At 40.7% G+C, this 144,179-nt stretch overlaps 1 protein-coding gene across 1 annotated transcript; it reads left to right on the top strand.

Annotated features, from left to right (window-relative positions):
• The first annotated feature begins 25,537 nt into the window (after positions 1 to 25,537).
• Positions 25,538 to 137,919, top strand: LOC124605635 (post-GPI attachment to proteins factor 3). The gene is made up of 7 exons (XM_047137453.1): positions 25,538 to 25,856; positions 25,938 to 26,086; positions 26,167 to 26,319; positions 26,397 to 26,521; positions 67,330 to 67,466; positions 101,379 to 101,583; positions 137,239 to 137,919. Exons 1-7 carry the CDS (start codon positions 25,730 to 25,732, stop codon positions 137,306 to 137,308), a joined length of 966 nt encoding a protein of 321 aa, XP_046993409.1. The 5' UTR covers positions 25,538 to 25,729; the 3' UTR covers positions 137,309 to 137,919.
• Positions 137,920 to 144,179: the final 6,260 nt, after the last annotated feature.

The raw sequence follows: 144,179 nt of genomic DNA, 5'->3' as shown, positions 1-144,179 counted from the left end.
TTAAATTTGGAAGTAAACGAAATGTAATACACTGAAGCGCCAAAGAAACTGGTATAGGCATGTGTAGTCAATTGCAGGGAGATGAAAACAGGCAGAATACGGCGCTGCAGTCGACAACGCCTATATAAGACAAGTAAGTATTTGGCGGAGCTGTTAGATCAGTTACTGCTGCTACAATGGCAAGTTATCGAGGTTTAAGTGAGTTGGAGCATGGTATTATAGTCGGCCCACGAGCGATGAGACACAGCATCTCCGAGGTAGAGATGAAGTGGGAATTTTCCTGAATGACCACTTCATGACTGTACTCTGAATATCTGGAGTCCGGTAAAACATCAAATCTTTGACATCACTGCTGTCAGGAAAAGATCTTGCAACAAAGGCTTAACCCATTACTGGCCATTGTCCCTTTTTTGGGACGCGTAAATTTTACTTACTTCTACGTAAGCAATGGAACTTTTAGCCTTTATTGTTGCACCTGTAGGTTCAACTAACTGCTATAATGCCTGTAAATGTAAAATAAATAACTTTTTTCTAAGTACTTCACGTCAGGAAAATTATAAACTTGCCGATTTTTTGTTCTTGCACTTGGCAGCACTGTATGTCTGCTGGTATTTCCGGGACGACAATGAACTGTAATTTAGTTGTCTGGGCATGTTTGTTATGAACATATGGATGTCCATGTAAGATTAAGTATACTTCAGATTTTTTCAAGTAAGTGCAATATCGATATATTTTATGCGTCCCAATAATGGGACAATGGCATGTTACATTATCATTTATTGTTGATGTGACCTATTCTTGTATACACGTATTATACAGAGAAGAATATCATTTTACGTTCTTTATATCAGCTTTTTTTCATGTTCTATTCGAATTTAAAGATTCCAACAGGATAAAACATGCCGCGTGGACTCACACTTGAAGAAATTCTAGAGAACTAGCGTACCATCAAGAGAGTGACGATGAAGATGATGACGTAGAATTGGCGATTATTCCACCCGATGCAGATGTAATAACAGATGAAGAAGACATTGACAAAAATGTATTGAACAATAAGTCTGTTGTACAAAATGTAGACGGTACTTTAGAGAGAAGCTCTCACTTTTGGATGTCCGACAGAGAATAGTGATGTTTTACCTATCAAAGAAAACAGGATCAGTACCACAACGCAGAGGACCACAAGGAAGCAAATTGATGGGAGGACGGGTGAGCACAGATGTACGACTAGATCCAGGAAATCATATCATTGTGTCAAGTAAAACACAGAAGAGATGTGCTTACTGCAAGAAAAAAAAATTTTTGATAGGTGCAATGTTGGTGTACACAACAAGTGTTTTGCTTCATTTCATACTGAATAGACATCCAATAATATTAGAACATTCTTTATTTATTGTTTGTATTGTTTCTTACAATATTATGCATGGAGAATAAGGTTGTGAATTTGGATAGCGCATTTGGCCAATGTCCCAAAAATGGGACGGTCTGTAGTTTTTGTTCTAATAAACTGAAAATTTTCAAAACAACTTTTTATTCAATTAATCGCTCAATGTAACGTATTTATGTATGAAAGTTTGCAAAAAATGATCTGATAGAGTTTTGGCCAGTAATGGGTTAAGAGAATCGTTCAACGTTACATTAATGCAACTCTTCCGCAAATTGCTGCTGATTTGAATGCTGGGCCGTCAATAAGAGTCAGCTTGCAAACCATTCAACGAAACATCACCGATATGGGTTTTCGGAGCCAAAGGCCCACTCGTAAGCTCTTGATGACTGCATGACAAAGCTTAACGCCCCACATAGGCCAATCAACTCCGACACTGGACTGTTGATGACTGCAAACATGTCACCTGGTCGGACGAGTCTCGTTTCAGATTGTATTGAGGGAATGGGTGTCTACTGGTATGGAGACAACCTCATGAAACCATGGACCCTGCATAAGAGAAGGGGACTGTTCAATCTGGTGGAGGCTCTGTAGTGGTGTAGGGCTTGTGCAGTTGGAATGATATGGGACTCCTCATACGATATGTCTAGATGTGACTCTGACAGATGACACATATGTAAGCATCCTGTTTGATCACCTGCATCCATTCAAGTCCATTGCGCATTCCGATGGACTTGGGCAGTTCTAGTAGGACAATGCGACACCGCACACGTCCAGAGTTGCTCAGAGTGGCTCCAGGAATACTCTTCTGATTTTAAACACCTCCGCTGGCTACCAAAATCCCCAGACATGAAGATTATTGAGCATATCGGGGCTGCCTTGGAATGTGCTGTTCAGAAGAGATCTCCAACCCCTCGTACTCTTACGTATTTATGGACAGCAATGCGAGATTCATGGTGTCAGTTCCCTCCAGCACTATTTCAGGCATTAGTCGAGTCCATGCCACGTCATGTTGCAGCACTTCTATGTGTTCACGGGGGCCTTGCACCATATTAGGCAGGTGTACCAGTGTCTTTGGCTCTCCTCTGTAATTGTCTTCACTGTAATGTCCTTGACAGCACTGTGCCAGGTTCTTCCATCATCAGCTTAACGCAGCGTTCTGATTTCACTCTTCTTGAGAACAAACTGGGCCTGCTTTTGTTTGCTACACTCTCACAACTCACATTAAATTATGCCATAGCTCCCCCCTCCCTCCCCCTTCCCCTCAAGATTGAAAAGGTTTCGTTACTTTGCTAGCTCATTGACGTAAACAGTTCGCGTCGAATTTTTTATGTTTTTGTTATGTGCCGTTTCCCTGTTTATTGTTGGGTCAATTTCTCATAATTTCTCTGTTATGTAATTTCTCTGTTAAAGAGTCATAAGCAGCTACCTCCTTATGCCAGTCGATGTATTTCCTGCTTCTAATGTTCCACAAAAACTGTCTCTGAATAACATAAGATGGCCCTGATTGAACAAATAAAAAATCATAATATTTTGTCGTCGCTTTTGTTCTGCACAAGTCTGGATAATGCATTGCAGCACTGCGCCGCTGTGTTAAAGCTGCGAATCACTGTATCTACATAGAAAAACTCTAGAGGTGCAATTATTTCTCTGTTAGATTCAAATCTAACTGTTTTTCGAACACTTGGTTGGGTGATCCATTAAAAAGAATTGCAAGAGAAAGGTAGGTAAGATAATGAAATATGTGCATAAATGACAACACTAAGTTTTTGTATATACTGTGAAAAAGTGCTCAAGGCATATTTTAAATTTAATGAACTTCTTGACATCCTAACAATACACTTTCTATCTCTCAAACCTAGCAACCTCAGTACAATAACTAAGTTAGTCTGATGGCGCAGCAATAGTGAAAAAAAATAACATCATTATAATATATACTTGATATTCCGTTAGACTTCCTCCACCACAAAAAATTCATTGATAAATTGAGACTTTGAATTTCAGATACAATATTGCCATTGCTTCCTCACTCTAACACAGGTTAATATTGTCAGCTCCCTCACTCTAATAGTAGTAGTAGTAGTAGCTTTATTCATCCATAGAGCCCTTATTACAAAGGTATAGGACATGTAAAAATATTTACAAGACCAATTTAAAATAAGCTAAATAGTATACACATATATTTACAGACTTCTGGTTAGAGACAGGATAACATTATCTGCATCCTTATTCAAAGACTGCTTAACATTGTCATTCTAACTTACACAGCTGAACTTTGACTGCTCTCTTTACCAAAGCTAAACATTGTCTGCTTTCATTGTGCCCACGCACAGCTCAGCAGTACTAACTTAACTTCTGCGATACAGCTTACAACATCGCTGCTCGCTCACAATCGATTCAGCAACACACAAATCGTATCATGCATCAAGTTTCGCTCGACTGGAACTAGAAAACGTATCTTGTGATTGTGAAAAATACAGTGCGGGTCGCCAGACAGCAGTGCAAAAATGTGGTAACGGTTTGGAAGTCAACGTGATAGACGTGCTGCAACAGGACCTTGCAGGAATTACAGCATATGCTGAAACGTCCAATCACATGGTACAACGTTTATCAGAAACTTGTGAAGAAAGAGACTCGAAAGTATATATTCACTGCAGTTCAGGTAACACAAACTATTTAAATCGGAAAAGTTCACGAAACGAGAGTATTTTAACTTACAAAAACAAAGTAAATTGCTTAAACAAAGACAGTGAAATTCTCGAGATAGCAAATCGTGATATAGTGAACGATGGAATACCCGATGTTCCCTGTCAGGATTGTGCAAAAGGACGATTAAGTCTATCTATATGAGATGTAAACAAAAACTTCGCGCAGGTGAAACGATATGAGAAGTGTATTCACGATGAAAACAATCATCTCAAACGACCATTTGGACATGAAACGCATGGTAATAGAAATCAGTTAACGCAAAACATTGTGGGGAATAAAACAAGAGATGTTGTCTTATATTCAGATAGTAATGGAAGAGGGTTAGCAAAAAAAAAAAAAAATACGATATCAGAATGGACTAAAGGTTTCATCAAACCAGGTGCCTGCATGAAAGAAATTTTAAAAGACTGTAATTATAGTAATCACACATGGCAAAATCAATACATAGTAATATTCGGCGGTGCAAATGATATCCGTAAAAACGAGCTAAGAGAAGCTACTCGAACACTAAAGACAATCCTAAACAGAATAAAAAATCAAAATGTTATTGTTATAGGGTTAACTCACAGGCATGATCTACCAGAATGGTCCTGTGTAAATAAAGAGATCCAGAAATCCAACAGGATCTACCAAAAAGTCCGCAGATCCATGGACAATGTTTTCTTTCTTCATACAGCTGATTTGGAAAGAATGTGCTTCACAAAACATGGAATGCACTTGAAAAAGAAAGGGAAATCCTATTTATGTGAATAGTTTGGGGAGTGGTTTAGCAATGATAAAGTAACTGTGAAGCATGCCTTCGTGTTATTAGTTGGCATTGAAATTATGATTAAAATGGTAAAATTACTATGTATAAATGATTCCATTATCAACTGTGATACTTATCATCTGTCCACTGGTACGCTGTTGATAGTCATATAATGATTGACTAACATCACTTGTTTGAGATGGAGAGAGATACATCTGCTACCCCGTCACTGTGGGAGATGAGTTTAAATGTAGAGGTCATTAATCACCTTCAGACTGCTGTTTGGAAACACCCCACAGTGGCGCAAAACTCTTCCAGTTCCATATGCTGTGATGTCTCCCACATTTCTGTCCATAAGAAACCTTGCCTCTGTCTTTTATTTCCGTCATCCTGTATTTTCTGGGAGCAGCACCAGCATAATTTACAATGTGTGATGTCCAGTTTTCTGTGACAGCCAGTGGATGAAAAGTGTTAATGCTAGTTTAGGACCTGATACAGACCTCAAAGTCATGGTGGAAAAAAGAAAATGTGTGGTGGTGTACATAGCTGTAGTTATACACTGCTTGGATGTCTTACAGAAGAAAAAACAATGTATCAGACAACAACAAAGGGACTGTCTCTTGCAACTGATAGTGTATGGGATATGGTCCACCTACAGTACAGGTGATGAAACTTTACAGTGGTCTGTGCAACTGGCTTCTATCACTAGCCACCTGTTTCAGTGGACCAATACCTGTATATGTAAAAGGATCACCATGTACGCTCAATACCAACGCATGGATGGTATTTGTTCCCCGATATACTGGACGAGAGGGATGTGGTAATATCTTATCAAGTTCCTTATCAGATGACATTATCAGAGGTTTGTAGTTCGTAGCTTTTCTCTGTTGGGTGGTACAAAATAACGATGATAGAGAGAATGTTTGTGTGACTGTGTGTTGGACATGGATGCACCCTGGGGGATGCAGATCTCCTTCGCACTGTAGTACCAGTAGGTAGTTTGGAGATGCACCGCAATGCAGCAGCAAAATCCTCATGCTTATCCAGTTCCCGTAACTGCTCGTACTGCCTTTTCTACTACCTGGTGTTGCAGAATAATGCTTCGTTTTGTGCTGACCTTACACAGTTGGTGGAGCTATGACATCATGTTCCCATTTTTCCTGAGTGGTCAGAACACGGTCCTGTTGCAATAATTCAGCTCACCATGTTTCTCTGTGGGCTGTGGAAGGTGGTAGATATAGTGCTGTCTGGCTGCTGCTCAGTTCCAACTTAAATTGGAATGATCACATGGACAAAGCTGCATGAAGGACTGACTAATACCACATTGCAGATTTACTGTATGGAGTCCTTAGCCGATAGGATTGAACGAGGTGAATCATTTTGAGATATGAGATTGCCATGAATATGATTCACTAGTGCCTGTAATCATTAAAAGATATCTCCATAGGATCCAACGCAAGTATGTGGTCTAATAGACAGACTTTATTCCAAATTGTAGACAGCATATCTAGCAGAAATACCATAGATCTGAAAAGCCTGTGTATTGGTCATAGGATTTTGTACATTTCTTACGACTTCAGTCTAGAGTTGCATCTTTTTTAAGTGATTCCTCACATAGCACACTTTCTACTATACATGATCATTCTCAGTCAACCGTCATCCTCCCCAGTGGATGTATCACAAAACCTGTGACATAGTATCCAGACAGAACGCGTTACAAATTCTATTTGTTAGCGTGAGAAATATTTAAAGGCGGCATGAGGGAGTTGCAGATCTTGGCTTAATACAAAGTTCCTTAGCTGAATCATTTTCTAAATTTGGTTAGAAGCCTGATTTTATCATGACGTGCACCCACGCTTTTGGTCTGTTAATACACATCCCAGAGATCATTGTTTATATTTAATGTTGTGGTATTTGTATGAAAGGTCATGTCATTCGGAAGGAATAATGCATCTAGATTTATAAAGCTTGTGTATTTTTTAACATGGATGTTGATAGTGATACCTGTGTGCGCCGGTAAAACGAAGATCACCATTTATGCCAGATGACAACAACATAGTCCTTCCGATCTGATTTTTAATAGCTCGTCGCTTATAAGACAATTACATCTCTCTTCCTGAGACACATTGGTGCCACTCACAAAAGCCGGCCGATGTGGCCGAGCGGTTCTAGGCGCGTCAGTCTGGAACTGCGCGACAGCTACGGTCGCAGGTTCGAATCCTGCTTCGGGCATGGATGTGTGTGATATCCTTAGGTTAGTTAGGTTTAAGTAGTTCTAAGTTCTAGGGGACTGATGACCTCAGATGTTAAGTCCCATAGTGCTCAGAGCCATTTCAACCATTTTGAACCACTCACAAAAAAGTCAAATGCGGTATGTGCATTTTCGCTCAGTATTGTTTGGTACCAACAACATTCAGTTATTGGCGAAGTATTGTATTTAGTAGTTGATGTATGATAGATTCGCTGTGATCAGCAGACTGATAAAGTATGTGTTGGGGCATAAAGTTAGTGTGGTCATTGTTCCAACACATGCAAAAAAAATGCATTTGTCCTGTTGCAAAGAAGGTATGGATTCGATGTGGAAAATGGTGATTTAAGCGTATCTATAGCCTTAAGGGAATGAAAGATTTTTTATGTGGAAAATTATGCCCAATCTTAAGAATGGTACAGATTTTGGTAGTTCCAGGGCCACAGTCATCAGGAGGGGTATTTTAATACTTTTTTTCATTGTCAAATATCACCAGATTGAGGCTCCAATCGTAATATTTAATTATAAATGTGGTGATAAATATGTTGCAGGTTTCCTAGGACGATTCTGGCTGACATGCATGATCATGTAGCCAAGGTAGACTGTTGCCAGAATGACTGACATTTCCAGCTTATGGCGGGAGCCACCTGAACTGGAGAGGCTGGGGATCAGGAATATACCTAACCTAACCATGTCGCCCTATTGGCGGCTGAACAGCGACCTAATACTCAGTATGTATTGGGCATCTTTCATGATCATGTGTGGTGTGAGTACTGTCTGTAGAAATTTGAGATGATTCAATATTGGAGTGTGTTTGAGCCGGACAATGATCACTCCAATGTAAATTGACCAGTTGACTGCTTGTGCTGCCATTCTACACATTTGCCATCTTTATTTGGCTGTGAGAACATTGGTTGTGATGTATGTTGCGTGCATGTAGATGATGGAAAACAGATGGAAGACACAGTTGCCATTTCTCTAAACATGAGAAATGCTTACAATTATAAGTATTAAAACCTTAATTGCCTTTGTAAAGTAAAAGGATCATTTGGAATCTGTTATATCATTGACATCGGTATTTGTTAAAAAAATACAGGTGGAACTACCATTTTCCTCTATTTTCGAATTCTCACATAAAGATCTTCGCAGACGAGATTAGTTTCTAGTTACTCAGTGGTCTGCAGTACATACCACCTCGCTGCATCTCGCTAATGTATGGAGTTCTAGAGCTATAATGTCCACTCTTTATCTTCAGAATTACACTATGCAAGTGTTCGGTAACATACTGCCATTTGCTTGATATTGAGAACCATTGCGTAAATGGTATGATATTCTGGCATATATGTTCTTGTAATCCCAGGGTGTGGAAATGATCAAAATTCGTTGCTGGAACTGTGGTAGCAAGCAGACTATATCGAAAACAGTGCCATCACTTGGCGCCTTTGTGCCAGGGGAATCAGTCCAGCCTTTGTACACCATTTATGACAGTGGCAGCAGTCTGTGGAGGGCGCTCTGATCGCGCATCAGGCCAGCGTGTGCAGTGGGCAGTTGACTCATGACCGTTGGCCATGGTGGATGACCGACCAACCCCACGGGAAATACCTAGTGCTGTGACTATATATGGTGCTTGTGCCTACCGTTTTTGGGCTCTGTCTGTCTTATAAACTTATAAATAAGAGTCATAAACTTCATAAAAAACAAAATATTGTGGATGAATCACTGTATGGATTTAGGGGAGGGAAGGCTGCAAAATCAGCTGTGGCAAGTTTCGTGACACATACTGTCAGAGCTTTGGAAGAGGAAAGGAAAGTTTGTAGCGTATTTCCTGATCTCTCAAAAGCCTTTGACTGTGTATGACATACTACTCTACTACATTATCTACATACATATGGCATCAGTGGGAATGCAGTCAGTCTAATAAAATCGTTTCTAGAAAGCAGAGAACAAAGTGTAGAATTAAGATCCAACGTCAACAATAAGATAGAAACTTTTTACTCTCACATTCAAGTGGCAAAGCATGGAGTAGCACAAGGCTCAATACTTGGTCCAATAATGTTTATATTGTATGTAAGAGACATTGTGGCATCTGTAAAAGAGAATGTAACCTTGTATTCAGCTGGCACAGATTATTTAGAAGCAAGAGCTATCATGGTCACAGAGAGGGAAAATGAATATTTAAGTGAAAAAAATCTATTTGTAAATGAAAAGAAAACAACTTACATAGAAATACTTGCAAAGAGAACAACACATGAAGACAAACTAAACATAAGACTTAGGGGCACATTGCTAACAGAAGTTGACAGTTGAGAGTTCCTGAGATTGACAATAGACACACTTATGACTTAGGAAATCATATAGAAAAGACAGCTTAAAAATAAGCAGCAATGTATTTTAATGAAGAAAATTTCCCACATAGTTCATGTAAAAGCACTGTTGACGATATAATGTGGACTAATTCATCCACATTTATCATACTGTATAATAATATAAGGAAGGGCAGCAATGTGCATATGAACAGATTGCTAAAAATGACAAAAAAATTGAAGCACTCCGATTTATTGGAAGACTATCACCAAGAGAATCCTGAAATATCAAATTCAAAGAATATAAAATTATGACTGTATCCTCTATGTATGTATTTGAATCTACACTGCTAGAAAAAATTTGTACACCCTCTCACAAGTTTCCAGTTCACTCAAGATTTATCGTTGGAACAGTGAATATGGAGTACACGAAATGATTAAATTTACGTATGAACAGCACAAGCGATTCTAAGGTGGTAGGTATCGACCTGTGCTACAACACCCATAGTAGTACATGGTGTAGCCTCCACAGGTGACAATGCAGTCTCTGCCCCTGGCATCCAGTCGATTGTACAGTGGCGACTAGTGTTCTAGTATGTGTATTGCGCGCCTGCTCGACCTGTTGACATAGTTCTGTAAGAGTTATTGGTTGACGAGTTGTATGAGTTACTTCCCTTCCTATCATATCCCACATGTGCTCGATTCGAGACAAGTCTGGAGATTTTGCTGGCCAGGAAAATTGATGCACACCATAGAGAGTGCATTGAGTTTCACCAGCAGTGTGTGGGTGAGTATTATCCTGTCGCAAGAATGGCAAAAGAATGGGTCTAACAGTATTGTGCACCTACTGTGTGCTGTTTAGCATCCCCTACAGAAACACCAAACGTGAACGAGAGTTGCAGCTCATCACACCACAGACCATAAGGTCTAGGGCAGCGTCAGTGCATCTTGGACGAATGCACTCTACGAGACAGCACTCATCAGGTCCTCATCGCACATGGAAACGATCATCACTTGCGTGCAGGCAGAATCTGCTTTCATCACTGAAGACCACAGCGTCCATTCCATCTTCCAAGTGATCCTCTGACGACACCAGTCGACTCGAGGACGTCGGTGATATGGCGTGAATGGAAGGCGGGCTAGAGATGTGTGTGCCCATAGTCCCACTGCTAATAACCGTTTTGCAACAGTTCGTGTGCACATCTGGGCTCTCAAGTCCTCTTATCTGTGCTTTATTAGCTGTATGATCTGTCACTGCTGCCCTTACAATATGATGATTCTGGTGAGCGTCTTTGCTGTGTGGACGTCCAGACCCTTGTCAACGTGTGTGGGAGTGTTCACGTGACCTTTGATACCAGCATTGTTGCACAACTGACACAGCATATCCAACTTGAATGGCAGCTCTCCTGAAGGATTATCCCGCCACTTCCAAGGCCACAATTTGACCCCTTTCAAACTCGTTCAGTTGGCTGCAGGAAGCACAAGTGCTCCTCTAGGGCACAGCTGCCTGTTTACATCACACGTTTGCACGACAATGAGCCTTCTGACAAGGAGCATTCGCTACTAAAGGGTAGATACAGATGACGCTCTGGTAGCTATGCCAATACACCATGTGTTGGTGGATGATGCTGAAACCTTGTCAGTAAATCTGCTACCACCTGGTTGGTATATGCCATCAATGGATCAAAATCGATGTCATCTTTACAGGTGTTCTAATTTTTCCCAGCGGTGTATCACATACCTCGAATTAAATTTTACACCAATGTTTAACAGAGAATTACACAATAACAGTAAAAGATCAAGAGATGACTAACACAGCAACAGTACCCAACTCAACTGGCCGATAAAGACCCTATTAAAGCAAGGTGCTTATTACACAAATATCACCTAGCAGCTTAAAAAATATAAAAGCGCTACCAAACAGAGAGAGTATTTAAAAACAGTGGTTTTGTGTAGTGTTAAGAAACATTTTGAGAGCAATCCAAAAGAAACAGAAAAAATTTGCTCCACAAAAGTAGTAGCTTGTAAAGTGTACTACACATCATTGTCAATGGAAAGTAACTTGAAAATTTTTCTAATTTCACAGCCATTGCAACATAAATTGAAATTGGTCATCTATGTATAGTAAATTAAATTAATACTGAAATTTTTGTTTTTCCTATTTTTAATAAATTATTTTCCTTATGTGTGTAAGTCTATTGTAAAATAATTATATTTGAGCTGAAATTGTGATTTAGGGTTTAACATCCCATCGAAATCGTGGTCAGATTGTAATCTGCCATGTAGATGTAAATGCAGATGGATGAGTTAATGAATAAACTTAATATGCACGAGTAACAAGGCTTATGTATTTGTGGTTTATATGTGAGAAATAGCCCACGAGTGTGATGTGGCAGCTGATAAATTAAAAATTAGTTATTCGAAATGTCTACCGCATCAAATACAATAAGAGTCTAAAATGTTGGTAGAGTGGAGTGTCTGCTGATGATATTTACATGCCAACTATTGTTTAGTTTGTCATAGCAGACGGCATTTTCATCTTCAAGGATTAATTCTTCTATAAAAATGTGTGTTGTGGCCATTGATTTGTCCCTGTGCCAAATCCCACATTTGGGAATCGTTGTAGGGATTGGAAAAACTGACTATCTTAAACCGATACTGGTATTTTAGTTCTGAATAATCAGTATTTTTCGTTATTTGTTTAGCTGTGGTTGTAACAGATGCTTTTATTTTTTACTAACAACTGGCTAAAAAATCTAAATACCAAATCTGCAGCAGCAGTGGTATAGATTTTAGATTTTAAACAAATCTTTTTAAAAAAAGGAATAATTTTTATTTGTATAATTTCCATTGTTTTGAAATATTGCGTTATTAAAGAAATTGGGAAAAGCGATCAGTGATGTTTTAAGAGAAATGCCGACAGAAACGAGCATCAAATACGTGGCATAAGAATTGGTAGAGCACTGCAGAGACAATACTGTACCTGTTACCAAGTGGTGTGGCCTATTGGATGATACACATGTACATGCAATAAGCGTGACTTGCCCATCTAGTCAATATGGAAGTTTCTCGCTGTTGTCGTCAAGCATTAGTTGTATTACATAATGGCACCATCCCAAATCTGGAAGTATTTTATGAAGTGCTGCATCACTGAAGTACAATGCCCCATCTGCTTTAAAACATCAACAATGGGAGGAGCCAACACAAACTTGCGATGTCATGCAAAGGAAAAACTTAAAAACACAACAGTTTATTCATAGATTACAACAAAAATAGAAAGTAGGTGATCAGTCGCCTGTGTAAGCCATTATCTGCTTGTAGCTTTTGAAACAGACAAATTAACGGGAAAAATAGTTCTTCAACGTCAGTTTTCACCTTTCAGTGCTGACCATTCCTAATGCTGAAATAGTGATATGAACCACGGTTACAACATGGTTTTTGGACAGAGTTTCAAAAAATTAGAATTACTAGGAGAATACTAGTGAGTTTTTGTAGCATTCAACCACTTAACACTTTTCGCAAAAACAGCAAAGAGTTGCCACCATATTGAATGCTGTGCAATTTCATGAAATTTGTGACATTCTATGTGGGCAGTAGCTCACAGTACCACCACAGTGTAATGAATACAGTCACAACACTGTCTGGTGCAAAACTTGTTACCGTTTGACATCTGGAGCGACACAAGCACCCCCAAGTGGTCAGCAAGCTGACAGTTTCATGTGTCTTAACGATCATGTTTGTTATTAATTACTTTCTACTTAATTAACGGAATAGTTGTAATGTTTTTGTTTTCCAAGGGTTAGTAAGTTACCAACAAACATGAATTATTGTGAAATATATGTAAAAACAACAGAATCACGATGATTCAATGACATAAGCTACAACTCATGCATGAAGCAACACTATCAAGTAAGTCTATATTAGCAATTTATTCCGCTGAAAGCATGAGAACATAAACACATTTCAAGCATGAGAAGCATATATTTCTGTGGTTACCTGTTATTGTTATCAAAGGCACTTCCCTTGACACTTAAAATTATTTTTATGGAATCCCTTTCTTATAATTCGCTTGATTCAACAGCAAACATGTTGAAGGTTCTTGCTGTTTGTGGCTCAGATTTAGCAACAATTGAGAAACTAGTTTTCCTGCATTGAGAACCATTTTATTACTTTTGTCGATTTATTATCACGTCTAAATGGTCTTCCCTTAAGCTACATTTGTGGTGGCTTATTTGACACTTTGTATAATATAGGTATTCCTTTCCATATAAGTTTCTTATGTTCTACATTCACTGATTTGGCTGAAAGTGCAGCAAAAACAAACTCAACTTTGCTGGATAGATACATGACATCTTTCTGTAAAAGGTCAGGTCTTCTGGTGTTTACTAGCAATTTTTTGGTACTTAAAGAAAGCGACAATATTTAGTAAACGTCTGTATATTACAAGAAAATCTTAAATAAACCCTCCTGTAATGCACTCGTTCGTATCTCCCAAGGTCCTTAGGATCTGATTTTTTATTTGTCCTGTTGATTGCATATTGTACAAAGGATAGACTAGTAATATTGGACAAGTGAAGTGAAATAATACAAAATTATGTAAGCATTTTATGTTATCATACACATTCTTATTTTTTTTATGAACAATTGATTATAGGCAATATTACAAGCTTAATTTTACTGGTATAAGTTCGAGTTAATACTTCAAATAGCAGAATTAATGGAAGTACACATTATCCCAGTGCCACAAATAAATAATGACATTTACATTTTGTTATTATGATTTAAATTAAAATACAAAACTTTTATCTTCATCACCTAAGTAAGTTCAACTGAATGCTTAATGGTGTATAATACATGGTAGTATAAATTTATATTCTATCACTATAATTTATGTTAGAAGTACATATTTTTGTCTTCATGTCATAAGTAAAGATTTTATTTCCTCTATTTTTACTCATAATGATGCCCTACTAATCTAGGAATTCATTCACTTCATAATAATTTTGTGCTCTGAGGATTGTTGAGTTGCAGAGCCTTGGTGAAAATTTTGCCCCTGTCTTGTGCTATGCTTGTAAATGTCACAGTTTTTCTGGAATAATTCCTTGTTCCTGGCTACAAATATCATCAGTGTTATATATATATATATATATATTGATTTGTAATAGTAAATATCCCGAGAGTCTTAAAGAGACCTCTGCATGATGGTCTGCTAGAGACCCCACATCTGATATCAAAATATCTTGTGCCAAAAAGAGAGACCTGTATATAGAACAAAGGGCTAGTAGAAACCTAGGAGCGAACCTACATTATAAAAAATACCGTAAAATTCTAATGTGTATAATCAGAAAGGCCAAACAAATGCATTATGCAGAAAAAATCAACAAGTCAACCTATAGAGTAAAAGCCATTTGGGACAGCATAAAAAGTGAGACAAATAGGAACAAGCAGCTGCTCCACAGTTCTCTGGTAGTGGTTCAGACAAGAATAATCAAGAAGTTATAGCCTCTGATTTTAATAATTTTTTTCTCACTGTAGCTGAAGTAACAGGGTACCATAGTAAACAGTCTCCTATAGCACCAATGCGCTAATAACTTGTGTGCCAATCATACCAAATACAGCACTTCATTTCAAAAGCACAACACCTAAGGAAATTAAAAAGAAAATAACATTTCTTAAAAGCTCTGGATCTTCTGGGTGTGATAGTATTTCACATAGGATTCTAAAATCATGTGCCGACATAATCACTCACATATTATGCTATTTATGTAACCAGTCAATGAAAACTGGGACATTTACAGACAGACTGAAACAGGGAATAGTGATGCTCATGCAAAAAAGTGGGGCAAGGAATGTACTATCCAATTATCGGCTCATTTCTTTGCTCCCAGTATTCTCAAAGGTGTTCAAGAGAGTAGTTTATGATAGGATTTATGACCATATGACACAAAATGGCTTATTGACATCTACACAGTTTGGGTTTCGTAAGGGATTCTCCACAGAGAGAGCTATATTTAGGCTAACAGATGAAACTCTAGATAAATTAAATCTCAGAAAGTATCCAATGGGGATCTTTTGTGACCTTGTTCAAGGTCTTGAATATGTAGATCATAATACATTGCTACAAAAGCTTCCACAATATGGTATCAAAGACAAGCATGTGATGTGGGTAGTATCTTGTCTATACAACAGGAAACAAAGAGTTATCTTAATGGAGGCAGGTGTACCAGTAAAATTAGTCTGGGGAAATGTAAAATACAGAGTCCCCCAGGGCTCGATATTTTGGCAATGACAGAGCAAAAATAGTCATGTTTGCAGATGATGCGAGTATTCTAAAGGAAACCAAATAATCTCAAATGGGGTGTAATTTTTAAATTATTGTCCTCAGAGGATGCCTTCCGCAGTCGAAGGCGAAACGTCAGGGGAGAGTTTTATTTATGGACTACAGCATCTCAGCCCGAAAGTGTTAAGTGATAACCGATGTTTGATTTTCTTTCTACAACAGTGTGTGTGAGTGAGTAGGTGTGTGTGTGTGTGTGTGTGTGTGTGTGTGTGTGTGTGTGTGTGTGTGTGTGTGTGTGTAAACCAATGACATATCCTACAAAGGAATGAATAAATAAACTTAATATATCTAACCAAAAAAGCAAGCTATATAAACTTCGCAATTTGTGAGACTAAGCATTGCATAAATTGTGGATTATATGCAGGAAATAGCGCCAGAGTATGATGTGGCAGCCGTTAAACTAAAAATTAGTTATTTGAAATGCCTATATCAATGAATAAAAGAAGATTCTAAAATCTTAGAAGAGTGCGTGTCTGCAGATGATATTTACATGCCAGTTGGTTAGTCTGTCATTGCAGACAGCATTTTCTTTTCTGAGTGTTACTTACTTTTATAAATGTGTTTGTTTCACTTGATTTTTCCCTTGTGAAATCTATTTTGGATCCATCACTTGGGTTTTGTCTTGCTTGTATTTAACTCTTGTCACAGCTCTAAGGCCATAACCTGCACTGCAACATTCATACTCACTCTATGATTTCAGTTGACACCATACTTTGCAACTATGTAGAATTTGTGGGGCCCTGTGTGAACGGTAGCTCACGATGCCATCTGTGGCGCCACATTAGATGTGTGGTGAACACATCTTTTTGTTAGATCAGGGCTTCACAACATACGTGCTCGCGGAGCAAGCTGTGAGCAGCAAGGCGCGAGCACGGAGCAGCGCGAGCACGCTACCCCCACTACCGGACCAGAGCGGAGAGTGGGGAGAGTCACGTGGGGCACACAACAGCTGCCGCCAGTCAATGTAAATCCGCGGCCACCTGCAGGGATATCACTCACGAATTATTACTGTGACAAATGAAACAAATGAAGGAGAATGTACACGTGCCACATAATTTTATTAGCTTAGTGTATGCCTCTACATTCGTATTAATTTGTGAACTGTTACACAATAAAAGGTGTCACTGAAGTGTGGGATTCTCTGTTATATTGTACTTTTTGCCCTTTACAATTTCGTCTATGTTCGGAGTAATTGTTCTTGTGCATCATAGGCGCAGTGTGCAGTTTAAATTTCGATCAGACAATGTGTTTCTCAGGCGCGTCTTGTTACATTTCATTGCAGAGAACAGTTATTCACAAACATACATTGGAACCGAACATTGATATTATTGTAGCCGCCAGTTTGTGCAAATGAGGAAATCTATCCTGAGGGAAGTGTCTGTAAAATTCCAAAATGTTTTTCTTGTTCTGAAATTTGTCTCTGTATTCTCTGTCACACTGCAGGTCAATAATTTCTAGTTGCAGCTCAGGACGAATCTCTTCAATATTCGCTGAATATAGAGAGGAGAACAGATGAGAATCACTGTCTAGTGCTGTCAGATCTTGAAAGCGTTGATCAAATTCTTCCTTAAGGGCAACTAAACTATGTGAATAACGTTCACAGTCTTTGTGAACATCTTGCATGGATGATAATTTAGGAAAATGAGCTATATTTCCTATTTCCAGCTGACTCACCCAAAGTGTTAATTTCATTTTAAAAGCTCGTATTCGATCTATGAAATGAGTAATTAGCAGATCTTTACCTTGTAGTGAAATGTTCAAAGCATTCAGATGGCTAGTTAAATCTGCTAAGAACGCGAGATCACATTTCCATGAAGGCTCTTTCAATTCAGGAACACACATATTATTTATTTCCATGAACATATTTATCTCATCTAATAGGCAAAAATTCGATTTAATAATTCGCCACGACTAAGCCAGCGGACCTCGCTGTAATAAGGCAGGCTACCATACTGGCTTTCTTCATCCTCAAGAAAGCTTTTAAATTGCCTGTGTTGTAGCCCATGCTTCATTATATAATTGGTTGTACGAACAACAACACTCATCACATTTTTTAGAGTGATACTCTTTGCACATAAGTTTTCCTGGTGGATCACACAGTGAACGCCCCTTATTTCATTCGGCACGGTCAGTTTTTGTATTTTCTCCTTCAACAGCGCAACGAAACCTGATTTTTTCCCTGTCATCGCTGGTGCACCGTCTGTAGACACTGAAACTAAAGAATTCCACGACAATCCTATATTTTCAACACTTACTTCAAAATGGCTCTGAGCACTATGGGACTCAACTTCTGAGGTCATTAGTCCCCTAGAACTTAGAACTACTTGAACCTAACTAACCTAAGGACATCACACACATCCATGCCCGAGGCAGGTTTCGAACCTGCGACCATAGCGGCCTCGCGGTTCTAGACTGCAGCGCCCAGAACCGCACGGCCACTTCGGCCGGCAACAATACTTTCTTCAACACTACTTAAAATATCACCTCCGGTTGTAGTGTTCTTCATGGCTACTACATCGAGGAGCTCCTTCCTCACCTGAAGATCTCTATTAACACCTCTAATAAATATGGAAAGCTGCGCTGTTCCAGTGATATCAACACTTTCGTCCAGAGCTAGAGAATACGCCATAAAATCTTTATAGATATTTGCAAGCTGGCTCTGGACGTCGTCTGCCATGTCCTGTATGCAACGCATAATGGTCATGTCAGATAATGGCACAATCCGAAACTGTTCAACTTGAGATGGACACAAATGTTCCGCTGCAACTACCAAACATCTTTTATTAAATCGCCATCAGTGTAGGGGCGCAGGGATTTTGCTAAAAACAAATCAATTTTGTAGCTCACTCTGAGAGCTGCCTCAGTTGATTTTTCTTCGTCATCCAGATCTTCTTCGGATAGCTTCCTTTTAAGTTTAATAACTTCCTGTGCACGATCTGGTCCATCACATTTTCCACTTCCGTAGTCTTTCGCGTGGTACGACATACAATGTCGCTGCAAATTAAATTTCCTAAAAGAATTCAGCGCTTTGTGACATACTAAACATTTTGCAACACCATCTTTCACTATAAACAGATACAATTACTCCCAATGGGGGTTGAACTGCGAAAGCATGGTTGGGGTTACACAACGGCGACTTGACATGATTCTTAACCTGCGAAGTGACTGTTAGAGCAGATCGCAGTACTTTTAACGTTACACAGTCGACGTGAATTCAATAGGCACGCTGCGGTCCTATTCATACCTGCGCGCGCATTTCCCCTCTCTCCCCACCCTCCCTACTCAGCGACCTTGCACCTGCTCGCGAGCACGTGCCTGAGCAGACGCGAGTACTCGCGCTCAAAACCGGCCAGTTGTTAAGCCCTGTGTTAGACTGTAGTGCTGCTGTAGAAAACCACAAGCTGTGACGTCACATAAGTTACGTGTGTGACTCTGGCTTTAAACTGCAAAACACTAGAGGTGGCTGTCAAAATAAAGAAATAAAAAAGTAGCTTTGTTTAGCACATAAACAGCCGTGTTTACAGCTTCTTCCCATGAAAGCTTAAGTAAACCCTAAGCAAGGTTTGAGCTAGTTCCCATTCTGCTGGTACGCTCAGCACATGCGTTCTGCTCTGGAATGCAGCAATTTGGGCAGGTGAAATGTATGCCATTTTATTTCATTAATTTTTTCAATTTCAGTCCGACATCACACTGAAATGCGTTTTCTGGTCGTGCACAAAAAGTTTTCACAGTGTTCAGCATTTCCTCTAACGTTCAGATGCCAAATCAGCAGAGATTCCTTAGGTACAAGAATTAAGTCAGGATTCGAGAATGGATTGGTCTTGTTACTGGAATCAATACCTTCAAAAAATTGCCAGTACACATGCCATACGCTTTTACGACGCTGTTGTTTCGTAGTTCCCACTTGTCAAATGGTTCAAATGGCTCTGCGCACTGTGGGACTTAACTTCTGAAGTCATCAGTCCCTAGAACTTAGAACCGCTTAAACCTAACTAACCTAAGGACATCACACACACCCATGCCCGAGGCAGGATTCGAACCTGCGACCATAGCCGTCGCGCGGTTCCAGACTGTAGCGCCTAGAACAGTTCGGCCACCCCTGCCGGATCCCACTTATCTTTCGAAGCATAAGAATCTAATCCCTTGTCCATAGCTGATTATACAAAAAAGAGATCTCTTTACTCTTCTGGAGTATACATAATATTGCCCATATTGCATAATTTCCACTTTTCATCGACAAAAACTTCAAAACAAATAGTCCATTTTTTTAGTGCATTCATAGTCGATTTGTTAGCATACATACTTGCAATGGTTTGCAAACTTGGTAAACGATGTGTGCCACTCAGTCCTCTTAGCCAAGTGATTCGTCATTCCACAATCAGTGATCTGTGAGTTCTCGTCCAATTCTGCACTCATTACTTCACTAATGAAAGTCTGAATAGCTAACTCACTTTGATTTTGTTTATGAACACTTTATTGTTTTTGTTTACAGTTGGACACATTTTCCATAATACGCCAAATCCACCGGAACTGTCCGCCACAACACTGGAGGTGCCTTTTGTTTGTCTCCTTTTCATATTTAATTGATGAAAATACATTACCTCTAGTGCCTCGGTTTGCTTTTTTCATTTCTTTAATACTTACTTTGGTAGCAAACGGTGCTACTAACTCGTCTCTTTTCTTGCTCCAGTAAACACTACAACTCTCATCAGATGCTAAATGTCTACTAAATTTTGTTATGTCTATTAATAACGAGATCTTGACCACTATGAATGTTACAGACTTTCAAAACAGTCAGGCAGTGTGTCAATTAGCTACACTACCAATGATGTTTCATTCTCTTTCACGCTGAGTTGCTGCATTCAAAGAACTGAGTTTTATGAGCGAGCGAGATGTACCATCTACATCTATACTCTGCAAATAATCGTATGGAGGATGGCAGGGGGTATTTCTCATTGTACCAGTTATTAGGGTTTCTTTCTGTTGCATTCACGTATGGAGCATGGGAAGAATGATTGTTTGAACATTTCTGTTCACACAGTAATTATTCTACTCTTATCCCCACAATCCCTATGTGAGTGATACATAGGAATCCCACAGTCATCAATTAAAGCTGATACTTGGAACTTTGTAATTAAGTGTTCTTAGGGTAGTTTACATCTATCTCCTGCCAGTTACGTTTTTCCAGTATCTCTCTCCCAAAGATCAAACAAACCTGTGACCTTCCACATTGCACTTCTCTGTATATGTTCAATACCCCGTGTTAGTCCTATTTAGTATGGGTCCCACACACTTGAGCAATATTCTAGAACTGGTTGAATGAGTGATTTATAAGCAATCTCCTTTGTAGACCATATGCACTTCTCCAGTCTTCTACCAATAAACCAATGTCTGCTTCCTATGTTGTACAGCTATTTGTCCATATAGCTACAAAGTGTTAAACCCAGGTATTTGTATCAGATCTTGATATTACAGTCATAGGATACTACATTTTTTCGTTCTATGGAGTGCCCAGTTTTACATTTCTGAACATTTAAAGCAAGTTGCCAATCCTTGCACCACAATGAAATCTTATCAAGATCTGACTGAATATTTGCGCAGTTACTTTCAGACAGTATGTCATCACAGATAACTGCATCCTCTGCAAAACGTCTGAGGTTACTGTTAGTATTGTCTTCAATGTCATTAATATACCAAATGAACAGCAAGTATCCCAACACACTTCCCTGGGGCAGATGTTAAGTTACTTCTATATCTGACAATGACCCTCCATCCAAGATTACATGCCGCATCCTCCCTACCAAGAAGTCCTTAATCCAGTCACAAATTTCACTCGATACCTCATTTGACAATACTTTTGACGATAAGTGTAACTGTGATACTGAGTCAAATTCTTTTTGAAAATCAAGAAATACTGCATCTACCTGATTGCCTTGATCCAAAGCTTTCAACATGTCATGAGAAAAGGTGCGAGATGGATTTCACATGATCGATGTTTTCGATATCCATCCTGGTCGGAACTGAGGAGATCATTCTGTTAGAAATACCTCATTATGTTTGGGCTCAGAATATGTTCAAAGACAGTACAACAAATCGATGTCAAATGTATTGGATGGTAGTTCTGTGGGTCAGTTCTACGACCTATCTTGTAGGCAGGTGTGACCTGTGGTTTTTTCCAAGAACTAGGCACGGTTTTTTGTTTGAGCGATCTATGGTAGATTATTGTTAGAAGAGGAGCTAACTCAGCTGCAAATTCTGTATAGCATCTGACAGGAATTCCGTCAGGGCCTGGAGCACTGTTCGATTTTAACGGTTTTAGCTGTTTCTCATGCCACTGACATTAATACATATTTCATTCATTTTTTCAGTGGTATGGAGATTAAATTAGTGTAGTTCTCTTTGGTTTTCCTTTGTAAAGAGACATTTGAAAACGAAGTTAAACATTTTAGCTCTTGCTTTGCTGCCCTCAATTTCAGTTCCTGTCTCATTCACTAGGGACTGGACACTAACTTTGATGCCACTAACAGCCTTTCATATGAGCAGAATTTCTTTGGGTTTTGTGAAATATCATTTGACATTATGCTGCTGTGGTAGCCATTGAAGACATCACACATTGCCCTCTTGATAGTGGAACATGTTTCATTCAGCATGTCTCTATCTATAGCTCTATGTATTATTTTACACGTGTTATTCAGTACTCTCTGTTTCTTTGTAAGTTTCTTTACACTGACTGTATACTGTGGAGGTTGCCTCCCAATACGAACTGTTCTACTGGGTACATATCTACCCAGTGCATGGTCAACTATTCTTCTAAACTTGAGGCACAGTTCCTCTGCATGCTTCTGCCCTGTGCTGGAAGTTCATCATTGAGATAAGGCAGTGTTGATTTTTTATCTATTTTTCTGAACATATGTACCTTTATGCTTGTTTTAGTTGTCCTTTTTACTTTGGTAATCATTGTTGCCACAACTACATCAAGGTCACTGATACACTGATGTGTTGCCAGATCCAATATACTTACATCATGGATGGGGTTTCTAACTAGTTTTCAGAGAAGGAATTTAGTAACATTTCAGAGGATGTCTTATCAAACTCAGCATAACAAAACTGTAATTTTCTCAATTAATTGTTGGATGACTGAAGTCTCCATCAATGAATACAGTATGATTGAGGAACTTATGCACAAGTGAATTGAGGTTTTCTCTAAAGTTTTCGGTTACATCAGAAGATGAGCCTGGTTTGTGGTAGAAGAATCCAGTTATCATTTTGTGCCCACCCCTGTACCAAGTCTTGCCTAAACAATCTCACAAGTAGCTTCACTTTCTATGAGCGCTTCAGACTCTTTCACTTTGTTGCGAAAGCTTCGGTAGATAACCAGTAGGATTTTAATACTCTCAACTGTGGGAAGCATTTCTTTCAATATTACACTGATACATCTGGTTTTCCTGCAACTATCGTTATCTGGATTGGATGGAGAGCCACCTTATTTAAAAAATCCTTGTGAGCATCCCAAAAAAAAATGTTGAAATGGGACTTAACTGCTATTGTCACCAGTCCCTAAGCTTACACACTACTTAACCTAAATTATCCTAAGGACAAACACACACACCCATGCCCGAGGGAGGATTCGAACCTCCACCGGGACCAGCAGCACAGTCCACGACTGCAGCACCTAGACCACTTGGCTAATCCCGCGTAGCATGAGCATCCCACACACAGTCAACTACATTAGTATAGCATCTGAAGAGTAGTCCACTCCGGACCCATTTAAGGGAACCCTACAGTTCTCAACACAATGGCGCAAGTCCACAACTTTGCAACCTAGCTTGTCACAGAATCTTTGAACTCTATGGTCCAGGTTTCCCACTTGACTCAGAACCTGGGGAAAATTCTGCAAATTGTGAGCTTCGTCGAAACTCCATGCACAAGGCAGGTCTTCTGAACCTTCTCTGCCAGTCGCTGGAATGACCAAAGTATGACCTCAAAGCCCAGACGACAGGTATAATTTTTTCCCATGTGCACCACAATCTGCAGCTGATTGCACTCTCTTCCCCCAGAGGCTGCTGAAATAGCCCCTTCAATATGTTGAATGAGACTCCAGGTATACATGCTGAGTATACCTGGTGTCCTTTCCTGTCTCTTACTGCCATTTGCCTAAGGGGTACCATCATTCACCATACATTCGAAATACCAATGGTCAACATACCCCTACCCTTTTGCATTTGCCTCCTCTTGACATCGGACAAAACAAGTTTCTCCAAAACAGGTGAGGTGAATCCAAGTGGCTCAATTTCAGTTTCGGTGAAAGATAGCAACTCTAACTTGTTGGTTAGGGGGATCAGTTCAACACCCTGAATCCTCCCTGGCCCCCATCCGCCCTGTACAGGACGCCTAGATCAACCACTGACACGCCACTTGCAGGTGGACGCCTAATGACAGATCTCGTATCTTCTGCAGAGGAAGCAAGATCCACTGGTGAGGACAGTACTTGAGGTACCTCTGGTACTCGTATCAATTGTACACGACTCTCAGGAGATCTTCCAACACAACGATTTGCAACAGTTGCCGATCGTTTGACAGTAGTCAGGACGATTTACAGCTGCTTACGAAGTCAGTCAACTCATCCCGTGTTTGAGAACAGCACTCACAGTAGGACTGCCTTTTGGCTGGTGCAATGCATTATAAGGCTTTAAACAAATAACTTTAAATTAAGCCCAGTGATAATCTTTTAATCTCTTGAGCTAAAAAGTTGCTAATTCCTTATAAGAATTGAAACAAATGGACAAAACGAGATTTATATTAAGACAACACAAAAACCGGTGGTAAAAATTACTAGTTTCCTAAAATGTTTTGAAGTTAATTATAATTGTTATAGCAAACTAGGAAACAGAGTTAATTTACCAGAAGTGCATATTCATATAGGGCCACTCCTCTTTTAGGCCATCACCTGAAATCATATGAGAAGTGAGAAATTATAACTGAACAGAACACGTACATTGTTTTGTCTTTTATTCAAACACTGCTTACAGGTTGTCCCAGATATCTCTCGCCGTCTCACATGCAACCAACATCTACATGATTTTTGCTTCAACAGCTCTGACTCGCCGGACGATCTGCTTTGTCCAGTGTATTTAATGCTGCTTTAAATGCATCTGTTTGTGCTGTTGTATCATTCGTTGACAAAACTACGGGTCTCTGCACTTCGCGATGACACACCTCGTAACGCATTCTAATACACGTTATGAGTTTCTTACTGCAAACTTCCATATGGTACACTTTTTATAATTTCTTAATACTATAGAAATCCATTTTGGTCACGTAAAACGTTTCAGGTTTACAACTGCAAAAATTACATACTAGAACGTGCTGGATAATTTTTAGCATGAACCGTACGAATCAAACAGAACAGGCAAACTTGTTTCTGGAGTCACTAGTTGCAAAACTATTGAAGCCAATTTCTTTCCTTGAAAGAACCACAGATTGGGCCCATAACCCATTGCAGAAATTTAAGGAAAAGAGCACAATATACCTTAATGGATTTAATAAAGCAAATGCGCGGCGTAGTTCTTAGAATATGTATTCGGTACAACAACAGACATTTCATGAATTTCACATGCAACTACTTAGCAGAGAGGTTTCACCTAAATGTCAACATGAACATTTCACTTCAACAGGATTATCCGCGTTTTGCCTTTATCAGTGCACTGTTCGCATTATCGGGACGATGCTGTAGTAACCTCTGTGTGTGTTTTTCCCATAGATCCCTGTTATTCCTCGTAATCACCCTTGTCGATTCATACTCGCAGTGGTGCCACGCTATTTATGTGTGTGGTCAATGGTGTTACTGTTTAGTGTTTACATTGACGATGCAAGTGGGGGCAAGTACATGCCGGCTGTCATACGAAGTTCTGTGTTTGATAACATGTGTGTGATTACATTATGATATTTTTTCGTATCGTAGTAAATAATATTGAAGGCGTAGAACGAAAAATTGGTGAAAATGTCACTTATAGTAGCATGGCTAGTAACGACAGGATTGTTTAATATTGTTGCGGCGTCTGTTGGCGATAGAACCCTGTTCTATAAAAACTGTGTTGACAGATGTGTCGGACAAAACTGCACGAAAGGTACCAATGTAAAATAATTATTTCTACAGGGAAGTGAAATACTAAAAGATTTTTACGCACATCACCTTCTTTCATTTATAGATGGCCTGGACTTCTCCACGTCAGTTCAGCCGTTCTACCAAAGAGCGCTAAAATGGACTTGTAGGGAAGAGTGCCAATATAGCTGTATGTGGCATACAGTTGAAAACTTCTTAAGACGTAATTGGGATGTTCCACAGTTTCATGGAAAAGTGAGGCAGTTCGGATTGTGGAGTAAAAACAGATTTCATTGAATGGTTATCGTGAGCACTAATATTGGCTTCTGTTTCAGTGGCCCTTTATACGTTTTCTTGGTGTGCAAGAACCAGCCTCCTTCATTTTTTCTGTGATGAATTTTGTCTCTCATCTTTTGATGCTGAGGAGGTTTCACAAGGAAGTAAGGAGAGATAGCCCAATGTATTGGTTCTGGCATGTGTATGGGGCGGTATGCTAAATTTCATTTCATCTTTGAGTATGAATGTCTGAAATTCTTCCCCAGTGTTAATGGAGAATTACTTGCAGGTCTGCTTGAATGCATGGTTGTGGTCAGCAGTGTTTCATGCAAGAGATACAGTGCTTACTGAACAAATGGATTACTTTTGCGCATTTTCAATGGTGCTGTTTTCCTGCTATGGTATGCTTGTGAGGTAATTTAAGTGAAAAAAAAACAACGGATGACACTAATTGCTATGTTGTAACTATTAATTTGTGTAATTGGGTTTTGAATTATGCAGTCTCACTGCCTATAGCTGCCGTGACTTTCCATCCCTTTCTGCTTCTCAGAAAACTGTTGGTATAGCAAGATTTTCTTAGTATTAGTACCTTCTCATAAACACCATCCTCTCAAAGACACAGAAAAATTGAAACACCAAAAAGGACTGATGTAATGAGATGAATGTTAGATACATTCTTTATTCATTCCAACTACTTCCATAATATCTTGGATAGAGGTATGGGCATTGATAATTTTTTTGATTAATCAATAGATGGGATTATAGATGCTATTTTAGGGTTTAGTGTGCACCTTGATAATTTTAATTAGCCTAGATATAGTATGGCAATTTTAGTAACCAACACAATCAGAAAATTGACATCCTCATCCATGTTGCTCAGTGCTACAAGCACTTTGACTTTGAAGGGGTCACATTGTTTTCCTTTCATTAAAGAAATGATATTCTGAAGTGTTCATTTTGAGTACGACAGATGTGCGATAGAGTTCACACACATGTGAATGTTTTGAGTGATTGTGCTGGACTATGTAAAGTAAGCCTCACAGCACTGTGTGCCATGTGTACTATAGTATTTCCATGACTGTAATTCAGCTTTTGAGCTTTTTACCTTGCCGAACACTATGCCACTGAGTGGCATACTAAAAATTTGCTAGATCTCCAAAACAAATGTAATTTTGTGGCATAAGGCATATGAAAATGAAATAATTGTATGGCATTATTGACTGGGAGAACCCATCTGGGTTTGCTCGGCCACCCAGTGCAAGTCTTTTTATTCAGCATCACTATAGTGATTTGTGCGTTGGTGGTGGTGATCATTATGGTGATGATGACACAACAACACCCAGTCCCTGTGAAGAGAGAATTTCCGACCCAGCCTGGAATCGAATCCAGGACCCCAAAGGACTAGGGTGAGGGCTAGTGCTGCATAGGTGGGTAGAGGAAGGAGGAGGTGGAGGTGGGAAGCAGAATGAGAGGTTAGGTGTGGGTAGATAATGGTTTACAGGGAGCAGCTGGTTGGCTGGATAGAAATGTGGGAATGAGAGGTGGTAGGTGCATGGGCTATTCATGCAGTGTATGGACACCGGAGCAGGTGAGTTCGTGTGGCGCAAAATGAAGATGATGTGGAGGTATGAATTGGGTGGAGGTAACAGAACAGAGGAAGGGGAAACTGTTGGGTAGCAGTAGTAGGAACAGTGGGTTAGTGGAGACTGAGGCCAGGAGTATGTGTTATCCTCTCATCTGCATAATTCAGTAAAGGTGGTGCTGGAGGGGAGGATCCAAATGACAAGGGTTGTGAAACAGCCATTGAACTTAAGCATGTTGTGCTCAGCAGTGTATTGACCATTGGGTGGTTAACTCCATTCTTGGCCACAGTTTGGTAGAGGCCATTCATTCTGAGGGACAGCTGGTTGGTGGTTATGCTCAGTTATTTGTGAGTACATTCTCTCAAAAACTTTTGAAAAGATGAAGTAGTGATATAGTAATCAATCAGAGGTAGTTTGACTATCTCCAGCATTGTCGATGGCTGTCACTACAGCATATTTGTCTTTCAGGAAATATGCCCAGAGTCATCAATTGATTACAAACAGCTTAAAGGTGTCAGTTTAGTGCCCTGCACTTAACTTGACACCGCTATAGACCAGTTGTGAGAGAAGAAAGGAAGAATCATAGGTATATATGTATGTGGGAAGAGCTAAGTATCCACATTAACGTAGGCCCACCAGTTTACCTGTTATACCAATGTCTGTCTCTCTGTGATGTGCTTTTGTGATTACTGTAATATGCTCAAACACATGCGCCTATGTTTCATTTCTTACTGACTCCTCATGATTAATATTTACTGTCAGTGAGAATCTGGTTTTATATTTCAGAAAACATAGAAATTGACTTGAAACTTGTGCACATAGTCTGCTAGGATAACTGGCACTGAGGACAAATTTAGATTCTTCTTCTCCTCTTTGCTCAGCACTCTCGAGATTTTGGTGTCAGCATCATAAGTACCCTGCCTGTTAATCATTTATTGAGATCAGTATTAGTTTACAGCAATAATTGTTGGGTCATCTGCAAATTAAGGAACATGTTGTGACGAGTCATTGATAGCAATTATGAAAAAGAATGGTCCAAGCACTGATCTCAGTGGTAACCTTGTCTCTACCATTTTCATTAAAGAATGCCTGTTTCTCACTGAAACATATTGTTTTTTGTGTCTTAAGTATGAAGCAAGTATTTTTATTGCTGTTGTTTGTACTTCATATAATTCAAGTTTCTTAATATTTCATAAGGGATACAATCAAAGGCTGTACTTAGGTCACATAAAACCCTATTTTCAAAAGCAGTGATTTATCTGGTTTATAATGTCAAGAACCACTGAGGTGGTATTTTTCCCTTGTCTGTAACCAAACTGTTTGTTCGAAAGGAGATTGTATTCTTCAGAATTATCACTTAATTGATTATGTATAAGAGTTTCAAAAATTTTAGAAGTTACAGGAACTATTGAGACTAGGAAATAATTTTGGGGGAGATTTGTCTCCTTTTTAAAAATTGGTATATCTTTAGAAATTTTTAATGATGCGGGGAAAATTCTGAGCTGAACACATTTGTTAAAATTGAAGGCTAAAGGTTCACGGATAAAATGAATAGTTTTCTTGATAATGTAGTTGGATAGTCAGTAATTATCCATAGTTTCAGAGTTGGAGGTTTTTTTTAACTGCTTTTATTACATCTGTGGATGTGATAATTTTCCACTGAAAAAACTGTTTCACTGACAGCCGCTTACCAAGTTGTTCGCTTGCAGATGTGTTGGCCAAGTTTATTCTGTTTGCAGTTTCTTTCACTGAAGTCACAAAGAACTCATTCAGTTGGTCTCATTCAAGTGATACTTCATGTGTTTGGTTGGGGGAGTGTTCTTGTGTGATAATCTGCCATGCTGCTTTGCACTTGTTTGGTGGAGTTTCTATAAAGCTTTCATACAATAATATTTTATAATTAAGCAACTTAGTTTTAGAACATTTTTTATACTTCTGATACGTATTATAATCTGTATCAGCTTCTTTGGTGTCCTTCCCACAGTTGTTTTTATATGCATTTTGCAATAAGATTTGTTTCCTAATGTTTTCAGTTCTTTAGTATACCAATTTGCTACTTTGTTTTGGGCTTACATTTATACTTAGTTTTTCTTAGGGGTGATTAAGTGTACCACACTTCAATATATTTGCTAAAGAATCTGTCAAGCACAATTTCAACATTATTTTGTTAAATCTGTGTTTCATACAAAAAGTCCCATTTTATATAACTTAGCCTATCAGCAAACAGTTCACAAATTCGTCTATCTGACTTCTCACCCAAGCCACCTCAATTTCATCGTGGGTTATATTACTGATGTGACCTAACAGTTTGCTGTAGAGTCTGAGGAATAATGGTCCAGGGTCAGAGAAACATCCATTTGCATGACCAGCAGTAAAAATCTCACTAGGGAAGTTAACAGTAATATTATCTGAGCAGGCTTCTTGGCGAGTAGTATTTTTATTTGTACAGAATAAATTTAATTACCTTACGATATTGAAAAAAGTTCTTGACACTTACTTGCCACAGTTTGACATTTCTATATTGAAGTCACTGCAGACAGTGATATTTTCTTTTTTCCTTGCTATTTTTTAAATGAATACTTCTACCTCTCCATTTAGAGATCTGTCTATCGCAGTCTCATCTGTCAGCTTTATGCAGCTTAACTCACAAGCTACTTCAGAACAAAACTGGCTTGCATCAACTTTTGTGAATTTCAGACTGTCTTTGAGAAAAATTACAACTCCACCAATTTTTTTTTTCTTTTCTGCACATAATATTGGCCACAACACATCCTTGAGGAACCAAAAATATCTATTTCAGATTCAGTTAACCAGTGCTCCAAAACACAAGCTGCATCTACTTTCTTACTTCTTCACTAATGTTCTAATTCTAATATTTTATTCCTAATGCTGCGCATATTGATTTGTTATACTTTTGTCTGTCAATACTTGGACCTATTGAGCCTAACAGTGTTATTTCTTTCTTTGCAGAGAAGAGGGATTCCTTATAAAGATAATGACACTGATCATTTTTAGGCTGAGCCATGTAACTTACATGTGGGAGAGATTCCTCCTTGTTCCTCCCTGATATCATAAAAATTTCTCATCCTGTATTGTGGCTCTTCTTGGTCTCAGTTGCATTCTCTGGCTGCCTGTTGCTTTTGTTCCAGGTGATATTTTTGCTTTATTTATGGTGTGATACTGTTAAAAATAGGCAAAATGCGTAGTACGAAGTTGCAGTGATTGCAATAATGTCACAATTCCTTCTTCATTGTTTCATAACGGATAATTTCAGAGCTGCAAAAAATGAATAAACAATAAGAATAAAATGGTTAAAAGATTTACATATCTTGTGGAGATAATCCAAGAAAATGGTTTGTTGCAATAGAGGAAGGAATACATAAAATGGGAACTAACTAAAAACTATTACAACAGCAAAGGAGCCGGCCGCTATGGCCGAGTGGTTCTAGGCACTTCAGTCCATAACCGAGCTGCTGCTACAGTCGCAGGTTCGAATCCTGTCTCGGGCATGGATGTGTGTGATGTCCTTAGGTTAGTTAGGTTTAAGTAGATCTAAGTCTGGGGGACTGATATCAGATGTTGAGTCCCATAGTGCTTAGAGCCACTTTTGAACAGCAAAGGACTGTCTGAAAATGCAAAAATAAGGCATTACAGTACAGTAGTGAAGTCAGAATGTCTACATGCAACTGACTGTGTAGTGTCAAACTATAATTCAGATAAATTAGAAGTACTAGAAAGCCAAATCATTAGCAAAATATTAGATGCACAAAAAACTATGAAAGGTTGGAAATTGCATAGTAATGACAAAATTTATTGAAACACGTAAAATACATATGAAGCCATGAGAAACAGAAGACTGATTTTCTTGTGTTCTTTGCATTTTATGTGTACCGTTCTCTCATTATGTATTCCAGTGCTCAGGTGAACAGTAATGATGATAGCCATCCTGTCTTAAGCCTGTTTTTATGGGGAATGGGCCAGAAATTTCTCCTCTAAACTTAACTGTGAGTTTGGTGTTGGTTAGATTAAGTCCAATTAGTTTTGAATGGAGTCCAGATGCCTTAAAATTTTTAATCTTGAAGGGCTGTGGAGACAATCATGTGCCTTCTTAAAATCAACTAATGTTATTGCCAGAGGTTTGTCCTGTTTCCTGTAGTATGCCATAATCAGTTTAAAACTGTGTTCTCTGCACAGCTTCTCAGTAGTCTGAAAACTCCCTATTATTCCCTTAACTGTTGTTCTAGCTGTTCCTTTATTCTTCCATGTAGGATCTTGGATAAAATCTTGTCTGTACAGTCTAGGGCAGAGATTCTTATGTAATTTTCCAGATTGCTCCTATCCCCCTTTCTTATGTAGTGGGAGGATGATGACTGTGGCCCAATGTTTGGGGAACTGTTCTATTATCCAGTTTTTTGTTAGAGCTTTGTGTAAGGAGGCCTTGACTAGTCACTTCAGTATTTCCACAATCCAACAAAAACACGATCTTCTCTACATGCTTTATAACTTTGTCATGAAGGGCTCCTTTTTGATTCTTGGAAAGTTCTGATTTGCTAGCTTTGGTTTTTATTGGGGTATTATGTTGATTTGTAAGAGTTCTGTAGGTTCTTCACAGTTAAAAAGTTTATAAATGCTTTTGGCATAATTTCAGCATTTTCTTTTTTACTGTGTGCCATTCTTCCATCTTCATCTTTCAGTATTAGCATAGAGGGCTTGTACTGTTGGAGTTGTTTCCCAAAGATTTTGTAGTAGTAGTTTCTGGAATTTTTTGGATAATTATCTCCCATAGAATTTATTCTGTCTTTATGATATCCTCTCTTAATTCTTCTAATGTTCTGTGTGAATTTTTTCCTTTCATTTTTTAAGTTGATGACATTCCTCGGTTTTCTGCGAGTGGAAAAGTTTCAAACACAGAAAACAGAACTGTGTTTGGTGTCTTTATTCCTGGAATTTGTCATATTCTGGTGTCCACCTTGCATGTTTTCTTTGAGGGTTCAAAGGAGCTAGATTCTCTGCTTGTTTCTTCAGACTTACCAGTTCTTCTACATCATCTGTTAAATTAATGGTTTGTATTATTTGTTGTCATTTGTCATTTTTGATTAGCTGATATGGATCATACTTCCTTTTTGTTTTATTAGTTTTCCATTATTTTTCATTAATGGACTGAATTTGAGTTTAATTTTAACTAGCATTCTCCTCTCAGTACTTTAACATTGTAGATTACCTTAGGAAAATTTTTGTCTATACAGACATCTAACAAACACTCCTCTGCCATCCAGTCTGGGTGTTTCGATGGTTCAAGTTTATTTGGCTTCCTCTTGAAGTATGTTGATTTAAATATAAGGTTGTGTTCTCTTCAGACTTCTAAAAGTCTTTGACCATTCTTGTTTGTAAAGTTTTGTGGACTCCATTTTCCAATTATATCTTTTATTTCTTTTCTTTTCACAGCTGGGTGTAGAAGTCTCCCAATAACATTTTTATATTCCCTTCATGTATTCTCTTCCCAGTTCATTGGAGAATGACCCAAAAGTGATCTACCTCTTCCTTTGGTTTTTTTTTCCCCCCCTTTCCACGTGTGGGAGCATGAGCATTTGTAATTGTGTAAGTTTTATTCATAATTTTAAAAGTCACAGTTGCAATTCTTGGTGATATAGCTTGAAAATCGGTTGTTGAATTTATTACATTTATACTCGCTATAAAGCTTGCTCCTAATTGGGACACTACTTCATAACCATCTGTCCTGGTTTCCCTTTATACATTCTATATCCTTGATATTTTTACAGGTCTTCTATCATGTTTCTTGTTTCTTGGAGACCTGCTATTAAGTTTTTGTTTATTTAATTCATCTGTGAAATTCTTGAGTTTTCCTGTCATAGGTAGTGAGTTTATGTTGTGTGTTACTATATAATTTATTTGCTCCTTTGATTCTTCTTTTATGAGTTAGTGTGCAGTAGGGTGATTGCAAACACACTGAGTTGTTGCTGTCTTCTAGTTGGTTATCCACTGAATCCGATGTATCCCTTAACTGCCTTTTTGGGCAGGATGGTGGCATTTTTTTTCCCTAAAAGATGTTTCCATACTTAACTTTCAAAGGTAATTAACCTCAGCTGGAGCAAGCTCCAATTTATAACTAAAGTTGTTAACAGCAGACGATGAGTTTGGTCCACGGGAGTTATTTTATCTCACTCAACACCAATATAAGTCAGTGAGGATCCCCCTATCTGCTACCTGGAATGCACCACATAGGAGTATCACCCCTCCTCCTGCTACAACAGCATATTATGTTTGTGGCTAATTGTTATACAATAGGACTTGTCTTTATTAAGCGATTCAAGTTGCTTTGCTGCACTGAAGGAGTCTATTCCTAAGTTACATGTGTTGACAGAGTTCTTGATTTGAATTGTGGAATATTTACTTTGTTGTCATTGGTGAACAAATGCCGGAAACCATATTTAGTAATTCCACTTCAGTAGCACTGTCATCAGTAGCATTTCAATTGCTATCATGCAATGTAGATGTTGATTTTGTCTTGCCACTGGTGTATTTTGCATACAGTAAGAATCTCTTCGGGTTTTCTGTCAGATTTCAAGACAAAGTTTCATTGTGGAACCTGTTAAAAGCTTCTTACATTGCTTCTGTAAGGATTACTGCCCTGTTTTGTGTACCATAGTGGCTCAGTTCTATCTCTTATTAATTAATGTGGTATAAATCTTTCCATTGCTTGCGACGTTATTTCTTTAAATTTAAGCCACATCTAGTCTATACTTTCATAGTTATTTCAGAAGGAATGGAGGCCATCTCTTAGGAAGGCTTCAGGCAAATTTTTATCTGCTTTCTGAAATAGATATATTCTGCATTTGTTTTTCGTGAATTTGGATGTTACAGTATTAAGTCTTGCTACAAAGATCTTGTGGTCACTAATCCCTGTATCTGCCATAATGTTGCCTATTTATTCAGGACTTTTTGTTGCTAAGAGGTTGAACGTGTTTTCACAACCATTTACACTTCAAATGGGCTCCTGAACAAATTGTTTAAAATAGTTTTAATTAAGAAAATTAGTACAGTTGTGAATGATGTTTTCTGCCCACCACCGACTTTCAATGTGTATTTTCACTAACACATTGAGGGTAGATTGAAGTCACCACCAAGTATGAATGTGTGAGTGGATTGCCTATTTGAAATGAGACTCAAGTCGTCTTTGAATTGTTCAGCAACTTTATAATCTGAGTTGGGAGCTCTGTAAAAGGAACCAGTTATTAATTTATTCCGATTAAGTATAACCTCTACCTGTAGTAACTCACAGCATCTATCTTCTTAGATTTCCCTACAAGATAAACTATTTCTGACAGCAATGAACAAGCCACCTCAAATTGTATTTAATCTATCTTTTCTGAACACTGTTAGGTCCTATGTAAAAATTTTCACTGAACTTGTGAACGGCTTTAGCCAGATTTCAGTACCTGTAACAGTTTGTGCTTCAGTAATTTCTGTTAGTGTCTGGACTGTGGTTCGTTTCCAACACAGCTACAACAGTTTACCACTATACTATCTTTAGTTCCTAATACAAACCTTGTCCTGTGTTTGACTTGCACCTTTTGAGACCCTGTGATGTAAAAAGTATCACGAAGTCCACTCCGAACAGCGACGCATTACCCGTGTAGCTATCTTCTGTGTATAGTCGACTCCTGACCTATTAAGCGGGACCTGATGCCCCACCACGCCATGGCACAAGTTGAGGTATCTGCAGCCTACATAGTTGCACCACTGATTTAGACCCACTTGGCTCTGTACCAGAGGTCGCAACAGGCCCTGTCAACAATGTTACAGGTAATGAACTCTTTCATCTCGCAAACAAGACTTGTAGATTTTACCGATTCAGCTAGCCACTTGTAACCATAGAGGCTCTAAAGTGGCACATATCAACACATCATTAGTGCTGATGTGAGCCATATCCAGAAATAAGCTAGAGCAGTCTGTGAGAGAACTGACTCAGTAAGATAACAGCTTAGACCTGCAGGTGACAAACTGACCTGAATATTCTATCTCAGTTAGTATAGAACTGGGAATCATAAGGCCTTTCAACATCAGTAAATACACAGTGATTAAGAATACAAAGAAAGGTAGGAAGATCTTTCTGTTTAGCAAGAATTACAAGAGACAGATTTCATATCACCTTAAAAGTAAACACGAAAATGCCATCTCCATCACTGATAATGTTGAGAGTGAAAGGACAAAGTTCATGAGCATCATACTATATGCTTGAGACAGGTATGCAACAAACAAAATTGGGAAGGATGGAAAAGACCCTCTGTAGTTCGACAATTGTGTTGGGCAGCTGCTGTGAAATTAAAGAGAACTTCACAACAAATTTACACATAGCCAAAGCCTCACAGACAAACAAAAACCAGAAGAAGCCAAAATTAGCATAAAGAGTGCTAGGCATAAAGTGTTCAACAAATTTGGAAGTAAAATTCTCTCTATTGACTTGACAGAAAATCCTAATAAATTTTGGTCTAATGTTAAGTATGTAAATGGATCAAAGCCATCTGTTGAGACACCCTGTGACCATAATGGCACTGACACAGAGGATGACACAGATAAGGCAGAAATACTAAATATTTTTCCCAAATTATTTCATGGAAGAAGATCATGCTCTAGTTCCTCCTCTGAATCATCACACTAATGACAGAATAACGGATGTTGAAATAAATGATTACAGATAGGAAAGCAACTGAAAACACTCAACAGTGGAATGGCCACTGGATGTGGCTGGATATCAATTGCAATCTACACAGAGTATGCTAAAGAACTTGCACCTCTTCTAACAACAAGGTACCTCTTTAATACATAGCTTAGTCATTGTCCGTGTCCCTGCTTACCTCTTGAAAGATGATTGTTTCATCCAGATACACCAGATATTGACAAGGTTCCAATCCTTTAAACACTTTGTCCAATGAATGCTGGAATGTTGCTGGTGCATTTTTTAAACCAAATGGCATTCGTCTGTACTGACAATGTCCCCAAAGTGCTGAAAACATAGTCTTCACTTCCCACTGAAGGTACCTGCTCCTCAAGTCTATTGTCGAGAAGTACCGGTACTGTCAAGATTATCAATCGTGCCTATGATGTTTGGATTATAGTAGGCATTCATTGTAGTCTTACTGCTTAAATGGTGCTAGTCGCAGAAGAATCAATATTTCCTCAAAACTTCCATAGACTTCTTAGGTACAATCAGTGGTGGCTGATGTGTAGGAGCACAAGAGCATGTGAACACCCTAACTTTCGACACCTTGGGGATTTATTAGTTATTTTTCTCTGAATGCTGATAAACATAACATAGATGCTGCAATCTGAAAGATGCGGCACTTAAATCTACCGCATTACTGCTCCTCCAGATTCTATGAAACTTGGCGTAAAGGTTGTGAGCACAGCTCCAGTTGTGGACAACTCGCGTGACATAATTGCCTTGTGGGCCAAATACATACGGATTTGATAAACAATGTGTACAGTTCACGATGTACACAGCTAGCCCTTGCCACTCAACTAGAAGTTTACTTAAATGCCACCAGATGGTAGCACAATGCGTCAGACTTTTGTCCCAGTTCACTCAGCATAAACCCTGATAGATGACAGCACACTCCTCAGATGTGCTAATTCGCTCACAATACAGGGTGTTACCAAAAGGTACAGCCAAACTTTCAGTAAACATTCCTCACACACAAATAAAGAAAAGATGTTATGTGGCCATGTGTCTGGAAATGCTTAATTTCCATGTTAGAGCTCATTTTAGTTTCGTCAGTATGTATTGTACTTCCTCAATTCACCGCCAGTTGGCCCAATTGAAGGAAGGTAATGTTGTGTTGACATGCGACTCATTGCTCTACAGTACTAGCATCAAGCACATCAGTATGTAGCATCAACAGGTTAGTGTTCATCATGAACGTGGTTTTGCAGTCACTGCAATGTTTACAAATGCGGAGTTGGAAGATCTCCATTTGATGTATGGATTAGCACGGGGCAATAGCCGTGGTGCGGTACGTTTGTATCAAGACAGATTTCCAGAATGAAGGTGTCCTGACAGGAAGACGTTCGAAGCAATTGATCGGCGTCTTAGGGAGCACGGAACATTCGAGCCAATGACTCGCGACTGGGGAAGACCTAGAATGACGAGGACACCTGCAATGGACGAGGCAATTCTTCATGCAGTGGACGATAACCCTAATGTCAGCGTTGGAGAAGTTGCTGCTGTACAAGGTAACGTTGACCATGTCACTGTATGGAGAGTGCTACAGGAGAACCAGTTGTTTCCGTACCATGCACAGCGTGTGCAGGCACTATCAGCAGCTGATTGGCCTCCACTGGTACACTTCTGCGAATGGTTCATCCAACAATGTGTCAATCCTCATTTCAGTGCAAATGTTCTCTTTATGGATGAGGCTTCATTCCAACGTGATCAAATTGTAAATTTTCACAATCAGCATGTGTGGGCTGATGAGAATCCACACCCAATTGTGCAATCACGTCATCAACACAGATTTTCTGTGAAATTTTGGGCAGGCATTGTTGGTGATGTCTTGATTGGCCCCCATGTTCTTCCACCTACGCTCAATGGAGCACGTTATCATGATTTCATACGGGGTACTCTACCTGTGCTACTAGAACATATGCCTTTACAAGTACGACACAACATGTGGTTCATGCACGATGGAGCTCCTGCACATTTCAGTCGAAGTGTTCGTACGCTTCTCAACAACAGATTCGGTGACCGATGGATTGGTAGAGGCGGATCAATTCCATGGCCTCCACGCTCTCTTGACCTCAACCCTCTTGACTTTCATTTATGGGGGCATTTGAAAGCTCTTGTCTATGCAACCCTGGTACTAAATGTAGAGACTCTTCGTGCTCGTATTGTGGACGGCTGTAATACAATACGCCATTCTCCAGGGCTGCATCAGCGCATCGGGGATTCCATGCGATGGAGGGTGGATGCATGTATCGTCGCTAACGGAGGGCATTTTGAACATTTCCTGTAACAAAGTGTTTGGAGTCACGCTGGTATGTTCTGTTACTGTGTGTTTCCATTCCATGATTAATGTGATTTGAAGATAAGCAATGAAATGAGCTCTAACATGGAAAGTAAGCGTTTCCGGACACATGTCCACATAACATATTTTCTTTCTTTGTGTGTGAGGAATGTTTCCTGAAAATTTGGCTGTACCTTTTTGTAACACCCTGTATACTATAGTAAAATTAGATCGGATATCAGTATATGTTAAAGTCGTACTGTCAGTAAACCAATTTTGTGGGTTTCTGGACGAGTTAATATATCAAGTCATGAATTTTATCATACAGTAATCCATTTCAAGCACTGAGAATCACGAGGGCCTAAAGCACATCACCGTCGATTGTAAGAATGTAGCATTTATTCATGCTTCTCAAACCTACTGATCTTTTGATGAGTCAGGTTTAGCTGTGCTGTAGGACCACATGTATATATGAAAATTCATGAGAAAGCTGTATAACTGGTTTCTCTGATATTCACTTAAATGTGGGATCAATGGCTGTGTGCTTTACACCTTTATGGATCTCAGCACCTCATTTGTATTCTAGTCAAGTGACCAGGTTGGTAGACATTACTACTTGAGTTTAATCATTTTCACAAATGGCACTTTCTGTTTTGAATTGATTGATTACTGTGTGGGAATCAGCTTTTGTGTGCAGTGTAAACGTGAACTATGTTGAATCTATTTTAAATGCTAACAGAAAAGTAAAGCTGTGAAGATGTGGTCGTGAGTCGTGCTTGGTACTGCAGTCAGCAGAGCACTTGCCCACGAAAGGTCCTCCTGGGGGTCTGGGGGTTAGAATAGGCCTGAGGTATTTCTGCCTGTCGTAAGAGGCAACTAAAAGGAGTCTCACACGTTTCGACCTTTGTGATGGTCCCCTGTAGTGTTTGACCTCCATTCTTCAAAATTTTCCCGAAGAGTGAGCCAAATGGGGAAGGGCGCCTTACATGGTGCATCGTGTCTATTGTGCATTGAGAACTTTAGCCCACTTTCTCGTCGTCCCATTTAAGTCCCACTCATTCTCCATCTCTTGGGCGAGGACACCTTCGTGGGTGTGTTTTCCACCGTGCACTACGCAGTATCACTTTCTGCGTCGACGATGACCATGGACTTCTTTGCACCTGATATCCAGCATGATGGCCAGTACGTTGTGGTGGGGTTGCCATGTACCCTGTTGGTTGTAGCCCCCAAACCACACAGGGATCATTCTGCTGATGCCTGTGCCATTAACTCCCCGTGTATGCCAAGGGGTAGATGCCCATACTCCTTGGGTATTGGGACTCCCGGCAATGGCCATCCTGCCAGTTGGCCTTTTCTGCAGCTAGGTGGCGTCAGTGGGGAGGGCCCCTGGTGAGAGTGGGTGACATCAGGGAGGATGACACACGATGAAGTGCAGTCCATCATCTCTTGCTGGTGGTGAAACACAGCAGTCTCTAAGCATTCATGAGCTCAGTTCAATGCACAGAAGTTTGACCCCAACTCATTCCCCTCCCTGGCCACACCATGGGAGGAACGTCAGGCTAAGGATGTAAGCAGATCTTATTCGCCCCGGTACCTTGTATGTTCGAGAGCTGATCGGGAATCTTTCATGATGATGAAGCCTCAGTTTTTTGTTGAGCATTTAGAGGACAAGTTTGGGGAGGTGGAGGGATTGTCCAAAATGAGGTCTGGGTCAGTCTTGATCAAAACAGCATCCTTCGCCCATCCATGGACGTTACTTGCTTGTGACAAGCTGGGGGATGTTTCTGTAACCATCATGCCCCGTAAGAGCTGAAATATGGTCCAGGGTATCATATTTCACAGGGACCTTCTTTTGCAGTCTGACGATGAGCTGTGCGCCAATTTAGGGCAGCGAGGTGTACATTTTGTCCGACTTGTCAACTGGGGTCCGAGGGATAATCTGGTTTTCACTGGTGCCTTCATCTTGGCCTTCGAGGGTGATACATTGTCTGAGAAGGTCAAGGTTATGGTCTACCACTGTGATGTAAAGCCCTATATCCCTCCCCAATGCGGTATTTGAAGTTCTGGAAGTTTGGCCACATGTCTTTCCGCTGTACTTCCAGTGTCACATGTCGAGATTGTGGACACCCATCACATCCCAATACTCCATGTGCCCTGCCTCCCATCCGTGTCAACTGCAGAGAGGACCATTCACCTTTCTCGCCACACTGCAGGATTCTCCAGAAAGAAAGGAAAATCATAGAGTACAAGACCCTGGACTGACTGACGTACACTGAGGCTAAGAGAAAATTTGAACACCTGCATCCTGTACGTATGACATTGTCTTACGCCACCGCTGCAACAGTTCTGGCACCATCAGCTCTGCCAAACCCAGTCACCTCTCAGGGCTGGAAGACTACACCTGCCCCCTTGATGGTGGGGGGCCATCATTTCCCTCCCTGTTGCTCCCGCACCACCTACTTCGAGAGCAACAACCACCCCTCCCCCCACCCCACAACTGTCGGGGATGTCTGTCCCCACTTCTAAGCCAGAGAAGCGTAAGTCTTCTTCGGTTTCTCTCAGTAGGAAGGGGTCCCTTGGGTCACTCCCTTCCCAGGTTTCTGTTAGTGGGAAAGATGACACCCGCCAGTGGCTGAAGAGCTTAAAAGCAGCTGGTCGTAGGGCTTCACACTCATCCTCAGTCCTGGAGACTGAGCCAGTGAAGAACCCCCGGCCAGGGAAACCAAAGGAGCAGTGGGAGAAATCCAAAAAAGAAAACCCCTAAGAAATTGTGGTGGCACCCACACCACTGCTACCTACAAGCTCTGCATCTGAGGATGGGGTGGAGATTCTGGCGTCCACTGAGGACCGAGATCTCACCAGATCCTCAGACACAATGGATATGGACTGCTCAGGCAATAAGTCAGTGGCAGCAGCTGCCTCTGAGGCATAAACTGCCTCGTTGAATGTTCCATGCCTTCCCATTCTCATGATGATGTCATCCTCCAGTGGAATTGCTGCGGTTTTTTCCACTGCCTGGCTGAGCTACGGCAACTGGTAAGCTGTACACCTGTTATCTGCATTGCCCTCCAGGAAACCTGGTTCCCGGCAATGGGGACCCTTGCCCTCCGTGGCTATAGGGGATATTACAAGAACTGTAGCAACTATAATCGAGTGTCAGATGGAGTTTGCGTTTATGTCCTAAACTCGGTCTGTAGTGACACTGTGCCCCTTCACACCCCTCTTGAAGCTGTGGCTGCCAGAATAAGGACGACACAGGAAATAACTGTCTGCAATGTATATCTTCCTCCAGATGGTGCAGTACCCCTAAATGTGTTAGCTGCACTGATTGATCAACTCCCTACACCTTTCCTACTTTTGGGATATTTTACCGCCCATAACCCCTTGTGGGGTGGCACTGTGATTACTGGCTGAGGCAAAGACATCGAAATTTTACTGTCTCAGTTCGACCTCTGCCACTTAAATACTGGTGCTACCACACATTTCAGTGTGGCTCGTGGTAGTTACTCGGCCATTGATTTATCAATTTGCAGCCCAGGACTTCTCCCATCTGCTGGAATGATTGGTGTGTCGACAGTTGGGTTGGGTCAGATCCTGGAGTCATGTGGCCTACTGGCTCCACGTCAGGGCAGCTTTCACCGGTGTCGCTCTACCACTGATAATCTTGTGTCCCTCTAGTTTGCCATCCGAAGAGCCTTTTACAGACACCAACACCTGCTTGCCATCGTTTTTGATTTACGAAAAGCGTATGACACCACTTGGTGACACCATATCATTGCCGCATTATACGAGTGGGGTCTCTGAGGCCCGCTTCCAATTTTTCTCCAAAATTTTTTGTCGCTCTGTAGTTTCCGTGTCCAAGTTGGTGCCTACCAAAGTCCCCCCCCCCCCCCATATCCAGGAGAATGAGGTCCCGCTGGGCTCTGTATTGAGTATCTCTCTATTTTTAGTGGCCATTAATGGTCTAGCAGCATTTTTAGAGCAGTCTGTCTCACTCTCTCTGTATGCAGACGACTTCTGCATTTCTTACTACTCCACCAGTACTGGTGTTGCTGAGGTTTGCGTACCTGGAACCATCCACAAGGTTTTCAGCTGTGAAGACGTGTGTCATGCATTTCTGTCAGCGCCGTACCGACAGAGGAGCCAGACAGAGTGTGTCGCACAACATAGGACAGGGAGGGCTCTAGAGGTGTAGTGAAGCCAGCTTCCCTAGAGGAGTAAACCTTATACAAATCCTGGTTCTCCAGGTTGGGGGTTGGGCATGGGGCTAATAACCCCATACTGTAAAAAAAAGAAAAAAGAACATTACGGAAATTCAATAGAAGCCTCAGAAACTGGACGAAAAGCATGTATCACGACCCCGGCAAAGGAAACAGATAAAGGATCTGACAGTAGCATCATGGAATGTGAGGACAATGCTCGAGCCTGAAAAAAATGAAAGAAATAGCCAGTGAAATTTTAAAATTCAAATATGATATCATAGGGCTACAGGAAATAAGATGGCAAGGGAATGGGCACATAGGTAAACCTGAGTACTCGCTGGTATATAATGGACCAGAAGAAAGAATAGGCCAATGTGGAACAAGCTTTATAATAACTAGGGAAGTTAGGAAAAGCCTTCTAGAATTTGAACCCATAAATGAAAGGATGTGTGGACTCAGACTAAGGGGGAAATATATGAATATATCAATAGTTAATGCACATGCACCAATGGAGGAAAAAGAGGATATAATAAAAGATCAGTTCTACGGATACTTGGAAAAAGTATGCTGCGTAATACCTAAATATGACCTGATGCTAGTAATAGATTTTAATGCAAAAATAGGGAGGAATGAACACCCGTATGGAGTTTCTGGAAAATATTCACTACATGAAGAAAACAACGAGAATGGAGACTTACTATGCAAATTCGCAGCAAGGAATAATATGTTTATTAAAAGTACCTGCTTTCCACACAAAAGGATCCATCTGGGTACTTGGAAGTCTGCAGTCAGCGGGGTAGTCAATCAGATTGACCATATTTTAGGACCTAGAGACATACAGGGCAATGGAAACAGAAGCCTTAAAAATTGGTCTCGTAGTAAATGAAAACAAAACACAATATATGCTAATGTCACAATCTGAGTCCAGAAGAACCCCTAAAAACCTAAACAACAATGGGAAATGCTTCAAAGGAGTATCCTCTTTTAACTATTTGGGAGCCATGATAACAAATGATAACAGTATTGTAACAGCTATAAGGAAAAGAATACAAACAGGAAACAGAGGTTACTTTGCAAATGTGCAACTTTTCAAAAATAGCTCTGTTACAAGAAAAACAAAATTGCTAATATATAATTCCGTAGTGCGTCCAGTTATCACATACGGGTCAGAGGTAGTGACGTTGACAGAACACAATAAAAATGCACTGAGAACCATTGAGCGGAAAATACTACGCAAAATCTATGGGCCAATAAGGGCGGAAGAAGGTTGGAGAATAAGCTACAGTGCCGAGTTACAAGAGTTAATACAAGGCAGGGATATAGTAAAATTTGTGAATTCACAGCGAATACGATGGCCAGGACACTTGGAGAGAATGGCAGAGGATAGAATTCCAAAGAAAATGATGAAAGGTGTGATCCATTCAACTAGGCGAAAAGGGAGACCTAGAAGAAGACGGATCGACGAGGTAATAATGGATATCACCAGTATGGGAGTCTGGTGGTGGAAAAGAGCAGCAGATAACTGAGAAGTGTGGAGGAAGATGGTTGAAGAAGCCAAGGCTCACCAAGGGCTGTAGCACTACTGAAGAAGAAGAATTAAGATTTATGGTTCAGCAGCACCCTCAGAGTTGCGTTTGCTCGACCCGTTGCACCACTGCTGAATTTGACTAGCGACAGGAGCTTTTAGAACGAGTCCAGTGACCAGCGTACTGGTGGAGGCTGGAGTCCCTCCATTGAAGATCAGACATGCACAACTGCTCACCAGTTACATTGCACACATTCATAGCTCTCCTGAACATCCTAATTACCGTCTTCTTTTCCCAACCACGGCGATTCACCTCCTGCATTGGTGGCCCAGGTCTGATTGCAGTTCGCATGCAATCGTGTCTGAACTGGAGTCCTTGCCTTTACTACCTCTCCTCGAGGTCAATCCATGTACACCTCCATGGTGTCGCCCTAGGCCGAAGCTTCACCTGGACCTTTCATGTGGCCCTAAGGGCTCCATTAACCCTGCGGCTCTCCACTGTCACTTCCTCTCGATTCTTGATGTGTTCCAGGGCTCTGAAGTGGTTACACTGTTGGCTTGATGGCTGATGGTCACATTGGCTTTGCCTATGTTCATGGCAGCCATATTGAACAGTATTCCTTACCCGATGGCTGCTGTGTATTCAGTGCAGAGCTGGTGGCCATATCTCGTGCACTTCAGTATCTCCGTTCATGCTCTGGAGAGTCTTTTCTTTTATATACTGACTCATTGAGCAGTCTGAAAGCTATCGATCAGTGCTACCCTCATCATTCTTTGGTAGCGTCCATCCAGGAGTCCATCTATGCCCTGGAACGGTCCAGTCGTTCAGTGGTGTTTGTCTGGACTCCTGGTCATGTTGGAATCTCAGGAAATGAACTTGCTGACAGGCTACATGGAAACCACTTCTGGAGATCGGCATCCCTGCAACTGACCTGCGTTCGTTATTGTGGTGCAAGATTTTTCAGCTTTGGGATACAGAATGGCAAAATCTCAGAATCACAACAAACTGCAAGCCATTAAGGGGACAACGAGTGTGTGGTGGAAGTCCTCAATGAGGACCTCTCTCAGGGACTCCGTGGTTCTCTGACGGCTCCACATTGGCCATGCATGGGTGACCCACGGTTAGCTCCTGGGCCGTGAAGACCTAACTCAGTTTTGGTGCAGCGCCTGGTTGACAGTGGCCCATATTCTTCTGCTCTGTCCTTCTTTGGCCGCTCTGCAACTTCATCTTTGGTTGTTGGACTCGTTATCATTGATTTTTGCATACAATGCCTCATCGGCTGATTTGGTTTTATGTTTCATCCATGAGGGTAGGTTTTATCATTTGATCTGAGTTTTAGCACATGTCCTTTGTCCCTCTGTGTCTTCCACCCTAGTGCTTTCAGGATTTTAATGTGTTGCAGGGTGGCTGGCTTTTCCTTTGCATTTTCACGGTCGCCCAGCCACTGTAATCTGCTTTCTTGTTTTACTCTGTTCTGCTTCTAGTGTCTCTCTGTTTTCGTGTCCTCTTTTGTTCCTTTTAGTGTTCATTGCCTTTCCTTCGTTCTTGTGGTCTTTCCTTTCTTTCCGTATTGTATTATATGTCTCGTCTGTTTTATTCTCACACTTGTGGCATTTTTTGTTAGGAACAAGAGACCGATGACCTCGTAGTTTGGTCCCTTCCCCCCTCTTTTAAACCAACCAACCACGAAAAGTAAAGGTCCCAAGTTCGAGTCTCTGTCTGGCATGCAGTTCTAACCTGCCAGGAAGTTTCATATCAGCACACCTCCACTGCAGAGTGAAAATCTCATTCTGGGAACAGAAAAGTAAAGTACCAGGGAAAGTTAGCTTCCAAGGAACTAGGGTCTCCAGAAAAGATCTGTTGATTGAGAGGGTGATGAAATCAAATAAGTGTGACTGCAAGCGAACATTTAACAAGGAAGTGTATAGTTAGCACAAGTTGCTGTGTGGGTGCAGCATAAGAATATCTGATTTTCAGTCCAGAAGTAAATTCATGAACTAATGCATCTATTAGGGATCTTATACATTTGTCCGAAAAAATGGAAAAGCACAAAAACTCCCACTCAACACAAAAATGCAAAATGGTGAGTTGCGAACCTTGCACATTATTTCATTATTGCCTTAAACTTAGTTATGTTCAAAATGACAAAATTCCACAAAAAGAATGCATATTATTATTATTATTTCTTTCCTTTCTCAGATGTTATGTCTGGTTAAAAATGGAAATTGACGCGGACCTTGATCAAGCGTGACTTCCTTTTAACTGTACGGTATATGGTACATTGCATTTAAGAACTTTCGGGTAATTGAACATATATCAATAATTACAGATTTCTGTAGTTGTATATATACGTTTGGATGTAGCTGTATTACCTTAATGTACTGGTGGATATTGTGTGGTATGACTCCTGTAGTTGATAGTATAATTGGTATGATGTCAACTTTATCCTGATGCCACATGTCTTTGACTTCCTCAGCCAGTTGGCTGTATTTTTCGATTTTTTCTCCTGTTTTCTTTTGTATATTTGTTGTATTGGGTATGGATATTTCGATTAGTTGTGTTAATTTCTTCTTTTTGTTGGTGAGTATGATGTCAGGTTTGTTATGTGGTGTTGTTTTATCTGTTATAATGGATCTGTTCCAGTATAATTTGTATTCATCATTCTCCAGTACATTTTGTGGTGCATACTTGTATGTGGGAACATGTTTTATTAGTTTATGTTGTATGGCAAGTTGTTGATGTATTACTTTTGCTACATTGTCATGTCTTCTGGGGTATTCTGTATTTGCTGGTATTGTACATCCACTTGTGATGTGATCTACTGTTTCTATTTGTTGTTTGCAAAGTTTGCATTTATCTGTTGTGGTATTGGGCTCTTTAATAATATGCTTGCTGTAATATCTGGTGTTTATTGTTTGATCCTGTATTGCAATCATGAATCCTTCCGTCTCACTGTATATATTGCCTTTTCTTAGCCATGTGTTGGATGCGTCTTGATCGATGTGTGGCTGTGTTAGATGATACAGGTGCTTGCCATGTAGTGTTTTCTTTTTCCAATTTACTTTCTTCGTATCTGTTGATGTTATGTGATCTAAAGGGTTGTAGAAGTGGTTATGAAATTGCAATGGTGTAGTCGATGTATTTATATGAGTGATTGCTTTGTGTATTTTGCTAGTTTCTGCTTGTTCTAGAAAGAATTTTCTTAAATTGTCTACCTGTCCATAATGTAGGTTTTTTTATGTCGATAAATCCTCTTCCTCCTTCCTTTCTGCTTAATGTGAATATTTCTGTTGCTGAATGTATGTGACGTATTCTATATTTGTGGCATTGTGATCGTGTAAGTGTATTGAGGGCTTCTAGGTCTGTGTTACTCCGTTTCACTACTCCAAATGAGTAGGTCAGTATTGGTATGGCATAGGTATTTATAACTTTTGTCTTGTTTCTTGCTGTAAATTCTGTTTTAAGTATTTTTGTTGGTCTTTGTCTATATTTTTCTTTTAGTTCTTCTTTAATATTTGTATTATCTATTCCTATTTTTTGTCTGTATCCTAGATATTTACAGGCATCTGTTTTTTCCATCGCTTCTATGCAGTCACTGTGGTTATCCAATATGTAATCTTCTTGTTTAGTGTGTTTTTCCTTGACTATGCTATTTTTCTTACATTTGTCTGTTCCAAAAGCCATATTTATATCATTGCTGAATACTTCTGTTATCTTTAGTAATTGGTTGAGTTGTTGATTTGTTGCTGCCAGTAACACACCTAATCTGTATTGGCTGTGATGTGATAATATTTGAATTTGCTTGGATATTAAGTGTGGTTTTCCAATTTTTCATTACTATGTTTAGGAACTGTATCAGTTTAGGATCTATTTGTATATTTCCAATATTTGTGGTAACCATGAGTGGGGTACACTATCAAAAGCTTTTTGGTAATCAATGTATGCATAGTGTAGTGACCTTTGTTTAGTTTTAGCTTGATATGTCACCTCTGCATCTATTATCAGTTGCTTTTTACATCCTTGTGCTCCTTTGCAACAGTCTTTTTGTTCTTCATTTATAATTTTGTTCTGTGTTGCATGTGTCATTAATTTCTGTGTAATTACTGAAGTTAATATTTTGTATATTGTTGATAGGCATGTTATGGGGCGATACTTAGCTGGGTTTGCTGTGTCTGCTTGATCTTTAGGTTTCAGATAAGTTATTCCATGTGTAAGTGTATCAGGGAATATGTATGGGTCTGCAATGTAACTGTCAAATAATTTAGTTAGATGTGAATCTGTTGAGGTGAACTTCTTTGGCCAGAAATTTGCTATTTTATCTTTTCCAGGGGCTTTCCAATTGTGAGTAGAATTAATTGCTCGGGTGACTTCATATTGCAATATTATCACTTCAGGCGTTTGTGGTACCATCTTGTATGTGTCTGTTTCTGCTTGTATCCACCGTGCATGCCTGTTATGTTGTACCGGGTTTGACCATATGTTGCTCCAGAAGTGTTCCATGTCTGTTATGTTTGGTGGATTGTCTGTTTTAATGTGTGTGTTATCTATTGTCTGGTAAAATTTCTTTTGGTTTGTGTTGAATGTTTGGTTTTGTTTCCTTCTATTTTCATTTTTTTTTTTTTGTGTCTTCTAAGTCGTTTGGCCAATGCTTGTAATTTCTGCTTCTTTTCATCTAATTGCTCTATCGCTTCTTGTTGTGAGATTTTACCTAACCTTTTTCGTTTTTTTGTCTGATATTTCGTTTCTTATAAATTGTGTTAGCTGTCCGATGTCTTTTTCTCAATTTTTCTATTCTGATCTGTAGCCTGTGTTGCCATGCTGGTTTTGTGGGTTTCTTCTGTGTGTTGGTTGGTTCTGATCTCTGCCTAGTGTGTATATTTAGTGTAGCGAGTGCTCCTATATAAACCAGTAGTTGTAACTCTTCCATAGTTGTGTTTTCATTTATTTTGTTGTGTATGATTGTGCTGATAGTTGTTATTGTTGTTTCGACTTGTGGGTTATTTGGCGGTCTATGCAAGAATGGTCTAATGTCTCTATTTGTGTCTTTGTATTCTATATATGTCAGCTGAAATTTTTCTTCTGTATCTAACATGTGTGTCACTTCGTGTTCTATTTGTGCTTGTTCTGGTGGCTGTCTTAAGATTTTGTTTTCCTCTGATTGTTTAATTGATGCGTGTTGTTCTTTGTTTGCTCTGGGATGTTTGAGTCCATTACTGTATTTTCTTCTTCTTCTGGTTGCACATTATTTTGTTCCAGTATTTGTTGTACTTGTTGTTTGATGTGTTCTAATTCTGACTGGGGTATCCTGTTATTTTTGATTATTACACGGATCTGATCAGCTAGTCGTTGTTCTGTTAAAAATTTTAATTCTGGGTATCTGGTAATAAATGTTATGTATACTTGTGATCTGTATCCAGTTGTGTTGGTTCCTAGGTTTGTTGCTTGGTAATAACAGAACATGAGGTGTCGGTTAACTTCATCTGACCATTTCATTCTCTGTCTTTGTTTTCCTTCTAGGGTGGTTGCTGGAAGCATATCCTGCAAAACACCTCTATTTGGATTTAAATCATTTTCCAGTTGGCTAGCAGTGTTGTTACCATTGTGGGCGGGCATAGGGTTCAAGCGTCGTCCCCGACCATGACGGCGCTTGTCCGAGGCTTCTTTAGTTCTGTCCTGAACCAACTAATCACACTAAAAGGGGGGTTAGCCCTATTAGTGGCTTGTTCTTTTCGTCGCCTTTTACGACTGGCAGAACATACCAGAGGCCTATTCTTTTCCCGGGCCTCCCCGGGGTTTATTATTATTATTACTGTTATTATTATTATTACTGTTGATGTTGTTATTGGCAGTGACTGTAAGTGTATAAACTTGTTGATAAACGTAACTGTTATACAGAAGATGCTGTTGATTTCACACTCTCAAATTATCTGAATCTAAAAATTTGTGAACATCCAGAATGTATACTCGTGGGCCGCCATTGGATACAATCACAGTTCACTGTATTCAGTGATGCTATAAATGCTTATTATACCATCAGCCAGTTGTTGATTGCCAAACTCCTCCTAAATCTGTAGCAGAGATTGTGGTATTACATAATCCTCCAATAAACCAGTCCTGTGTTCCCTGACAGAATCCAATGTTGTATTGCAGGCAACAGCTATCGCAGAAAGAATAGGTCTTGAAATTCTAAAAACAGTTTCTCTACCTGCGCCCTCTCGGTCCTCTTTAAATGCTCCAGCTTCTCACGAAATGTAGTCGTAGCAGCATCCTGTGCAGCAGTCTTCCTCATTCGGAATTTCCAGCATTACCAATCCACATTGATGGGCATCACCTTGCCTCCGTCACTTCCTTGTGTGCAAACAATACTATTATTATTAAACAACACACTGAAAGTAACACCCCACTATCTTCCAGTGGTTCCACTATACATAACACACAAATTGGTAAGTTTGGCTCCACACCCACACTTAGCGACTTCCCAGTTTTGCTTTACACACAGTCTTGTGAATTAAGCCTAAATGTCATTGTTCATGGTTTAACTGGATTGCTTCCTCTAGCTGGAATGGCTTCCCACTAAGTTCCAAAACATGTTGAAGGTCAGTTAAGGCATGATGTTGATGCATGAAGTTATTTCATTTTATTCTTGATTACTGGTCCATTAATTGATATTCTGGCACCAAGCCTACCTATAAATTACATAAATTTGCATATAATGGAGGCCAGACTTCCATAGACAAGCCAATGAAATAAGAATATGTAAAGAGAATAAAATACTGGATTTGCATTTACTTTTTGTTGGTGGGTTCACTTTTATCATACAAGGCACCTTAACAATTGTATATTTTAAGATTCTTTTGTTCTTAGTCAAGGCCAAAGCTGCTGTATCTGACTTGGATATTGTAAATACCGACTCCGTATTAAAATAAACTCTTTGCTATGCAAGCTATTATTAAATGAAATGCTTTAAACTGTTGTGTGGCTGCTACTGTGGAAAAATATTTTGTCATATTTGAAATTGCCACGTAAAGGCAGCTGATTGTTGCACACCAGTGGTATTCTGTTTTCTGGCAGTGCGGCAGCTGTAAATTGCTAGAAATTGTTTAAATGTTCAAAACATTGATATGAGAAATTGGAAGGTTACTTTAAATAATAAAAAGGTTAACATTTCGTGCATATACTAACAATGACCCCCTCCCCCCTCAACACACACACACACATACACACACACACACACACACACACACACACACACACACACACACACACACACACACACACACCTCCTCAACATAAATGACTCTTTCTCCAAGAACAGCGGAAACAAAAGTAAGGCAGACAGCAGATGTAGCGGCTATTACAACTGCTTATTTTACGGAACAAGAAAATATATTACTGTGTACAATTGCAGTTGTCAGGTATGATAGCTACATTGTTCAGACTATGTCTCCAATGGAAAATAATTACTGTTCACTTCAGACATTTTAGTAATAAGTTAACAAAAATAACTCTCTCTATAATGTCCAAATTTTGGGACATTATAAACTCTAACCCTAGGATCATGCTGTGTCCCTTGCTTACATAAGACCCTAGTCCCACACACTGCTTAAACTTGGTCATCTCCAATGAAAAACTCATTACTACCAGCCCCAGTGGTCATATATGACTATACCCTAAGCCACACAACTTACAACATGATGCATTCCTTTGCCTCTCACCCACTAACTCTTTCGAGGCCACTGACACATGTGCTCCTTTATCCAACAAAAACCTGTACTGGAGGTTTACTTATTGTACCCACATGGCACATTACACCTCTGCATTTGTTTTCGCAACATTTACTTGTGCTGGCCATGCCTTATGTCGGATCTGGCATTCTCTCTCAATTATAATGTGTGCTTATTATCACACAGACCACCCCTACTATTACTCCTATAGCTCACTGCTGATCCATACTATCTCGGTCATAATTCCCGTTAACCCGCCAGTATTTCATACCATCCTTACTACTTCATGGTTGGCAACATTGCTTATGCACATGTACTGTGCTCCCACAATTAAAACATCTCATTGATGCAATCACATTTCTCTGTCGAAACACCAATTTTGTCATATTACAGTGCCAGCCTAACTGCTGCATGCAGATCCTTAGGTGCACCAGTGTGCAGCCTCCTAGACATTTGTGTTGCTAAACCCTTCAGGAAAGCACCAAGTGCCCGTTGATTGGTTTTTCTAGCAACACCTTCTTCACCTCCTCACTATGTGTTAAGACTTATGCATGCATATTAAGTTTCCTAATCCTATCCACAAAATCATCTACAGCTTCATTATGCCTTTTTGAAATTACTCTTAATTGTTCATGGAAAAACCGTACACTGTTCTGCTAATCCTTGCGCGAGTTGTTCAAAATTTTCTGCCTTGTGCAGTGCCTCTGTGCGCTGTGCAAATGACTTTCCATCTCCCAACAGGTGCAACCTTGTTATCTGTAACAATTGTTTGACAAACTCACTATGTAAGCCAATGACAACCCACTGAAAAAGGGAGAAACAAGGTTCCCAATTGCTCCTGGATTATGTAACTTCAATAATGCTATTTCCTCATCAATCTCTGCTGGTTTGTTATTCACAAACATATTCTCTCCCCTTGACTGGATGGCATAATTAGCCACTGACTGTATAGCTACCTCATTGGAGACATTTTGTGTGCCTGATTTTGCCACTGCATCACCATTACCCATTTTCACAATCCAACTACTAACACCTCAGTAAGAACATGGACAGGGCACTCTGTAGCTACTGGTATTACCACACTCACTTTCTCTGTCTAATCATGAGCCACCTGGATTCCCTACACTGTCTCATCCTGTGATCAAAATGATTACATGTAAAACAAATCACTGGTGTAGACTTGGCACAAGGAGCAGAATCCCCAAGTAAATAGCACTGTGTACACTGGTTATAGCCATTCATTCCTAGGATTACCCCTAAACTGAGAGATCCATTGGCTCTTCTGATACCACAAAAGTGACTCTACATAAGGCCCCTAACTCTCAATTCCATGCTTGTCACCAGAAAAGAACAGAATAGGTTTCACCTGCTCCACAATAACGATATTGAAGGCTGTGGTTTGGATGTTGTGCTGTCCACTGCGGCAGCATCAGCTCTTTGGTGGCAATGGGTCGAGATGCCCAGTAGATATACTGCTGACCAAAAGAAATGTTTTCATTCAACTCTAATTACACATTGCATCATTAGCTTAGCAAGGCAAACACACCTCACTCCATTGACACTGACTGGTGCTAGCTTGTGGACAGCTGTTTCCATCAAGTGAGGAGATGCTCACTTCAGTGCACTGCAATTAAGACATCAGGTCAGAGGACGGCTGGCAGCCTCAGTAGGCCATGGCTGTAAGTCAGTGTTGCTGTCTGCTCTGCTATGACGATGTTTATGTGGGGAATGGCCATACTTGCAACTCAGCCCTGCATGCGTACACTGCAGCAGCATATGGAGACTGCTGTGCTCAAGGCATGACCCACTGCCCTCTGGCAGGGCTCTGATAGTGGCTGGCTTGATGGCAGGTCAGTGGGACTGTGGCACCAAGTCCTGCAAGAAACTCAGTGCGCTGGTGACAGCTGGACCCAACCCAGTCTTGAAACCATGGCTGCTGCTGGTGATGCCCAGTCATCTCATTATCTGGCATGGCCCTGACGTCACCATGTGCTGTCAGACCCTGAAGTGCCTCGGCCTCAAAATCAGACCTGTATGGTGTGCATTTGTTATGCCGAAACCTGGTACCAAGTCATGTAGTCCATAGCAAGAGTCTTGCTCTGGTAGGGTGACGCCGATCTACCGGCTACGGCTATTACAGCTGCACGGTGCAGTTTCCGTTGAGTGTGGCTAGCCCATCTTGCAATCCTGTGTACATGTTATTTGGACCCACATGTCACTGCACTGTGGCTACCAGCTGCTATTGCAGTACTTCACTACCAAGACTTACGAATTTCACTAAAAACTGGGTAATGACACTACAGAATATTTCCTGATAAATATGGGAATCTGTCTGAATGATTCTGTATGATTTGTTCTTCTCATAAGGTTTTATCCTTGCTGTGCATAGAATTAATTAATTGACTTGTATGTTAACCACATGGAAAAAAGGGAAAACTTATGTAAGAATATACACATCAATTACCCTTAAACACTAGGTATGAAATTTTCGTTAATATGAGCTTCATACATCCACACCTGTGAATAGCTATGTACATATTTACACAATGTATTGTCATTACACATTCAGTGTATTAATGGAAATATTTCGTTATTTATCTTGATGTGTTGCCCTTGCTTTGGCTATAGCTAATAAAGAATTGCAATATGGACAGGAATATGGTTCTATAATGTCCCCAGTTTGACATTTTTCTAATGTCATCAAACACGGTCGGCTTGCGGGAATGGAATATGAGGGGTAAGAAAAAGATTCACTGATATGACATTTAAGTGACATGTGCAATCTTTTAATGCACCTAGTTTCTTTTCAAACATTTAAATATATTGCAGTAAAACCTTACTCAGATCTGCCCTTGGTCTCTAGTTAAATGTTGATATTCTGACACATTGTTGGTAATCTGTATTTTTAGACTCAGTTCAGCGAGTTTTTCAGTTTGCTGCGAGTATCGTTTTTGCATCTTCTTGCCTTGTAATTTGATTTTTATCTCGTGGCAGTACTTGCCCTATCCAAGTTCTGTGTTTGCCAAATCAGTTGCCAGCTCACGTCTATTAACATTGTAAATTTGCGTTTTCCAACAGAGGGATCTATTTCTGCTTAACTCTTGTGTAGAAAATCAATACCCATTACACAGTCTGTAACTACAGCATTAACTACAGGGAATGTGCCAGCTGTGGCTACACTTCTAATGGTGATAGGTATACAGGCCTGCTGTCTCACATTCTGTGATCAGGTGCCTGTAGCTCCCATGACACAGCAATTACTGATTGGCAAAGTTGGCATGACTACCGTCTCTCATAATTTTTCATAAAGGCTGTGGGATGTCATGCTTATTGCGGCACCTGTGTCCAAAATCACAACAGTAGGGATATCTCTTACATTTGCATTGAGAGCTGACTGTGAGTGAATATTGGGCTGAGCCTGGCAGTTTCAGATATTAGAACATAATTTGTCTCTGATATCACCACCATTGTCATACCTTGTAATCTTGATTTCTTTCTGTCTGCCCTGTCCCATGTGAAGGTACAAGATTTTCCAGAAGCCAAAGGTTATCTAACCCCCAAGGGTCCCACAGCATTTTTGTGGGTATGTGTGTGGCATACATGGGGTCCTGCACTATTGCAGACTTTCTTCTGTTCTGGGCTGCATTCCCTTCCCCATATCCACTCCTTCCCATCCTAACTCCTCCCACTCCTGCTCCCCCACCACCCCCCACCCCCCACTACTCCTTGTCTAACTCAGTGTTTCTCTCTATGACGACCTGTCTATTCCCTCAGTTCCTCTATTCCTTTTGGTTTTGTGTTGCCATGTTGCTTCTTTTTTTGGTCCCCCTAGGGGTTTGAGCTCACTCTCTAAATTCTGTTTCTGTAGTATGATACATTTGGAGAAAAACTCCCTCTCCAGAACTCAAACGTGGATTTGTCTCTCCCCTCTACTCCTCCCCCCTCCCCCCTCTCCTGCTCTCTCGCTCTCCCCCCCCTCCCCCCTCCCCCCCTCCCCCCTCCCCCCCTCTCCACTCTCTAAGTCAACAGCATGTGTAGCCAGCCATGTAATGGGGGCTGTTGCGTACCCATCTGGCAGAGCTCCCTGACAACACAGATACCATATTTCTGGTACCTGAGCTATCACTACCTCTTGCTCTTTCTGGAGTGTCGGAACTGCTGGTAATGATTGGTGTGCGAGCCCTTGCCACGGCCGGATGGTGCCCACAAAGTGAGGCTCCTGATCAGAGTATTTGGTACCAGGGTGGATGCTCTGCATGTGAAGTGTGCTAAGCTCCATATCCTGGGTGCTCTTCTGCAGCCTTTTCTTCAGACAGGAACAGTTCTCTCTCTACTCCTACTTTTGCTTCCTCGACTTTTCCTTACCTGACTACCTCATGGGAGGAGGGCCAGGCCCAGTAGTTTGGGTTGAATCTCTTTCCCCATTACTTGGGTTTGTTTCAGACAGATGGGGAGACTTTTTCCACTGCCAAAGTGCTCTTCTTTGTAGAACATACTGAGGATGAGTTTGGTGAAGTTGACTCATTTAGTATAATGTGATCTGGTTTCCTACTGATTAACACCTCTTCTGCCACCCAGTTGGCTTCCCATTGTACTTGCAAGTACTTAAGTCAACATTACTCTTCACCAGTCCTTAAATATGATCCAGAGCATTATTTTCCCCAGGGACCTCCTCCTCCAGTCTAACGAGGAACTCAGAACTACTCTGAAATGACACAGCGTTCATTTCGTCTGACAAGTCCACAGGGTCCTAAGAACAATATTGTTGATTCCGGCACTTCAATCCTGGCTTTTGAGGGTGTTACCATTTTGGAAAATGTCATCGTTATGGTTTAACATTGTGATGTGAAGCCCTATATTCGACTTCCCATGTGTGTGCAGTTTCTGGTATCTTTGTTTTGGTCGCATGTCTTCGCGAAGTGATACGAATCCTGTTTATGGTGACTGTGGCTGCCGTCTCCATGTGGGGAGCCTTTGTACTCCAATGCCCAAGTGTGTGTACTGTTCTGGCCCACATTCTCCTTGCTCGCCAGAGTGTCCCATCAATGAAAAGGAAAGGAAGATTCAGGAATTACTCTGAGGCTCGTTAGAAATTCAACCATCTCCACCCAGTATCTTTAACATCTGTCTTTGCTTCTGTTGCGTCCTTTCCTCCTCCTCCTCCTCCTCCTCCTCGTCCTCGTCCTCGTCCTCGTCCTCCTCACCCTCACGTCTGTCCTGTCACACTTCCCTTTCCTCCTGCCTGGCAGTTCCCATTCCCTTCTGTCACAGAACTGCTCCTTCTTCTTGGTTGGAAAATAAACACTCCTCCCTAGCACCCTGTCAGAGATAGGGCTCCCCTCTACGAACCCTCCTCCCTGGTGTTTCCTGGACAAGAAGCCGTATTAGTAGTAGTAGTAGTAGTAGTAGTAGTCTCAAGACGAGGCCTCCCCCCGCCCCCCCCCCCCCCTGCTGAAATCGTAGTGGGTGTCGCCTCCTCCTTCTCAGTCAGGGTCTGAACTTACATTCATGAATGTCACTCCATCCTTACTGGTGACAGACACTAACTCAGCACAATGACTGATTATTGCCCATTCGATATCCATCTGACCTCTTATACTACTCTCCTCAAATGGAACTGTAATGGTTACTATTGTTGCCTTTCAGAATCGCAATCTCTTCTTTCTCTGTCCTCTGTAGCTCAAGTTGTACTGCAGGAATCTCGTTTTGTTGGTACTCATTCTACGACTCCTTGTTATTTTTGAGCCTTCTGTCAGAACCAGATTGGCCCTTTGTGAACCTCCGGTGATGTCTGTATATTGGTCTGCATGGAAATTGTTAGGTGTTGAGTTCCTCTTTATACTGTGCTGGTAGCGGTCACTGTTCAGATCCATTTAGACTTGGCAGTAATGATATGCAGTCTTGTCTCCCCTCAGTCTGGCCTCCTACACTTCCTGTTCTTTTTGCCCTCCTTTCACAGTTCATTCCCTCTGCTTGAGGATTTTAAGGTCCGTAACCCTCAGTGAGGCGGTACTGCAACCACTGGTTGGGGCAGGATAATTGAAGATCCACGGGCAGGGCTTGACCTCTGCCGCCTTAAAACTTTGGCCCCCACATACTTTAGTGTGGCACATGGCACTTTCTCAGCGATTGATCTTACAAAATCGTAGCCCTGGATTTTTTCCCTCTGTTCAATGGGGAATTCATGACAGTTCATGCTACAGTGATTATTTTTCAACTGTCTTATCTTTTTTTAAGTATCAGTTGCCTGGACACACAGGTGGATCTTTCGTAATGCTGACCGGGGTGTCTTTTCCTTGGCTGCCATTCCAACTGCTCCACCACAAAATGGCATTGATGAGTCCGTATGGAGTCTGACTGATGCCGTTTTTTTCAGCTGTTGGTTTGATGATTGCTGTTTCCTTGGATTTATTTCCCAGTTGAAGACTGTCCCTTGGTGGATCCCTGAAATTCCTGTGGCTATTAAAGACCACCATTGTGTCTTACAATGCTGCAAAAGGCATCTGTCTCTCAACCATCTCCTGGACTTTAAATGGTTTCATACCTGAGCCTGTTATCTTCTTGAACACCAGAAACAGATTTGTTGGGAACGATATGTCGCTGCCATAGGACTCCACATTCCCACTTCATAGTTATGGGCAAAGGTCAGGCACATTTCTTGACACCACCCTCCTACAGGTGTCCCAGGAATTTCCCTGAATGGTGTTATTCTCACCAGCCCTGGCTCTATTGCCGACCATTTTGCCAGACATTTCGACAAGGCCTCAGTGTCAGTCCTCTATTAGCCCGCATTCTGTCTTCTCAAACATTGTCTGAAATAACTGTGTGTTGGTATTCTGCATCATGTTTTCTGTTGCATCATCCCAGCAAGGGATGTAATGTTTCCTGAGCCGTCATGGTATATTACATTTGGCTGCACCAGTCAAGACTCTCAAATTTCTTGTAGTTTTATACTTTTGGGGGTATCCAACATCAGTTGTTGTTGACCTCCTTAATATATTGATTCCACTTATCTTTCCGAAATTCGATCTTGGTTTGTTAATAGAATTTATGATAAGTATTTCAAATCCTGTACTGATTATTGTGGGGCAGTGCTCGCTTCTTGGGAAGCTATATTTTAAGCAATTTTCTAGCTCAACTGAGAGGAAGTGTGTTTTCATCAGTGGAGGGAAGGCACAGGTCAGGATTGGTATCAATGTATCATCTAGCAGAGTGAAAGGTGTTCATTTCTTTGGCATCATAACTAAGATAGAGTTTTTCTCCTTTTGCCATTCTACTAGTTTGCTCTCCATTATCATCACTATTTTATAATCACAGGTAGTGTGATGGCTGCTGAGATCTCATAAGTATATTCTTAGATATATACATATACTGAGGGTAAGACTGGAGTGGGCCACTAAGTGTTTGGTGGTTTGTAGAGTGAAACAACAGTTAAGCCACTCAGCTCCAGAGTGTTTGCTTTGATGTCGCAGATCTCTTGGCAACTCGCTCCGTCAATATAAGCTAGGCCATTTCCTACATAAGTGATAGAGCCATGTACTGCTGATGGCAGGTATCCTATCATTACACTCTTTGTTATATTATCTTCATTTAGATTGTGTTCTTGGAGAGATTTTATATTATTGGTATTATGATCAATGGCCAGTTTGCTCAGGTACTCACATTTGTGTTATTGATAGTTCTTCTACATTTATCTGTAAAATATAGATATTTCATCCAAATTCTGTTGACACTGAGAAGAGCCTTTGTTGCAGTTTGTTTTCTTGTGCTTTTGGCTTGGATAGACATGAGAAATCTTTGATATAGTATGGCTGTCGCAGGTGTAGACTTTTCGCCGGGATACAGCATCGTGGAGGTTTTCTGCACGTCGCACTCTGGTGCCTCGTGTAAGTGGTGGGGTTATGTCCTCCATCACTTTTTCTGCATTTTGAGGCCTCCAGCTGCACTTTCACGTGCCTTTCTCCCCATTTTCTTCTTCCTTGATCCTTTCTCTAGTCATTTTTGACCTTTGGTAGATCTTGGGGTTTTCTTTCTTTCATGCATTAGGCCCTTCTTTGCTGTGTAGTTTTGTTGAATTGCCTGTTCCTGGCAGGAGGACCTCACAGTATCGTCCCTTTAAGCCAACCAACCAAAGTTTTTGGAAATAAATCTTTTCATTGATTGAGGGTTAAATCTTTATTAGAAAGCTTTATTAGTAGCTAGATGATTTGTTCATTTGTTTGTCCAGAAAAATTATCCAGAACTTAAAATTGTAATTATTATGTAAGAGGAATTATTAAGGAGCAAATCTAGTTTGTATGTTCTATTACTCGTCTGAGGTATTCTGTGTGGGCTCCATGGCATAACCAGAATGTTAAAGCTGTACTTGGCAAGTAACTGGAGGTGTAAAAGAATCTTCTACACGAATTATGGGGTCAAGGAAGACCAACAACCAGGAGAGTATAACAGTAATGTGTATCCTGATATACTGATGTATTGATACTCTTCTTTTTTTTTTGTCGGGGGGGGGGGGGGGAGGAAAGTTTGCTGTTTGTTCATAACTGGATGAGTAACCTCTGATCACATTTTGTAATTAAAAGCACAAGAAAAGCCTTCTCTATACATCGAAGTTGAGTCCTGGGTTTGGTAGTAAGTTGAGCTCTTCCACAGACATAAGACGGATTATCAATGAGTGGGGAAGGGACGGGGGGTTGCAAACATCTTGGAGCTAAAGATGAGCAATAAATAAATTTATAAATTAACTGAATCCTCACACCCAATCTTCAGCCAGGTGTTTATACCAACAAGTGGCCAAATTTAATTTTCCAGCACAGAAACAGACATCAGTTACCATCAGTTCTTGTTTCCATCTGAATTAGAACTCTGCCAGTTAGTACTCATGTTATAAGTGGCTGGTTGGTAGTGCCACTAGGAACTGTTCCTGTTGGAATAAATTATTCCCATAATTATTTCTAAGAGCGGTGTACTAAAACTAAGTTTCCCAAACTTCTTACAAATAGAAAACATTGTTTATTGTTATTAATTTATACAATGTTGAAAAGCTTACACTTTTGTCTATTTGTCAACATAGTCTCCATTTTGTTTGACACACTGTTGAAGACGGTGCTCCAGCTTTTGTATTCCTAAGTCGAAGAAGTCTCTCGCCAACCTGTTGAGGAAGTGAGTAACCTCTGCTCAAACTTCATCATCGCTCTTGAAGTGTTTGTCACCTAAGTGTTCCTTTAGCTTGGGGGAGAGGTGATAATTGCTGGGGGCTATGTCTGGGCTGTACAGGGGATGGGGCATAACAGTCCACCCAGATTTCTTCAAAAGCTCCCGTGTTTGACAAGTGACATGGGGTCGAGCGTTGTCGTGAAGAAGCACTAGTCCCTCCTTCAGTTGTCCTCTCCAGTGATTCTGGATTGCTCGCAGGAGTTTGGTCAATGTTTCACAATATCTGTCTGTGTTTATTGTTGTCCCTGGTTGCTTAAAATGATGAGTACCACCCCCTTCTGATCCCAAAACACAGTCACCATAGCCTGCCCTGCTGACTGCATTTGTTTGTATTACTTTGGTTCCATTGAACTGGAGTGATGCCACTGACAAGATTGTTGTTTTATTTCGGGGGTGTAATGAAACACCCTTGTTTCATCTCCTGTGATGATAGAGTCCAACAAATACTTCTTCTTGCCTCCCCTCTCAGATTGTTGTTGAAACTTGTGAGCACAATCAAGGTGTTGCTCCTTGTGTCCATCAGTCAGCATCCGGGGGACCCAGTGAGCACACACCTTGCAATAACCCAATGTTTCTGTTAAAGTTCTTTCAATTGTGCCATGGGAAGATGCAGGAATGTGTTCAACAAGTTCATGGACAGTGACCCTCTGATCTTTGAGCAGCTGACTGTTGATCTTCTGGACAATCGCATCCGAAACTGGTGGTCTTCCACTCCATTCTTCATCGTGAATTTCCATGCCACCTTCAGCAAAAGCCCTGCACCATTTGCAGACATGCTGAACAGATACCATAAACCTCAGTCAGTTGCCGACGAATCTCCACCATAAACCATGAATCTCCACAGGCAGTAACTCCTTGCATGGAGAAACCAGATTACTGCTCAAACCTCGCCCTTGGTGGGAGCGGCGATCAACACTTCCATTCCATCTCTGACTGCTGCCAAGCCAACACTGAACAACATAGTGAATCCCGGATGGGTGGGCTCGAGAGTGGGGGAACCACTGCACGTGGCACTGTTGTTGGATTTAGCCTAGCACCTTCTCTCGAGGCTGTAGCTCATTGGGAACCTTACTTTTGGTACAACCATCATATTATTGTTGTTATTACCATTATGGTTCTCACCATTCATCTTCATGGGGCCATGATTATTTGCACAGTTTTGTATGCACTCTTTTGTGATCATGGTGATTGTTCTTACTGTAATTGCTATTCTGGGAAGATGACTTTGTTTATTAAATGAATCAAGTCTAACACTAGCATAAATTCTTCTGTTTTAGATTGGCTACACTGACTAACTTCTCCCAAATATGAATGAATAGTTTTGACTTTAATATCCTCACTACCACATGTTGTGGTATTGAACTATCCCAATATCTGGCCTTACTTGGGTACTTTTCTAAAAAAATTTTGCAGGCTCCCTTGGCGCATCTGGAAGGGCTCGGGATTGAATATCTCATTAGACAACCTATCCTGTACAGCCAACAATCAGTACTTGGCCAAGAATGCCCATTCAAATTCATCATAAGTTTGGCAATACTCAGCAGTGTCTGTAGTCCACAAGGCTACTTAACCCGTAATAAAGCCTGTCATGAAAACAGTTCCTTGCAAATCCAACCACGAATGTGGCATCAGTTCATGAAACGTTCATATAAAAGCAACAGGATGCACGCATCTTTTATCCGGCATGAAAACTTGAAATTATTGCTGCCTCCTAAGATTTTCTTCCCTCATCATACTTGCGAAATGTGGCAGCACACCTGTATCACAGGACCAATTATATGATGCTGCACATGGCACCTAGATTGCACTTGCAATAATTCTCTCTACATTGGCTCGGAAGAAAAATTTTCCTCCAAACCTGCCTTAGACATATTGTCCTTTGTTATATCTCATACTTCCAATAACTCTCTCTTCATTTCCTCTTATTGGTTGCTGAAGGCATTCTGCCATGGTGAAAGATCTTGGCTTAGCTTTTCATTTGTGTTTTACAGTTCACTATTGTCTGGCTGATTTTTTACCTTTGAGGTTTCCGTAGAAATCTTACCAGTGGCTTCTTGTATTTTTATGTCAACTAACTGGAAAATTTGTTCATCTTGAGCTGAAGCCTAAGTAGTGAACTCGTCTGCTAAGATTTTTCGCTGTATTTCAAATTTGTTGCATGCCATCATCTCTTGCTGGGCAGAGAGATTATCTGCTTTAGATGCAAACTTCTGAAATGTTTCTGATAGCACAGTCTGTATGTGACTGCAGATGCCAGCAGATGTGAGCTACAAAGCAGCTGTCTCATCTGATAGTTCTTTCTATAGCACATCTTGCTTAGCAGAAAGTACTTTAATTTCAGTTGCAATAACAACCCGGGGAGAAGAGAAGTTTGTGGCACAACTTGACCAGAAGAAGGGATCGGTTGGTAGGACATGTTTTGAGGCATCAAGGGATCACAAATTTAGCATTGGAGGGCAGCGTGGAGGGTAAAAATCGTAGAGGGAGACCAAGAGATCAATACACTAAGCAGATTCAGAAGGATGTAGGTTGCAGTAGGTACTGGGAGATGAAGAAGCTTGCACAGGATAGAGTAGCATGGAGAGCTGAATCAGACCAGTCTCAGGACTGAAGACCACAACAACAACAACAACAACAACAACCTGTTTCTTAGTAATTTCCAGAATCTGAGTGAGGTCCCTCGAATCGGATATTTTTTGCTTGGTATCTCATTGTGCTTTCTAGCAAACACCAATGTGTTGTGTTTTGTGTGTCTTAAAAGCATGGATTATGGTGCTGACTTGCCAACATGACATCTGGCCCGACTATTTTTTGAACACTAGAATCCATATTAGCCATCTGTGATTGAGTCTTAATCATTCCAAGATTTTATCTAAATTCCCAAAATCCGTACTTCAGTTTAAGCCTGAAATGGGCTTGTATCATAAGTGCAGGTTCTATTGTTGCCAAATGAAAAAATGATTAATGATTGTGAAAGTTAGCTAACAACAGATAAGATACTAATGTGCAACACATTATAAATTCGACTGCTCCTTCAAAGTGAATGATAGGCATTAAATCTCTCCATAAAACTACTTAAATGTTTCATAGATCAGGATTGAGAAACTAGGAAGTATAACTTGATGAACACTCTGTGTGCTTATTAACTCAAGATAGCTACACAAAACGTACCTTCTCTTTTAGTCAGTGCAGCATACAGCAAACAACAACGAGACTTTGACGTTACTGATAATGTGGTTTATTACTTCGTGATAACCAATAAGTCAAGTTGATAGTAGCATGAAGCCTTAAAACATGATTGAAATATAGAAGCTTTGGATTCGTATGCTCCAAGCAGAGATAAACCTACAGCGCAAAATGCACAGTCTTAAGTATGATACTACAGTAGTCCATCAACAAAGGAAGTAGCTTACAGAACACTTGTTTGACCTACACTTCAGTATTGTTCATCAGTCTGGGATCTGTACCGGGTAGGTTTGATAGAGGATGTAGAGAAGTTCCAAAAAGCCACACGTTTCATTACAGCCTCATTTAGTAAGCACAAAAGCGTGACAGAGATAATCAGTCATCTCCATTGGCAGACACTACTAGATAGGTGTCTTGAATCATGGTGTGGTAAACTTAAAATTCAGAGGTTGTACATTCCAGAAGAGTCAACCATTATCTCTGCTTACATACAGAAGGGTCCAGAAATATATAGACACTCTTTGATAGTCAATGTTAATGGAACAAAATGACATACCAGTAAAATTCTTGCACAAGAGGGGGAAGGGAGGTTATTTTGTGTGTTGAAAATGACTGCCATTAGCAGCCAAACATCAATGCTGCTTAACTGCTGACCAAACTACAGCTGTCAGTGGTGCCAATGTGGTAGCTGCACAGGATGCCTCAGTGGTTTCCAGTAGCTTGTTCTGTTGAGAAACTTCATTTTTCAAGGTCCCCCATAGGAAGAAGTCAAGAGGTTTCAGGCCTCGAGACCATGGTGAGTAATCAACAGCTTCTCTTTGCCCTATCCATCATCCAGGTAGACTTTCATCCACGTAAGCTCTGTCATCTCTGTGTTAGTGAGGCAGAGCATCATCTTATTGTACATAAAATCTTTCATTTCGAAACACCTCTCAAGTGGCAGATAAAATTGGTGTTTGTAGCATATGAAGATACACATCACCAGTTAAAATATCTTCAAAGAAGAATGTGCCAGTCAAACCTCATGATGACAGAGCACACCACATATTAACACCTGGTAGATTAACATGTTTGCCCTTGTGAACGTGAGGATTTTCAGGAGCCCAGTGCATGCAGTTGTGGCAGTTTACAGTACCATTCAGTTTGAATTGCACCTTGCCAGACCAGATAACCATCCCTGCAAACATTCACCCTTGCGAAGAGTGTTTTCAAACCGCTTGCAGTACTCTCTCTTTCGATCCGGGTCATCCTCGGTCATAGCGTGCAGCGATCTTGGAATGTACACTTTCCATTTAGCAGCATTCAGAATTTATTGTTACACTTGATCAGCTTACTTAAGGTTAGGTTAGGTTAGGTTAGGTTCCAGCTCCTCAGATTTTTTAGGTGACTTAATAAAATGTTGCAACACAGCAACACTGGCAGCTAGACTTGTTGATGTTAGACTTTACCTTATACACATCCTGAACGTTTCTGTCAGCTTCAAATTTATCTTGAATACCATAAATTATATGCATTGGTGGCTGAGTTCTGTATACATTATGCCATTGCCGTTGTGCCTTCATTATGTTTTCATACTTCCAGTACCACTTCAGTGTGTTGCTCAGACAACAATCTTACATCATTCATTGCTACACTATCATCTACAGGCTGGAAAATGCACACCAAGATCTTTTCAGAAAACAGTGGATTATGCTACCGGGCAAAATTGCAATAATATGTCATTTTGTTCCAAAGATGTTAACTATCGAAGACTGTCTACATTTTTCTGGACCCTTCTGTATGTATCACTGAGAGATCATGAAGGTAGAATTGGAGAGATTCAAGCCCACACAGAAGTGTAAAGACAATTCGTCTTGCTGTGAAACCATACACAACTGGAACAGGAAAAAGGGGAAGCAACAGTGTTACACAGAGTGCGTTCTAACACCCACTGTAAGGTCAGTTGCAGAGTATAGATGTAGATGTATTAAAAATATGGTCTTTAGTTGAAATTTTGGTTATAGAACATAATGCCACTTTACCTCTCAGGTACAGCATTGTGTTTATAATAGATAAGCACGCAACAATAATTGTTCACAGTAGGCCAAAATAAATTAGAAAAGTTTTGTTGAGTTACAGGACCACTATATTTCTTAGATGGGGTAGGTGGTAAAATACACTTTGGGATGGGAAGGAACTTCATGCTTTAGAACTTGCAGTAATGCCCATCCTTCGGGCAGTTTCATATTTCGGCTGGAAGCATTTACCACCACTTTCAAGCCCTGCATGTCAACCTAACATTTTGCTCATTGAACATGCCTGGGATATGATTGACCAGATACGTGTTCATTGTGGTCCTACGGCAATCTGTGTTGATGCTTTGTGACGTGCAATCTGTGTGGAGGGAGATGCCCTAGGAAGATGTCCAGGTTCTCCTTGATTCTTTTTGCTATGGCTTTGAGAGGCTGTAATAACATTTCGTGGAGACACCATATCAATTTGTTGAAGATAATGTGCAGTCCTGTAATGCTGATCATTTGTGAATTTCATGTATCTAATGTGTTATATGAACTTCATTTCAGTTAGATCTATCTTTCTTGGTGTTGCAAATTTCACAATGTTTCATAATTAGTTTTCATACACGAATAACTTGTTTTTTTGAAGGTTTTTGCACATTACAAGATAGATCAGTAGCACTTATTAGAGTAAGATGCCAGAAATATGTTTCTGTCATGTATAATTTTAATAATGCTATAGCACTTTGTTGACTGACTTTCTCGTATTTCAGGATGATGTCTGGGAAAATTAATCTGCTAACAATGTTACTGACAGCAGTGAGTCTTCTGTTTTTCATTCATCATGTTACATACTTGACAATGGTACACTTCGATTATGGCTACAACATGAAAGCAAACATTGTTGTAGGTAAGTATACTGATTCTCCTTTATACAGCATTATACATCCTTTTCTCTAGTAAAATTTAAGTTGTCTTTCAAAATGTGTATAGGATTTACACTTTTTGGTACTAATATTTGTACTTCTCATTAATTTATTGCAATTACTCTCATCACATTGTGTTACATTTCCTTGTAATTTTCTGTTGACCTACTATGAGTTTTTCTCTTCATTACAAATTATGTAATCAGGAGTGTATACATTTGACTCCTTTCCTCTTCCAATCCCACCTCCACTCTTCTCCCTTTCCCCCGCATCCTTTTCTGTTGGCAGTACATAATTTAAATTTTTGGTCAGTGAGCCACTATATCACTATATGGTATGCTGTAGGTTGTAAATAATATACCGGTACTATTTCTTATATTTTCTATTTCATTTATGGATGGTAGACATAGAGAATGACTGTCTGTATGGATCATCTTCTATACATTCTGTGCTGAATGGTCTCTGAGGTATGGAAAGAAGTCGAGGATGTACATTTTATTTAAGAATAGTATTTGAAACATCTTAATTAAATGGTGTAGTATTACAGTGCAAATAAATAATTTGTAGTTTAATGCATTAATTTTAAGAGTTTTACAAAAATAATCGTCAGTGAGATGAACAGTTCCCCAACATAGAGTTATGTAATTAATTCAGTTATTGCAAGACATTTAATATGTTATATTAGGTTGTTGAATAAATGTGAACCTGTGTATCTGACTCATTCCTGTACTATTGTTAATCCCTTAAACACTTTGTTGAGTTTGTTTTTGTTCCTAATATTATATTTCTGTTTTGTATCATTATAGTGAAAATAATGATGAAGACGCTAATGAAAATATGTATTTCAAAAAACTTCTCAAAATTCCAAGTGTCTATGGGTTCTCTGCAGGGTGATCTACAATAGTCACTTTTGAAGTTTATACCATCACGCACCAGGCAGTGCTACAGAGCTATGAAATGTGAACATTCTCACTGAATGATTTTTTTTTTTTTTTTTTTTTTTTCCATGAAGGCCGTTTGTTCAATGTTTGGTAATTCAGAAAAGACATTACAGTTGATTTGCAGAATTTCATCATGGAGCTACTTCTATCAGCAATGAACTATAATGCATTTTGCTGTAAAAAAATCTCATACTGGTGTATTTTGCCTAGTTTGCCCAAAGTTCAAAAATAGGCTCCTGTGTAAGCAAATGAGCAAAAAATTTGACTGAGAAAATGCAGCATCCTAACGGGATGTGAGACTTCACTATATTTTTACAATGTGGAAACGAAGCAGCAATCAACTGTTTGGGTGTTCCAAGACAAAAGTTATTCTTTGGCAAAGCTCTTCCATCAAATTATTGTTTGTCTCTTTGATTACACAGGACAAATAGCAACCACTGCTCTGCAGCAGCGTTTCTTAATCATTTTGATCAGTAGAACTCATGTTAATGTCCTCCTTTATCGTAGATACCCAGATTTGTTTCTGTAGTACATTCTTAATGTAACAGTCTTTAAGATGATTATTTGCAACAAAAATGACAACTATTTTAAATAATGTTTATTTGATTCAAAAAATAATTTCAAGAGTAACCCAAAAGTTCTTAAAGTAACTGAAATTTAAAGTGACATAATCAAACAGCATCAACTTGCCTACTTTCTTTTGGAGCAGTTTCATTGGTAATGCCCTCATTACTATCATAATTGCCATTAGTAAAAGAGGTAGTTATTGAGTCCAAAGCAGAGTAGCTAAGTTATCAAGAAGATTGCTGCATTGAACCTTTTTCAAGCCACCTTTCCACCTTGCAACAAAATATCGAAAACAATTTTAAGAGGAAAAAGTGTAGAGGCAACTACCTTTTAAGGCCAAATAAAGTTTTAACATTGTCACAGCAAACTTAAAGAAAGAAAATTAGACTTCTTCATTCAAAAGCATGACAAATTCATAAAATTAAAACTGTTTATGCTTTTGTCTAGTTGCTTTCATTCTTGTATGGAACAGCAAGCACTAGCTGGAGGGTCATAAGTGCAGTGTCGCACCACTGTCGAGACTGAAGGGCAGCTGCAGCCTAACTAGCAGTGCCTGGGAGCAGATCATCTCTCATTGCAGGAATGTGTAATCTGCCATTGCCTGCTTCTGTTCCTGTAGGTAGACTTTGATGCTGCTGATCTCTCTTCTGTCAGGAGGCCACAGCACCTCTCTGCATGAATTCACATGCTCCGAGTAGAGCTGGTGGCTTCTTTTCCTGTGTGCAACCTTTGATGGGTTCATGGGAGTCCAGGTCATCTTCTTCTGAAAGCTATGCACAGCCTCACTCAGTTTGGGTGTGACCACACACTAGTATGGCAAGTTCATTGGCCTTATGTTGTCAGCTTGGTGTGAGTCACGTGCAGAGACATACATCTCAGTGGACACCACTGCAGGCATGCCAGAACTGACTTCCTGAACATTGTTTCATTGTATGTTGCATTTTATAGACAATAATTATTTGATGTTGTGATATTGTATCAATAATGCTTCCAGGCATCAGGCAGGCCTCTACCCTTTGCGTTGCTGTTATCCACGTCCTTGGGTTGTGCACCGTCAGCCTCCTGACCTCATCCCATTCACGATCCACCACCCACCATAGTGTCCTTCCCCACTGGTGCTACAGAGAATCTAGTTAGCAAACATAATTGATTAAACTCTAACAAACATGATATCTAAAGGTCACGCCAGTCCATTTGTCAAATATCCTCCCATTGCAACCATGCATTGTCATCAATAAAGGTGAAGTCAGGGTTGATGCAACCCTAAAAAGATGCAAATGGGGAAAAAGTAGTCACAATAATGTTGACCTGTGAGTGTACTTTTTCAAAGATTTGGAGATCAGGGTGTCCATGCAACATTATGCCTCCCCAAATCATAACAGTTGGATCACCAAAACAATCATGTTTGACTAAGCTGTTTGTACCCTCATGTGGTGAGAGATGGGAACACCTAATACACCCAGGAGCATTATCGAACGTGATTTTTTGATGCTCTAGGTATTATGGTGCAGGAAGGCATAATATTACATGGGCATATTGCCATCCATATCTCTGAACACGGTACACTCAACACATTAATGTGACACTGTATTCCTTCCACATGTCCATCTTTTCAGAGTTGCATTGACCATTACTTAAGTTTTGTGAATGGCAACGTGCAACTGCATTGAACAGCGCAATTGGACGAACTCTTGGAACGAGAGAATATTTGGCAAATGGAGTAGGTCTGTCCATTCCCCAGACTTAAATCCCATTGAGCATGTGTGGAATTCATTGGGGATCCATATTGCAGCACTTCCACATGCACCAATGACCATCCAGCAGTTGTCAACAATGCTAGTGGAGGTATGGAATGCCCTGCACTAAGACCTCCTTACCACCTTACCAACCTTGTGGCCATGGAAGGGCGTTACAGACCAGGCATCGCTGTCTGTGGTGATCACATCCCCTGTTGAGGACGATGTCCAGTAGACCATCTTAAATGGCAGTGACTTCAGTGTAATTATTGTCTTTGACACACACACACACACACACACACACACACACACACACACATACAGAGAGACAGAGACAGAGACAGAGACAGAGAGAGAGAGAGAGAGAGAGAGGGGGGGGGGGCGGGGGAGACTATAATATTTTGTGGAGTTTTGTGAGAAACGTAAGAGTTGTGTATACAGAGTCCTGTCATAATTCAGTGATAATCCATATGCCTCAAAGGATTTGTTTATATTTTAATGTCATTGGATGTCTTTTGTGCATCAGGATTGGTACTACTTTTTCCTATACTTTAATCATCCGCAAAAAGAGCAAAATTTGATTTTCTGACAATAATGGAAGTTTAAGCCCATTTATATTTATCAAAAACAACAAAGGACCTAAAAGAGAACAGTGTGGTACACGATATCTCATTTCTTCAAATTCTGAATGCCTATTGGTGTATAATTGTCTTGGAATTGATACCTGCTGCTTTGTGTCATGCAGTGAAGTTGAGAACTATGAACGTGTTGTGTGGTGTATTACTTTGTTTATTAGATTAACTTTTTTGTGATGATATCATGCTGCGCACTATTGCCATGACTAAATCACAAAATATTTCCAATGATGATAATTCCTGATTGTCGACTTCTAGTGTACTATCTGTCAAGGTAAATATAGACTGTTCCGTCGACAGTCATTTTTTTATGTCCAAATTTGCTTGCAACTGAAAATATATTTATGTCATAAGTGTTTATAAAATCTATTATTCGTGACTTCAAAATTTTTTGAAAATGTTGGAATTAATGAATGAGTGTATTATTCTTATTATTTCATCCCTTCTTTTGTGAATAGACTTGACAATAGCATAAATAAGTTATCTGAGAAGATACCTTTATGAAATGATTAGTTGTGTAAGAAATAGGATATATTGCAAAGCTCAACTGAACAACATTTAATTGTTTTTCTACTATTTTGTTTGTAACCAATAGAAATTTTGTTTTTAAGAATTTTGATAACGTTGAAACCTACTAATGGAGACAAAGAATGTGATTGAATTTTATCAAACTTGTTTTATATGGTGTATCTTAAAAACTATTGGTTATCTACTAAGGGGAAAAGTACAAATTTAAATTATATGCTACTGACATAAGAATTTTTTTTAATGTTTCTGTAGTTGGGGAGACAGCTATCTTCGCACAGTTCATTGTTGTTGTTGTTGTTGTTGGTGTTGTTGTTGTTGTTTTCAGTCCTGAGACTGGTTTGATGCAGCTCTCCATGCTACCCTATCCTGTGCAAGCTTCTTCATCTCCCAGTACTTACTGCAACCTACATCCTTCTGAATCTGCTTAGTGTATTCATCTCTTGGTCTCCCTCTACGATTTTTACCCACCATGCTGCCATCCAATGCTAAATTTGTGATCCCTTGATCCCTCGGAACATGTCCTACCAACCAGTCCCTTCTTCTTGTCAAGTTGTGCCACAAACTCCTCTTCTCCCCAATTCTATTTAATACCTCCTCATTAGTTATGTGATCTACCCATCTAAGCTTCAGCATTCTTCTGTAGCACCACATTTCGAAAGCGTCTATTCTCTTCTTGTCCAAACTATTTATCACCCATGTTTCACTTCCATACATGGCTACACTCCATAGAAATACTTTCAGAAACGACTTCCTGACACTTAAATCTATTCTCGATGTTAACAAATTTCTCTTCTTCAGAAACACTTTCCTTGCCATTGCCAGTCTACATTTTATATCCTCTCTATTTCGACCATCATCAGTTATTTTGCTCCCCAAATATCAAAACTCCTTTACTACTTTAAGTGTCTCATTTCCTAATCTAATTCCCTCAGCATCACCCAACTTCATTCGACTACATTCCATTACCCTCTTTTGCTTTTGTGATGTTCATCTTATATCCTCCTTTCAAGACACTGTCCATTCCGTTCAACTGCTCTTCCAAGTCCTTTGCTGTCTCTGACAGAATTACAATGTCATCGGCAAACCTCAAAGTTTTTATTTCTTCTCCATGGATTTTAATACCTACTCCGAACTTTTCTTTTGTTTCCTTTACTGCTTGCTCAATATACAAACTGAATAACATCGGGGACAGGCTTATATCCTGTCTCACTCCCTTCCCAACCGCTGCTTCCCTTTTATGCCCCTCGACTCTTATAACTGCCATCTGGTTTCTGTACAAATTGTAAATAGCCTTCCGCTCCCTGTATTTTACCCCTGCCACCTTGACAATTTGAAAGAGAGTATTCCAGTCAACATTGTCAAAAGCTTTCTCTAAGTCCACAAATTCTAGAAATGTAGGTTTGCCTTTTGTTAATCTAGTTTCTAAGATAAGTCGTTGGGTCAGTATTGCCTCACGTGTTCCAACATTTCTGCGGAATCCAAACTGATCTTCGCCAAGGTTGGCTTCTACCAGTTTTTCCATTCGTCTGTAAAGAATTCGCCTTAGTATTTTGCAGCTGTGACTTATTAAACTGATTGTTCGGTAATTTTCACATCTGTCAACATCTGCTTTCTTTGGGATTGGAATTATTATATTCTTCTTGAAGTCTGAGGATATTTCGCCTGTCTCATACGTCTTGCTCACCAGATGGTAGAGTTTTGTCAGGACTAGCTCTCCCAAGGCCGTCAGTAGTTCCAATGGAATGTTGTCTACACCCAGGGCCTTGTTTCTTTCAGTGCTCTGTCAAACTCTTCACGCAGTATCGTATCTCCCATTTCATCTTCATCTACATCCTCTTCCATTTCCATAATATTGTCCTCAAGTACATCGCCCTTGTATAGACCCTCTATATACTCCTTCCACCTTTCTGCTTTCCTTTCTTTGCTTAGAACTGGGTTTCCAACTGAGCTCTTGATATTCATACAAGTGGTTCTCTTTTCTCCGAAGGTCTCTTTAATTTCCCTATAGGCAGTAGCTATCTTACCCCTAGTGAGGTAAGCCTCTACATCCTTACATTTGTCCTCTAGCCATCCCTGCTTAGCCATTTTGCACTTCCTGTCGATCTCATTTTTGAGACGTTTGTATTCCTTTTTGCCTGCTTCACTTACTGCATTTTTGTATTTTCTCCTTTCATCAATTAAATTCAATATTTCTTCTGTTACCCAAGGATTTCTACTAGCCCTTGTCTTTTTACCTACTTGATCCTCTGCTGCCTTCACTACTTCATCCCTCAGTGCTAGCCATTGTTCTTCTACTGTATTTCTTTCCCCCATTCCTGTCAATTGTTTTCTTACGCTCCCCCTTATGCTCTCCCTGAAACTCTCTACAACCTCTGGTTTAGTCAGTTTATCGAGATCCCATCTCCTTAAATTCCCACCTTTTTGCAGTTTCTTCAGTTTTAATGTACAGTTCATTACCAATACATTGTGGTCAGATTCCACATCTGCCCCTGGAAATGTCTTACAATTTAAAACCTGGTTCCTAAATCTCTGTCTTATCATTATATAATCTATCTGATGCATTCTAGTATCTCCAGGATTCTTCCATGTATACAACCTTCTTTTATGATTGTTGAACGAAGTGTAGCTATGACTAAGTTATGCTCTGTGCAAAATTCTACCAGACGGCTTCCTTTTTCATTTCTGTCCCCCAATCCATATTCACCTACTATGTTTCCTTCTCTCCCTTTTCCTACACTCGAATTCCAGTCACCCATGACTATTAAATTTTCGTCTCCCTTCACTACCAGAATAATTTCTTTTATCTCATCATACATTTCATCAATTTCTTCATCATCTGCAGAGCTAGTTGGCATATAAACTTGTAATACTGTAGTAGGCATGGGCTTCGTGTCTATCTTGGCCACAATAATGCATTCACTATGCTGTTTGTAGTAGCTTACCCCCACTCCTATTTTTTTATTCATTATTAAACCTACTCCTGCATTACCCATATTTGATTTGGTATTTATAACCCTGTATTCACCTGACCAAAAGTCTTGTTCCTCCTGCTACCGAACTTCACTAATTCCCACTATATCTAACTTCAACCTATCCATTTCTCTTTTTAAATTTTTTAACCTACCTGCCCGATTAAGGGATCTGACATTCCACGCTCCGATCCGTAGAACGCCAGTTTTCTTTCTCCTGATAACGACGTCCTCTTGAGTAGTCCCCGCCCGGAGATCCGAATGGGGGACTATTTTACCTCCGGAGTATTTTACCCAAGAGGACGCCATCATCATTTAACCATACAGTAAAGCTGCATGCCCTCGGGAAAAATTACGGCTGTAGTTTCCCCTTGCTTTCAGCTGTTCGCAGTACCAGCACAGCAAGGCCGTTTTGGTTAGTGTTGCAAGGCCAGATCAGTCAATCATCCAGACTATTGCCCCTGCATCTACTGAAAAGGCTGCTGCTCCTCTTCAGGAACCACACGTTTGTCTGGCCTCTTAACAGATACCCCTCCGTTGTGGTAGCACCTACGTTACGGCCATCTGTATCCCTGAGGCATGCAAGCCTCCCCACCAACGGCAAGGTCCATGGTTCATGGGAGAGGCACAGTTCATTATACCCCTTAAATAAATTTTGTCGCATTCCTGATTCATTTTTCCTCTCTCATATTTACTGTACAACTAACTCTTACGTAGTTGCTGGATAATCTTATTTTTTCTTGGAAATACGCACATTTTTATGCTCTGGTGACTGTGGTTAGAATTTTTCCGTGCAGTTTCAAATATGTTTTTTCACTATCAGTTATCCTAAATGTTACGTCAAGTGTTCTCTTAGTTTTACCTGATATTCTCATGCCTCTTGTAACCCAAGATAGTTCACCTATTTATATAGGCTAATTACTTAAGAGCACTGCTTTCAAAGTAGCTGTGACTATATAAAAGAAAATGAATGGATAATAGGATGAATTAATGCTTAAATGCCTGTGCATGCACTGTGATTGGTCTGTCTTTGTCTTCGTGGTCACTGCAGGAGTGATAGATAGGGGGTTGTAGTATATTCCTAGATTCCTCACTTCATGCTGGTTCTTGAAACTTCTCAACTAGGCTTTTGCAGGATAGTTGGGGTGTATCTTCAAGCACCTGCTAGTTCAAGCTTGTAAACATATCTCTGATGCTCCCCCATGGGCCAAACAAATCTATGACTATATGTGCTGCCCTTTTTTGTACTTATTCAATGTCCCTAGGTAGTAGCTATCTGGTATGGGCCCTACGCACTTCAGCAGTATTCTCGAGTGGGTCATAAGAGTGTTTTGTAAGCATTGTCCTTTGTAGATGATTGCATTTTCCCAGGATCCTACTCATGTTTCGAAGATGATTCTGATCCCTAGTATCATAAGACACTACATTTGTTTCTTGTTTGAAGTACAGAATTTTACATTTCTGAAAATTTAAAGAGAGTTTCACTCTGTGCACTGCTTTGAAACCATACCAAGATCTGACTGAATATGTCTGCTGCTTTTCAGACTACTTCATTACAGACAACTGCTTTGCCTGCAAAGTGTCTGAGTTTACTATTAATGTGGTTTGCCAGGTCATCAGTATATGACATGAACAGCATGGATCCCAACACACTTCCCATGGGCACAAGTCTCATTTCCTGGCCATGCCTATGTGCTCTTCATCTGACTATTACATTGAAGCACCAAAGAAACTGGTATAGGCATGTGTATTCAAATACAGAGATATGTAAACAGGAAGAATATGGCACTGCGGTCTTTGACTGTGGTGTTACAGTGAGTGCATGAGCAATGGGACACAGCTTCTCTGAGGTAGCAGTGAAGTGGGAATTTTCCTGTATGACTATTTCATGAGTGTGCCGTCAATATCAGGAATCCAGTAAAACATCAAATCTCCGACATTGCTGTGTCCGATAAAAGATCCTGCAAGAACAGGACCAGCAACGACTGACGAGAATCATTCAGTGTTATGTTAATGTACCTCTTCCGTAAATTGCTGCACATTTGAATGCTGGGCCATCAGTAAGTGTCAGCTTGCGAACCATTCAACGAAACATCATCAGTATGGGTTTTTGGAGCAGAAGGCCCACTCGTGTACTCTTGATAACTGCACAACACAGAGTTTACATCTTGCCTGGGCCCATCAATGCCGACACTAGACTGTTGATCCCCCTGTGGGTCCGTGGGTTAGAATAGGCCCAAGGTGTTCCTGCCTGTTGTAAGAGGCGACTAAACAGAGTCTCGCACTTTTTGGCCCCATGAGTTCAGGTCCCATTCTTTGGTTTGACCTGCCACTTTCAAAATTCTACAGAAGTGTGGGCCATATGGGGAAGGACACCTTACGTGGTGCATGAGTTAATAACATGTAAGCTTTCACGGCCGTCGTCTTCATTAATTAAAACTTCTGTGCTGAATTGCCGTGGTCCATATATAAAACTACTTCTCCTTCCTGACGTTTTGTTGCTGGCTGCAGGCAACATCTTCTGAGGTGAGTCGGCGACCGCCTGCTAGGCGCTGGTGGTCCCACTTATATAGAGCGCTTAAATGGCGCCACCACTCGTCACGTGGTTTCGACTTTAAAACTATCTCTGGCTAGTGCCATCTCTCTCGATTACAGGTAATCGATTGTCACTTCGTTGGTACAAAGTCGAATGCCATATCTTGTCTAGTTTTAATCCTTCTTCTTTTCTATTAAAATTATTTCCATACTTGTAGATCTCTATAGCTTCTCTATACATGCGAGTGTAATAATGTGAGGTCCTAGCTATCACGTTTGTGTCAATAAATTTTATTTCGTGATCACCGTCTTTGAAAACGTGTTCCGCTACAGCTGATTTCTCAATCTGTCCCAATCTACAGTTCCTTTTGCGTTCCATTAGGTGGGTATTAACACTCCTTTTAGTTGTTCCTATATAAACCATGCCACAGCTACATGGAATTTTATACACACCTGGGGTAGCTAAGGGGTGTCGTGCGTCTTTCACTGATCTTAAACTTTCACTAATTTTCTTGGTAGGTCGAAAGATTGTCTCCACTTGAGACTTGGCCAAAACTTTACCAATACGGTCCGTGATGTTATGAATAAATGGAAGAAAAACTTTTCCAGCCGACGGTTGTTGTTGTCGTGTATTTTTGGACACTTTTCTTCTAGGGTGGAGTGCTCGATCTATTTCCTTGTCAGTGTACCCATTTCTCTTGAAAGCTGTTCGTAAATGGCTTAATTCACCCTGCAAGTAAATTGTCTCACAGATGTTATTAGCTCTGTCCACTATGACTCCTCTCTTCTGCCTAGGATGATGATTCGAATTCTTATGTAGGTAACAATCGGTGTGTGTGTGTGTGTGTGTCTTTCCTATATACCTTATGCCCTAAAGTCCCATCTGCTGGTTTAATAACCAATACATCCAAAGAATTTAGTTGTCCATTACTCTCTTTCTCCATGGTGAATTGTATCCTTGGATTGAAACTGTTTATGTGCACCAAAAAATCACTCAGTTCCTGTTCAGCATGATTCCATATCACAAAGGTGTCCTCCACGTATTAATACCATTTCAAAGGGCTTTTTTTTGGCTGATTGCAGCACCTGTTGTTCGAAAAATTCCATAAATAGATTAGCAATAGCAGGGCTTAGAGGGCTACCCATGGCCACCCCATCAATTTGTTCATAAAACTCGTTGTTATATTGAAAATAAGTCGAGGATAGACAATGTCGAAACAAAGCTATTATATCAGTAGGGAACATATCAGCTATGTAAGAAAGAACTTCGTCAACAGGGTCCATGTTGAACAGGGATACTACATCGAAACTGACAAGAATGTCACTTGGACTAACTGTGATCTCCCTCAGTTTTTCGATAAAATGCATGGAATTTTTAATATGAGTGTCAGTTTTACCTATATACGGTTGCAACAAAGAAGCAAGATATCTAGCCAGCTCTTGAGTAGGAGCCCCAATGGCACTTACTATTGGTATCAATGGGACATTGGGCTTGTGTATCTTAGGTAACCCATACAGTCTAGGAGGGTAAGCTTCAGTTTTGCAAAGGTATCTTTTATGTTATGTAGGAATGGATGAGCTTTTTATTAATCGCTGGGTAGCAGTTAACACTTTCGTTGTAGGGTCCTTTTTCAGTTTTTTAAAGGTGGTAGGATCCAAGAGGTCACTGATCTTTCTATGATAATCCTCACTCTTCAGCACGACGGTAACATTACCCTGATCAGCAGTAAGTACAATAATATTCCTGTCCGCGTTAATCTCCCGTAACGCCTTCCTTTCTCCTAGGGATAAATTACTGCTGGGTGGCTTGGCTTTACGTAATATCCTGGCTGTTTCCATCCTGATTTCATCGGCAGAATGCGGTGATAACAGACGAATCCCTGCTTCTATATTGGCAACAGTATCTTCAGTGGGGATCTGTGATGGAGTGATAGCAAAATTTCCTCCTTTTGAAAGAACAGAGACTTCCTCCTTGGATAGTTCTTTCCCGGACAAGTTGATAACTGTATGGGAATTGTCTGTAATCAATGTTTCCGGTTTTTGTAAATGCTCAGACTACTTCTTCTGCCTATTAGAACACACTTCTGCGCTAAGTTCCATCACTGCCAAAACAAAGCTACTATATCAGTAGGAAACATATCAGCTATGTAAGAAAGAGCTTCGTCAACAGGGACCATGGTGAACAGGGATACTACATCGAAACTGACAAGAATGTCACTTGGACTAACTGTGATCTCACAATCTAGGAGGGTAAGCCCAATGTCCCATGAGACCGGTAGTAAGTGCCATTGGGGCTCCTACTCAAGAGCTGGCTAGATATTTTGCTTCTTTGTTGCAACCGTATATAGGTAAAACTGACACTCATATTAAAAATTCCATGCATTTTATCGAAAAACTGAGGGAGATCACAGTTAGTCCAAGTGACATTCTTGTCAGTTTCAATGTAGTATCCCTGTTCACCATGGTCCCTGTTGACGAAGCTCTTTCTTACATAGCTGATATGTTTCCTACTGATATAATAGCTTTGTTTCGACATTGTCTATTCTCGACTTATTTTCAATATAACAACGAGTTTTATGAACAATAGTAGTACCCTTAGATTTGATCTCTTGAATCTCTTGTCATGGCTTTGCATCTCCACCTGCGATTCAGCTGTTTGGGTGAGGACGCTTTCCAGGGTATGTCATCTTCTTCCTTTGTCTCCTGTCCTATTTCACCCCCATGACAATATTTGATTTCTCTGCACCCAATATCCAGCACGGTAGCCAGTCCATTGTGGTGGGGCCGTTATGTACAAATTTGGTGGTAGCCATATGGCACCAGCAGTCTCTAAGAAGGGCAAGATCGAATACAATGCCGACAGGTATGACCCTAAATCGTTTCCCTCCCTCGCTACACCATGGGAGGAAAGTAGGGCTTCAGAATGGAGAGAGCCATATTCACCTCAGTTTTTGGTCTGTGTCAGAACTGATGGAGACTCCATTCTACCTACGAAGCCTCAGTTTTTCGTTGAACACCTTGAGAATAAGTCTGGAGAAGTGACAGCACTGTCCAAGATGTGAAACAGTGCAGTCTTGATTCAGACAGCATCCCCAGCCCAATCCCGAGCGTTACTCGCCTGTGACAAGCTGGGTGACATTCCTGTTTCCGTCACTCCTCATAAAAGCCTTAACATGGTCCAGGGGATTGTTTTCCATTGCAGTCTCCTCTTGCAGTCTGATGATGCGCTCCACGCCAATTTAGAATGGCGGAGTGTACATTTCATCCGGCGCGTTTACAGGGGACACAAAGACAACAGGGTTTCTACCAGTGCCTTCATCTTGTTGGCCTTTGAGGCTGATGCATAGCCTGAAAAGGTTAAGGTGATGGTTTACTGCTGTGACATTAAACTGTATGTCCCTCCCCATATGCGGTGCTTTAAGTGCTGGAAGTTCGGGCACATGTCTTCCAGCTGCACTTCCAGCGCCACATGTCGAGACTACAGATGTCCACTGCACCCAAATACTCCATGTGCGCCACCTCCCACTTGCATCAACTGTGGAGAGCACCACTCCTCCTGCTCGCCAGACCGCCCAGTACTCCAAAAGAAGTGGAAAATCGTGGAGTACAAGACCTTGGACTGGTTGACTTACACAGAGGCTAAATGCATATTTGAAAGATTACACCCCATTCAGTTGACATCAGTATATGCTGCAGCTACATCACCATCACCGTCTCAAGTGCCAGTGGTTCCTCACTCTGTGCCACGAACAGTGGGCCCTCCGGGTTGCCAGAATACATCCAGCCCCTTGGTGGTAGGGGGCAAATCGTCCTCCGTTGCTCCCAAAGCACCTACTTCAGGAGCAAGGCCCCCCAAACGCAGAATTGGTCCCTTCCCCCCTGCCAGAGAAGCAACAGCCTCCTCTGGGTCCTCTCATGTGGAAGGGGTCCCTTGGGGGCTCTCTCCCAGGGCCTCCACTAATGCCATGGCAGACACTCGCCAGCTTCTCGGTCTTCCTCCGTGCATGAAGCTGCTTCGGAGAAATCTTCCTAGCGAGCCCCTAAAGAGAAGCGAGAGATCAAGCAAACTAAGTAGTAGTCTGCTAAGAAACAAGACCCTCTTGTGACCCCAACACCACCACTCCATATCAATTCTGCATCTGAGGATGCAGTGGAGATCTCAGCATCCCCTACGGACCTGAATCTCACTGATGCCTCATCCACCATAGAAATGGCTACAAATACTCAATCAGTGACAGCAGGTGACCCTGAGTTGTAAACTGCCTCCTTGCGCGCTTTGTGCCTTCCCAGCCTCACGATAATGCCAGTCTTTAGTGGAATTGTGGCGTTTTTTTTCCCACCACCTGGCTGAGCTATGGCAACGTGGTTCCTGGAAATGTGGACCTCTACGCTCCGCAGCTATAGGGGATATTACAAGAACTGTAGTGACTATAAAAGTGTGTCAGGTGGAGTTTGTGTCTATGTCCTAAACTCAGTATGCAGTGAACCTGTGCCCCTTCAAACCCCTCTTGAAGCTGTGGCTGTCAGGATAAGGATGATGTAGGAAATAACTGTCTGCAACATACACTCCTGGAAATGGAAAAAAGAACACATTGACACCGGTGTGTCAGACCCACCATACTTGCTCCGGACACTGCGAGAGGGCTGTACAAGCAATGATCACACGCACGGCACAGCGGACACACCAGGAACCGCGGTGTTGGCCGTCGAATGGCGCTAGCTGCGCAGCATTTGTGCACTGCCGCCGTCAGTGTCAGCCAGTTTGCCGTGGCATACGGAGCTCCATCGCAGTCTTTAACACTGGTAGCATGCCGCGACAGCGTGGATGTGAACCGTATGTGCAGTTGACGGACTTTGAGCGAGGGCGTATAGTGGGCATGCGGGAGGCCGGGTGGACGTACCGCCAAATTGCTCAACACGTGGGGCGTGAGGTCTCCACAGTACATCGATGTTGTCACCAGTGGTCGGCGGAAGGTGCACGTGCCCGTCGACCTGGGACCGGACCGCAGCGACGCACGGAGGCACGCCAAGACCGTAGGATCCTACGCGGTGCCGTAGGGGACCGCACCGCCACTTCCCAGCAAATTAGGGACACTGTTGCTCTTGGGGTACCGGCAAGGACCATTCGCAACCGTCTCCATGAAGCTGGGCTATGGTCCCGCACACCGTTAGGCCGTCTTCCGCTCACGCCCCAACATCGTGCAGCTCGCCTCCAGTGGTGTCGCGACAGGCGTGAATGGAGGGACGAATGGAGACGTGTCGTCTTCAGCGATGAGAGTCGCTTCTGCCTTGGTGCCAATGATGGTCGTATGCCAACACCCGGCATCATGGTGTGGGGAGCGATCTCCTACACTGGCCGTACACCACTGGTGATCGTCGAGGGGACACTGAATAGTGCACGGTACATCCAAACCGTCATCGAACCCATCGTTCTACCATTCCTAGACCGGCAAGGGAACTTGCTGTTCCAACAGGACAATGCACGTCCGCATGTATCCCGTGCCACCCAACGTGCTCTAGAAGGTGTAAGTCAACTACCCTGGCCAGCAAGATCTCCAGATCTGTCCCCCATTGAGCATGTTTGGGACTGGATGAAGCGTCGTCTCACGCGGTCTGCACGTCCAGCACGAACGCTGGTCCAACTGAGGCGCCAGGTGGAAATGGCATGGCAAGCCGTTCCACAGGACTACATCCAGCATCTCTACGATCGTCTCCATGGGAGAATAGCAGCCTGCATTGCTGCGAAAGGTGGATATACACTGTACTAGTGCCGACATTGTGCATGCTCTGTTGCCTGTGTCTATGTGCCTGTGGTTCTGTCAGTGTGATCATGTGATGTATCTGACCCCAGGAATGTGTCAATAAAGTTTCACCTTTCTGGGACAATGAATTCACGGTGTTCTTATTTCAATTTCCAGGAGTGTATATCTTCCTCCAGATGGTGCAGTACCACTGGACACATTGGCTGCACTGATCAACTCCCCAATCGTTTCCTACTTTTGAGAGATGTTAACGCTCATAACCCCTTGTATCAAGAGCTCAGATGGAAACCCAGTTCTAAGCAAAGAAGGGAAAGGTGGAAGGAGTATATACAGGGACTATACAAGGGCGATGTACTTCAGGACAATTTTATGGAAATGGAAGAGTACGTAGATGAAGATGAAATAGGAGATATGATTCTGCGTGAAGAGTTTGACAGAGCACTGAAAGACCTAAGTCAAAACAAGGCCCCGGGAGTAGACAACATTCCATTAGAACTACTGACAGCCTTGGGAGAGCGAGCCCCAACAAAACTCTACCATCTGGTGAGCAAGACGTATGAGACAGGCGAAATATCCTCAGACTTCAAGAAGAATATAATAATTCTAATCCCAAAGAAAGCAGGTGTTGACAGATGTGAAAAATACTGAACTATCAGTTTAATAAGTCACAGCTGCAAAATACTAATGTGAATTCCCTACAGACGAATGGAAAAACTGGTAGAAGCCAACCTCGGGGAAGATCAGTTTGGATTCCGTAGAAATGTTGGAACATGTGAGGCAATACTGACCCTACAACTTATCTTAGAAAATAGATTAAGGAAAAGCGAACCTACATTTCTAGCATTAGTAGACTTAGAGAAAGCTTTTGACAATGTTGACTGGAATACTCTTTCAAATTCTGAAGGTGGCAGGGGTAAAATATAGGGAGCGAAAGGCTATTTACAATTTGTACAGAAACCAGATGGCAGTTAAAAGAGTCGAGGGGGATGAAAGGGAAGCAGTGGTTGGGAAGGGAGTGAGACAGGTTTGTTGCCCATGCCTCATGTTATTCATCTGTATATTGGGCAAGCAGTAAAGGAAAGAAAAGAGAAATTTGGAGTAGGAATTAAAATCCATGGAGATGAAATAAAAAACTTTGAGGTTCGCCGATTACATTGTAATTCTGTCAGAGACAGCAAATGACCTGAAAGAGCAGTTGAACAGAGTGGACAGTGTCTCAAAAAGAGGATATAAGGTGAACATCAACAAAAACAAAACGAGGTTAATGGAATGTACTCTAAGTCGTGTGATGCTGAGGGAATTAGCTTAGGAACTGAGACACTTAATGTAGTAAAGGAGATTTGCTATTTGGGGAGCAAAATAACTGATGATGGTCAAAGTAGAGAGGATATAAAATGTAGACTGGCAGTGGCAAGGAAAGTGTTTCTGAAGAAGAGAAATTTGTTAACATTGAGTATAGATTTAAGTGTCAGGAAGTCATTTCTGAAAGTATTTGTATGGAGTGTAGCTGTATATGGAAGTGAAACAAGGATGGTAAATAGTTTGGACAAAAAGACAATAGAAGCTTTCGAAATGTGGAGCTACAGAAGAATGCTGAAGCTTAGATGGGTAGATCACATAACTAATGGAGACGTATTGAATAGAATTGGGGAGATGAGAAATTTTTGGCACAACTTGACTAGAAGAAAGGATCGGTTGGTAGGACATGTTATGAGGCATCAAGGGATAACCAATTTAGTATTGGAGGGGAACATGGAGGGTAAAAATCGTAGAGGGAGACCAAGAGATGAATACAGTAAGCAGAATCAGAAGGATGTAGGTTGCAGTAGGTACTGGGAGATGAAGAAGCTTGCACAGGATAGAGTAGTATGGAGAGCTGCATCAAACCAGTGTCTGGGCTGAAGACCACAACAACAACAGCCCCTTGTGGGGTGGCATCGTGCTTACTGGCCAAGGCAGGGATGCTGAAAATTTACTGCCTCAACTCGACCTCTGCCTCTTAAATACAGGTGCCTCCACATATTTCAATGTGTCACATGGAACGTATTTGGCCATTGATCTCACGGTTTGCAGTCCTGACCTCCTCCCATCTATCCACCGGAGAGCACATGATGACCTGTGTGGTAGTGACCACTTCACCATCTTCCGGTCACTGCCCCAGCATCAGGCCCAGGGACGCCTGCTCAGATGGGCTTTAAACAAGGCAGACTGGGAAGTCTTCACCTCTGCTGTCACTGGTCAATCTCCCCCACATGGTAACATCGATGTGGTGGTTGAGAAGGTAACTATAACGATTGTTTCTGCGGCGGAAAATGTTATCCCTCGTTCTTTAGGGTGCTCCCGGCAAGAGATAGTCCCTTGATGGTCGCCGGAAGTCGCTGGGACAATTAATGAGCATCAGTGAGCTCTACAGTGGAATAAGTGGCACCTGTCCCTGGAGCACCTCATAGCCTTTAAACGGCTCCGTGCCCGCGTTCGCCAGCTTATCAAACGATGGAAACAGGAGTGTTGGGAGAGATACGTCTTGACCATTGGGTGCCAAATGTCACCTTCCCAAGTCTGGGCAAAGATCAAATGAGTTTTGGGTGCCAGACCCCAACAGATGGCTTGTTATCTACCCACTCAAACGCGATTGCTGAGCACTATGCTCGCACCTCTGCGTCGTAGAATTGCCACCCAGCCTTTCGCACTCTCAAACAGAGGATGGAAGGGAAATTCCTCTCATTCACTACACGCCACTGTGAATCTTATAATGCCTCATTTACAGTGTGAGAGCTACTCAGTGCCCTTGCACATTGCCCTGGCACAGCTCCTGGGCCAAATCATATCCAGTCATATGATTAAACATCTCTCGTCTGACTACAAGCGACATCTCCTCATGATCTTCAACCGGATCAGGTGCGGTGGCATCTTTCCGTTGCACTGGTGGGAGAGCACAATCATACCAGTGCTCAAACACAGCAAAAACCCGCTTGATATGGATAGCTGTCGGCCCATCAGCCTCACCAATGTTTTTTGTAAGCTGCTGGAACGTATGGTGTGTTGGTGGTTGGGTTGGGTCCTGGAGTCATGTGGCATACTGGCTCCGTGCCAGGGCAGTTTCCGCCTGGGTTGCTCTACCACTGATAATCTTGTGTCCCACAAGTCTGCCATCCAAATGGCCTTTTTCAGACGCCAACATCTTGTTGACATCTTTTTTGATATACAAAAAGCGTATGACATCACCTGGTGACATCATATCCTTGCCACATTATATGAGCGGGGACTCCATATAAGGGCTTCCTCACCTTCGTAAGCTTAAGCGGAAGTGCTGGCAACACCTCAATGCCCTCCTTTGCCTGATCAGCGCCAACTGGGGTGCAGATCGCTTTACGCTGCTGCAGCTCTACAGAGCCCTTGTTCAATCCCGCCATGGACGAGTCTGGTGACCAGTGTTCTGGCAGAGGCTGGAGCCCGTGGATTGCAGGTCAGGCGTGCACAAATGCTCGCCAGTTATATTGCACATGTTCGTAGTTCTCCTGCAAATCCGAATTACCATCTCCTTTTCCCACCCATGGCAGTTCATCTCCCAAATCGACAGCCCAGGTCAGGGCTTACAATTGCAGTTCACATCCGATCCCTTATATCTGAACTGGAGTCCTTGCCTTTACCACATATACTCATTGTCCATTTGCATACACCTCTGTGGTGTTCACCTAGGCCGTGGCTTTGTCTGGACCTTTCACATGGACCAAAGGACTTGGTTCACCCCACGGCTCTCTGCTCTCACTTCCTCTCGATTCTTGACATGTACCGAGGCCATGAAGTGGTTTACACCGATGGCTCGATGGCTGATGGTCACATTGGCTTCATGTATGTCCGTGGAGGACATATTGAACAGCATTCCTTGCCCAATGGCTGCAGTGTTTTCACCGCAGAGCTGGCAGTCTTATCTCATGCTCTTGAGCACATCCATTCATGCCATGGGGAGTCATTTCTTCTGCGTGCTGACTGTTTGAGCAGCGTACAAGCTATGTACCAGTGCTACCCTCATCATCCTTTGGTAGCGACCATCCAGGAGCCCATCTATGCCCTGGAATGTACCGGTCATTCAGTGGTGTTTGTGTGGACTCCAGGACACGTCAGAATCCCAGACAATGAACTTGCTGACAGGCTGGCCAAACAGGCTATACGGAAACCGCTTATGGAGATCGGCATTCCAATAACTGACCTACGTTCCTTTTTACGCAACCAGGTTTTTTGGCTTTGGGAGACTGAATGGCATAGTCTCAGTACGCACAAGAAGCTGCGTGCCACTAAGGAGACTACAAATATGTGGCAGTCCTCCATGTGGGCCTCTTGCAGGGACTCTGTGGTTCTGTGTCGGCTCTGCATTGGCCATGCTTGGGCAACCCACAGCTACCTCCTGCGCGATGAAGACCCGCCTCATTGTCAATGCGGCGCATGGTTGACAGTGGCCCATATTCTGGTGCACTGTCCCGCATTGACTGCCCTGAGACGAAATCTTCGGTTACCGGATTCATTGCCCCTAATTTTATCTGACAACACCTCATCAGCTAATTTAATTTTACGTTTTATTCATGAGAGTGGGTTTTATCATTTGATCTAAATTTCAGCACATGTCCTTTGTCCCTCTTGTGTCCTCCATCCTAGTGCTTTTAGGGGAGAGGTTTTAATGTGTTGCAGAGTGGCTGGCTTCTCCTTTGTATTCTCATGGTCAGCCAACCATGGCAATCTCTTTTGTTGTTTTCATCTCTTCTACCCTGTTCCTTGCGTGTCTCTCTTCCCCCCCCCCCCCCCCCCCCCCCCCCAATTTAGTGTTTGTTGCCCTTCTGTCATTTCTGTGGTTTTTTCCTTTCTTCCAGCTTTGTTTTCGGTGTCTTGTTTGTTTTACTTCCACCCTTGTGGAATTATTTTAATCGAAACGAAGGCCCGATGACCTAGCAGTTTGCCGTTTGCCCCCCCCCCCCCCCCCTCTTTTAAACCAACCAACCAACCATCTGGGCTTCTGATGACTGTAAGCGTGTTACCTGGTTGGACAAGTCTCGTTTCAAATTGTATCAAGTGGATGGACGTATACTGATATGGAGACAACCTCATGATCTCATGGACCCTGCATATCAGCAGGGGACTGTTCAAGCTGGTAGAGGCTAAGTAATGGTGTGGAGCATGTGCAGTTGAAGTGATATGGGACTCCTAATACGTCTAGATGTGACTCTGACAGATGACACGTACATAAGTATCCTGTCTGATCATCTGTGTTCATTCAAGTCCATTGTGAATTCTAACGGACACAGGCAATTCCAGTAGGACAAATGTGACACCCCATACGTCCAGAGTTGCTTGGAGTGCCTCTAGGAACACTCTTCTGAGTTTAAACACCTCCGCTGGCTACCAGGCTCCCCAGATATGAAGATTATTGAGCGTGTCTGGAATGCCTTACAACGTGATATTCAGAAAAGATCTCCACCTCCTCGTACTCTTACGAATTTATGGACAGCCCTGCAGGATACATGTTGTCAGTTCCCTCCAGCACTACTTCACACATTAGTTGAGTCCATGCCACATCATGCTGTGGCACTTCTGTGTGTTCGCAAGGGCCCCAGACGATATTAGGCAGATGTACCAGTTTCTTTGGCTCTTCAGTGTATCTATGACTGGGTCACGCTCTGTGGCCACGAAGGTTTCTGCAGCATTACTGCCGCTTGTAGTCCTCCTGTATTTTACTTATGGCCATTGGGTGAAATAGGCCTTGGACCTTTAATTGTATATGTAAAAATTACAGCCTCAAGTTGAAACTGTTCATGAGTATATGTCTAGTTTATCTCAAACAATGAAAAATACATGATGGATTTTATGAAAAGGAAAGTAGCTACTCACCATATAGCGGAAATGCTGAGTCACAGATAGGCAAAACAAAAAGACTGTTCAAATAAAGCTTTCAGTCCTTTAGGCCTTCGTCAAAAATAGACGACAGACACACACTCGTGCAAACGCAACTCGCACACACATGACTGCAGTCTAAAGGGAGCCCTGCCTTTGAAGGGATAGGTGATGTTTGTTATCAGACTGGAGTAGGTGGTGGTGGGAGGATGTGTGGGACAGGTTGTGCATCTAGGTCTATTATAGGGGTATGAGCCATGAGGCAAGTGGTTGGGAGCAGGGATGTGTAGCGATGGATGAGTATATTGTGTAGGTTCGGTGGACGGCAGAATATCGCTGCGGGAAGGGAGGGAAGGATAGTGGGAAGGACATTTCTCATTTCAGGGCACAGTGAGAGGTAGTCAAAACCCAGGCGGAGAATGTAATTCAGTTGCTCCAATCCTTGGTAGTACCGAGTTAAAAGGGTACTGCTGCTCTGTGGCCAGACAGTGGGACTTCGGGAGGTGGTGGGAGACTGGAAAGATAAGGCATGGGAGATTTGTTTGTGCAAGGTTGGGAGGATAGTTACAGTCAATGAAGGCTTCAGCAAGACCCTCAGTATATTTCGAGAGGGACCACTTGTTACTGCAGATGCAACAACCACGTGTGGCTAGGCTGTATGGAAGTGACTTCTTGTTGTGGAACGTGTGGCAGCTGTTGAAGTGGAGGTATTACTGGTGGTTAGTAGGTTTGATGTGGATGGAGGTACTGATGTGGCCATCTTTGAGGTGCAGTTCGTCTAAGAAGGTAGCTTGTTGGTTTGAGTAGGACCAGGTGAAGGAAATGGGGGAGAAGTTGTTGAGATTCTGGAGGAATGTGCATAGGTTGTCCTCACCATCAATACAGATCCCAAAGATGTCATCAATGAATCTGATTCAGGTGTGGGATTAGGATTCTGGATGTGCAGGAAGAATTCCTCTAGATGATGGCCCATGAATAGGTTGGCATAGGGTGGTGCCATGTGGATGCCATTAGCTGTACCTCGGATTTGTTTGTAGGCAATGCCTTGAAAAGAGAAGTAATAGTGATTGAGGATGTAGTTGGTCATGATGACTAGGAAGGAGGTTGTTGGTTTGGAATCTGTTGGGTGTTGGGAAAGGTAGTGTTCAATAGTGGTAAGGCCATGGGCATTAGGGATGTTAGTGTAAAAGAAGCTGGCATCAATAGTGATGAGCAGGGCACTGTGTGGTAAAGGGACAGGAAGTGCGGAGAGTCGGTGGAGGAAATGGTTGGTGTGTTTTATATAGGAGGGTAGGTTCTGTGTAATAGGTTGAAGGCATTGGTCTACAAGAGCAGAAATTCTCTCAGTGGGGGCACACTAACTGGCCACAATGGGGCATCCTGGGTGGTTGGGTTTATGGACTTCAGGAAGCATGTAGAAGGTACGATTGTAGGGACTGGTAGAGGTGACCAGAGAGATGGACTCCAGGCAGAGGTTCTGGGATAGGCCTAAGGATTTGAGGAGTGACTGGAGGTCCTGCTGGATTTCTGGAATGGGGTCACTGTGGCAAGGTTTGTAGATGAATGTATCTGACAGCTGGTGGAGTCCCTCTGCCAGAAAATCCTTGCGGTTAAAAACAACAGTGCTGGAATCTTTGTCTGCAGGTAGGATTGTAAGATTGGGATCAGTTTTTAGATGGTGGACTTCGATTCTTTTTGTGTATGTAAGGCTAGTTTGCATGTTGAGGGACTTGGGGAATGACGGTGAGGCAAGGTTCAAGGTTAATAAATTCTGGAAAGTAGTAGGGGGTGGTTTGGGTGCAGTGGTGGTGGATCATGGGTGGATGAAGGAGTGAACTGAGTTAGGCAGGGTTCAACATTGGTCTTTGGTTAAGTCTGATTGCTAGGGTTGGTGATGGAAAGTATTTCCACAGTAGGGACCGGGAGAAGGAGAGAAGGTCTTTAACAAGTCCTGCATGATAGAATTTGGTAGTGGGCAAAAGGTGAGGCCTTCGGAAAGAACTGATATTTCTGTGGGGCTAAGGCTTCTGGAGGAAAAGGTTCATGACAGTGTTTCAGGTCTGTTTAGGTTCTGGATTGTGTGTGGTGGTGGGAGGGAGTTTTGGAGGGTGGCGTTAATGTAGTAGGTCTGTGAGACTGGTTTTGTCAGTTATGAGGGGATGTGGAGGAGGTTTGGATATTGTTGTAGTGGTGGTGGACAGTGGTAATCCAAGGCAGGAATAGGAAGTGAGCAGGGTGGAGAGCTTTTTGAAGTGGTGTTGTGCATGTTGCTCTAGTTCCTGGATGGCAAGAGTTTCAATGTGTGTTATGGGTTCGAGGAATTTGGGATTGCACAGCAGGAGAATTTTGCAGATAGAGTGAAGGTACTGCAAGGAGGTTTGGACTTCGTTGATATGGTTTTGTAGGACTATGTTGGTGAGGGCTAAGGATTGGCAAAATCTGAGCAGCTGAAGGCTATTATGGAAGGAGGGGTGGCATTCGGAAGTGGGTAATTTGATGGTAAGGCCATTTGGGGGGGGGGGGGGGGGGGGAATTCAATGAGCCAAGCAACAACACAGAAACAGTATGTGGGACTGGGATCTGGCTAGAGATAAGGAAACTTTTCTGTATTGATGCAGATGAAAGGAGCAAGAATTCATGTTGGTGGAAAAAATGCGAAAAATTGCAAAAATAATGTAGAATTATGAAGGAAAAAATTCACAAAAATACTCAAATAAGTGGGAAAAATTCTGAGAAATATGAAATGGATGCAAAAGGGGAAACAAGATGAAATCTGAGGGAGCCGATGATAGCAAAAGGCAAAAACTCATTAATCTTGGCATGAAGTCACAGTGAGAGCAAAGAAACAATATAAATAATAATAAAAATATAGATTCTTTTAATTGTGGGTAGTAGGTGGGTGGATAAGTATGAAGAAGAGGGATGGCAGATGTGACTTTCACCTCTGCTGTCAACATTGAATCTCCCCCACACGGCAACATCGATGTCACGGTTGAGCAGGTGACTACAACAATTGTTTATGCAGCAGAAAACGCGATTCCTCACTCTTTAGGTTGCCCCCCCGGCGTAAGGCAGTCCCTTGCTAGTCGCCGTAGGTCGCTGAAGCATTTAAGGAACGTCAGCCAGCTCTACAGAGCCATAAGTGGCGCCCTTCCCTGGAGCACCTAATAGCCTTTAAACGGCTCCGTGCAGCATTCACCAACTTGTCAAATGATGGAAGCAGGAGTGTTGGAGAGATACGTCTCGACAATTGGGTGCCATACGTCACCTTCCCAAGTCTGGGCAAAGATCAAATGTCTTTTTGGGTACCAGACCCCAAGAGGTGTTCCCGGTGTTACCATAAATGACATGTTATCTACTGACGCAAATGCGATTGCCGAGCACTTTGCTGAGCACTTTCCTCAAGCCTCTGCATTGGCAAATTACCCCCAGCCTTTTGTACTCTCAAACAGTGGCTGAAGGGAAAGTCCTCTCATTCACTACATGCTACAGTGAATCCTATAATGCCCCATTTACAGAGTAGGAGCTCCTCAGTGCCCTTGCACATTGCCCTGACACAGATCCTGGGCCTGATCTGGTGTGATGGTGACTTCCCATCGCAATGGCGGGAGAGGATCACCATTCTGGTGCTCAAACCCGGTAAACCTGCTTGATGTGGATAGCTATCGACCCATCAGCCTCACCAACGTTCTTTGAAGCTGCTGGAACATATGGTGTGCCAGTAGTTGGATTGAGTCCTGGAGTCACATGGCCTATTGACTCCATGTCAGGGCAGCTCCACCAGGATCGCTCTACCACCAATAATCTTGTGTCCCTCGAGTCTGCCATCTGAGCAGCCTTTTCCAGAAGCCAACACCTGGTTGCCATCTTTTTTGACTAACGTAAAGCATATGACACCACCTGGCGACATATCCTTGCCACATTGTATGAGTGGAGTCTCTGAGGCCCGCTCCCGATTTTTATGTAAAACTTCCTGTTGCTCTGTACTTTCCATGTCCAAGATGGTGCCTCCCATAGTTCCATCCATATCCAGGAGAATGGAGTCCCACAGGGCTCTGTACTGAGTGTCTCTCTATTTTTAGTGGTCATTAACAGTATAGCAGCAGCTGTCGGGCTGTCCGTCTCACCCTATCTGTATGCAGATGACTTTTGCATTTCATACTGTTCCACCAGTACTGGTGTTGCTGAGCGGCATCTACAGGGAGCCATCCACAAGGTGCAGTCATGGGCTCTAGCCCACGGCTTCCAGTTTTCAGCCGCAAAGTTATGTGTCGTGCACTTCTGTCGGCGTCGTACCATTCATTTGGACTCAGTACTTTACCTTAATGATTATCCACTCACTGCAGGGGAGACATATGGATTCTTAGGACTGGTTTTAGATGCTCAATTGGGGTGGCTTCCTCATCTTCGTCAGCTTAAGCGTGAATGTTGGCAGCACCTCAATGCCCTCCGTTGCCTGAGCAACACCAATTGGGGTGCAGATCACTCTACACTGCTGCACCTCTACAGAGCCCTTGTTCAATTACAAATTGACTATGGGATTGTGGTTTATGGTTCGGCAGCACCCTCAGTGTTGCATTTACTCGACCCTGTGCACCACTGTGGGGTTACACTAGCGACGGGAGCTTTTAGGACGAGTCCGGTGACCAGCATACTGGTGGAGGCTGGGGTCGCTCCATTATAGATCAGACGTGCACAACTAGTCGCCAGTTATGCTGCACACATTTGTAGTTCTCCTTAGCATCCGAATTACCGTCTCCTTTTCCAACCCGCGGTGGCCCATCTCCTGCATTGGTGGTCCAGGTCGGGACTAACGATTGCGGTTGGCATGCAGTCCCTTCCCTTTGAACTGGGGTCCTTCCCTTTACCACCTCTACTTGTGGTCCATTCACGTACGCCTCAGCTGCAACTTCATCTGGACCTTTTGCATGGCCCTAAGGACTCCATTAACCCTGCTGCTCCCCGCTGTCACTTCATCTCAGTTCTTGACTTGTTCCGGGGCTCTGACGTAGTTTACACCGATGGCTTGATGGCTGATGGTCACGTAGGCTTTGTGTATGTTCATGGAGGACATATTGAACAGCACTCCTTGCCAGATGGCTGCAGTGTTTTCACTGTAGAGCTGACTGCCATATCTTGTGCTCTTGAGCACATCCGCTCATACCCTGGTGCATCATTTCTCCTGAGTACTGACTCATTGACCAGCCTACAAGCTATTGACCAGTGCTACTCTCGCCATCCTCTGGTAGGGTCCATCCAGGAATTCATCTATGCCCTGGAATGGTCCAGTCGTTCAGTGGTGTTTGTGTGGACCGCAGGACACATCGGAATCCTAGGCAACAAACTTGCCAACAGGCTGGCCAGCCGGCCGAAGTGGCCGTGCGGTTAAAGGCGCTGCAGTCTGGAACCGCAAGACCGCTACGGTCGCAGGTTCGCATCCTGCCTCGGGCATGGATGTTTGTGATGTCCTTAGGTTAGTTAGGTTTAACTAGTTCTAAGTTCTAGGGGACTAATGACCTCAGCAGTTGAGTCCCATAGTGCTCAGAGCCATTTGAACCATTTGAACAGGCTGGCCAAACAGGCAATGTGTAAACCGCTTCTGGAGAGGGGCGTCTCCGAAGCTGGCCTGTGTTCTGTCTTACGCCACAGGGTTTTCAGGCTTTGGGGGACGGAATGGCACAACAAACTGCGTGTTAGTAAGGAGACTACAAATGTGTGGAAGTCTTCCATGTGGTCCTCTCTCAGGGAATCAGTTAATCAGTTGTCCTCTGCTGGCTCCGCATTGGCCATACAAGGCTAAAACATGGTTACCTACTCCATCACGAGGACCCGCCTCTGTGTTGCTGTGGCTTCCAAATGACAGTCGTCCACCTCTTGCTGGACTGCCCACATTTAACCGCTCTTTGGCAGACTTTTAACTCTCCCAGCTCCCTACCTATGGTGTTGGACGACGATGCCTCAGCAGCAGCGTTATTTTTACATTTTATCTATGAGAGTGGGTTGTATACTTCTATGTAGGTTTTAGCGCATGTGCTTTGTCCCTCTTGTGTCCTCCACCCTAGTGCTTTTAGGGTGGAAGTTTTAAGGTGTTGCAGAGTGGCTGGCTTTTTCTTTTTATTCTCGTGGTCGGCCAGTCACTGTAATCTGCTTTCTTGTTATACTCTCTTCTGTTTCTAGCGTCTCTCTGTTGTTTTCTTGTCCTCTTTTATTCCATTTAGTGTTCATTGCCTTTCCTTCATTCTTGTGGTTTTTCCTTTCTTTCCGTTTTGTGTTATATGTCTCGTCTGTTTTATTCTCACACTTGCGGCATTGTTTTATTAGGAACAAGGGACCGATGACCTCGTAGTTTGGTCCTCCTCCTCTCCCCCCCTCCCCCCCCTTCTTTTAAACCAACCAACCCTGGTTTTATTCAAGATATCTAATTCCCTAGGTGGCTAATAAGTACTTTAATAAGGTTACTGTCACTAGATCTACAAACTTACTTTGATTCAAGTGCCACTCAAAATATTTTCTAAATCCTTCTTATCTTTTATTATAAGGACATGGATTTAGTAATTCTAGAGTTGACTGCCATTGCGCTCCTTCGGCCAATATTTATTTTAAATTGCTGTGAGGAATCTGCCAAGTTTGTAAAGTCCTGTTTATGAAGGACGGCCCACTTGGTGGCTTCAGCCTCTAAATGCCCTCTCACAGGCTGGATTGTCCTTTTATCTTCTCATGTGGAAGATAGAGCTCCCTCACAGGTTCCCAAAAATATAATTGGATGTAGCTCCCCTTTTAGGTTAAGTCTCGGGAAATGACTTGCCATATGACTGTTTGCTAAGCTAAACTCGTCCTACCACTCACTCAGTGGATGTGGTTTATTTTCATTAGTATGGGGGAAACACTAAGAACTGTTTGCTTGCATACCTCTTGTAAAAAGTCCTCCGCCTTTTCTTGTTTGCTTGCACACCTCTTGTAAACAGTCCTCTACCTTTTCTCAACATTCTTACAATGTAGCTTTTTGTAACCTATTACCTTCCTGACAGTATGAACACATTTTGCTTATAGTGGTCTGCAAAATGCTGAGTGCGTTGCAGTTTTCCTGTACCTTTGGATTTTAAATTTACTAATTTTTTGTATGCCTCTTCAATACAATTAATTATTGCTAAAAATTCCACATTTTGTTTCACCGATCACCCTTCTATGTATGATGGTACTTCCTTGATGAACTCCAAAAACTTAATGAGCTAAAACCAGTTTGGTCAAAAATCTCTTTTCTTATTATAGTATTTTTGTCAATGTCATCTTGATTTGTATTTTTAAGTTCCCTATCTGTCTACTTAACATCAATATACCATTTTTCATTTGAGCATTTTCCTCCATTGATTTGCGAATATGCATTTCTAATTGTGAATGTGTATTTGCAACCTTTATACTTAAGACTGTTACTCTGTTAATTCTGTTCTGATTTTGTATTCTCATCCTGTGTACTTCAAATGTTTATGTAGGTTAATTAACTATGAACTCTAATTGTCTCATTCTTCACATCACTATTTGGACTCACCAAGGTATGTTCTCTTCATCAAAACTTTGCTTGGACACAATAGATAATTATAGTTTGAATTCTCTTTAATAAAATATAAGATTTACACAGTATCTTGCAAGACACAAACGTTTCACCTTGTAGCTTTTACACAACACTGTACAACTCTTTCATTATCAAAATTAATCAAACTCACGGGAAAAATTAATTATAGATTGTTGGCTGGAATTTGGTGCAACATCGCCACACCCAGACAGCAGATGCACCCAGCTGCCACAACCAGGTTGCAATGTCTAATTACCCATTGCTTTCCAGTTATCAGCAGCATATGTTACCAGGTGGTTGGCCCATGGAGCAGCGGCATTTGGCATTGCTTGTCCTTGTATCTTCCCAAATACATTGGCAGTTGCAGGGTACTCTTCTGCATCTGCTACCAGTCAACTTTGTTGAGTTCTTTTAGTGGATTCTCCAATCTCTCTTAGTCTCTCTGGTGTCCTGTGTATGTCTCACCATGTGTCGGCATTACACTTTTGGATCAAAGAAGTGACTTTCAGTTACCCATTTGGCACTATAGTCTACTTACATCCCACACTGCGATGTCCAGCTTTATGTGTGTGACAGAGAGACATCTGGTAACATACTCCCTCTTTTTCATTAATTTCCACTGAGCAGTTAATTTTATGTCACTTTATCTAGCTCGTCCTTAAGTTTTGCAGAGCAATATATTCTGTGAGCTCCATTGTTTTTTGTCAGTGCCTCAAACTCTTGCACTTTGTTGCAATTGGCCACTAAAATTAATTGTCCCTTATGTGGCATGGCCCCCCCATGAACCATAGACCTTGCCGTTGGTGGGGAGGCTTGCGTGCCTCAACGACACAGATAGCCGTACCGTAGGTGGAACCACAACGGAGAGGTATCTGTTGAGAGGCCAGACAAACGTGTGGTTCCTGAAGAGGGGCAGCAGCCTTTTCAGTAGTTGCAGGGGCAACAGTCTGGATGACTGACTGATCTGGCCCTGTAACACTAACCAAAATGACCTTGCTGTTTTGGTACTGCGAATGGCTGAAAGCAAGGGGAAACTACAGCCATAATTTTTCCCGAGGGTATGCAGCTTTACTGTGTGATTATATGATGATGGCGTCCTCTTGGGTAAAATATACCGGAGATAAAATAGTCTCCCATTTGGATCTCCGGGCGGGGACTACTCAAGAGGGCGTCGTTATCAAGAGAAAGAAAACTGGCGTTCTACGGATCGGAGCGTGGAATGTCAGATCCCTTAATCGGGCAGGTAGGTTAGAAAATTTAAAAAGGGAAATGGATAGGTTAAAGTTAGATATAGTGGGAATTAGTGAAGTTCGGTGGCAGGAGGAACAAGACTTTTGGTCAGGTGAATACAGGGTTATAAATACAAAATCAAATAGGGGTAGTACAGAAGTGGGTTTAATAATGAATAAAAAAATAGGAGTGCGGGTAAGCTACTACAAACAGCATAGTGAACGCATTATTGTGGCCAAGATAGACACGAAGCCCATGCCTACTACAGTAGTACAAGTTTATATGCCAACTAGCTCTGCAGATGATGAAGAAATTGATGAAATGTATGATGAGATAAAAGAAATTATTCAGGAAGTGAAGGGAGACGAAAATTTAATAGTCATGGGTGACTGGAATTCGACAGTAGGAAAAGGAAGAGAAGGAAACGTAGTAGGTGAATATGGATTGGGGCTAAGAAATGAAAGAGGAATCCGCCTGGTAGAATTTTGCACAGAGTATAACTTAATCATAGCTAACACTTGGTTTAAGAATCATGAAAGAAGGTTGTATACATGGAAGAACCCTGGTGATTCTAAAAGGTTTCAGATAGATTATATAATGGTAAGACAGAGATTTAGGAACCAGATTTTAAATTGTAAGACATTTCCAGGGGCAGATGTGGACTCTGACCACAATCTATTGGTTATGAACTGTAGATTAAAACTGAAGAAACTGCAAAAAGGTGGGAATTTAAGGAGATGGGGCCTGGATAAACTGAAAGAACCAGAGGTTGTGCAGAGTTTCAGGGAGAGCGTAAGGGAACAATTGACAGGAATGGGGGAAAGAAATACAGTAGAAGAAGAATGGGTAGCTTTGAGGAATGAAATAGTGAAGGCAGCAGAGGATCAAGTAGGTAAAAAGACGAGGCCTAGTAGAAATCCTTGGGTAACAGAAGAGATATTGAATTTACTTCATGAAAGGAGAAAATACAAAAATGCAGTAAGTGAAGCAGGCAAAAAGGAATACAAACGTCTAAAAATGAGATCGACAGGAAGTGCAAAATGGCTAAGCAGGGATGGCTAGAGGACAAATGTAAGGATGTAGAGGCTTATCTCAAGAGGGGTAAGATAGATACTGCCTACAGGAAAAGAGAACCACTTGCATGAATATCAAGAGCTCAGATGGAAACCCAGTTCTAAGCAAAGAAGGGAAAGCAGAAAGGTGGGAGTAGTATATAGAGGGTCTATACAGGGTGATGTTCTTGAAGACAATATTATGGAAATGGAAGAGGAGGTAGATGAAGATGAAATGGGAGATATGATACTGCGTGAAGAGTTTGACAGAGCACTGAAAGACCTAAGTTGTAACAAGGCCCCGGGAGTAGACAACATTCCATTAGAACTACTGACAGCCTTGGGGGAGCCAGGCCTAACAAAACTCTACCATCTGGTGAGTAAGATGTATGAGACAGGCGAAATTCCCTCAGACTTCAAGAAGAATGTAGTAATTCCAATCCAAAAGAAAGCAGGTGTTGACAGATGTGAAAATTACTGCACTATCAGTTTAATAAGTCACAGCTGCAAATTACTAACACGAATTCTTTGCAGACGAATGGAAAAACTAGTAGAAGCTGGCCTCGGGGAAGATCAGTTTGGATTCCATAGAAATGTTGGAACACGTGAGGCAATACTGACCCTACAACTTATCTTAGAAAATAGATTAAGGAAAGGCGAACCTACATTTCTAGCATTTGTAGACTTAGAGAAAGCATTTGATAATGTTGACTGGAATACTCTCTTTCAAATTCTGAAGGTGGCAGGAGTAAAATACAGGGAGCGGAAGGCTATTTTCAATTTGTACAGAAACCAGATGGCAGTTATAAGAGTCGAGGGGCATGAAAGGGAAGCAGTGGTTGGGAAGGGAGTGAGACAGGGTTGTAGCCTCTCCCCGATGCTATTCAAACTTTGAGGTTTGCCGATGACATTGTAATTCTGTCAGAGACAGCAAAGGACTTGGAAGAGCAGTTGAACGGAATGGACATTGTCTTGAAAGGAGGATATAAGATGAACATCAACAAAAGCAAAACAGGATAATGGAATGTAGTCGAATTAAGTCGGGTGATGCTGAGGGAATTAGATTTGGAAATGAGACACTTAAAGTAGTAAAGGAGTTTTGGTATTTGGGGAGCAAAGTAACTGATCATGGTCGAAGTAGAGAGGATATAAAATGTAGACTGGCAATGGCAAGGAAAGTGTTTCTGAAGAAGAGAAATTTGTTAACATTGAGTATAGATTTAAGTGTCAGGAAGTCGTTTCTGAAAGTATTTGTATGGAGTGTAGCCATGTATGGAAGTGAAGCATGGACGATAAATAGTTTGGACAAGAAGAGAATAGAAGCTTTCGAAATGTGGTGCTACAGAAGAACGCTGAAGATTATATGGGTAGATCACATAACTAATGAGGAGGTACTGAATAGAATTGGGGAGAAGAGGAGTTTGTGGCACAAATTGACTAGAAGAAGGGATCGGTTGGTAGGGCATGTTCTGAGGCATCAAGGGATCACCAATTTAGTATTGGAGGGCAGCGTGGAGGGTAAAAATCGTAGACGGAGACCAAGAGATGAATACACTAAGCAGATTCAGAAGGATGTAGGCTGCAGTAGGTACTGGGAGATGATGAAACTTGCACAGGATAGAGTAGCATGGAGAGCTGCATCAAGCCAGTCTCAGGACTGAAGACCACAACAACATGTGGCATGGGGACATTTAATTTCAACTCTCACTAATACTGGATATCATTATCTGGAGTTGATGGAGACCTGCTTGTGTGCATCCCATAAACATTCAAATACTTGTTGATATTGTGGTTATTCCTTACTGCCATGTTTACCTTTTCAGTGGTTCCATTAAATTCGACTTACTCATTGCCTTATCGTAGAAATTGCGGAATATAACTTTCAAATGTGTGTTCAGCTCTTTTACTTTCTTTGTTTTGTAGTCTTCTTAACCTCCTTGATCTTTTCGAGTAATTTTCTAAATTCAAATGTAAAAAATATTGTTTTTATAGCAACTTCTATCAATATATTGCTTTGTGGTTTTCTCAGCAACTTTTTTGAGAAATCCTAGTCTTATGTTTTCCATCACTTCTCTTTTTTGTTAAGTATGTTTCTTTTTTTCTGCAGCTGCCATGCCTCCCTCTCCACTCCCAACCCCCTTCCCTCCTTCCCCAGCCCACCCCACCCCCAACCCCCTTCCACCTGTCAACCCTTCTTTCTGCTTTCATTTTCTTCCTACATTTTCTCAACTATTACTATCTCTAAAAACTTTGTTTTCTTCTGCATAGACAAAAGATTATTTGTGACCAACAGATGTTTGAATTTCAGACATGCAAGTTTGTTGTCTCTATGATGGTCTTCTCATTTGTAGTACAGAATGTGAATTCTACCCATTGGAATAATTTGTCAGGAAGCATATTTACAAACTATAGATGTTCTTTTTGATTTTCATTCTGAATTACTGTACATACTTGGCCATTTATATCAGGTTGTTGGACTTTGTTTCAGGTATCGTGAATGGACTGGGATGGTTGTTATGGTGTACGTGGTGTCGAAAGATGCAGCCCTATGTTTGGCGCTGTGCTCTGTTTGTAGTGTTGGCTGGTCTCTCATTACTACTTGAGATTGCAGACTTCCCACCTTTGTTATGGACGTTAGATGCCCATGCACTCTGGCACCTCGCCACAGTGCCACTTCCAATATTGTTCTACAGGTAAAACATGTGGAATTTGAGTCTCATAATGGTTCACGCATTGATACAATTTTGAAACTGTGCATGATATTTAACTGAAAAACTCGCAAAATATCAACTTAAGTGCACGCATGAAATACAGGTGCAGAAAAACTGGTATGCTTTATAGTGTGGCGTCTATTTTATTAGTTCTCAGTAATTCTACAACTTTTCCAGTGTCAGGGGGAGGGAGGTAGAGCAGTAGGAAAAACCTGTTTATTGTTCCTTACTAATAACAAAACTTAAGTGGGTTATTAAAACAATATTTTGTTTTTACACTGTGAAGTATAACATTAAAGATCCGCTTGTGCCCAAAATTTCATATACTGAGAACATTAAACCTGTTCCTGATTATTGTAAGCATTTTACTAGATCTGAAAGTGGGCAATTAAAATGAGTAGAACAGTTTGTCAATATGACAGTATTGTAACATTATTGTTGTGTGCCAACCTCCTTTCTTCACCTTTCTGTACTTGTTTGCTTCCTTTCACACTACTTTTTATCTGTTAATTCTAAGACTATGACGGCAATTGTTAACATTCATGCTATCTGTTGCTTACAGCTGCCAGCTTCCAATTTGAGGACATTAACCTAGAATAGTTTCTGTTGCAGTATGTCTTGTATTTGTGTTAGTGGACATTATACTCTTCTTTCCTGTACATATTCCTTTATGTTCCTTAATTAATTGGAGAATAACTATAGTATAATGTAGTCATAAACATTACAATCATTTACTCCATTGCTGCAACAAAAAGAACTATCACAAGGAGTAAGTGATCAGTATTGTCATACAGGAGAGATTTATATACTCCATCTGAACAGGCCTCAGAAAGCCCAATGGTGCTGCCTGACCACCGTGTCACATTCAGCCGATAGGCGTCATTGGATACAGATATGAAGGTGCATGTGGTCAGCACACCACCCTCCCAGCCATTGTCACTTCTCATGACTGCAGCTGCCACTTCTCACTCAAGCAGCTCCTCATTTGGCTTCACAAGTGCTGATTGCTGCCCGGCTGCCAACAGTGTTCAGCAAACCTGAATGGTCACTCGTCTGAGTTAGCTGAGCCCGACAGTGCTTAACTTCAGTGATCTGATGGGAATTGGGGACCACTGTGGCAAGGGCGTTGACATTGCAGAGATGGAGTGTATAAAATATAGATGTTTCCCTTACTTTGATAATTTTCTGATGTATGTAACAATCTGCGGTAAGTGTGCATGGTTGAGCTCCATGTTCTTTTTCTTATCTAGTATATACTGAGGTATGCAACAGTAACTGTATTAAGGTCTGCTCTTGTATATTTTGAGCACAAGCTTTTTTTATATTTATTACTACAGTGTCAGTTGCAAATGTTCACAGTTAATTACCAGTTTCTTTCATAAACAATGACATCTTCAGTTCTAAAAATAAAACGTAAATAACTTTTTCTTCAGATAACACAGACAGAAAATATATTCAAAATTAAAAACATTAAAAGCTGTACCTGATTACTGAAATTACGCAGATTGAGATTATTTACAACATAAAATAGTTCCTGATTAATCATGATTAGTGAAAAGTCACAATTCTTAAGGGAAAAAAAGAAAAGAAAGATAAAGTTGTACAATAAAGGTAACTACTTGTGAGAATATTCTGTGGCATCTAGCATTATATTGAACTACACGTCCTAAATGATGATAAGAGGGAGGATAGTGGCAGGGAGACAAAAAATACTGCTATTGAGCATTATTAAAATATGACAAAGAACTGTGTGAAAGATACAATATGACATTGAGAAGCATGTTAGCTAATGCACTTAATGTTAATACATGGCATGTCTTGTTAAAATTTATAATTGAATTAAAATATTGAAGTAAGATATTTGGATAGTTTTCACCCAAGAGCGTGTCTGAAGTGTGTTGCATTCGTGCACTTTAGATTTCCAGTCTGTCTGTGGCCATGCTGCCACTCAGCCACACTGCCAGCAAGTACTGCAAGTTGCTAAGGACTTGTTCTGCCGAGTGGGGTTGCTGCTGACTGGAATGCCCAAATATGTCATCAAAATTCTTTAGGTCAGACTAGAAAGTAGGTATTTTATCTGGTTCTTTCAGGTGATGCCCTTATATTCAGAGTTCTTAGGTGCCATGATGTATAATCCATAATGAGATCTGTATAAGTGGGCTTCTTGTAAATGCTAAATCTATGTCTCCTGTCCTTTTTAGTGACATTTCACCAGGGAAATTGAGTACCCCTTTACATTCATGTTCAACAATTAAGTTTTGCTTGGTGAAAAGCACTAAGCTCCACGGGAATCTCATTGATTTCCTTTACATTCCCATTTAATAATATGGAATCATAAACAAATCAGTAGTAGTATATAATTTTGTTAGCTAACTGTCGGTTTTCATAAAAAATTTCTGCTCTACGTGGTTAATGAATATTTCAGCCACGATACCAGCAAGGGTTATAGAACGAACTCCATTGTTTGTCTTACAGATACTTTTTTATGTAGTAGTAGATTGTGTTTAGTGAAATAGAGTGTTTCACTGATTGCCACACATGTGTACTAATTTACTATGTCAAGTGATGCAAACAACATGTATGCAGGTATTGCAGTATGTTTGACACTATCAGCAAAGTCATAGATATTCTTAATACTAAACTCTTGATTAAATGTATATCAAGCTTTTAACTTTCTGGACAGACATCTGTTAATAGGTGCATCAGGACTCCACTCATTGTTGGAGTTTAGCCTCATGAATTGTTTGTGCAGTTTAACCTGTCCTCTGGTGACTGGTGTTAATCGGTTCATAACAAAAATCATTCCTTTTTATTATTGTTAAATAGTAAGTTAGAATTCTGAATTTTACATTTCAAATCAATATGGCATTTTGTTGTAGGACTCTTATTTTATTTCTCTAATTTCATTTCCAGTTTTAGATATGTATTCATTTTCATTCATAATGACCACAGTGTTCCCTTTATTGGTCTTTATAACTAATGCTTTATGCTTTTCTAATTTCTTATTTGAACATAGTATTGTTTTATTAGCAATATTTTTATTTTTTCAAACAATTTGTAATTGTTCTTGAAGTTTTAGTAATTAGCATTGGCTTACAATTGTCTTATTTGGGTTTAGCTAACTAAATTATATATTATTACTTGCTTGTTCATGGTCTCATATTATTTTGCAAAGCGAATGTAAATGAAATCAATGAGATTACTGTGAAGCTTAGTGCCATTTACCTTAAGCTAAAATTTACTGTTGAACATGAGTGTAAAGGGGGTAATCATTTTCCCTGATGCAACTGTTGCTAAAGAAGATGGCTGACATAGATTCAGCATTTATAGAAAACCCATTTGCACAGATCTCATTATAGATTCTACATCATGGCATCTCACTATAGATCAAATGGCAGGTTCTCATTCCTTAATTGAGGAGCATTTTTTCAAAACCTGATATATGCAAAAAATTTGAAAATTGAGTTAGGTGTGGTAATAGCATAATGTTGTCCTTTCTCATCAACCTCTGAACAAAGTTTTAGCAAAATTTGACTTCTGCCATGTATACTCCAAATCACAAAGTTTTAGCAAAACCCGATATACGCATTCTTACAATTATAGCAAAAGTCGACAAATTCAATATAATTACTCTCTCATGTCTCAGCTTTCTTTCCACAGCAAGCAGTCAACAATAATGGAGTACACTGATTGCTGTAAGCAGTGTTACTCATTGTTGTAACAATATTTACTGGCAGGAATAATGTTGCAGCCAGATTTCATTGTCATCGGAACACCTGCAACTTGCTTTTAGACAGGTATTCACTTTATGCTCATGTTTATGTCTACAAAGAATTATTCAACAGAAGCAGGATGGACGATGATTCTTGTGATTCTGAATGTTCTGATGAGAGAGCTTACATTAACTTAGATATGCAAAGCAAAAAGTTTAAAAATCATTAAATGCAATCCTGAACTTGAGGTTTTGCCTTCAAAAGCTACAGAAATGAGAGTGGAAAGCTGCTGACTGTGCTATGATGGTATTTTCTGCTTTCATCATTGCAAGACCTTATTAAATAAAATGGATCAAGGTGAGTTTCTGTTAAAATTTCTTAATATTTCTTCACTTCAGTGCACAGTAGTGGACACTCATAATGCAAAAAGGAAGAAAACAGTGACAAGTATACCATTAGAAAAAGGAATGGTGAAGGAGTGCCTCTTTGTGCTGCCACTTTCCAAGGTGTATCTGGTATGTCAAAGGGCAGGTTATCCTATCTAGCAAGCAGATTCCATGAAGGAGGAAGGTTGCCAAAGGAAAGGATAGGACGCGACAGAACAGGAAAGGATCATAAGGAGGTAACTATTGTCATTAAGAATGATACAAAAAATGTATAAATGCAGAGGGGGCCACCATCGAAGGGGGAAATCTACGAGAGGTTATTTGCCTTCAGATCTCTTGTCAATAAAATGTTCAGGAGATTCTGTGAAAAAAGAAAAAAATATTTTGGACTGAATCAATGCTCCTTATCAAAAGACAAGCATACAGCCATTTCAATCTATTATTCAGGACTCCTCACACTGGTACCTACTCCACTTGTAAGGTTGAAATGAAGAAGAAGAAGAAGAAGAAGAAGAAGAAGAAGAATGAACTAGACACAGGTTACATAAAATTTGTGCAAAGTGGTTTTGTGATATAAAGAAGGAAGATAATCATACTGTCATTAAGATTTGCTTTGACATGCAACAAAACCATCAGTGAGGTTTTCTATGCTAGACAAGTATGGTTATACAATCTGTGCATCATGATCCATACTATAAATGGATAGATAAAAAATCTATTCAACAAACTGTGGGAAGGGAAAAAACACACACACACACACACACACACACACACACACACACACACAAAATGATTTAACCTTGATTTAACTTTTACAAGCTTTTAGAGCTAGTGGCTCCTTCTTCTGGCAGAAGAGTTGAAGGGGAAGGAAGAGGTGTGAAGGAAAAGGACTGGAGAGGTTTAGGGAAAGGGATACAGTTCAGAAAAGTCACCCAGAACTCTGGATCAGGGGAGACTTACCGGACGGGATGAAGAGGAAAGATCGATTGCTGGGGACTGCACCGGACAAAATTTGAGTCAGATCTCATCCGGTGCAGTCCCCAACAGTCTGTCTTTCCTTCTCTCCCCCGACCTGGGGTTCCAGGTGATTTTTCTGAACTGTACCCCTTTCCCAAAACCTATCCAGTCATTTCCTTCACCCCTCTTCCTTCCCCTTCACCTCTTCTGCCAGAAGAAGGATCCACTGGCTCTGAAAGTCTGTGAAAGTTAAATCCTTGTGTGTGTGTGTGTGTGTGTGTGTGTGTGTTTTCCCCTGCTGGCACTTGCTGAGTACAATTTTTATCTATCCGTTTATATTATATTATCAATAATTGATTATTTTCGTTGTTATATTATCCATACTATGGAGCTGAGAAGGCAAAGTATTGTTTTCTGCACCTGTTTCGAGACAAAGAGGATGGACTCACGTTGCTTTGGCTTTGCTGGACTTTCATTCTGACTTAGATAAAAAACAATCAGATAATGGCGCCACTACTATACGTCTATTCTCAGGTCTTGCAGCAGCCAAAATATGGTTATGCTTGCAGTGTTCTTGGAAAAAGAGCACAAGATTAAATAATATTTGTCACTTCTTCCCTGTTCATGGTCATAGCTACATGCCTCCAGAAAGAGTGTTTGGTGGAATTGAGTAATCTTAACAGAAAAAAAGAAAGCACCGAGTCTGCTAAAGAATATAGCAATATTTTAGAAGAGCGTGGTACTCTCAAAGTTCTAAACACAGACTGGGATGTTAAAAATCTAAAAGGTAGTGCACATAAAGTACTAAAATTCGAGCTAACATTCAAAATGAACAGCCAGCATGTCATCTCATACAAGAAAGCAAGGAAAATTATTAATGTGCCAGTAAGTGATACATACTGTGGACATCCAGTACAAATTGACATCATGAAATGAGAGAAACCATGCCATCCAACAGTACTAACATCAACCCTTATATCAAAACGAAATGGGGTAAACAAAGAAAGAAGAAAGATGTTTCTGCTTTTCTAAACTATTTTGAAATTCCAGAGGATGCAAAGTTTTACATAGATGTTGTAGATGAATAATGTAAAGATATAAGAGGGAAAACTTAACTATAACAATGTGATTGTAACGTGAAATACTTTTTGTGTTATTCATTTCATACTTCAGGTAGTATTAGAATAATTATATAACAGTTACATTAAAACAGTTATCACTGCTATTATTGTATTATGGCACTGTATTTCTATTATTATTGTTTGTGCTCTCAATAAAGTCAATAACTGTAAATTAAAAACATATTATGAAAAGGAAAGTTGCTACTCACCATATAGCAGAAATGCTGAGTCACAGTTAGGCACAACAAAAAGACTGTCACAAATAAATAAGGCTTTCATCCATTAAGGCCTTCATCAAAGGCCTTAATGGCCGAAAGCTTTATATGGTGAGTAGCAACTTTCCTTTTCAAAATATTGTTATATTCCATCCTGGATTTTCCATTGTTTGATAAACTATATATATATATACACGATAGACACACAGACATACACATGAAATTCAAGCTTTCGCAACAAACTGTTGCCTCATCAGGAAAGAGGGAAGGAGAGGGAAAGACGAAAGGATGTGGGTTTTAAGGGAGAGGGTAAGGAGTCATTCCAATCCCGGGAGCGGAAAGACTTACCTTAGGGGGTATGTGTTTTTTCCCCCTAAGGTAAGTCTTTCCGCTCCTGGGATTGGAATGACTCCTTACCCTCTCCTTTAAAACCCTCTTTCCTGATGAGGCAACAGTTTGTTGTGAAAGCTTGAATCTTGTGTGTATGTTTGTGTTTGTTTGTGTGCCTATCGACCTGCCAGCGCTTTTGTTTGGTAAGTCTCATCATCTTTGTTTTTAGATATTTTTTCCCTCGTGGAATGTTTCCCTCTAGAAAACTATATATAATAATATATGCAAAAATATGCATTTTACAATGCAGGCATATATTAGACACAACAGCACATAAAATATTAGTTGTGGAAGAAAATACATGGAATTAAGGAAGGCAATGTAACTGATACCAGCATTAATTATAAGCATTTTTTTACATTTGAAAAAAACTGGAAAAATCACACCTTACTATACTGTTACAAAACTAAATTTTAATGTAGTTCATTACAACACTTTATTAATGTCAGTGAGACCTAGCAGTCATGTAAAACTTCAAATGCTCAAACATATCTATCTGGATGAAAACAGAAAAACTCATTTTATGAAAAATTTATCAAGTTTTTAAAAATCATTCCTTAATTAACACTTTGGTGATGCTACCAATAAGTGAGCAAGAAAGGAAAAATGAAATAGCCATTCTTAAGCAAGTCATTGTAAGTAATGATTAATAGGCTGAAGTAGTTACTAAAATGTTTCAGTAAATTAAAATAAAGGACATGCAGAGAACAGGTTCTGTTACATTAAAAGATGAACATCAAGTGCAAAAATTGATGTACATGCCGATAACCTATAGAAGAAAGGTAGCAGATAAAAAGAGTACAACAGTTCTGGGAAACCAGGTTAAGAATAGACTTTTATGCAAGTGACAGACATTCGATTTACGTAAAATGTGATAGAAATAAATCAGTATGTTAATTTGGTGCATTGGTTGTGTATGAGATTAAGTGCAATGTCTGTCCTAAACAGTATCTGGGTCAGACTGCTAGAACTTTTAAGACCCAGTTAAAAAAAAAAAAAAAAAAAAAAAAAAAAAGCACTGTGTAATAATAAGACAGTATTTGGAGATCATCTAAATTAGTGGCCATCAAACTACGGCCGACCGGCTACATGCAGCTTGAATCAAGTATATGTGCGGTCCACTGTTGTCAGCGATATTTTATAATAATATATACGAAGCAACTAACACCCGATCTGAAAATATCGGCTAAAGATAAGAGTTTGTTTTTCTTGCTCAGTAACAAACAAAAATACCTACAGAGTCAATAGTATTTAATATTTAAGATTGTTTAATTTTAATTGATATCTGTGAGTTCGACCTTGAGCTAAGTAAAATTTGCCACTTACATCACAGGCTGAGTGATATGTAGTGCATTCATTGCAGGGTTAAAAGAAGTAAAAGGTGAAATATTTTTGTCTTTGTCTTCCAATGCTGACAACGCATGAGCACACTCAGTTAGCACCGATCAGCTCCTGTAATATAAATGTCAAACGGAATTAATGGACTTGTGAATGGTCTTTACAGAAAGTCATATTCAAAGGTGGTACATGTGTTTTTAGCAAGTAATATGAAATCAAATTAAGGCTGTTGTAATACAGTGCAATGAGTGAAAGAAAAATGTCATTCAAAACATTTGTGATAATGTTTCATATTGCAGTTACTGATATTAATTAATGTAACATATTGGTTCATTTAGGTTAACAGTAACAGCAGTAGGAGAAGGTGTGGTAAAATGCCCAGAATGGGAAAAGTGGCCATTGCGTATTTATTGCCTTGAACAGTGCTGCTGCCTGCCGAGAAGCAGCCAGACCTATTCTAATATACATCACCATTGTTGTAAATGAGATTTTCAGAGGAAGCTTGTTCCATTACCTTTCAATAAAAACGTTTTTGTTTTGAGGTGTTTGGTGTAAGGTAAATGATTTATATTATTATTGTTACCTCACTTGTGTGGAGAGTAATAATTTTTCACCATATCAATATGTAAACGAAAGCCTTCAAATGTAGCTGCTTGTTATTCACTTCAGTCTGATTGTTTTTTCTATGGATCACTAATACTGACAAGGCATTCGATCGGGGAAAGTGGCCACACCAATTGTCAGAAAAAGTGGCCAAGGTGCTCACCCTGGTAAGAGTTAATTACTTTTGAAAAACATGCATGATAAAGCAGAAAGAGTCTCGTTCTCATCCTGTCTGGTAAATCTTCCCTGACCCCATGCCCTAGGTGACTTTTCCGAACTCCAACCATTTTCCTAAACCTCTCTAGTTTCTTTCACTTCACTACTCTTCCTCCCCCTTCAGTCCTCATGCCAGAAGAAGGAGCCACTGGCTCTGAAAGCTTGCATAAATAAAACTTTTTTTTAATATATGTGTTCCCCTGCCATTGCTTGGTGAGTAGATTTTTTTTATCTATCCAATTACCAGTTATATACAAATCTATCTTCTGCCTTTCTATCCCTTTGTGACAATTTTGAATTAAGTTTTAGTACATAAAAGTGTGTGATCTATTTGGCCCAATACAAAAGGCTGGTTGTAAATGGTCTGCTGCAGCTGCTTAGTATTCTTTCAGATAGTAGGGCAGGAAGATGACCAGAAAATGTGCCCTGAAATTGGAAAAACAAACATAGTATCCTGTTGCAATGGCACTGGCCACAATACCTGCTTAGGTATGGAAAATGGTTCATACGTAAGCCTTCAGAAAGATGCACATAGTTCCAATATATTATTTTCTTTTTCACTTAAAAATATACTAGATAACTTACAATACGAAGAGTCAAAATGTGTAACTGGTAAGCTTCTATCAGTAACCGTGGGTTGGTGAAAACTGAATTTTGCTTTGAGTGACACCCCCCCCCCCCCCCCCCCCCCCCGGCACTCCTCCCCCCTTCCCTATCAACTAAAAAACTTTGACAACCATTGATGTAAAATACACGTAACACTTAGTAAGACCAACCATGATACATCTTGAAATTTTACACGTGGCATCCAGGGGATGTTTTTTAAACATTGTGCTACAGAAGGATGCTGAAGATAAGGTGGTGGGTAGATCACGTAACTAATGAGGAGGTATTGAATAGGATTGGGGAGAAGAGAAGTTTGTGGCACAACTTGACTAGAAGAAGGGATAGGTTGGTAGGACATGTTTTGAGGCATCAAGGGATCACAAATTTAGCATTGGAGGGCAGCGTGGAGGGTAAAAATCGTAGAGGGAGACCAAGAGATCAATACACTAAGCAGATTCAGAAGGATGTAGGTTGCAGTAGGTACTGGGAGATGAAGAAGCTTGCACAGGATAGAGTAGCATGGAGAGCTGCATCAAACCAGTCTCAGGACTGAAGACCACAACAACAACAACAACAACAACAACTTGAGTGGCTCAGACTGCAGTAGTTCACCAGCTTTGCTACAACTGAACTTGGTAGAACTGGATATTACCAGCTTGCAGCACTTGCTGGAAGTGTAGTGTGGCTGAGTGGCAGGATAGCCACAGATAGATTGAGCGTAATGTGCCTGAGCCTCACATAGTTGAGATGCCCTCTGGTGGAAGGTGTACAAATTCTGTTTTATTTCAAACTTTTAATTTAATTGTAGGTTTTAACAATATGTGCCATGTATTAATGTCAAGTGCTTTATCTAATTTGCTTCTCAATGTCAAATTTATTGTATTGACAGTTTTTTATCCCACATTGCACCTTATGCTATCGTCATTCATGAAATGTGGATCTGCATCTTGCATAATGGGTTTAGTGTAATGCTAGGAACCGTGGAATTTTCTCACAAGCATACTTTTGTGCTGTTACCTTTGTTGTACAACTTCGACTATATTCTTCTTTTTGATGCATTGTCACTTTTCACTACACAAGAGCCTCGTTTATCTGGGCTAGGTGGTACTGGATGTAATCTGGATTACTGAATATCCAGATAATCCGTAAATATTCTACTAAATGCAAAAATTTCACCACCTCTGTCGTTCTCTGTAGTACAATAGACAGAAATACAAATTTTGTCATCTATCATAATGCTGTAACCGGTATCACTGTCATTCTGCAACAATCTATGTCACTCTCATCTACATCTGAGCAACCAGGAATGTTTGCAAACATTTCAAAGAATTCAGGGATAAAAATTCACAAACTTCAGTGGTGAAATTACAAATAGCAGGCCATACTGCTTTCCAGCACTTCAGAGTCAATACTTCTGTAACTTAGTCCCAAGAAGATTCAATCATAAAAATCACACCTTTGTTATTTACCAGTTTCAATACAGAAATCGTGCCAACTTCTCTCTCTTTTTCATTTAATTTACCCAGTAGCAGTCTTCTGTATACACATTTGATGACAACTGGCAAAGTGGACAGATTAACATGTTTCAGTGCTCATGGATGTGATTTTCCTACCAGCAGGAGAGGACACACACACACACACACACACACACACACACACACACACACTCTTCCCCCTTATCGAGTCGTCTAATTCGGAAGCCAGCCAGCATATTTTTGGGTAGCATCCGATAAAAAAAGTACAGATTCATGTGCATTGCAAATCTGGTGTGTGGTTGTTTTCAGATAAAATAACTTCAGAATATTTTTGGAAGTTTTCTGCAGTCACTTTACTCTCCAAAAACTTTCACCCGTCTTTGAAAGCTGGCGTATGCAATGATGATCCTTCCATCTTTCCAACCAACCTTGGCTGGCTGTGAAGTTAAGATTGCCATATTCCACAGGTACATTTTCCAGCAGTTCTTGTTTATCTGTTCTGTTTAGTGCTTCCTACATTTTGTCCGTTGAAACAATCCTTTTCTTTTGCTTTGAAGCCATTCACTCATTCACACTCAAAAAACGGGAACAGAAGAAAACCACTGGATCACCTTCTTAACACTGTAAGGAACAAATTCACACTGACCATAATAAGGGTAGCTTGAAGCATGGGAATGGCAGTCTCTTTGCTATCTGTGGTGGGAACATTACAACTGTAAATATATCATACTGTATGAACTGTATACCACACATTTTTGTATACTTAAAAAAAAAAAAAAAAAAAAAAAAAATTTTTAAAAATTTAAAAAAATTCGAATAAACCAGAATTCCAGATTAATGAGGACCAGATAAATGAGGCTCATGTGTATTTGTGATCAATCTGGTACTACTTTGTTTTTCAAAAAATGTCAATCTGTAAATACAGAGCTCAGTACAATTTTAAATATTTTTATGCCATTGGAAAAAATAGTTACTAATTAAAGTTTTGTTTTATTTTTAGATCTGAAGGTGATCATTGCTTATGATTGAAACTAGTAATCAGGTAGAATATTTGCAACTGAAACTGTAATAATACATATTTTAAAAAATTTTGAGCAGAATCTTTCAGACAATGTGTCATCCATTAAAGCTGTGTAATTTTAAGCTTCCTCTGTGTGATGACTGACATGTTGTCATATGTTCAGATGGGTGGCATTGTGCAAATGGTGTAAATTTTGACAAGCTGACTTGTTACCATCTTCAGGCAGTTAACAGGACTGTTTGAAGATGTCAACATGTCAGAGTGTCAAAATGTCACTCCATTTGGACAGTTACACCTAGCTGAAGACTAGAGAAAATTTAAAAAATTTAAATTCATTATCGCCGCTTGATGGTTAGTGCATTGAGTTGAAAATGAACAACATATGGTGAAAATTGTATAATGACAAACTCAAAACTAAATCTGAAACTAACTTCAAGGCCAGTACACTGCGAAGATTGAAGGAGACTTTCCATTGAGATTGGGAAGTCAGAAGGAAATTCTGACAGGTTGATTTGTACTCAAATTGTTTCATCAGGAAGAAAGGCAAAGGTATAGGTTTAAATCTTAGTCGAGCGAACAATTTTAATGTTTCAGGAAGTTTCATAACAGCACTTTCTTCATTGCCCTGTGAAACACCGTTATGTCGTAGTGATCAATATATTTTCATCATATTTCCCTAATTCAGTGCTGCCCTAAATGAAACACAGACCCAAAAAATGTTTCACATGTCATTACCACACAGCTCTGAAGATTCACCAGCAACTGATACAACAGTCACGAGAACCTTCATTGTATGATCACTTAATGTTTATATAATCTGAAAATGAACATAATCTTTTATTGCTAGCAACTGCACTAATTTCTAACTATTCAAAAGGTAATTATTTATCACTACCACATTAAGGTTCCTGAGGGAAGTACACTATGTGAGCAGAAGTATCCGGACACCTGGCTGAAAATGACACACAGGTTCGTAGCACCCTCCATTGGTAATGCTGGAATTCAGTGTGGTGTTGGCCAACCCTTGATGACAGCTTCCACTTCCGCTGGCATGCGTTAAATCAGGTGATGGAAGGTTTCTTGGGGAATGGCAGGCCATTCTTCATGGAGTGCTGCACTGTGGAGAGGTATCGATGTTGATCGGTGAGGCCTGGGACGAAATTAGCATTCCAAAACATCTGAAAGGCGTTCTGTAGGATTCAGGTCAGGACTTTGTGCAGGCCAGTCCATTACTCTGCCACAGGCCGTGCATTATGAACAGGTGCTCGATCATGTTGAAAGATGCAATCGCTATTCCCGGAATGCTCTTCAACAATGGGAAGCAACAAATTGCTTAAAACATCAGTGTAGGCCTGTGCTGTGATAGTGCCAGGCAAAATAACCAGGGTGCAAGTCAGTACGACCACACAATGACACCACATCCTCCAAATTTTACTGTTGGCACTATACACACTGGCAGATAACATTCACTGGCCATTCACCATACCCACAACCTGCCATCAGATCGCCACATTGTGTACTGTGATTCGTCACTCCACACAACGTTTTTCCACTGTTCAATTATCCAATGTTTACGTTCCTTACATCGGGTGAGGCGTCGTTTGGCATTGGGTGGCGTGATGTGTGGCTTATGAGCAGCTGCTTGACTGAAATCAGTGTTTTCTCACCTCCGCCTAACTGTCATAGTACTTGCAATGGATCCTGATGCTGTTTGGAATTCCTGCATGATGGTCTGGATAGATGTCTGCTGATTACACATTACGACCTTCTTCAACTGTCGGCGGTCTCTTTCAGTCAACAGACGAGGTCAGACTGTACAATTTTATGCTGTACGTGTCCCTTCACATTTCCACTTCACTATCACATCAGAAACAGTGGACCTAGGAGATGTTTAAGTGTGTGGAAATCTCGCGTACAGAGGTATGACACAAGTTTGACGCAATCAACAGACCACGTTCGAAGTCTGTGAGTTCCACGGAGCACCTCATTCTGTTCTCTCACAATGTCTAATGACTACTGGCGTTGCTGATATGGGGTACCTGGCAGTAGGTGGCAGCACAATGCACCTAATGTGAAAACCGTATGTTTTTTGGGGTGTCCGGATACTTTTGATCACATAGTGTATTAGTATTTCTAATTACGGATCTGTATCTTTATTGGTGCTAAGAATTTTGTATCTTTCCTTGCAGAGTGTGTTGTGTAACCCTGATTCACTGTCTACATAAATCACTTATATCACTCTTCAGACATTCTAGTCTCTTGTGAAACTTGTGGTTTCATGAGAAGTTACTATTTTCTCTCCCGGAAATATAGGTGCAATGAATTATCAATGTCTAAAATAATGTTTGTTATAAATGCCTGATACATATTCATTCAGATGTTAACAGTTAATAAACACCACCTTTTTGCAATTACTGGAGGATAAACATTTTTCTTCAATTGTTTTGCAGATATGTCCATTTAAATGTGTAAAAATACAAGCGGAATATAATAGAGGGAAACATTGCACGTGGGAAAAATATATCTAAAAACAAAGATGATGTGACTTACCAAACGAAAGCGCTGGCACGTCGATAGACACACAAACAAACACGAATATACACACAAAATTCTAGCTTTTGCAACCAACGGTTGCTTCGACAGGAAAAAGGGAAGGAGAGGGAAAGACGAAAGGATGTGGGTTTTAAAGGAGAGGGTAAGGAGTCATTCCAATCCCGGGAGCGGAAAGACTTACCTTAGGGGGAAAAAAGGACGGGTATACACTCGCGGGCGCACACACACACATATCCATCCACACATATACAGACACAAGGCCTTTTAATATGTCTGCTTGTGTCTGTATATGTGTGGATGGATATGTGTGTGTGTGCGAGTGTATACCAGTCCTTTTTTCCCCCTAAGGTAAGTCTTTCCGCTCCCGGGATTGGAACGGTTGCGAAAGCTTGAATTTTGTGTGTATATTTGTGTTTGTTTGTGTGTCTATCGATGTGCCAGTCCTTTCGTTTGGTAAGTCACATCATCTTTGTTTTTAGATATAAAATACAAGCTGATTTACATTTTGTGTAAATTTTCTGAAAACTGTGCCATCATAGGAAATGTGTTTGGAATTGGCAGCCTCAAAACATGTATCACTCCAAAGACTGGATCATTACTTTTAGTTGTTTGAATATGTCCCGTAGTAAAACTGCTTGCTTGATTTTTCTCTAACACTGTAAATGAAAACTGAATCTACTCTCAGTAATTTTTCTGTTAGCATATTTGCAGTAATTTTCATACATGTTTACATCTCAGATGAAATTAATATTTTTGTGATATAAAATAAAACAAATTTTGAAAAGTTATTCCTCTTTTTAGTGGTGAAATGTGGTCTTTTTGGTATGAAACTTAACATGTAGCTGTAATTGAAATCTTTGCTTTAAGACTATCAGCTTTTATTTTGCCATTTCTTCTTTCTAGTTTTCAGCTTCATTTGTCGTTATTACAGCAAACAGACGGGGGGAAATAATTCTAATAATTGATTATACAGTATTGGTGAAATTCAAAAGTTGGTACCTTTTGTATATTACCTTCTCCTTAACACATTAATAATTAAATTTTTCTTTTCTCCAGCGGTAATTCTACTTGTAGTGAACAATATGTGACTCAAAAAGTAGTAGTTCTTTGTTACTGAGATGTTTTTCATGATCTGCTACTATTTCTAAATTTTGAAGATGTAGGAATTTACAGATGTTGATTCTATTTTGCAGATTATGTATTAATATAACAAGACATAATTCTTCATACATGTGCTGTATTTGTTTCTGTGTTGCAACTAAATTGATACTGAAATTCAAAAGACTCGGACAGTCGGAGTGTACCAACTGCACAGTCCACAAAGGAATGGAAGTGCAGAACGTTTCAGTACATAGAAATAGACATATCAGATTCGTGCATTGTATCACTTCGGTGTATAATTTTTAGCTGCATGATAAAATTTGTATAAGACATTTGAGAATGAGATCTCAATTTTCGAAATTAGTCTGTGAATAAAAATATCCTAACAGGTTATGGAAGAATAACTAATTATCTTCATGAATTATTTCAGCCCTGGACCTTTGCAAGCATCATTGTAATGAATAAAATCATGATGCTAAAACTAGTTAATAATTAATGCACGTTGTTTATACACAGCAGAATTTTTATAATAACTTGCAGTTTAGTTGAAAAGTTTAGACATTTTTGGTTCATTAATGTTCAGTAAAATATGAGGCTCACAAGAAGACAAATTACAAAATTACAGGTCATGCCGAATGGGAATCCAGCAGCTTGCCAGAAACAGTAAATCAATGTGAGATGAGGGAGCTCCTACTTTGCAAAGGGTCTAAAAGCCCTTATAATGTGAAATTCCATCGACGTCGTGTTAGAAAATTGGGGACCTGGAGTAAATGATCGATTTAGCTTGATGTAGTACTGCTGTAGAAGAGTCCTGAAGATTATGTGGGTAGATCTAATAACTAATCAAGAGGTATTTAAATGAGATGTGGAGAAAATATAGCCGTATGACACAGCTTGACTATACACAGAAATTTTGACAGTAGTCTGACCTGGCACGGCCAAAGGTGAGAAATTTACTGCAATACGTAGCTTCTTGAGGCACATCATGAAAGAGGGGAAATTCATGGTTTGGGGGGGGGGGGGGGGGGGGGGGTATTGTAATGGGTAATGGGAGACCGAAGCTTGAATACAGAAAACTGGTTCAAATAGATGGAGAGTGCAATGGAAGACTTATACAAGATGGAGTAGTATGGAGAGTGCAGCACCACACCCATTTTAAGTAGGCTACAACACCAGTGTGTTCTACAGTAATGAACACTTTTGATCATGTATGGCACGTAATAAATTTTGACCTTAACATACTTTTTTTTCCGGAGGGGCACATCAATGAAAACTGAATAAACTAAGGATTGTTTTGATTAACTTTCCACAAGTTCTGAAGTTGAGAGAGGAGATGACTCAGTTTTGTGTGTATCAAACACTCATAAAACTACTTGGCTATTCTTAAATTGCACCAGTTGCCTAATATCTGTGTTGGCAACTCACAATATATCGATAGGTGCCTCACTTTAGTATCCAATGATGTTTCAAAATTCATCAATGGAATTTGAGTCTCAAATCAATCATCACATGATGATGACTGCCTAAAGAAATTTGTACACATCTTTATCATATTCCAACATATCAATATTCTTGATTGAGAAACACTTCAACTTTCACGGTTATCGAAGTATATTTTCACATCAAAAGTCATAGACTAACACAGATGTTCTTAGCTCCAAGTTTGAACAAGATCTTCTCTTAAACATGGCACTTTCCATTACTACAAAATCTTTCAACAGTTATTTTTATTCATTAATTTTATTTAAGTTAAAAGTGATAAAACAGGACAACATGATCTTCTCTTGTCTGACACCCTTTGCACAGAGGACAACAGCGGCCAGTTCACTGTCATTGGCATCATCTTCAAAGATGCTGCCAATTGCAAATTATGGCGCCTTTCCTTGACATGAAACGGAAATACAAACAGAACATTGAGTATACAGCTCAAAATTTTCAGTTACAACAACAATATTTAACATTAATGCTATTAAACATAGGTCATCGTATCTGTATAATATTGACTCACCTACCAATGAGTGGTGGGACATGGTGTAGCTGTCTGGACCTTCTTGTCACGTCACAAGAGCTGCACAAGGGATTGGTGTTTACACCAAAAACGTGCTCCAAATTCCTTCATTTTGAACCAATGTCTCCTACAACTGTTAATGCAGGAGTTATGTTACAGGCTGTAGTGAGCCGGAAGATTTTCTTGTTACTTTGTACGTCAGTTGTTGTATCATTTAAAGCAAGGACTAAAGAATAGGAGGCTCCTTTTCTGTTTTTCACTTCACGCGATTGTAACAGTGCTACATTCACACATAATGAATGAAGGAACAAATGAATGAAAATAGCCTGTTTTGTCCCATTGGGAGCAAAGGCCTCCAACAAATAGGGGTAGCAGTGTTTAAAGACACGCGGTTAACTACTCTGCGTAAGAGGGTACCACACTTAATGCACACTACTCATTGAATTACACTTGATCACTTAGTTGTAGTTCTAGTTCTTTCTGTTCCTTTCTGTGTCTGGCAATGCTGATCCACTGTCTTCCTGGGAGTCTCTTGTCGATGTCGGGCTCCCATGTGGCAGCCCGTGTTGTCCGTCTGTCATCTTGCAGCCTTGCCACGTGGCCGCCCCATTTCCATTTGGTCTTCATAGCCTGTTGTGCTATGTCTATTGTTGCTAACACCTCGTGTATCGAGGTGTTCGATATTTTGTTCTTCAGAGAAATGCCAAGGATCTTCCTTTGCATTTCCCTTTGGTATACCTGTAGAGTGTTTCTCTCTTTGGCTTTGAGAGACCATGTCTGACTTCCATAAAATAACACTGGAAAAATGCAGCTTTCAAGTGCCTCCATTTTGAGCCTCCTATTCAGGGTTCTGTCCAGCAATATGAACTTTAAGGCCCAGAAAGCTTTCTGAACTAAGGAAACTCTTCGTTTTATTTCTTTTTCCATTTGTTGTTAAAGGAAATTATTTGGCCTAGGTATATGTCTTGTGATCCATACATTAGTTTCGTTCCTTCAAGATATATTGGGGTTTCTATTCCATTTGTCATTATTTACGTTTCAAAATTTGTTCAGTGTGAGTCCTGCTGTCTTGCTTTGTATGTTAAGCTCCTGGAGCATTGATTGCAGTTCCCTTGCAGTTTTGGCGAAGAGGACTATGTCGCCAGCAAACCTCAAATTTGTTAGTCTCTCGCTGTTGAGGCATATTCTGTCTTTCTTATTCCATTTAAGTTTCCTGAATATGTCCTCCAGTATGGAGGTAAATAGTTTTGGGGAGATTGGATCCGCTTGTCTAATTTCTCTCTCCACACGGAAAGGTTGGCCCGTCTTTTCAAATGGCTCTGAGCACTATGGGACTTAACATCTGAGGTCATCAGTCCCCTAGACTTAGAACTACATTAACCTAAGGACATCACACACATCCATGTGCAAGGCAGGATTCGAAACTGCGGCCGTAGCGGTTGCGCAGTTCCAGACTGAAGTGCCTAGAACTGCTTGGCCACACTAGCCGGTGCCCGTCTTTTCGGTTTTAACTCTAGTGAAGCTGTGGTTTTGAATGTTTCTTAGTAATTGGATGTATTTTGCTTCTACTCCTTGATTTCTTAGTGCTTGAAGTATGTTTGGGTGTTCGATGGTATTGGACACTTTGCTGTAATCAAGAAAAGCAAGGTGGCGATCTTCAGATTTTTCTATTATCTGATTAATGGTTTGGATATGGCCCACTGTGCTAAATCCTTTTTGGAATCCTGCTTGTTCTGAGGGTTGATTCTCATCCAGTGTTTTTGTTATTTGCCTTGATAGTACTTTTGTGAACAGTTTAATATAGGTTAGACATCAGGTTTATGGTTCTATAATTCTTCTTGTCATCTTTTTTGTGCAGAAGTACAATCGTACTTGTTCTCCACTGATCGGGAATGTCTTCGGTTTGTATGATCACACTTCTGTGATGATTAGTGTTAGGAGAGCTTGGGCATCTTTTAAGAGCTCATTGTATATGTTGTGTTCTCCAGATGAATTTCCATTTTTCAGTTCAGTGATGGTTGTTCTAACTTCTGTGTATTGTAGCGAGTATGGTTTCAGATGTAAACGATGTCAATATGAATAAATTATGGTATGCCCTTTTACCCTTGGGTACAGCTGCTGTATCAGAAAAGCGCATATGTTTTTGGCTGCCTCCACTGCTATCACCCCTCTAGTGAAAAGAAGAATGTCAGAAATGTTCCAATTTCTCCAATTGGCACTACATTTTATAGTGTACACAGCTCCGTTCACTGTAATGACAGTGGCACGTAAAGTGCCCTCCACCACACACCGTTGGGTGGCTTGCGGAGTATAAATGTAGATGTAGATGTAGATAATATGATAGTGTCATGGATACAAGAAAAAATTAAACATTTTTGACAGATAATGTCTTATTGAAGACTTATGCATCAGATTGCCATAATGCACGTAAAAGATATTGTTATCTTGTCATGGGCAGTAGGCGCAAAACTCGCAACAGTAATTTAATTTGGTTTAATTAAAGCTGTAGTTGCACAGATGAAAATGCAATGCCATCATACGATTTTTTTTTTTTTTTCTTTTTAAGGGTATTGGGTTGGTGCATAAGTTCAGTGTTTTTCCATAAGTTCAATAAATGTAATGGATACACATAACAGACTTTAGTCATCAATAATATATTCTCCTCTGTTTACGATAGACTGCCAATACTGGTGTAACTTTTTGATTCTGTGACTGTAGAAATCACATGGTTTTGAGGTGATGGACTCATTGAGTCATGTTCGAAGTGCATTTTCATCTGGAAAGAAAGTTCCTTGAAGGTTGTTCTACAGAGATCAGAAAAGGTGCAAATCTGAGGGTGCAAGGTCAGGTGAATAAGGCTGGTGTGGAATGATTTCCCAACCCGTCTCCTGTACAGCATTTTTTTGTCAGTCTAATAAAATGCGGCAGGCATTATTAGGGAGTAGCGTCATTTCACAAAGTATTCCTGGTAATTGTTCTTGAGTTGTGTGTGCAAGACATTTCAGTTGTTGACAATAAATGTCAGCAGTAATGGTTACTGCTCAGGGAAGCAATTCCTAGTACACCACACTGTCACTGTTTCACCAGATGCATAACATTGTTTTGTGGATGCTCACAGGTCTTTGTACAGAAAGTTGCTGCTTTGATTGGGCTCAGCCATTCCTTTTTTTCCTCATGTTAACGTAACACTCAATTTATAGTCACCAGTAATGAAACTGTATCAGAATAGTGGATGTTATTTACTAGCCAAATGATGTCGAGCAAGTAGAGATGCACATACGGCCCCTGCAGATTTTTGTGATTTTGGCTTAGAGCATGCAGTCCCCATACATTTGATTCATGAACCTTCCCTATTGTGTGCAAATTTCACACTTTGGTGCAAACATCACAGTTCATCACATTTGCCAGTTCTTGAGTATACTGACGTTAATCATTGTGGATTACTGCATTTAAACGATCTTCATCAAACTTCAAAGGGCTTCCTGAAAGTGGAGAGTCACTAATGTCAAAACAATCCTCCTTAAAATGAGAAAACTATTTTCTTACCATGCTCTGTCAAGTGGCATTATCACCGTACAGAGCGCATATGTTTTTGGCTGCCTCCACTGCTATCACCCCTCTAGTGAAAAGAAGAATGTCAGAAATGTTCCAATTTCTCCAATTGGCACTCCATTTTATAGTGTACACAGCTCCGTTCACTGTATCCAAATGACAATATGTAACCTAAAATGGCAACAGTAAACTGCAAATAAAAAATGACAATTGATAAATTAATCCATAGCAACCGGCCTACCAGCATGCAAAACAAAAATGCAACGAACTTATGCACCAACCTGATACATCGAATTATTCTGGTTTCTGGCTGTACACAGTGCTCAGAATACCATAAATTGCTGGTTATTATTATTGTCACTGATATAACTGTTTTATAAAAACTAAACTAACTCCGCCCGAACAAGCCATGAAGGCCCAACGGTACCGAGTGGCCGCCGTGTCATCATCAGCTCTTAGGCCTCACTGGATGCAGATATGGAGGGACATGTGGTCAGCACACCTCTCTCCCAGCCATACATCAGTTTATGAGATCAGAGCTGCTACTTCTCAATCAGGTAGCTCCTCAGTTTGCCTCACAAAGGCTGAGTGCACCCCACTTGCCAACAGCGCTTGGCAGACTGGATGGTCACCCATCCAGGTGCCAGCCCAGCCTGACAGCACTTAACTTCAGTGATCTGATGGGAATCAGTGTTACCATTGCAGCAAGGTCATTGACATAACTGTATTATAGTGGAATCTAATTAAATTTCACAACTGTAGCTATTAAGAGTATTACTGGATTGTCATTAAATTAAGTAAACTTTTTTTTTCTGCTCTCTATGGACAAAATTTAGTTAGAAAACTGCAATGAGCTACAGGGTATCCCACATAAAAGCAGTACAGTTCACGTACTGGTTAACCATCTCTAGTCGAATTGCCTGTGTAGTGACAACAATGTCTCGAAATGCCCATAGCTATGACTTCCAGCATCTCTTATAAACAGGTAATTACATGCTTTAATGTTACTATTATCTATTTTTTAATTACTTCATTGTTACTTGAATCTCAGGCGTGAGGTGTGCCAGTTTCATGTGGGAACACTGTATTTAAGTCAGGAGAACTGTGACATAAATAGCTTTACAAATTTTTGTTTTGGCATTTATTTTGCCTCTGTGCTCAGTTAATTTCACCCTATTCTAAGATAAATAAATGACTCCAGCTTCTGTTATTGTCACTAACAGATCAACACATACAAAGAGGTTTAGCTTGTGCCAGGAGGAGGAGCCACTGGTGCCGAAAGCTTGCAAAAGTTAAACCTTTTTGTGTGTGTGTGTGTCTTCTCCTACCACTGCTTAGTGAGTAGATTTTTTTATCCATCCATCTGCATTATATTGTCATAAATAAACAATAATTAATAAACTCTCACTTCACCAAAAATCTGGTAACACTGTGGCAGTAGTATGTGCTTCGTGATACCCTAATCAGCTGTTATTTAAAGGAAACGACACATGACCTCCAACCAGTTCACATAAGAAGACATCTGTTATCAGGGATTGAACATGGAAACTGAAGTGCTTTTTATTATGATGATAGTTAAGCCAGTATAAAACTAGTGAGTGGAAATTTCCACCCCAAGTCATGTGAGAGAATTCTAGGAGTATCCCATTATTCTCCACAGAAGTCAGAGCTTTTATTTTGAGTTTCTGCTTTAGTGACTGGCCATTGTTGGCGTTGCACACTTCTGACATATTAGATTTCAACATTTAAAAATATGTTAACAGACAATAATATACAGAAACAGGTATCATTGTTTCATTTGTAAGAATTAGTAACACACATCAACCTGTTGGTACTGCTCAAATGTTATCGTCTGCTTGCTGTTATGTGTGCGTAACACTTCTGTTGAGCCAAAAGCCTTGTTTTTAAAAGTATCAGCATATACCCTCAAAATGTAGGACTTGCTGATTTCTTCACATAATTAATGCACTGGCACAGGAAGTGGAACAGGACTAATTAAATTAAATTGACACTTAAATAAAAAATACTGTGGAAGCAGGGCCTTCATTACCAGTAATGTTAACTAAGAGTGTGGCAGTAATAAATTTCCAGTACATACAATGTCATTTTCATGTAAACAGTGCAAGGGTGTCTTTAGTTGTTGATGCGATGCCTGGGTAACTTTTCAGTCATTTCACTGCATAGTTATGGCCAAATACACTGAACTAAAAATGGTTTTAACTCATGCCTGCAACTTTAACTTGTGAGCTGTTCTTGGAGCAAGGGGGACGTGTAATTCAAGAACTGATCCTGCCTGGAGTGTAATCAACTGCTGCTGTAAGAAGTTTCTTGTATTGAAATATTTTACTTCTGGTGTATTAGCCATGACTGATTAAAACTGTGTGCTGCATTGAATCTCTAACTTGGATGCCTGAATCGCATGATCAGTGTTCTTTCAAAACATCTGGACATGCCTCATAAATTGACTGAGACCTTAACCTTCCCACTGTCTTCCCCCCCCCCCCCCCCCCCCCTTCCTCCCCTCTAGTTCAAACTCTGCAGAGGCTTGATAGAGGGTATTGTGCTCTTTATACAAGGTTTGTTCAGGAAATAACTGAACATTTTGCATAATGGGCCAACAGAGATCTTTAGTGATATGTGGTTGGCAACACTGCCTTGGGAATTTTCATTTGTTACCACTTTTTTTCAGTTTTGCTATCTCATTTAATTTTCATGATATTGTTATTTGAGTGCAACATTTTTAAGTCATAGTGGTGATTATTGAAATGTGTTATTTTCTGGAGCAACAATGCAATGTAAAGTTTTGCATGAAACTAGGGAAAACTTTTATAGAAACACTTCAGCTTTTGAAACAAACTTACGAGGCTGATGCTCTGGCTCATAGGCATTTTTATCTATTAAGAATGAGCAAGAAATCGCTTATATGTTACAAATTGCAGTAACTGAGAAGTCACAGTTTTTACAATAACTACCTGGGAGTGACTTCAGTCACAAGTAGAAGTCGTAACTGGAAGATGCAAGTAGGTTCTAAAAACAACATTTAAAGTACAGTGCTGCGTGCCATCTGTTGTTCTAAGTTCGTACTTCTTTGTAAGAATCTTGTGTCATGCTGTCAAGCATCATCGCCATTTTGTCACAACTAAAATTCACAAGTAGCAAGCAGCAACTAAAAGTAGTGTTTAACATTCAATGCTGTGTGCCATCTGTTGAAAACTCTTCGTACTTTATTCTAAGAAACATGCAGCTCGTGCTATAATGTGTAGTCTACCTATGGTCAAATAAATGAACCAAGAAACTGATATGGTCTGAGAAATAGTTTATACTTGCTGTTTTATCTGGCAGCAGCACTAGTATGTTTGGGTACCGTGTGATATTGGACCTTCACCCTCAACCACCCCTGTAATCTTCCTTATGTAGCGTAGCCCGAGGTCTAGGTTAGGTTGAATGATGACAATTCAGTTGAGAGCTGGTGTAGCCAACATATTTGAATTCCAAATAAAGGATGTGGTAACAGACTGAATTAGAATGTAGCCTAATGTTTATATTTGGACCATATTTAAACACGCTTAATGCTCTTTTCATCATGGAAAACTAAAGCTGCCAGGTAAATCTGGAGAACATATATTAGATAATGGAGAACGCCCCAGTTAGCATATTGATGCTTTTTATACACGTGTATCATACATTAACTATGAAATATGGAGGGGGGAGGGAGTGTTCCACTATGTAAATTTTATCAAATGTTTAACTGTAGTGTATACATAAGATCGATGTTTTTCAGCACAACAATACACAGGTAAACATTTGCACGTATCAAGTTACCTTCCATCAGGACTGTGATCCAACTTTCAAAATTATGGAGAACGACAGACCAACTCATCCTTTCCTTTCAGGCTTTTATTTTATTTTTATTTATTTTATTTAAATGTCAAGTTCCGTAGGACCAAATTCAGGAGCAAATCTCCAAGGTCATGGAACGTGTCAGTACATGAACTTACAACATAAAAAGTAATAACAGATAAAAATAAATGTTCATGAACCTGAAAGAAAATCAGTCCATAAGTTTAAGCAAACGCTATCAGCAATACAATGAGAATCATCTTAATTTTTCAAGGAACTCCTCGACAGAATAGAAGGAGTGACCCATGAGGAAACTCTTCAGTTTTGATTTGAAAGCGCGTAGATTACTGCCAAGATTTTTGAATTCGAGTGGCAGCTTATTGAAAATGGATGCACCAGTATACTGCACACCTTTTTGCACAAGAGTTAAGGAAGTCTGATCCAAATGGAGGTTTGATTTCTGCCGAGTATTAACCGAGTGAAAGCTGCTTATTGTTGGAAATAAAATAATATTGGTAACAAGAAACTACAATAAGGAATATACATATTGAGAGGCCAATGTCAAAATACCCAGACTCATGAAAAAGAGGTCGACAAGAGGTTCGTGAACTCACACCACTTATTGCCCGAACCGCCCGTTTCTGAGCCAAAAGTATCCTTCTAGAATGGGAAGAGTTACTCCAAAACATAATACCATACGACATAAGTGAATGAAAATAAACAAAGTAGACTAATTTACGTGTCGAAATATCACTCACTTTCGATACCGTTCGAATAGTGAAAATGGCAGTATTAAGTCTTTGAACAAGATCCTGAATGTGGGCTTTCCACGACAGCTTACTGTCTATCTGAACACCTAGGAATTTGAACTGTTCAGTTTCACTAATCATATGCCCGTTCTGTGAGATTAAAACGTCAGGTTTTGTTGAATTGTGTGTTAGGAACTGTAAAAATTGAGTCTTACTGTGATTTAACGTTAGTTTATTTTCTACAAGCCATGAACTGAGGTCATGTACTGCTCTACTTGAAACCGAGTCAATGTTGCACACAACATCCTTTACTACCAAGCTAGTGTCATCATCAAACAGAAATATTTTAGTGTTACCCATAATACTAGAGGGCATATCATTTATATAAATAAGGAACAGGAGCGGCCCCAACACTGATCCCTGGAGCACCCCCCAGTTGACAGTACCCCACTCAGATCCCACATCACAGCCGTTATCAACATTGTGAATAATGACCTTTTGCTGCCTGTTGCTAAAGTAAGAGGTGAACCAATTGTGAGCTAAACCCCTTATACCGTAATGGTCCAACTTCTGGAGCAATATTGTGTGATCAACATAGTCAAATGCCTTTGTTAAATCAAAAAATACTCCAAGCGTTCGAAACTTTTTGTTTATCCCATCCAGTACCTCACAGAGAAAAGAGAATATAGCATTTTCAGTTGTCAAACGACTTCTAAAGCCGAACTTATATCTGATAGCAAATCGTGTGATATAAAATGATCAATTAACCTTACATACACAGCCTTTTTGATAGCTTTTGCAAATACTGATGGCATAGAAATAGGTCTAAAATTATCTACATTATCCCTTTCTCCCTTTTTATAAAGCGGCTTTACTACTGAGTACTTTAATCGCTCAGGAAACTGACCATTCCTAAAGGAAAAATTACAAATATGGCTAAATACAGGGCTAACATGTGCAGCACAGTACTTTAATATTCTACTAGACACTCCATCATAACCATGAGAGTCCTTAGTCATCAGCGATTTGATTATTGTCTCAATCTCCCTCTTGTCTGTATCACAGAGGAGTATTTCAGACGTCAATCTCGGAAAGGCATATGCTAAGAAATTTATATTATTTCCTGTAGATACTAAATTTTTATTTAATTCACCAGCAATGGTCAGAAAATGGTTGTTAAATACTGTACATATATCAGATTTATCAGTAACAGAAATATTATTACTGCAAAATGACTTTATATCGTCAACCTTGTGCTGCTGACCAGACACTTCCTTCACAACTGACCATATGGCTTTAATTTTATCGTGTGAATTAGCTATTCTATTTGCATACCACATATTTTTTGCCTTGCTAATAACATTTTTAAGCACCCTACAATACTGTTTGTAATGGGCTACTGTATCTTGATTGTGACTACTTCTAACATTTTGATATAATTCCCGCTTTGTTCTACATGATATCCTTATCCCACTAGTCAGCCAACTGGGCTGTCCATTACTGCTAGTACCCCGTTTAGAATGTTCTAATGGAAAGCAACTCTCAAAGAGCATGAGAAATGTGTTATGGAAAGCATTGTATTTATCATCTATATTATCGGCACTATAAACATCTTGCCACTCTTGTTCCTTGACAAGTTTTGAAAAACTCTCTATTGCTGTTGGATTAACTTTCCTACGTAGTTTGTAATTAAATACGACATTGGTCAGAGTACAAAAACCTTTTAGTGTTAAAATTTGTGCATCATGGTCTGAAAGGTCATTCACCCTTTTACTAACAGAATGCCCATCTAGTAATGAGGAATGAATAAAAGTATTGTCTGTGACTGCTACTGTTCCCCTGCACCCTAGTTGGAAAAAACACAGTTTGCATCAGATCATATGAATTTAGGAGATCTACCAACATCCTTTTTCTTGCACAATCATGTACAAAATTAATATTGAAGTCACCACATAGAACTACGTTCTGGTACTTCCTACAAAGTGAATCAAGAACCCTCTCTAGCTTAAGCAAAAATGCTCTGAAGTCGGAGTTAGGGGACCTATAAACAACAGGAATTAGAAGTTTAGTTTCACTAAATTCAACTAATGCTGCACATCTTTCAAATATCTGTTCAGTGCAGTGTCGTGATATGTCTATGGACTCAAATGAAATACTGTTTTTTACGTACAGAGCCACTCCCCCACCCCGCAAGGAACTCCTTGAGAAACAGCCAGCTAATCTGTAGCCTGGTAAAGGAAGCCTCTGAATTATCAAATTATTTAAGTGGTGCTCTGATATACCAATAATTTCAGAGTTAACATCTATTAGCAGTTCACTAACTTTATCTCTAATACCTTTTATATTTTGATGAAATATGCTAATTCCTTCTCTGCTTGGAAACATTGCATCCTCTGGAGGTGAGCCCTTAGTTAGAGGCACTTCCTTTAAGCAGGTATACCTATCAGCTGACTTCAATCTAAAAAAGGTGCAGCTCTAACACCAACTACAATAGGAATTTTTCCATGAGTGATACCACTACCACCACCACCACCACCACCACCCACACCCACTACACTGTCACCTATAAGCTTAGCCAGCCTCCCCTTCCCATACCTATTGAGGTGCAGGCCACCTTTGCTTTATTAAAGCAAATCTAGATTTCGGCTAGTAACTACTGATTACCAGTGCAGCATTTCAGAGTTTTAATACACGCCATAGTACATCAATCCCATGTTGTTTGGGCTCCTGTCACAGTAGTCTGGAATGAACTTTGACAGGAGCCCAAACAACAGGGGACTGATGTGCTATGGCATGTATTAAAACTCTGAAATGCTGCACTGTTAATCAGTAGTTACTAGCCGAAATCTAGATTTGCTTTAATAAAGCCTGAAAGAAAAGGACGACTGATTGGTGTTCTCCATCATTTTGAAATTTGGATTTATCTTCAAGCATTGCACTTAAACTGTTCACAGTGTCGACTTTCAACTGCAAGGGCTGTATTTCCTCATCTCTTCACTTGCATATCATCAACCTTAAAGCACATAACCAAGTCTTTATCAGCAACTGCATTGCTGAAAATTTAAGGATAAGGGACAGCTTTAACAAAGGGAGAATGGAATTTTCATTATTCACTCACAGTGTATTTCACTCCCCTTTCAAATCGAGTAATGATTCCAACAACACACTGTTGAAATACTCAGTTTGCACACTTTGCAGGAGAGAACATATAACTTGGTTGCATTGACACAGTTCACCTGGCCAGAAATACTAGTTAGCAGATATGCTGCCAGTGCCTGGTATCAGAAAGTCACAGTTTAGCTCACCCTACTACAAATGGTTTTCATAATTTCAGAGTGGTCAGCAACCAAACGTAGATGATACTTGTCCAGGAAGGCCTTCCACTTCAAGTGATGACTCGTACTTCAACTGATGATCCAGAAAAATCAAAGATGTCGTGCATGAAAATTGCCGATTGACTGTTTTGCAATGGTTATGTGAAGGGGAAAAAATCTGCAAAAGGAGGCCAGAGCTGTAGCAACACAACTCCCGGTTCTCACACCACAGCAATGTGCCCGCATAGTCATATCTGTTGATTGAGTAGTTTTGTGCCACAAATCATGCCTGTTCTCACGCAGCCTCCTTGCTGTTGCCAGACTTGGCACCTTATCTCTAAAGTTAAAATCAGTGCTCAAAGGACAACATTTTGAGAGTACTGATGACATGGAGTCATATTCATTACAGACCTTAAAGGCCATTTCAAATTAAACTATCCAAAACTGCTTCACAAAATGGGAAGAGGAGTACTTTGAAGGGGCAAGGTTCAATAATCTGTAATTTTAACAAAGAAGTGTAGAAAAAATAAAATTCAGTTATTTTCTGAACAGATGTCATGTATTATGAGAGACAATGACATTCCAGCACCTTAAGTGTTCAATTCGGCAAGCTGAGAATGGCGTGTTTTGGACTTAATTCCTCGTAGGAAAAATAGGATGTACCCAGGATATGCCATATCTGTTTCTGCTTGTTGGAAGTGCTCATTGGTCTAATAGTCTGGTTCTTGGGAAATGCAGGTTACTACCATGAAATGACAGTTGTTGGAAACTGTAAGCTAGCATTAATAGGGAATGTACAACGTGAGATGGTGTTGTTCCTGTGCCTTATTGGAAAGTTGTGACAATAGCCATACCTGGCAGAATCTGTGGTGAGAGAGTTATTGCAATATAAAGAACCTAGGAACAGTTATAAATACTATAGAAAATCATGGGTGGAAAACGAACATTGGAATGAATTAAGGTGTTGAGTGGTCAGCAGGCATTTAAACGAGACTGTAAATGTGATACACTTCTGGACAATATCCTCTTTCAGAAAGACCTCATATAGAAAACACACGCACACACCGTGACCAGCTGCACTGTAACAGTACTGCAGCTTGCCTCAGCAAATTATTACCTTTACTGTTTCCAACGCTTGTATTCCACCTATGGAAACTTACAGATATTAAACTGTCCAGAAAAACTTGTTTTTAGGAATCGAAACACCTAGCATGTGTTACTGTCATCAGGACACACATAAGACAAAAAAGGGGTGGAGAGAAGGTTTAATTCAGTGATGTATGGAAAGGATAGTATGCTGCTCTCGACATAGAACCAGCATTGAGCTACAGACAGTCACAATGAAAGAGACTGCTGAAGTATTAAAGCTGTCAGAGTAGTCCTTCTGCAGTAGAAAATGCCATTCATGTCTCTCCCCCCCCCCCCCCCCCACACACACACACACACACACACACGCCTGACCAGTGTCTCAGGGTGCTGAAGCCCTGCTGGGACTGCCTCTGTGGAGATGGATGGTGGGGATAAGGAGGCGGTGAGGGAGAGGGACAGAAGGGGTGGGGCGAGATACTAGCGCTGCTTATAAGAGGGTGCAGGGCTTGGTGGGGGCAGGATAGGGCTGTTAGGAGCAGCATCAGGCGGCTGTGCAATGGAGTGGAAGGGGGAGGGGCAAGATGTATTGGCTGGGAGAACCCTTCTGAGACTGTTTGACCACCTAGGGTAAGTCTTTTTATTTGATGCCACTTTGGCGACTTGTGTCAATGATGATGACAACACAACTCTCAGTCCCCAAGCAGACAAAATCTCAAACACAGCTGGGAATCGAACTCGGGCCCCCTGCTTGTGAGTCAGCCGGGACAGCTGTGCTACTGAACTGTTGGCAGTTCTTGAAACCCCCCATAGTCTAAACTTTCACTAGTCTCTGTCTCCCACCAACTATCCCCTTTCCTGCTACCACCCCAATACTACACATCTGGAATGGGAGAAGGGAGAGGATAAGTGAGTGGGTTATGAGAACAAAGAATGTGTGGTAGGGACAGTTCCTGCCTGTACAATGCAGCAAATGGCTCTGAGCACTATTGGACGTAACATCTGAGATCATCAGTCCCCCAGAACTTAGAGCTATTTAAACCTAACTAACGTAAGGACATCACACACATCCTACAATCCAGCAAAGATGGTATTGATAAGAGGAATCTAGATAGCATGGACTGTGAACTAGTTAAGCACATCATGTTGGGTAGCATGTTCAGTAACTGGGTAGTTCAACTGTCTCTTTGCCACAGTTTAACAGTGATCATTTATGCGGGCAGACAGATTGCTAGTTGTCATGCTCACGAAAAAGTGGCACAGTGGTTGCAGCTAAGTTGGTAGGTCACATAGATGCTTTCACACGTGGCCCCGCATTTGAGCAGTAAAAGTTACCTGTGAGAAGACTGGAGTAGGTGGTAGCGGGGGAATATATAGGACAGGTCTCGCGTCTAGGTCTACTGCAGGGTTACGAGGCATGAGGCAAGGGGTTTGGAGCAGAGGTGGTATAGGAACAGATAAAGATATTGTGTAGGTTCGGTTGGCTGTGAATACCACTGTGGGAGGGGGGGGGTGGAGGGTGGGGGGAGGCTGGTAATGAAAACACTGGTGGAGAATGTGATTCAGTTGCTCATGTTGTGGGTGGTACTAAGTAATGAGAGGAGTGCTTTTGTGTGACCGGACAGTGGGTCTGATGGGAGATCTGTTCTGGACAAGAATGGGAGGATAATTTTGATCTGTGAAGGCCTTAGTGAGGCCACTGGCATAGTTGGAGAGGGACCACTCATCGTGAAAGCTGCAGTGACATCTTGCCTCATAGCTTATATCCCTGCAACAGACCTAGATACAAGATCTTACCCGTACATCCTCCCAGTACCATGTACTTCAGTCATGTCACAGGCATCTCCTATACCATCTAAGGCAAGGCCATGTGCAAAAGAAACCGTGTAATCTACCAAATAAGCTGTAACCACTGTAGTGTTCATGATTAAAACATCCACAACAGTTGTACAGTTACATATTCTCTGAAGTCCTTATACTGTCAGATTTCAGGAACTCCGCCCCACGTTCAGACATATCTATAAAAATAGCTTTGACACTGACACTTCAACCTACTAACTCCCAGGGCAACACATGTGCCATAAGCGGCTCATCAGATTGAATGCACTTGCACAACAAACACTTTTTCAACTGTAAGCGACACAAGTCACCCTCATCTTGGAAGTACTGGCAAGACGACAATGAATGTAAAGACTACCCGATTACATATTTATGTTGCACTGTCATTGTAAGGCAGCCTGCAGATAACGTGTAACAAATACTTGCACAGAGTGTCAATGTGTCCCGTCTGTCAACAGAAAGATAAAATTTAAACAATGGAAAATCCAGGATGGAATGTAACAATATTAGAGAAGGAAAGTTGCTACTCACCATATAGCGGAGATGCTGAGTCGCGATAGGCACAACAAATAGATTCACACAATTATGGCTTTCGGCTATTGAGGCCTGCAATCGACGTGCGCGGGCACGCACACGCGCACACACACACACACACACACACACACACACACACACACACACACACACACACACACAGTCTGCAGACAACTGAAACCACACTGCGTGCAGTAGCACCAGCGCATGATTGGAGTGGCGACTGGGTGGGGGTAAGGAGGAGGCTAGGGGGTGAGGGGGAGATATAGTATGGAGGGGGGGGATGATGGACAGTGAAGTGCTGCATTTTAGATGGAGGGCAGGAGTGAAGGTGGGGGGGGGGGGGGGGGTTAAGTAGTGGAAAGGAGAGAAATTAAAAGACTGGAGAAGACTGGGTGTGGCGGTGAAATGACAGCTGTGTAGTGCTGGAATGGGAACAGGGAGGGGGCTGGATGGGTGAGGACAGTGACTAATGAAGGTTGAGGCCAGGAGGATTACGGGAACATAGGATGTATTGCAGGGAAAGTTCCCACCTGTGCAATTCAGAAAAGCTGGTGTTGTTGGAAGGCTCCATATGGCACAGGCTGTGAAGCAGTCTTTGAGATGAGGGATATCATGTTTGGCAGCGTGTTCAGCAACAGGGTGATCCACTTGTTTTTTGGCCACAGTTTTTCGGTGGCCATTCATGCGGACAGACAGCTTGTTGGTTGTCATCCCTACATAGAATGCAGCTCCTACCACCACCTACTCCAGTCCGGTCACCAACATCACCTCTCCCGTCAAAGGCAGGGCTACCTGTGAAACCAGTCATGTGATTTACCAGCTAAGCTGCAACCACTGTGCTGTATTCTATTTAGGCATGACAACCAACCCTATATATACAACCAACCCTGTTCCCATTCCAGCTCTACACAGCTGCCATTTCACCGCCACACTCAGTCTTTTAATTTCTCTCCTTTCCGCTGCTTAACCCCCACCCTTCCGCCCCCACCTTCTCTCCTGCCCTCTGTCTAAACTTCACTATCCATCACCTCCACCACACTATCTCTCCCTCTCCCCACTCCCTCACCCAGTTGCAACATCCATCATGCACTGGTGCTGCTGTTCACAGTATGGTTTCAGTCGTCTGAGACTGCACACGTGTGTGCAAGTTGCGTCTGCATGTGTGTGTGTGTGTGTGTGTGTGTGTGTGTGTGTGTGTCTATTGCTGACAAAGGCCTTAATGGCTGAAAACTATAATTGTGTGAATCTTTTTGTTGTGCCTATCGCGACTCAGCATCTCCACTATATGGTGAGTAGCAACTTTCCTTCTCTAATATTGAAAGATAAAATTTATGCATCCACTATGCCACTTTCTCCATGGGCATGACTAATAAGAAGCTGTGCTTGTCTTACCTCCCCCTCCCCCTCCCCTTCCAGTGTGGCCTCCTGACACTGCATCTAACAGCCCTGTCCTGCATCACCGAGGCCATGCACCCTTTGATAGGCAGCTCTAGCACCTTCCTCCAACCCTACCATACTATCACTCCTCCCCATCTCACACCTCCTCATTACCTCCACCAGACCGCTGCTCTGTCAGATGCATTTGCAGTTGGGTTTCAGTGCCCTTAGCCAGTGGCCATGTGAAAGTGAATTGTGCTTGTGTGAATGTGCAAAAGGAGAACTTATTATGAAAGCTTTAATATTTAAAGCGTCTTTTTCATTGTCCCTGTCTGCAATTCAGTGCCTTCACTGTGTGGTGAGTTACAAACTTTCCTTTCCATAGAACAAATTCATTGTTGCATGTTTGTACATTCAATTTTAATATGGTACTCCAATGCCCGGGCCGAAATATGTATAATGAAAGGAGTAAAGGTATAGTTCATGCATGAATGGAAGAAGTAACTTCAAGGTAGTCACCAGCTATCTCACAAAGTTTCAAGAAATAGAATTAAGTGAGGAATATAGAAATATACTAAATCTTGTACATATTGTATGCCTAAGAACTGCAGAGACAAGATTAGTCTAATTACAGCACACACATTCATCTAACAGTCATTATTACTGTGATCCATATGCAGATTGAATAGGAAAAACATTAATATGTAGTGCAATGTGAGAACCTAATGCTATCCATTTTGCAATGGTTTGCAGAGGTGGATGGACTGTTACAGAAGATTGAATAATTGCAAATCTTTTGTACAATGTCTGTCCCTGGGGCATTGAACTTGTAGCTAAGCTTTCAGCCAGTTTTGTTTTCTGTCTTTCTAACACTTACCCTGAGGACTGCTCAGTGACTCGTTGCCTTTAGTCATTCCATCGTTAAACGGGTATCATTTGTACCAGCAGACAGTGACGTTATATATCAATACCAGCACTTCTTATTCACTGATTATTGTTCCTTGCACTGCCACAGCATTTGTTTTGCTTCAGGGAATCAAATCAGTACAATTCCCTCTCATGCATTTTAATTTCAAATTGTTGGCATTGAATGTAACTGTATAGACATATTCAAATAGTAAATATCATAAAGTACAAAAACAATTTTTTTATCTCAACTTTTGTACTTGGAAATTTTACTATCTGTACTCAAATGCTTATAATAATGGCAGCAGCTAAGATCTGAGATTTTTATTTCTGAGGTGGGGTAATATTTTCCAAGACAGTAAGGGCTATCTAACTAGACAGTTTCCTAGTCATATTCCTGTGAATGATCTTAAAAGAAGGTAGCCAAATTAAATATCATGATGATTCATATAATTACACTTTGATAATCATTCATATGGTAACTGATAGGATTTGGAAATTTCTGTCACACACTTATGCATATCCCTTTACATGCTCTACTCTTGAAGCAAACAAATCTGATGACACAGGTAAAATCAAACTACTTACAAAGCATTTAGGTAAAAAGATTAAGTACAGCAGATACTGAGCACACATGCATGTGTGTGCATGCCCACACACACAATGCATGTTGGCTGTATTTCAGTGTTAAGAAAAAAAAGTGAACTAATGTGGTTTTTTTCTTTCCGTTTCAGATTTTTAATTGAAGATTGCAGACATATGAGGAAGTTACGAGAAATGCCTGAAAAGCCTCATCAGTCTTGATTGGTGTCTTCTTTGAATATTGTGTATGTTCTTTTTAAGGGGGGGGGGGCACATTCAGAAGAGGGGAAATTTAAAGCAATAGTAGATGTAAATGCTATTCATGTCATGTCATGTCAGTGCACTGACAAAGGCAATAACTTCATGAGTATTATACCAATTACTGGTTTTAACCTCTTTTGAGATATTTTTCATTTTTGTATGTTCTTAATGTAGTATTACTGAGAATAGCAGTTCTCTGTTGTGCCATAATGGTTAGAAGAACGTGGTACTGTGAGGGCATTACAGACTCTAGTCAGCATAAGTTATTCTGCAAAACATTTGACCTGTCCTCATATGGAATGATTTCCAGCCAATTATATACAAAGCACTGACAAAAGCAGCAGTTGAGAATATCCTTGTCAAGCCAGTTGCCTTACTTAAAGTGTGTTTGGTACAATCATCTGTAAAAGTAATTGAATGTAAACAAAAACCATCTGTTTTGGAATTTGCGTTTGCATGTAATTCTATAATAGAAGACGATAACTGAGATTGTGGTATATGTTGAATCTGGACATATTATTTAGTTATTATATTAGCTTTACAGTTATAAAATTAAAAACAAATTAAATCATTGTTTATTTGTAACAATGTGCCAAATTGACTATGTTGTCACATGAACATTCAGTTCCCACTGTGAGACTCAAAACATTGTCATTTGCAGTTAACAGCAGCAGCTGATGGTGACTACTTCCAAATTGTGGATCACAGGTGCTCCAAAGAAAACCTGCTAATTTATGTGCTAACATTTTTTGGAGGAAACTGGGGCAGCTCTGTCAACAGATGGTACATAATCATTTCCACATGACCAACTTGGTCCCTCCGTCCATTACAAACAACCCCTAATATTTGTAATGAAGTTGAGCAAGACAACACTTGGAACCAATGATCATCATCCTAGAAGATATGGAGGCAGCCAAATATCGGTGGCATGTCTCAGGCATACATTCCCACAGGTGCAGCAAGGAGGCAGGTCAGACATGTTTTGGGGTGGTGTCATGTATGGATTTTGAATGCCCTGATCACTATTTAGGGGTATATGAACAATGTTTAATATTGGGGGAAGGATCCTCCAACCTATTGCCAAGCCCTACAATTCATATTTTGGTGAATGGTTCATCTTCCAGTACAATAATGCACGAGAACACAACACCTGGAACACATGAATCGGGGAAATGGCTTGGGATATCTACTGACACGAACATTGAGCATGCTTAGGACCAATTGATACTTGCTATTTGTAATGGTAGGAACACTTCTTACACACTGCATGACTTCAGGAAGGCAGCCATTGAAGAGTGGGAAAGGCTTGACTGGCAATATCTCCACCACCTTGTGGACAGCTTGCCAAGGTGGGTAACATGGATGTTACAATGTATTGGATGTAGTAACATTGTATTGAACACTGCCCAGCATCAATATTAGTTTCATGGATGTACAAAGATGTGCACTTTGGAACAAGGGCACTTTTAGTTGTTTGCTTTTATTTCAAAGCAAAGATTTGTGTGTTTCAGAAAGGCTAAGCCCACATTTGCTATGTCTATCTTCTTGTGTTTTCCCTGCATCCTTTGAGACTGAAGCCTTTCCTGTAGTTTCTCCTGAGACCCTGTAGCCTAAACAACTGCCTAGTCCCCTCCACAAAGCACCTGCTAATTTCACAGAAGAACATAATTTGAATTGTGTGTGAAGTTCACACGTGTTCATCATGCAGGTATCTCTTTAAACAGCTGAGAATATTAACTGTGCCCTCTCAGTATATTTATTCACTTATCACTTTTGTTATCAGCAGTCAAGGTTTGAACATTAACAGAGATATTCATAAGTACACTGAGGTGACGAAAGTTAAAGGAAAGCGATCTTCGCATATACAGACAGCAGTAATATTGCATGAAAAAGGTACAAAAGGTCAGTACATTGGCGGAGCAGTCATTTGTATTCAACTGATTCTTGTGCAAAGGTTCTGATGTGATTATGGCTGCACGACGGGAATTAAGATTTTGAACGTTGAAATGTCGTTGGAGCTAGACACATGGGATATTAGATTTTGGAAATCTGTAAGGAATTTAGTATTCTGACATCCACTGTGACAAGAGTGTGCCAAGAATAATAAATTTCAGACATTATCTTTCACCCCCCTCCATGAACCATGAATGTTGCCATTGGTGGGGAGCCTTGTGTGCCTCAGCGATACAGATAGCCGTACTGCACATGCAACCATAATGGAGAGGTATCCATTGAGAGGAGGCGCAGCAGCCTATGCGTAGTTACAGGGGCGACAGTCTGGATGATTGATCGATCGATCTGGCCTTGTAACGTAAACCAAAATGGCCTTGCTGTGCTGGTACTGCAAACAGCTGAAAGAAAGGGGGAAACCACAGCTGTAATTTTTCCCAGGGGCGTGCAACTCTCAACTCTATTGAATCGCTAAATGGTGCTGTCCTCTTGGGTAAAATATTCTGGAGGTAAAATTGTCTCCCATTTGGATCTCCGGGTGGGAACTGCTCAGGAGGATGTCATTATCAGGAGAAACAAAATTTGCATCCTACGATCAGAGTATGGAATGTCAGAGCCTTAATCAAGCAAGTAGGTTAGAAAATTTAAAAAAGGAAATCAATAGGCTTAAGTAGATGTAGTAGGAGTTAGTGAAGTTCAGTGGCAGGAGGAACAGGACTTCTGGTCAGGTAGATACAGGGCCATAAATAGAAAACCAAATATGGGTAATGCTGGAGAATGTTAATAATGAATAAAAAAAGTGGATAAATCACTATGGACGCATAGTGAATCCATTATTGTAGCCTAGATAGACAACGAAGCCCACAACCACCATAGTAATACAAGTTTATGTGCCAGATAGCTCTGTAGATGATGAAAAGAATGAAGAAATGTGTGATCAGATGAAACAAATTATTCAGATAGTTAAGGGAGACGAAAAGTTAGTACTCATGGGGGACTGGAATTTGATACTAGTAAAGGAAAGAGAAGGAAAAATAGTAGGTGAATGTCGACTGGGGGAAAGGAATGAAAGAAGAAGCCGCCTGGTAGAATTTTGCACAGAACATAATTTAATCATAGCAAACACTTGGTTTAAGAATTATGAAAGAAGGCTGTATATGTGGAAGAGACCTGGAGACACCGGAAGGTTTCAGATTGATTGTGTAATGGTAAGACAGAGATTTTGGAGCCAGGTTTTAAATTGTAAGACATTTCCAGGGGCAGATGTAGACTCATGACCACAATTTATTGGTTATGAACCGTTGATTAAAACCAAAGAAACTGTAAAAAATGTCAGAATTTAAGGGGGTGGGATCTGGATAATCTAAAAGAACCAGTGGCTTTAGAGTGTTTGAAAGAGAGTATTAGGAATGATTTACAAGAACAGGGGAAAGAAATACAGAAGAAGAATGGGTAGCTTTGAGAGATGAAATAGTGAAGGCAGCAAAGGATCAAGTAGGCAAAAAGACAAGAGCTAGTAGAAATTCTTGAGTAACATGAGATATATTGAATTCAACGGGTGAAAGGAGAAAATATAAAAATGCAATAATTGAAGCAGGTGAGAGGGAATAAAAACATCTAAAAGATGAGATCAACAGTAAGTGCGAAGTAGCTAAGCAAAAATGGTTAGAGATCAAATGTAAGGATAAATCCTTACAGCATATATCACTAGGTGTAAGATAGATGCCACCTAAAGATAAATTATAGAGACCTTCGGTGAAAAGAGAACCACGTGTATGAATATCAAGAGCTCAGATGGAAAACCAGTTCTAAGCAAAGAAGGGAAAGCAGGAAGGTGGAAGTAGTATATAGAGGATCTACTCGAGGGAGATGTACTTAAGGGCAATATTATGGAAATGGAAGAGGAAGTAGAGGAAGAGGAGTTGGGAGATATGATAATGTATGAAGAATTTTACAGAGCACTGAAAGAGATAAGTTGAAAAAAGGGCTCGGGAGTAGACAACATTCCATTAGAACTACTGATAATCTTGCTAGAGCCAGTCATGACAAAATTCTTCCATCTGGTGAGGAAGATGTATGAGACAGGTGAAATACCATGAGACTTCAAGAAGAGTATACTAATTCCAATTCCAAAGAAAGCAGTTGCTGACAGGTGCGAAAATTACCGAACTATCAGTTTAATAAGTTATAGCTGCAAAATACTAACACGAATTCTTTGTAGAAGAATGGAAAAACTGGCAGAAGCAGACCTTCGGGAAGATGAATTCCATTTCCAGAGAATGCAAGGCAATACTGACCCTACAGCTGCTCATAGAAGATAGGTCAAGGAAAGGTAAACCTATGTTTACAGCCTTTGTAGACCTAGAGAAAGCTTTTGACTGGATTACTCCCTTTCAAATTCTTAAGGTGGCAGGGGTAAAATACAGGGAGTGAAAGGGTATTTATAACTTGTACGGAAATCAGACTGCAGTTATAAGAGTCAAGGGGCACAAAAGAGAGGCATTGATTGAGAAGGGCGTGAGGTAGGGTTGTAGCATGTCTCCAATGTTATTTGATCTGTAAATTGAAGAAGCAGTAAAGAAAATTTTGGAGTAGGAATTAATGTACAGGGAGAAGAAAGAAAACTTGGGAGGTTTGCCTACAATATTGTAATGCTGTCAGAGACAGCAAAGGACTTGGAGGAGCAGTTGAACGGAATGGACAGTGTTTTGAAAGGAGAATATAAAATGAACATCAATGAAAGCAAAACAAGGATTATGGAAAGTAGTCAAATCAGTTGATGCTGAGGGAATTAGATTAGGAAATGAGACACTGAAAGTAGTAGATGAGTTGTGCTGTTTGGGCAACAAAATAATTAATGGTGGTCAAGAAAGAGGATATAAAATATAGACTGGCAATGGCAAGAAAAGCATTTCTGAAGAAGAGAAATTTGTTGGCATCGAATATAGATTTAAATGTCAGGAAGGCTTTTCTGAAAGTATTTGCATGGAGTGTAGCCACGTATGAAAGTGAAACATGGACAATAAACAGTTTAGAGAAGAAGAGAATAGAAGCTTTTGAAATGTAGTGCTACAGAAGAATGCTGAAGATCAAATGAGTGGATCATGTCACTAATAAGGAGACATTGTATTGGAGAGAAAAAAAATTTGTGGCGTAATCTGACTAGGAGGGACCGGTTGATAGGACACATCCTGAGGCATCAAGGGGTCACCAATTAAGTACTAGAGGGAAGCTTGGGGGGAGGGGGACAAAAACCATAGAGGGAGACCTAGAGATAAAAACAGTAACCAGATTCATAGGGATGTAGGTTGCAGCAGATTCTCAGAGATGAGTAGACTGAAGCAGCATAGAGTAGCATGGAGAGCTGCATCAAACCAGCCTTTGGACTGAAGACCAAGACAACACAAACCCTAACCATGGACAGTGCAGTGGCTGATAGCCTGCGTGTAACCACCAAGAGCAGTAGTGACCACGTAGCGTTGTTATTGCTAACAGACAAACAATGTTTTGAAATAACCACAGAAATCAATGTGGGACATACGGTGACCGCATCCATTACAACAGTGTGGCGAAATTTGGCACTAAAGAGATGTGGCAGGAGACGACCAATGCGAGTGCCTTTCCTAGCAGCACATCACCCACAGTGCCTCTCCTGAGCTTGTGACCATATCAGTTGCTGTAAATGCCAGCTTGCAGCCATAAAAATATTATTTATTTGTTTAAATTTGTATAAGTGTTTAATGTTTGTTTTGTTGTCACATTCCAAATCATAAATTTTATTGTGAATTTGATCTGCGGAGCAAGTAAGTTATTAACTACTGGAACTCATTGACACCTAGGGCACTATTATCAAGCATCCATTAACATTTATGCAAAAAATGAACTTGAAAATATAATGTTCGTACTTGAATGAAACTTTACCTGATATAGATCATCAACATCATCATCACCACCACCATCATAGTGTGGGTTCCTGTTGTCATGTCCTAGTTCATGAACCACGAGCAACGTATGAGTGGCCAAGTGAGCGGTCCTGATAGTCGGGATACCAGTTACTTAGGAATAAGGGTGGGCATCTCGGACATATTTTGAGTCGTGGTCACCTTTGTGCTCAGACAGCAAAGACTACCAAATCCACCGGTTAATCCCTCAACCGTTAGGTGTAAAACTCAATGGGACCCAGGGCAAGTAAGGCTAGCAACCTGCTTCCCTGGTACTTTAAATATGATGCTGGCAACAATCAGAGCAAAATGCCTCGGACCTTTGGAGGTGACGGAGTGCCACCTCTAATTGACAAACCAGGGACTCCTAAGATACGACTCGGCAAACGAATGGTAACAAGATGGGGAGCTATTAATAAAAATGGGGGCTACTCTGGGAAGAAGGTAGAGCTGGCAGAGGCTGCAAGTAAGATGGGATTGGATGTTTTAGCTGTTAGTGACATTCGGGTAAAGGGTGAGAAAGAAGAGGAAGTGGGAGAATACAAGGTCTACCCGTCAGGAGTCAAAGCAGGAATAGCAGAATGGGGTGTAGGGCTTTACATCAGGAAAGAAATGGAACCCAGCGTAGTTGCAGTAATGTATGTAAACAAACGACTGATGTGGATAGATTTGACAGTGTCTAGCAAGAAAATTAGGATTGTGCCAATATATTCGCATTGTGAATGGACAGATCAAAATAAGATGGATAGTTTTTATGATGCATTCAGTGATGTAGTTGTTAGAGTAAAGGACAAGGACAATGTTCTGCTCATGGGTGATTTTAACCCATTAAGTACCAGCGTCCTATTTTGAGGACAGAGCACATATTTATTTATAAATACACAATAAATTATTAATTTGCAACTATTACTGTTCTACATCATTTGTTGATGCTTTTTATA

This window comes from Schistocerca americana, chromosome 3 (assembly GCF_021461395.2).
Source record: "Schistocerca americana isolate TAMUIC-IGC-003095 chromosome 3, iqSchAmer2.1, whole genome shotgun sequence".
NCBI classification, from domain to species: Eukaryota; Metazoa; Arthropoda; class Insecta; order Orthoptera; family Acrididae; genus Schistocerca; species Schistocerca americana.
This window is presented reverse-complemented; position numbering and strand designations above follow the sequence as displayed.

Excerpts from the sequence above, each read along its gene's own strand:
- LOC124605635 (XM_047137453.1), top strand. The coding sequence starts at position 25,730 with ATGTCACTTATAGTAGCATGGCTAGTAACGACAGGATTGTTTAATATT. Across the intron at positions 26,087-26,166 it reads TTCCACAGTTTCATGGAAAA|TGGCCCTTTATACGTTTTCT; the intron begins GTGAGGCAGTTC and ends CTTCTGTTTCAG. Across the intron at positions 26,320-26,396 it reads TCTGGCATGTGTATGGGGCG|GTCTGCTTGAATGCATGGTT; the intron begins GTATGCTAAATT and ends AATTACTTGCAG.